This window comes from Acomys russatus, chromosome 29, assembly GCF_903995435.1.
Source record: "Acomys russatus chromosome 29, mAcoRus1.1, whole genome shotgun sequence".
Lineage (NCBI taxonomy): Eukaryota > Metazoa > Chordata > Mammalia > Rodentia > Muridae > Acomys > Acomys russatus.
Window position 1 is genome coordinate 31,037,500 of NC_067165.1, and position 144,179 is coordinate 31,181,678.

Below are 144,179 nucleotides of genomic sequence, written 5' to 3' on the forward strand. Positions count from 1 at the left end.
TGTTGCAGGGGACACTGAAGTGCAGGCAGTAACTGAAAATCAGGCCTGGGCTAGGGGACCCCTGGTGGAGGCTCTAAAGTTGTGGACAGGGTAGGCATCTGTTGGGATGAGAGCTAGAGGCCATGAGCCTTCTCAGTCTATTTGTAAAATGGAGATCATGTTGGAATGCATGTTAATATAGTCATCTCTTGAAACAATGCTTATGATCGGCTATTCGTTACTGATGACCTGCATGCTTTGCTAGTGTTGCCATTCTGCTAATGATCCTGTATGGAGCAGCTGCCATGGGCTGGGTGCTAGTCAGGTCATAATGAGTTTATCCTTGCTGTACCTTGGGAGTCCATCCTCTATGCAGAGGAGGCCTAGAGGGATGAGGTCACTGGTCCTGGGTCACAGGGCATCAGAGATACAAAGATGACCCAGAAGCCCCATCTGACCCCAGAGTGCCCACTCAGACCTCACCCTTGGGCAGGACCAGGGCGCTCACTCTCTCCTTGATGATTCCTGTTCCCCATCTGTGCACAGAGCCTCCAGTGGCAGTGATCCTTAGTGGCTGGACGTGGCCAGCGGCTATGGTCAGAAGGAAGAACCACCCTTTCCTGGGGACCCTGCCTGCTGCCCAGAGCCTCAGCCTACAGCTTGCTTCCCACCGGGACTCATTTAAGAGCACTGGCCAGCTTGCTAGGGGACTTCAAAGATGGTATTTGATGAGTTTTAGCGGCTTCAGCAAAACTCTAATTTGAATTTCAGGCGGTGGTGTGTGATTTCCTCGGTGACAGCTCCGAGGGATGCGCAGGCTCGGCTGTCATCCAGGGGGCTTCTCCATCGCTGCAGCGCCTGCTTTCCCAAGGAGGAGAGGGATCTGTGAGGAGCCCAGCTCCACTGAAGCTAGGGGAGGAGAGGGATAAACAAGTGACTAGGAGGGGACATAATAGCAGAAAGGGAGGAAAAAAGAGGGGAGGGAGGAGGAGTTGGTAGTGACAACTGGGAAAGAGAACAGAGGTGAGACGGGGGTGGGGAGTGGGGGGTGTAGTAACAGAGACCAAGGGAGTAGAGTGTGTGTGTGGGTGTGACTCACACTCCAGAGGGAAAATTAGAGAGAGAAAGCCACAAGGAAAAAGGAAGGCAGACCCGACAGAGAGACTGGCAGGCCAAAAGCTAGACTGAAGAAGAGCAGAGATCTAGAGAGATGGAATGATTTGAAAGCCAATGGAGACAGCTCTGAGGAAGACCGAGAGACCAGAAAGGATGGGGAGTAGCAGGGAGACTAGAGACAAACCAAGGAAGGAAGACGCAGAGGATGAAGAGGAGACACGGATAAAAACACAGCCAGCATGCATTTGCTGAACTCTGTGCACAGCGGACCCAAGATAGGTCCCATCCAGAGGGTTTGGGGTTGCCTATGTGCAGGTTGTGCTCTCAGCCAAGGTCAGAGGTGAAATGTCTGTCTCACTGTCCTGCTTAAAGCTGCCTTGGTCTGCTGATGCCCTGACCCCCTCAACTGGGCAGTTTACAGACAGGAGCTATTTATCTCTCTCTCTCTCTCTCTCTCTCTCTCTCTCTCTCTCTCTCTCTCTCTCTCTCTCTCTCTCTCTCTCTCACACACACACACACCACACACACACACACACACACACGAGAGAGAGAGAGAGAGAGAGAGAGAGAGAGAGAGAGAGAGAGAGAGAGAGAGAGAGAGAGAGAGAGAGACTGAAGCCAGAAAGAAGGAACTTTGCCTAGGTTGCAGGAGCCATAAAGGAGTGTTTGGAACGGTGACCTGAGCAAGGGTCCTGGGGACAGAGCTAGGACAAGATCAGTAGTTAGTTGGTTTCCACCCTCCTTCCATTCCTTTCCCACCTCTGGCAAGTGTTGGCTGAGTTTCCATTAGGACAAGATTTGAAGGCATAATTTCCCAGAGTTCAAACACCTGCCAGGTGGATTAGGAGTTTGAAAAGGCTCCTGCCAAGGCTGTCAGAAGATCCTGACCCCAGCCGGAGGCCTCATCAAAGATGGGGCCAGAGAATTTATGACACCACAGCCCGGAAGGAGTGCGCTCATTTCAAAAGCCATAGGGGGCTGGGGGGGGGGGGGACTGGTCAAGCTGAGCTGCAGCTGATTATGGTGTCTGCCGAGCCCTACCACAGCTGAATAAAAGACACGAATGAAGTCCTGAAAGTATTACCGGCTCCGTGCCTGGGCCCCCAAGGACCCAGCTGAAGGCCCTGCAAAGAATAAAGTTGGTGTCTTGAGCCAGAGCTGGCAGAGTGACCTTGGTAAGGCTATGCTAGTGGTCACAATACCCTCCTTTGTGGCAGGATGCCTGGATGTTGAGCATAGAGGTCAGGCCTACCTGGATGCAAGACTCTGCTGCTTACTAGCTCTGGGTCAGCCTCTCTGGGTGCCTGCTTCTTCACCCAAAACAATATGCTGCCTGCTTGGAGGATGGCTAAAAGGATCAAGCAGGTGACGGACGTGGTTGGCCATGTGGTGGGGGGATTCACTCAGCAAGCATTTCCTGGACACGTGCATCAGTCCAGCTGTGGGGACCCAACAGTGAGCACAGCTGTCCAGGTCCCTGGGATGGGAGGCTGTCCCATGGTGGGGACAGACCTAAAATGCCAAGGCTCAGCTCAGGGAGAAACAAAAGGTATGTTGGAAGGAGGAGAATATGAGCTGCCCTGTGGGGCAGGAAGCCACCTTGTCCTTGAAGGTGATTTCAGCAGAGTAGTGTCAGGGTCCTATCCTGTAGGTTAGGGGCCCGTAGAGGCTGTGCTAGCAGAATTGAGGCTCTAAGGTTGACTTCTGGGGCTCTATAAGTGTCACCTCTGAGTGTGCCCTTAGGCAAGCCATTTCTCAGCTTGGTTGCCTACATGGTGAATGGGGATGGTGGGTATACTGTGAAAGTGGTGACTGTCACTCTACCCCTAGAGGCATCTTCTGATTGGTAGCTGGGAGAATGGGCACACAGAAAAGCAGAAGAACCCAGATTTCAGGATCAGATGGCGCAGCAAAAAGAGCTCCCCACCCCTCCCACCCCCCACCCTACTGCCAGCCCCTGAAAAACTGAGGGAGGTGAGGCGCTGGAGGCTTCAAGAGCCCAGTGGATTTTCTTTGCCCAAAAGTGGGGCAGCAGAATTAGGGGTGGGGTAATCTGAGTGAAGGATGAGGCGAGGATAGACTGATGGGCTTGGGGGGACGACTGGCAGAGGTCAGGTCTCGGGGGTCTAACCGGCCAGTTAAGCTGCCAGGACCTCATCTCAGGCTCCACAGGGGTCCGTGTGAGGCCTCGGTGTGGTCAGATCTGTGTCCAATGCAGTTCTGACAGCTGAAAGGCCTGTGAAGACAGCTCTAGCCCCCCGGGCTTCTCCCTTCCCTGCTGGGGGTCTCCAGGGCCTCCAGCTGCCCCAGTCCAACTCCTCAGCACGTGCCATGCTTGTTAACAGTTCCAGGAGAGCAAGACTGGTGGCACTTGGGCAGACAGCCATAGGACACCCATAGGAAAGTCAAGCCCAGGGAATCTGTGGGCGCCTGCCTTCCTGTCACATATCACCCCATGACCACAAGCCTGTATTCGTACTTGGTCTGTTTTTGCTTTCAGTCACTGGCCTAACATACTGCCTCGATTCTCTACCTGTGTGACTTTTGATAAGTGATTGGCTTCTCTGTGTCTGTTTCCTTACCTATAGGATCTCCTCTTCCCATGAGTGAATGCATTTATCCCACTGACCTCTGTTGGCTCCTCCAGGCTGTGGGTAAAGCCCACAGTGGAGATGTTGGAGTGGGGGCTATTGGATAATTGTGTTTACCTCTTGCTTTAGAGATGGCCAAGCCCAATCTGAGAGGGAAGTGGACTGTCTGGGAACACTCGGCATACACCCTGTCCCCCAGACCAGGATTATAGCCCCTGGTCTGGAATTTCTACATGAAGTCAGGCAGCCACCTGCCGTCAAGGAACTAAACTCTGATTGGGGACCACAGGCAAAGCGGTACCCTGAACTGAGCCTCTTGGCTTCCACCACCTACCTGTCCAAAGGAACCAGACCAGCCTGTAGTGCCAGCCCCTGTCCATGGAACCTCGAAGTCCCGCCTATCCTCTACTGGCCCTTGGCCTGGTGGCTCTGGCCACAAGGCATCATATTGCCTCATCTCCTATTATGCTCCTCACTAGATTATAGGCTCAAGAGCAGTGTCCTTGAGCTTGGTTGCCTTTGTCCCCAGTACCAGCATTGGCCACTGTATTCCCGCCTAGTCCTCCTCCTCTTGGCCTGAGCTGCCCCATGTTATTTTAAGTGTTATTCCCCAAGGATCCTTTTAAGAATCCACCCCCCGCCCCCATGAATGTTTCATTCTATAGATGGACTGTGTGTCTATGTATGTAGCCTGTGCACATCTGTGCTTTGTGAGTAACAGGGAGCGAGATTTTCCAGCCCGTTAGCTCATTATTGCCCCCTTGAGGATGCACACTGCAACCCATGCCGCCCTGGTCCGGAGCACACTTGCTGGACGGGTGTAATTGCTTCACCAAGGCTAATGACTTCTTCAAGGAACTTGCTGACGGCAAAATTGATGTCAGGGCACATTTCGCTGGTCAGATGTGCATTCTAGGCGGGCACAAGGTGCTGACACAGAGCCCTCCCTCCCCCAGCTCAGAGGATTAGGGCAGTGGGCAAACTGATCTTGTGACGCTATAGAAGGGCTGGGTTCCTGGGACACAGGTAGATAGTCTGATTTACATTTTACCTATGGAGAAACCTGACCATCAGAGACCTGGGATGGGAGCAGAATCTGGAAGGGGAGGCTGGAGAATCTGTAAGTGGAGTGAGAGGCCCTGGACGGGGAGGTCAGGGGGCGCTTGCTCCTTGCTGAAGCCATTGGCTGGGTCTGAAACAGGTTAGGGCATATTAGGAGAGCAGATGGATGATGGATGGATGGACAGATGGACGGATGGGTGAAAAGGCAAACTGACCCCTGTCTCTTCCTCACACTGAGTTGGTAAATCAGAGCTGCAGCTAGGGTCTCCAAGGGGGCTGTGTGATGCCAGGTGCCAGACGGGAGATAACAGAGGAACACTGGCTTGTATGTTCTGTAATATTAAACAGGCATCCCAGACTGCAAGCGCCCAGCACATTCCTCTCCTCTCTCCTCTAAACGTGCCTTCCTCCAGGCTTTCCCTTAGCCCCCAAACCTTGGGGAGGCATCTTGAACTACCCTCCTTCCTCTGAGACCCCATATCCGACTCGCTAGCAAATCTGTTGGCTTTCCTCCACTAGGCACCATTTTCCTTCCTGCCTAAGACAGTCTCAGAATTCTGTTGGTGCTACTGCCTCATTCCATTTGTATAAAGTGCTGCTGTGACAGGATTGCCAGAGGCCCTTAACTAATCCCCCAGCACCCACCCTTTTCTTTATGTTTATTCTCTACACAGCAGCCCAGAGCTTCCGCTCAAACCCCTTCCCTGGCCATACCTGCTAATGACCCACAAGCTGCCGTGAAGCCAGAGCCCTCATCGCTTTACCCTCCAACCAGTCTCCACTTTGCCTACACCACCCTAGCCATGGTGGTTGCTTCATATTCCATACAAATGTTCCTGCCTCAGGGCCCTTGCAGCAGCTGCTGCCTCTGCCGGGAATGTCCTAAGATATTTGTGTGGCCACTCTGTGAAAGCTGCCAGGCCTTGGCTCAAATCCTTTGGTCAGTGAGGCCTGTCTTGGTTACACTCATTGCTATGGCTAAACGATCACATGCAGGCTGGAGAGATGGCTCAGGGGTTAAGAGCACTGGCTGCACTTCTAGAGGTCCTGAGTTCAATTCCTAGCAACCACATGGTGGCTCACAACCATCTATAATGTGATCTGATGCCCTCTTCTGGCCCACAGGTATACATGCAGGCAAAGTACTATATACATAAAAATAAATAAATCTTAAAAAAAAAAAATCACATGCAAAGAGCAGAGGCATCCTTGTTTTTCTTTTTCTTTTGATATTGATAAAAATGAGTTTCACTGGGAAGCCTGGGCGAGTCTAGGACTTGCTGTGTAATCCAGACCAGTCTTTAATTTATGATCCTCCTGCCTCTGCCTCCCTAGTGCTGGGGTTACACCATGCCAGGCTAGTAACTCTCATTTCTTTATAAAGTACCCAGGCTCAGGCATTCTGTAATAGCAACAGAAAATAGACTAAGGCACCATCTAAAATGGTACACACTGCCTAACACCTTCCTACACCTCCTCCCAGGTTTCATTTCTCGCTCCCTGGTGCTTAACCACCACCAAGCACACTCCTCACCTCTTAACTCCTCTTATCTGCCTGTTCTATTGAAATGCGAGCCCCACAGCATGGGCTGCAGCCTGCTCTTTTCACCGTGGTTCACTTTCACTAGTGCCCAGTACCACTACCAAGTCACTGACCAAGTAGGTGGTCAGTGAATCCTTGGCTGATTGGATTCTAGGAGTCTGGAGAGGTGTGCCAGGGGTGCCAGGGGTGCAGGCCTGGCTGGCTTGGGCAGCCAAAGCTGTGACACTTTCTTCCTTGTGTTGCTCTGCTGCTGTTCAAACACCACGCAAATCTTCTTGTGGGAGCTTGGTGAGTGAAAGCCATAGCCTCGTGAAATGGGAGTGACGGGTCCCTTGGGGAGGGCTGACTGCTGATGGGGAGGAAGCTTCTTTTGAGGTGATGAAAATGTTTAATGGTGTGGAGCTAAAGTTTGGAAGGTTGGAAAGTCTAGTAGTGAGGGTCATGGTGGGAACTGTGCCCGGGACCGCTCAACTTTGCATTTAAAATGAGTTGCTGGAGTTTTATGTTGTACATATATTACCACCAAAAATAAAAACAAAAACAAACAAAAAGTCCCAAACATGACCATAAATGACCATGAGCTCAGCATTGTGTTTGCATGTTGTCGGTGGGGTCCAGGGAGGGGCCTGGTGAGCGGCAGCTAGCTGGAGTAGAGACAATTAAAATGGGTTGTGCAGGGTAGGGAGGAGATGGGCCGAAAGGCTGGCAGTGGCTGTGGGAGTGTGTACATGTTTGGGGCACATCCCAGTGTTTGGAGCTTAGTGACTTCTCTCACCCCAGGCTGCCTAGGTTTGAGCCACCCTGCTTCCCAGAAAGCTTTGTGGGAATAGGGGCCGGCAGCTCTCTCTTCTCAGGCCTCCTGTGTGATAGCATAAGAAAGTGCTCTGGGGTCACCTAGCAGGTGGGTGTGGCCTAGAACTCAACATCTGGAAGGCTGGATGCTTCTCAGTGCCCAGACCGGGCTCTCACACATAGTACTGAGACCACAGCTGCAGAGCGGCAGTAATCTTCTAGTGAAGAGTGTCCCATCACCCATGGGCACCACAGCCCAGACAAGGAAGCATGGTTTCTTTAGGCAGCAAGCGGGCAATGCTGCTGTGCTTACACCCTGCTGTGCTAGGCAGGACTCTTCCCACTCTGGATAACTTTCTTCTTCTGGGTCAGCTAAGTGGTCACAAAGCCCCACCTGCTGAGGGGAGGCCCTTTTGGAGCCATTTTCAGGCCCCTTCCTGTATCTGACATGTTGGCCTAAAAAGACAAAGAGTTCTTCCTTCATCTCCCCTGAGAGTAGGGCCATGGGCTGTGGGAGGAAGAGCCCACTGGCTGCCTCCTTGCTCCTCTTCTCATTTCTATTCAGCCCTGGTCTGATACCAGTGTGACCCTGAAGGCTGAGTGACCTTGAGCAGAGTTATCCATTTGGTCCCTCTGGATGAGGAAGATGGAGAAGAAAAAACTGGGATGTGCTTCCTGCAGGACCCCCAAGGTAGGGGACAGCCTTGGTACCGTTCCTGTCTTACAAAGCTCATCACTGAGCTGATATTGTCTATCCAGCCAGTACCACCCACATCAAGTGCCTTTCCTTCCTGACATGGGCACCAATGGCAATGTCACAGGCTTTGGGACCAGATGGCAGAGAGCTGGGGCTGGGAGGTGGGCTCAGCCACTTATGGTCCTGAGCCTCCTTCTAATTCTAGGCAGTCCAGTAGCAGTCACTAGCTGCGTCTGATGCTGAGATGGAAATTAAAATCCCTCAGTTGCACCCCAGCCCAAGCACTATCAACCACGTAGGCCTAGTGATTTCCATATTGAATGACACGGTAGACTGTTCCCATTGTCATGGGATCCCACGGGACACTGCCGATCCAGGGACCTGAATGCAGATGCGGTGCCTGCACTGGGGGGGGGGGGGTACTCGCAGTGGAAGTGACCAAATGGTGGCCCTGTCACTCTACCCTGCTGCTGTGCGTGCCATCACTTTTCTGTGGGAAGCAGCCTTAATGCCAGCTGTCCTGACTGCATGCCTGCTACTGTCTTCTCATGTGACACGGTGACGTGCTTTCCCGAAACCTCAACTTCTTCACTAGCAAAACAATGCTGTGTCCTCCCAACATGACACCAGAATCAATGAGCAAATGGCCAGAAGTGCCCTGAAATATGGGGGACCAGGACAGATAGCAGGGGCAACGTGATGGGGTGAACAGCCGGAGTCTGGAGTCAGGGAAGCAGGACTCCAGCTAGCTGAGGAAGCTGGAGAGTAAAAGCCGAGGTCTTGCTCTCCACACCCTTTCACTGCAGAAGGGAAGGTGGTAGGATTCTGAATTTCCATGTTGTAAGGATCAAAAGAACACACGCGTGAGCCGACATGAAACAGCAGAGTCTGGGAAATGAGGTACAGTGAGACATTTGTCCCACGTACCCACAACTGAGGGTGTCATTGTTGGGCTGAGCCTTTGCCACCCCTCTTTGCTGGGCTCCACCTGCCACAGAGCCTGAGTCTTCCAGTTGGCACAGAAACAGGGACAATGTATAGATAGATAAGATGACCTGTTCTGTCCATGGAAGAGGTGGGGGCTGGAGGAGAGCTGGGCCTGTGCTGTCATCATATATACACTTCAGAAGTTTCCAGAAGACCAGCCATGTGCCTGGCCCTGCCCTCTGATACCATTCTTCGCCTTCTCCTCCACAGTTGACCTTATCCAAAGGTTAGAAGGACCCTGTGGAATTTCTGTACCCAACTCACTCTGTGACCGGTTATTATGGTCACTGAGTGCTGATGGCATACCAGCAGCTCTACCGGAGCCCTTTATATATGACTGTATCTGAGAGTGTCCATTACCCCAGCTCCCAAAAAGTGCCATCGGGATAAGACAGCAGCACATTCAAGGGACAGGACAGGGATTTGAACCCAGATCTGAGCAACTCCAAAGCAGGGCTCTGCCCTGATGCTTTCTAGTACCTTCCTCAGATCTGGCACTCTGGTGGGATGGATGTTGCCATGGGGAATATTTTACTTTAGGAGCCTAGGGTGAGATGAGAAGCCAGAGAAACCATGAACCTTCCCCCTAAGTTTTTGGACCAAGGAAGCCCTCCCATGTGCCACACACACTGTGCTGGGCTCAGATACCCACATGGAGCCCTAGCAGGATCTGTGACTGTGTTGCATTCCAGAGGAACCCTGACTGAGCTGGTAGGTGTGTGTCTGGCAAAGCTACAAGGGGTTCAGGGATCCAAAACAGGGACAGGTGTCGCTGGGCAACAGTCCCACAGCAAGACACTACTGATAAGCTGAATATAGTACCCCACTACTATCTCAATTGTTTGTACAAGGAGGAACAGGAGAGCCAGCTGGCAGGGAATGCTCTGACAGTCCACTGGCTGTGGTGGGAGTGGAGACAGGGATCCACCACTTACCTGGATGACCAGGCAATAGGCCAGAAGCACAGAAAGGCTATAAGCAATCTCCAGGCTAGACAGCTGATTTCAAGTTCCAGCTGCATCTGCTGCTAACACAACTTCTCTGGCTTCCTCATCAGTCACCCAGGAGCACCAGCATCCATACCACAGTGTGTACTGTGATTTTTATGGACTAAGTGTCCACTGTGTGGGAAGCACTTAACACCAGTGACTAATGAGAATGTGTGTGTGTGTGTTGCACACATATATGTGTGTGCAGGTGAAGGTCAGGGGTCAATGTTGGTGTCTTTCTTAATTACTTCTCCGCCTTTTATTTTTAAGACAGTGGCACTCACTGAATGGCTATCAAGATCCAGGACCCTGTGTCCACCTCCCCGGCACTGGGATTACATGAGTTCTGGGGATCTGAACTCACATGCTCATGCTTGCATGGCAAACACTTCACTGACTGGGTTATTGCCCCAGACAATGATGAGACTATTTCTTTAAAACAATAACGGCAACGACGACAACAACAAAAAGCACCTCCCCAAGACAAATAAAACTTGCACCCTTGCACAGCATCTGCAGCTCCCATAGCTTTAGTCTAGACTGGTATGGTATTCTCAAACTTGTGTCCTCATCCCAAGTGTCCAGTGCATGTGGTGTGGGAGCAATCACTCCCAGGACCCCTGGTCTAATAGGTCTGTACAGTGAGACACGTGGTAGGCTAGGCTAACTCCCTAGATACTTGCATGTGTGCACTAGAGCAATGCTAATGCCATCTTTGTCCCCTGAAGGTGAGAGAGGCCTGAAGTCACCCTGTGATAATAATCTCATGGCCCCACCTCCGATCTGCATGTCACTTGACTACTTTCTCCCCTACATGTCTGAGGGACATGTTCACAGCCACCTTGTTCCTCAGCAACAGCCCCTGGGCTCCGAGGCAGCCCAGTGTTAGTCCTGCAAAACTGGCTTCCGTCCTGACCCTGCTTGGATCAGGCACTTCCATCTTACCCGGGGTGAAAAGCTGCCGGCCCCCTGCCAGTTCTGAGGGCCCCCTTTCACCCTGCCCATTATTATCAGACCCTCCCGGTGGCAGGGCTATGAAATCTCTCCTGGAAAGGCTTGCAGGTCCCTGGACTGACCTTGTCCGGATGTGTTTGATCAGCTGTTCCTGGCCCGCGCTGGGGGAACCGGGTGCAAAAAGAGCGGCAGGCGTGGTGTTTGATCAGAGCAGCTGGGGAGCTCAGGCTAGCTTGCTCAGCCTTCTGCTAATCTCATCTCAGAGGACAAAGAGAGGATGTTCCCACAGCCTTTCCCATAGGTATCTAAGGGAGCAGCCTTGCCAGAGACGTGAAGCAGAGTAGGTAAAGACGGCAGAGTCCTGGGTCCCCTTTGTTCCTAGCCTGGCATCCCCACACTTTGCCAGAGAAACAGCCGTTTTGTCAGATTTGGTCCCTTCCTCAGGGCTCAGAATCCAATGGGGATGGAGCTGCATAAGAATAAAATCTAGCAACTTCTGCTGCCAGGGGTTTTCACTGTGTAGTGTCTGGACTAAAAGCTGGGCAGGCCCCACCTCCAGCACTCGCCCCAGGCCAGTGCCGCCTCTGCCTGGGCCGAGCTGCAGGCGTTATGAGCAGGGAAGAGCGGAGTGAATTACAGTACCCGCTCCGGCAGGGCATGGGATATGAGCCCTACTCCCGCTCAATGCAGCATGCCTGGGCTGAGATCCATCACCAGCAGCAAGCACCACCTAAACACAGAGGGAGTACACTGTCATGACCAGTTCTGCAGAGGAGACACACACACCGTAGTTGATAGCGCTTACAGGGGAGCAAAGATGCAGAGAAAAGGGGAGCTTGGTGTCTGCCACATCATAGATGCCTCTTCTCAGAGCAGCCCACGCCATGGTGGTGAGGACAACCCTCAGTATTCCATTCCTCCCATTTCCTCTTTGTGTGCATGTGTCTTTGTGTGTGCATGCATGTGCATGCATGTGTCTGTATGTTGTGTGTTTTGAGACAAGTTCTCTGTACCTGGCTTGCTTCAAACTCAGAGATGCTCCTGAGGGCTGGGCAAGTTTAGGAGTGGGCTACATCACCTAGCAACTTTTTTTTTTTTTTTTTTTTTTTTAAGGTGGGGACTTGTCAACTAGCCAAGGCTGACCTCCAACTTGCTCTGTGACCCAGGCTGGCTTTGAACTTAGAATCTACCTGTTTCTTCCTTGGGAAGGCTGGGGTTATAAAGCTTGTGTCATTACTTTTGGCTGCTTGTCTTTTTTCTCCTCCAAACACACCCACGATCATAGGCTCAGAGTGAGAGGATGAACACTAGACTGAAGATGCAGGAGAGCAGCTGGGAGCTCACATGCTCACTAGACTTGGACCCATGCCTTTACTGTGGCTGTGCTGCAGAGAACTCCTAGGAAGACTCTGGGCTTACTACTGAGCAGCTTGAAGGCTCTGGTCTCCACCTCCCTTTGGTTACACGGGGTTCTGCTCTACTCCAATCCTTCTTGGCCCTGGCTCATCTCCTGGGCCTCTTGAACGTATCATAAACATTAACAGCAACCATTTAGGAAGCCCCTGCACTGTCAGGTACTTTAAACTGTTAATAAGTTTTCACAATCACTCTTAGGAAAAGCTTGTCCAAGGTCGTCGTCTTAGTAAGGGGGTGGAAGAACTCACACTCCCTCTCCTTCCCTCTGTGTTGCTCTGCTTCTCTCAACCAACTCTCCTCATCCATGCACAAGACTACTGGCTCACCAGGGACCCCTCAGCCCAACTTCTGTCTCTGCTCAAACCATCCCAGGTCAGCCCTCTCTGTATTCCCCTTCTGCCAGGGCCCAAGGACATGTTTCAATTAGATCTCACAGCAGTGCAGGTGCTCAAGACTACTGCCCCAGATGAGACCTAGAGCCCTCTGAGAAACCTCTCATGGAGAGAAGGTGCTGGTGGGTTCTAGATACATCCAGACTTTGTCTTTGTGCCCAAGACCTTCCCAGAGTGAGCGCAGAACCTCCTTGGTCCTTCCATGCCAGGCTTGGGACTGAGCTTGGCTGCAGCAGGCCTCCTAGCGCCTCTTGTGCCTTGTCGGCTGCCAGCAATGTGACATCTTCAGCTCTGTATCTGCTGCACACTTGGTGCTTTAAGGGCGACTGACACCCAGTAGGCAAATGAGAAGTGGTGGGTATCGTATGGGGTCAGGGACGGAGAGACAAAGAGAGAGGGAAGAAGAGATTCTCGGTGTATCAGAAAACACAGGAGGCTGGCCTGGGTGTAAGCCCTCTGCAGGGTACACAGTAAGGCCGGACTTGAACTTGTCTGCTGGGCCTGGAGTAGCCATCATCCCCCCCTTATTACTGCTGGAAGCAGGTGCCCCCAGGGCCCCAGGCAGGATACTGCAGGACAACTCAGGTGGCCAGTGCTCTGGAATGGGGTCCACACTACTCCTCTAGAAGGATGATCAGTCCCCCGGGCCACAAAGGCGGCCTGAAGGTGCACAACGGTCCTAAGACACCAAACCCTTTGCCTGGAACCATAAAGAAAAAGGGCCCACAACACCGGTCTTCTGAAATACACACACTACGATCGCTTCCAGCGCACACACTTTATTTCTATCCACAGTGCACATCGAGCAGCTCTAGCCTGCAATCTAGTTTACACGACATCTCATGGGGCTGGCTGTCCTGGTCATGGCTGGAGACAAGCATCGCTGGCCTTGCTCAGCAAAACCACGGCCATCTTCACAATTTGGAGGCAAGGTAAATTAGCTCAAGGAATGATTTCCTCAACAACACAGTCCCCAAAGAATGCACCACTCTTCTCTTCTCTATAGGCCCAGTTAGACTGGTGTGAGTTTGAGTTTCTGAGTTTTTAGTGGAAGTCCTCAGCACCCCCAAGTTTCCATAGCAACAAAACTATTAACCTGCCTTTGACTCCCTCAGCCCTAAGTCTTTTACTCCTATTTTCTTCCAAGTATCTGCTGGGACACACAGGACCCAGCAGAACAAGCCTGGAGCCAACCCATGTCATCTCTACCACTGGCCAGCTTTCCAGTTCCAAAAGAAACAGCCCTGTCCCCTAGAAGCAGCTGCCTGCTCTAACTGAGGCTGTCAGTGTCTCCACCCATTGTCTGTCAGTACAGGTTCTCAGGCACGTGACATTTAAAGGCACACCCTCCCATCTCTAAGACTACAGAGCCCCTTTTCCTTATTTGGCATCTGTCTGACCCCCATCTCATCCCTCAGTCCTGACCATCACAGCTTAGGTCCTAGGGACTGAGGTATCTCCCACAGTAAGCATGGGCCATAGGCTTCCCTGCAATGGCCAGTAAACACGCAGACCCAGAGTTTACACCACAGGCTTGGATAGTGACTAAACTCAAAGCTTTTCCAACACAGAACTTTGGAGACAGAAGAGTCCAGCCTTTTAAAACAACTGAGAAAGGCCTTTGTCTGTTGTGCTGGCCTAGGTTCTGCTTGTGCATTTGGACAGCAAGTCCCACGTGTTCACAGACTGTTTACTCTTCAGTTACCTGCTTGCTGTCCATGCACCGGTGACAGGCCAAGCAGTCTCCAGCCTGGCATCTGCCTTCCCATCTTTAATAGTTGGATCATGGGCCCTGGGGAGTATTAAGGCCCCACTGTGCAAATACACAAATTCCAAGGAACCTGGAGACTCCTCTAGCTGCTGCCCAAGGGCCAGGCATGCAGTATTCATGAAGATGAAGAAAGTGGAACCACACTTTCATTGCAGAAGCAATGTGTGCTCAGCAGGCCCATGCAGCAGCTCTCTGGGGAAGCAGGGGAAACCTTGCACAACCTTCTTCAGAGTCACTGTAAAGTCAGGCAGCTGGTACAGAGGCCACTGGCCACCAGTGCAGAACTTGATGACGATACAAACTCCTCATGCCCCCTGAGATCCAGTACCTCAGAGCCTCTATCAGTGTGTGTGCCAGAGCTGTGCATCCGAGGATGGGAGCAAGCCTACCTGCCCTGGTTCTCTGAAGTGAATGACATGTGGTGACTGAAGGAGGGATGTGCCTGAGCACCACCTGGTCCCAGGGAACTGGAGACCGGGTTTCTCAGGCAGGGGAGGGTCTGACACTCAGCCTTCTAACTTATAGCCCTTCATATTTAGAGACCGACTTTCCGTCACAGGCCCTCTGCAATGTTTGCCTTTTGTCAGAAAGAGCCGTTTTGGTGACACTCATTATAGTTGCTAACTCCTCTGTGGCTTGTGAGGTGCTGTTCCTGCCAGAAGCCTGGAAGCATGTGCCATTCCACTGTCTGCTGGTGGGTTATTTGATGCAGATGGACTGAGGAGTTGTCACAGCACTCAATGACCAAGAGCTCCCCTGGTCGGCTGGCACAGGTCTGAAAGCCAGCAGGCCAGGGCCGCAGTGCAGAAGCCGAGCTTCCAGGGAGGTGAAGCCTTGATGTTTGAGCACCATCTTCTGGTCAGTGTTTGGTTTCTGAGGCTGACTTGCTTTGAAAACATTTACTTTAGAATGGGAAGATCCCCTAGCTGATAAATTCAAGCAATCTGCATATACAATGCGGAAGGTGGGGTTGGCTGGTAGAGGCTGGCCAGACCTGGAATCCAGCTTTGAAACTTACCAGGCTGGCCTGTGCCAAACTGAGCCCAAAGGGCAGCCCTTGAACACTGCTATCAGGTTAAGTTGCTAGCTCCTGTCCTCCAGTGAGGGGGCTGTAGGGATGGTGGCAACGCACCTCCACCATGACCAGACTTGACCCTCAGCTTTGCACATGCACATGTGAGCTGTGCTTGGAGGAAGGTGTGGGCTGTCTCTGATAGCAGATGGCTTAAAGCTAAGTGACCAGTCAGGGCATTCCCCTTTGTAGGGAGTCAGCCACACCAGGCAGCAGGGGCCCTGCCTGTTGGCAAATACTGTGATAGCCCACTTCTATCTTGGGCTTCTAGGAAAGGAAGATAAATGTGAGCCCTTCTCTCTAAGCAGCAGGGACCAACATCCATCTAATTGCGCTTCCAACCAGATTCCACAAGCCATCAATTACCAGATTGTATTTCAGGAACTGAAGATAAAAGGCTATGTGACACTCAGACTTGATAGAAGCATGGGTCTGTGGTAAGCATGCGGCCAGGGGGAGCCCAGGGAACAGGCCGTGCACCAGGCATGTGGGCCAGCGACAGGAGAAGCAGGGGCCACCTTGGATGCTTCTAATCCATCACGTGCAGGCACAGGCTCCCCAGAAGCTGGTTCATCAGGCTATCACATGCTATGGAGGAAGCCAGCAAGGGGTCTCCAGGCCAAGGAGACATTTCAGCCTTGATTAGTAGAAGGCGTGGAAGGCCGGAGGACCACAGAGAAGCTCTGATAAGGAATGCAGTGATGGCCACCCAGGAAGGCAGACAGCTGGCTGGCCTCACAGGAAGCCACCCCCAGAGGCAATGCTCCAAAGCTTTGTTTTGGGGAAGGCAGAGCAGGCGGGATCAGGATTGGCAATGAGGGCTTCCTGCACTGTTAACATTGCTGCCTCTTTTACAGCCTCCAAGGGGCATATGACTGAGGGGAGGACGGGAAAGAACAGGGTGCCAAGCTGGGGTCCCTGGAGGCTGTGTAGGTGCTTCATAGGCAGAGGCACTGGTGGTGTCTGCAGACCCTCTGTTGGCTCAGACTCAAGTAGCTCCCTGCTCCTGAGGGCAGCCCGCATGCTGTATCTCCTTGGCTACCTTGGCCACCAGCTTCCATCCACTACTCCTTCAGACTCTGATTTCAGAAGCCAGATATCCCTGGGGATAGGTGGAATCCAGGCCTGAGCTGTGTCCTGGAGGACTGAGGCTGTCTGCCATGCAGGGTGACAGTGCTGGTGTCAGTGTGGCCGGCTCAGACACTGGATCCTTGGAAAACAACAAAGCCTCTGTTTTTCGAGTGAGAGCACCAGGGTAAAGCTGGGCCAAGCAGCTAGGGGTAGAGGCAGGCGGGCCATGAGCGTTCTCTCTGGTACAGTACAGGCCCACTCTACTGGAGGAGCAGCCACTTACTTGGCCTCACCACAGATCAGGGTGACAGTACCATCCAGCAAATCCTCCACAGTCACTGCCACAAGCTCAGAGCTGTTCTGAGAGGTCTGTGACTCTGGTAAGGTTACAAACACTTGTGAGCCAGCAAGCTGCGTCTCCTCCAAAGTGATCACCTGCTCAGCCGGGGCCGCTGCCTCTGGAGCTTGGATCACCTGAAAGGAAAGACAGGAAGGCTGCTCCGGGCAGTGTCCACAGTGAGCTCCCCAGAATTTACATGGCTCCCATTGCACGCTGTAATGATGATATTTATGTTTTCACCTGAGGAGAGCAATTACTTACACCTAATGGGAAGAGGGAAGCTTCATAGACCAGCGATGCAAAAGAGAGGCAGGCAGACAATTTAAATAACTCTGTGCACTAAATTGCTATAATTTCGCTCAGTACGCCACCTCGGGGAGCATGGACTCTGTGATTACACCCCAGTGAACACTGGCGCAGCGGCTTACATTGGCTTCTGCTGTCTCCAGGATGGCATTGCAGAGTAAGAAACAGGAGTGAGCTACGAAGAGTTGGGCCCCTTGGAGGCTCAACCGTGGCTTCTCCCACTCACTTCACTCATTTGGCTCAGTGGCTGAGGGGTCAGATATAGGCTACTGTCCTCTCTACAAGCCACAGCTGCTCCTACAAGCCTACACACTCTATTAACAATGGCCTTCTCAGCTTTCTGTGGTTCAGGCTGCATCTCCAAGCTGATACTTCTGACAGCTCAATGCTTTGACATTTTTAAGGCAGCATGTCCTATGTGGAAAGCATAGCCACCTGGCTCCTGAGGAATGGCCAGGGGAGGAGAGTGGGCACTGAGGAGGGAAGTGGGCTCAGCTCTGTGACAGGGTTGTGGGGATAACAGCGGCGACCAGTCACCAGGTATCTGGCATAGTAGTACTGCAGTAAACTAAACTGTAAGTAAACTGCCTTTCTTTCTTTGAGGACCACAGTCCTCTCCAACCTGCGAGATACTTTGTCAAGAAGCCTTGTTTCTAGACAAGAGCAGAGCAGAGTAGCTTTGGGTGGGATGACAAGTGGGAGTGCGCATCTGACTTACCTCGCTCCCCAGAGACCACAAAACCAGACTGGCTTACACCTGAGCAGTGTGACAGCTAGACAGAACCCTCCACTGTCCACCCAACCTCCCAGGAAGAATTGACAGCAGCCAGAAGCTGCTTCCTCTGGAGAAGATCAGAGTGGAAGGCAGCAGGGAAACAGGCAGGCTCAAGCTTGGCCTTCTTGCATCAAGAGGCAGGCTTTTCACCAGGTAAGTGAAGGCACAGGCATGGGCAGATGTGGACTGCATCCAGCCAGAGGGTTTACCCATGGCCCTTGCCCAAAAGAGCACAGCCATCTTTCTTCAGGGCTTCCTGACAACCCTCCACATCCCATAATGCTTCTCAGAAGGTGTGAAATGTGTGGGCTGGAAGGAGAAACTGGTGTTCGCTTCAGCAAATTCCTGTTCCAGGTTCTCTCTACCTTGAGACCACCAACAGCATAGAGTTTCCTGTAGCCCAGAGATGCTGAGATCAGGAGCGCATAATGCAAGAATGGGACTAGATGTCAGCATCGAGTGGCCTAGAGAGGGCCCCAGAGCCTTGTGCTTACATCCTGTGTATCCAATGGACCAAGACTTACCTGTACCACGCGAGAAGTGGCTGCCTGGGTCTCCGTGCCTGTGGCCTTTGGGTGCTCAGACTCCAAGTGGCCATCAAGCTGGGCCTGGGAGGTGAAGAGCTCACCACAGAGCTCACAGGGGAAGGTGCTCTCTGACTGCTTGAAGTGCTCTGTGGTGACATGGTGCTGTAGCGCTCCAGGGAAGCGGAAAGTGGCCGCACAGTACAAGCACCGGAATGGCTGCGACCCTGAAAGAGGAGGCAGAAGATATCATTTGGCTGCAGAGGAATGATGGCCCAGAGCAGGGAGAGAAAGGAAGGCACATTAAGGATGGGGGACTAGAGGCAGAGTGAGGGCTCATGGCCCCTGAAGCTCATATACCCTTTCTATGAAACTGCAGGTATAAAGCAGGCTTAGGGACCCTGAGGTCACAGTGCCACGTGCAGTAGATGTTGGCCAAATCACCCATGCTGACACCACTATTCACTAAATAGTGGACAGTCTGCCAATGGGACTGCATTTCCTTGATCCAGGAAGCACTTTTTCCATGTTGGGAACTGAACTTTCTAGGCAAGCATGTGCTAGCCAAGTAGCCTGCCAACCAGTAAGCTATAGTCTCGGCCTCACGAACCACACCTTAAGACTTCTGAACGGGATCAACGGCACCTGACTGCTGCAGGCTAGACTGTGATTGGGAGCCATTATCAACGATTGTGCATGCACAAACATGAAGGCTTGTAGAACATCAAGGCTTGCAGGACAGTCTACAGCTTAGGAGGACATCTCTAGACAGGATGGGGTACACTTTCTCTTCCCAGGGATTCAGTAGTCTAAATAGGAGAAGGGAAATGAAGTGTTGGCTACATTCCAAGACAAGAAACCAAAAGTGGCCCAGTTTTATAAGGTGTTCAGGAGACCAAACTGATGACTTCCTGTCCTTTAATGGAGCCCTGCAGCTTGTGCTGTACCAATGCTCTGACGGCAGAGTAACACTGGAAAAGGACCAAAGGCTACTCTGTGAAGCTCAAGTCTTCCCTTAATTTATTTTGTTTTCCTTTTTATGTGTGTACTTGAGTGATATGATAAAAATTAGTACCAATTATGACTAAATAATTAGAATATCCTACAAATTCTAATGATGAGAAAGCACAGCTTCATTGGCAGCACTTTTCCTTTATAATGGTTCTTTAAAAATGGTTTAATTCTGAGTGGCCCAGGTGGGAGTGAGCCTGGGATGAGATGACCCCATGGGGACACATAGCCCAGGTGGGGAGCAAGCCCCACCAGCCCCAGGCCAGACCACACCTGAGATGACCCCTGCCCAGTGCCATACTGCACAAGTGGGACAGTACTTTTGAGATCACTCCTGGGGTGATCCCAGATGCCACTAAGAGGAGCAAGTAAGTGGTAGAGAAATGGAAGAGAAAAAGAAACAGAAGAATGTAGTCACGATAAAGAAAGGCAAAGCTGGAGACTTGAGAGTAGTGAGAAACAGCCTGATGTAGCTGGTGATGCCAACTGGGACCATGGTGGTGTCCTGGCTATGCTGCTACTGAGGGCCACATCTGGGTCTATGGCCCTGTAGCAGCACGAGTCTACTGCCACCGAAGGCCAGGCCAACATCCCTGGTCTGGACAGCCACCCAGAGCCATGTTGATGTCTGAGGGCTTCACCCCTTGCCTAGGAATCCTGGAAGAGCTATCCCTGGGGGGCGTGAAAGCAGATCTGATCTCACCCCTAGCCAGCTGCAGTACTCAGGAAAGTGCAGCACATCATCCAGGAAGCACAGTAGAGCTGGCCCTGGCTGCAGGAGTTGTAAGTGAGCTGGCCCAGAGAGTACAAGTGTGGGAGAACTGTTTCTGCCACTCATCCCCGCATGCAGTAGCATGGATGAGGGAAAGATGGCCCCCCCATGCCCCGGCACCCCTCGCCACCTGCAACAGACAAGAGACCCGGTCCCGGGCCCAGGAGAGCAGGCTCTGCACCTTGCCTGGGCAGCACAGTAGAGCTGACACTGCAGGTGGTAGGTGGGGGTGGAGGGGTGGGAGTGTGTAGTTGAGCCAGACCCAAGGGTGTGAGTGTGGGAGGGCTGGGCCTGCCACTTGTCTGCTGTATGGTGATGTGGGAAAGGGAGGGTTCCCCATCCCTCTCTCTCTTTGACACCTATGGCAGGCAGGAGAGCTGGTCCTAAGGTCACCAGATCTAGAGAGCAGGCCCTGTACCTCACCTGGGCAACACAATAGAGCTGGCCCTGGATATGGGGGTTGCAGGTAAGCTGATCCTGAGGACACAAATGCAGGAGAGCTGGCCCTGTCTCCTGTGCAGTGGCCTGGGAGAAGAAGAGATGTCCTCCCCCATCCTTGCCCCTTGCCATCTGCAGTGGGCAAGTGAACTGGCCTCTGGGTCATAAGACCTGAAGAGCTAGCCCTGTCTTAGCACCACAACGAGGGAGAGATTCCCCACTACCACCACCTATGGCAGGCAGGAGAGTGGCCTCAGGGTCATGAGAGTGGGAGAACTGGCCCTGTTCCTCAATGGCTGCAACACTTGGGAGAACAGGGCCTGGTTGCAGAGAATAGGGTGGGGGCGTGGGGGGTGTTGCAGGTGAGCCATCCCTGAGGGCATAAGAGTGGGAGAGGTTACCCTGCCCCTTGCTGGCTGAGGCACTGGTTGGGCCAGGTGGAACAAGGCAGGAGCGCTCACCCCAACGGTATGGGTTTGGGAGAGCTGGCAGGCTCAGTTACCTCTCAGGCCCAGATCCAGGGCTTTGAATTGTACTGCTCCAATATCTACCCCAACTAGGAACTGCTGGAGCATGTGAAGGGGCTGGTCCTACAGATGCAAAACTACAGGATCTCCATGACACAGGGCAACAACAGGATATCCGAGAGGAGTCCCAGTAAGGTTCCAGTACTGATAGCATAGCAGAAGCCAGGGGCCTCGAAATGCACCAATGACTCACTGCAATAAACATTTGCAAGCAAAGAAGTGTGGACAAAAGGGTAAACTGTGGAATACACTGTGACACACTAAAGCTTCCACAATGAGATTTTTTTTTTCTCTTGGGGGGAGGGTGCAAGAGTAGAGGACAGGCACAAGGGGAGGGGGTGATAAGTGGTTTTGGGGTGCATGATGTGAAACTCACAAAGAACCAATAATAAGTTAAGAAAAAGAACAATTTATATTTGATGTAATACAGCACTGGCATGGCCATCACACAGGGCTACTTACAAGGACCAGGCGTGAGGTTTTCATGGCTACATGTGATGTGCCATTTTCCAGATGAAATGGAGGCATGTCAGTAAAGAGATTTATGCTGGGCTGTAGAGCTGTGAACGGTGGAACCAACAGTCACACCCACCGTTGAGCTCAGGGGCATGCAGAACGGCCACTGACCTGAATGCTGGCATTTGACGTGAACCTGCAGCAGAGCTGGTGTGGGGAAGAGCTCCTTACACTGGTCACACTCATGGAACTTCAGATCTGTGAGTGTAAAAGGAAAGAAGTAGCGGGAAGGACAAAGGGATGGCTCTTGTACAGCTGGAGGGGAACCAGGCTGGGTGGAGCAAGGGCCTGTGTTCCACACAGCATCTGCCACATGTTAGAAACCTGTGCCTGGGGAGAGCGGTATAATCTACTGGGAAAGAGCACTGATGTGGCCCACACTGTGTGGATATGAAGGGGGTTGAGAATTAAATGGCAGAATACACAAGAGTGCTTGGATGGTGCCCTGCACATAGGAAATGCTCTGTAACTGACAGCTGCTGTGATTATCCCCAAATGTACCTGCAAGGGAGGTATTAATAACTTCCATTCTGAAGAGACGAAAACAGACTCAAAAGACATGTCACCTGCCAAGGTCATGCAGCTGCCAAGTGCTAGAGCCATGACTCCCACCCAGACCCCTCCACCCTGAAACTGACGCCCTTTCCAGATGCTGGCTGGCTTTTCTGAGGGCTTTGGAGCTTACACTGCTCTTTGCTAATGACTGCCACTTAAACTACTGTTCCTGATGGACAGGGTGGCCTCCTCTGGTGTGCTAGGGCACAGCAAAGGCAGTCACCACAGTGTCTGGGCAGAGCTGCACCCCAGCTTCACCTGCGTGCTCTGCTTTCATGTGCTTCTTGTGTTCCATGGTGTTGGGAAAGGTCTTGTCACAGGAGCTGCACTGCAGTGATGAGAACTTCGGTGACCGATGGTTCTGAGCAGCAAACACATCTGGGTGGTGTGTCCGATTGTGGTACCACAAACCAGACAATTGCTGCAAGGCATTTAGCAAATGTTAGGTTCTAGAAAGTTCCAGCAGTGGTAGAAAGTTCTGAGACAAGCTCTTAGGTCTAGAATAATGCCGAATGCTGGAGGCTGGAGTTAGTGGAGAGGCCACTACAGGCAGAGCTCGGTGGACCCTTCAGTAAGCTCACTCACACAAGCTTAGGAGGAGATGGAAGGATTTTCCCAGTGAGGCAGACTACAGGGGCTTACAGATTCACCCAGGGCCATAGGAGCAAATGGCCTGGCCCACTGGAGCACGTATATGTTCTATATATTGGGCTGGACTTCAGTGCTGCTGAGGGCCAGGGTGTGGAGAGTAGCCTGCTGGGACAGACCCAGAAGCTGCATCCCTCTCTGTCCCCCACATGGAAAGTGCACTGGGATCATCTCTTTACAAGTCTTGGTCTCCTAGGGATCACACCCAGCCTTACCCTCATCACAGCCCTTCCCTGAGAGGCAAACAACAACCCTGCATGCAGTTTTACTGGTCTTGTTCTTCATGCCTAGAGTCAACTGTCCATAGAAGGTAAGCACCCAGAGAGAAAACAAACACTCACACACAATGAGGCTGTAACCCTCTGCCAGCTAACACTTCCCCTCAGCTCACTCTCACCAGGACTCCCCAGGGAATGTCTGCTGCAGATGTAACCCAGGACCTCATGGATGCTTACTGTGTATTCACCAAGATACACCCTCAGCCCATACTTTCTCAGAGTCAAATTATCTGTCACATCCTGGAGACAAGCTTGGACAACATGCAGGTAACAAACGCCAGTGGGGAGTAAGGCAGAGATGGGGCATGTTCCTAGTGGCAAGGGTCACCTGATAGGCCTTGTTGCAGATCCCACAGCTAAAGGGCTTCCCTCCAACGTGGGTCACCATGTGCCGCTCCAGCATGGAAGGGGCGCTGAAGATCTTCCCACATGTGGGGCAGGGGTGGTACTCCTTGGAGTGCACCTCGTGGATGTGCTTGCGGTGATCCTGCAGCGTGGAGAAGCTCATCCTGCATTTCTTACAATCATAAGGATCTTCTATGTCTGCTTTCAGGCAGGGCATCCACAGGGAGGAAGGGGCAGAAGGAGACAATAGACAAACAGCAGTCAGTGCCATGTCCCATCTCATACAGCAAGATGGAAGGCTGTTCAGATTTCCTATGGGCCATAGTCCAAGGACTCCAAGCCAGTGTGGCAGCCATCTGGCTCTACGCCCTATGCCCAAGGAAGCAGGGGTTGTCCAAGCCTTTAGATCCATTGTCTATGCAGCATCAAACTGCTCACCTCCACCCCTGGCTTCCCGTCTCACATGTCAAACTCTGCTCTACAGGGAATATCATGCTTGCTCCTCCTGTCTGTGGTGACATGTCTGTGTCTTTCACATCCCTGCAGACCTACTCAACACACTCCCTAGAGTATTTGTGTCTCCTGCCAGTGGCCATAGGAGCACATTTCTTTGGTCCCCACTTGATGCTGAACAGTGACGTCTTTGCATAGACTCTTGGTGAACATTGGGCAGGTGTGCTCAGGTATCTAATGTTGTTAGCTCAATCACAGCCCAGCGGAGGAGGCTCTACTGTGAGTCTTTTGGGTTTTTGTTGTTGTTGTTGTTGTTGTTGTTTGTTTGTTTGTTTTGTTTGAGACAGGGTTTCTCTGTGTAGCCCTGGCTGTCCTGGACTTGCCTTGTAGACCAGGCTGGGCTCGAAATCATAGTGATCCACCTGCCTCTGCCTCCCAAGTGCTGGGATTAAAGGTATGCCCAGCTCTCCTGTGAGTCTTATTTTTTTTTTAAAGATTTATTTATTTATTATTATGTATACAGCGCTCTGCCTGCATGTACATCTGCAGGCAGAGGAGAACATCAGATCACATTATAGATGGTTGTGAGCCACCATGTGGTTGCTGGGAATTGAACTCAGGACCTCTGGAAGAGCAGACAGGGCTCTTAACCGCTGAGCCATCACTCCAGCCCCGTGAGTCTTATTTTAAGATTAGAAAAATCAAGGTTTAGAGAGCAGCCAATACCTTGTCCAAGGATCTAATTGAAAAGTGGTCTCACCTATACACCCATGGACATGCCAACTCCTCAGTAGGATCTCAAAAATAAGAACGACTGCTGATGGACACCTTTGCCATCTAGATGACAGAAAACATCAGCCTTTCTCATAACGCAACTGAAAGCAAAATATGTTAATAATGAAGTCCTCTGCCCATAAGAAGTGTCCAAAGCATAACACCTGTGTGTATAGTGACTGTTTAAGTCTCATGAATCCTGCCCGGAAGCAGCCTTCAGACTCATTGGCTAGTTTCTCCATGGAAATTCCAGGTTCACACTGTCTTTTAAGACACTTTGACACAGTTTCTATGAACAATGCTATGGTCAGGTAAAAGCAGGGCCTGAGTGAATGGTTCGCTTTAGGATATGCCAGCATGCTCTAGGGTATGCCAGTTGCCTGCAGGCCCTAGGGTATGCTGGTGGGCTCTAGGGTATGCCAGACTAAGCCTAAAGATTAAGTGTTCCCCTTTTCTGATACCCCTACGGCTGGGAAAAGAAAATTAAAGCAGATCATCATTTCCTGAGGTCCAGAAGATGTCACAACTATTGCATTGGCTCTGAGCCAAACCCCACTCATCTGGGGTCCATTGTGACTAGAGTTTTAGACAGCCTTGTCAACTCCTTGAGGGACATGACCCAGGAGTGCTACCACATGCTGGGCACATAGGAGCTCTGATAGTCTTTGCTGGGTGGCTGACAAGAAATGTAGACATGTTTGGAGAGAGCACACACTGTGTGACACTGTGCCTACAGCTAGAAACTGGTATGAGAAAGAAAGTAGGAGAAGGGGATGGGAACAATGTACCTGGCATGCAAGAAACACACGCTCTGAGGGTGACATTTAGCACCCCACACGGCTCTGCTTATCACCAATAATACCAATCCCTGGCATGTACTGAGCATTTCTGTGTCAGGCAAGGAATTTAGTGCTTTCCATGTGCTATCCCTGTGGTGGTTTGACGAGAATGGCCCCCTTAGGCTCATACATTTGGCTATTTGGTCATGAGGGAGTGGCACTGTTTGAACAGGACTTGAAGGTGTGGCCTTGTTGGAGAAAGTGTGTCACTGAGGGGTGGGCTTTGGTAGGCTTCAAATGCTCAAACCAAATTCAGTGTCTCTCTCTGTCTGGTGCCTGCAGATCCAGACGCAGAATTCTCAGTTCCTCTCCAGCACCAATGTATGTCTGCTTGCACATCGCCACGCTTCCCTCCATGATGATAATATACTAATAAATCCCTGAAACCGTAAGCCAAGCTCCATTTAATGCTTTCCTTTATGTGAGTTGCTGTGCTCATGGTGTCTTTTCACAATGCTAGAACACTGCCCAAGACAATGCCATTTAGCTTTTCCAACAAGCCAAGGTGGTGGCATCACTATTAGCATTTATTCCAGTTTGAAAGGGGCAGAAGAGGCTTAGTAGGGCAAAGGAACTCGTTTAAGATCTCAAGGAAAGTGTGTGGAAAGATCAAAATTCAAGTCTAAGCTCACATGACTTGCAGAGCACGAGCCCTCAGTCTACTTGCTGCATTGTGCTGGTTACCCTTTGCTATTCCAGTGTATTGCTACAGCAAGGGAGGAGGAGGGAAATGCCAGGGGCCAGCCACCCAATAGTGCTTCATTGTGTGTGTGTGTGTGTGTGTGTCCATCGACATTGTGAGAAAGGCAGGCAGCTGGGGCAGCCCTAAATAACTCTGTGAAACACCATGACACTCGGATGGGAAACGCCGGGCAGGAGTTTGGAGGGAACATGGCAGCAGTGCCTAGCACAATGAACATTAACTCAGGGAGGGGTGGGCTGGCTTCTTTAGAAAAAGCAGTGATGAAAACAGGATGAGTGTGGAGAGGGCAAGGGTGGGAAATGGAAGCTGGATGGGCTGATGGAATTGCCCCGGTGTCCTGTGACCTGACAAAGACACTTTCCTTCAGTATAGTTTGCTTTTACCAGGCAAACTCTGCGAGGTAAGCTAAAGAGACAAGGAGACAGGAAGAGACTCTACGTAAGGGACACTGGGGGACTCGGAGTTTTACAGAACTGAGAGGAGAGGGCCCAGAACGGGGCCCAGCTCTGGTAAAGTGATAGCTGTTATGAATGTTGTAGGCCTCCTCAGTGCCAAGTGTGGCCTGTGGTGCCTGACATGGCAACTACAGTACATACTGTGAAAGGTGTGCAGGTGGATAGAGAGGCCATTGGCTTGCCGAAAGCCCTTTCCACAGTCCCTGCAGACATATGGCTTGTCCCCCGTGTGGGTCCTCACATGCCGAGACAGCTCAATAGACTGGGCGAACACAGCGTCACAGTACTGGCATGCGTACATCTTGCCTGCAAATGCATGGGAGTGTGTGAGAACAAGCACTGAACACAACAGCACTCTGCAAACAGCCAGCTCTAAAGCACACACCAGAAAAGTGTCACTGCCAGGTGACACTACCTCAGGCAATGCGGGGTAAGTCTGCAGCACCTCATCAAACACATGTACCCCCCAAACACAGCCCATCACACAGTGGGCGAGCACAACTGGATGGGAACAGAGCACCTGTCTCCAAGAGAACCTGTCTGTTAATCAGGCTTCCACACCGAGGAAGAGCCCACTCCACTTCCAGCAACAGAAAGGCCCTTCTGTCCAGTAATGAGAATTAGACCTTGCAAAACACAGTGTGTTCTCCTTGCTGGGGCTGTGGGAGACCCTGTCTCATAGCAGAATAAAACAAATAACCACCAAATCCCTAGGATGGGCCCCTACTACTGCAAAGGTGAGCTGGTTTCTGTGACCCACTGCAGTCGGTGCGCAGTTCTTGATTCCTTCACTTCCCCATGTGCCTGAGAGCATAACCAGACTTAGAAAACAGGTAATGAGCAAGCCTGGAGAACTGGCACCTGCCCCCAGGCCCCAGCTCCTCCCAGGCCAGGAAGCAGTCATTGGGCAGGAGGGTTCCAGAATGGCAGGCCCAGTGCTAGGTCCCACTTTAGCTAAGCAAGTAGCCCCATTTCCATTTTTACTGACTGGGCTTTATTTTTTATTTTTTATTTTCGAGACAGGGTTTCTCTGTGTAGCCTTGGCTGTCCTGGACTCGCTTTGTAGACCAGGCTGGCCTTGAACTCACAGTGATCCACCTGCCTCTGCCTCCCCAGTGCTCGGATTAAAGGCGTGCACCACCACACCCGGCTCTGGCTGGGCTTTAAAGTAAGATTTTGTATATGCGCACACACACACACACACACACACACACACACACACACACACACACACACACACACACAATAGTGTGAATCCCAGCCTGTCATCTCTCTGTTCCAATTCTGTGGTGGCAGTGGCTTGTCATAGCAAGAACCTGTTACTGTCACTTTATTAGACACTGCTGTGGCTGAATCTAGCATCTGGTGATGACAGACTGTGCTATGCTATCAAGGTGGCCTAGAGGAATCCCAGATACAGGGAGGGCAGAGTCCAAGGAGGAGGGCTGCAAGTGGTGCAGAGGCTGCAGCGATGAGGCCCAGAGTCAAGGCAGTATCTAGAAGCTGCACATGCCACAAACTGAGTCAGGGTACCAAACTCCGATCAATTCATCCCAGATGAAACCTTGATTTTAGCTTTTAAGATCCTTTTAAACTTTTAGTGAGCTGGTGTGGTGGCACATACCTTTAGTCCCAGCACTCAAGAGGCAGAGGCAGGCAGATCTCTGAGTTCGAGGCCAGCCTGGTCTCCATAGTGAGTTCCATGACAGCCAGGACTACACAGAGAAACCCTGTCTTAGAAAAACCAAAAACAAATCACTACCATCAACAAAAGCTTCTAACTCCCTAGTGGTAACAACAGATATTCTTTTTTTTTTCTGAGACAGGGTTTCTCTGTGTAGCCTTGGCTGTCCTGGATTCACTTTGTAGACCAGGCTGGCCTCAAACTCACAGTGATCCGCCGGCCTCTGCCTCCCGAGTGCTGGGATTAAAGGCGTGCGCCACCACGCCTGGCCTCATATATTCTTTTAAGCTATCATTTTTTGGTAATTCAGGAGAACAGAAGAGAAAACCAAAGTCTTTTCCTTGGCTTCTCAGGAAACCCCGCCTCACGTCACCTCACGATCCTGCTTCCAGCTCTCTGGGGTCCATCTGAAGCTCGTTTGCACTGAGGAGGGCTGTGGCTCTTCTTCCAGATGTCCCTCTGGCTGGATTGCTCTTATCTCTGAGGTCATCCCTGATGGTGTGAACAGCACCCCCAGCCCTGTCCATGCCCCATTGCTCCCCAGCCTTAGTTCCACTACAGCAATAACTTCCCTCTCCATCCATCACACATTTGCTGTCTATCTTGCCCACTGTAATGTAAGTGTCACACAGATAGGGCAAGCGTGTTCACAATCATTTATGTCTGGAACAGCACTCAAGAGTCCATTCACCAGCAAGTGTTTCCTTCTTCCTTCTCTTTGGTAAGTTTTAGGTTTCTCTGTGTAGCTCTGACTATCCTGGAACTCACTCAATAGACCAGGCTGGCCTCAAACCCAGATAGCCACCTGCCTCTGCATTCTGAGTGCTAGGATCAGAGATGTACACTCTAGCCACCACCACCTGGCAAGCGTTTCTTGAGGGCTTTCTACTGCCTGAAAGGCTGGCAGCTCCATCTTCACAGAGCCTCTAATGGGGCACTACCCACAGGTGAACGAGCTGAGGTGCAGATGCCCATCACATAATAAGCAGTGAAGAAAGTTAAGGAAACAGGCTGAGGGCAGTTCCCACTGAGGAAGCCAAAAACCATCCTAAGAAGGTATGCCTAGAGCAGGGTAGAGGGGCAGAGACCTTTGTAGGGAGGAGCCCCAAAGAACACACGCAGGAGTCCTGGAGGAAGTGTCTGCTGGGCCTGAGGCCTGACAAGGAAACCAGCATGTGCAGAAGAATGCAGGTGAACAGGAGCGATGAGAGCAGGCATCAGAGTGGAGTCAGGGACGAAACTATGGTTGGCCTGGCAGGCTATCAGGACTCAGATTCCCCACTGCAGATGAAAAGCCACTGCAGTGTTGAGGCAGAGTGTCTTGCCAAGGTTTTGCTTTAAAAGTAAAGGGGAATGCTGAGACAAAGAGGCTGCAAGGCCACTAAAACCACCCAGACAAGGTGACGGGGGCATGGCTACTCACACCTAGGAGCTCCAAGCCCTTCTCCTGACCAGTCACCAGGCTGGTTCCCACCTTGCTCCCCTTCACCACCCTGGGATGCACTGATAGTGATCCACCTGCCCCTCCCCAGCCCTCAGGCCAGCAGCTACAGGGGCACAAGGCTTCCAGGCTGGTCACCTGGCACTCGGCACAGCCACAGAAGTGCTCCATCAGCTCTTTCTCCTGCTTCAACTCTACTGCAGGTGCAAACAGTCACGCTGCACATAAACTCTGAGCACAAAGTCCTAATGCTGCTCTAGCCAATTCTTCAGAAGGCCTCATGGAAAGCTTCCTACATCCTGTGCAAACATGGTCACTTCTGCCTATACTTCCCTCTCTAGTGTGCTTGCCTAAGGTCAAATGGGTTTCAGCTCCCCCAGTGTCACTCTGCAGGAAAAGGAAGGGTGCCCCTCACCTTCTGAGTGCTTCTTCTTGGTGTGGTAAGCCAGGGCTGAGGCCTGCGTGAAGGTCATGAGGCAGTGCTTGCACATGAATGGGCGGTCCCCGGTGTGAAGGCGCAGGTGGTTCTTTAGGGTAGAGTTGGCTGCAAACTTTGCTCCACATTCGTCACAGGAGAAAGGTTTCTCGTCAAAGTGCTCCGTCAGCTTGTGGTACTGCATGCCTATGTAGGGGTAGCAGGCGCAGAAGAGACATCAATAGTCATGTTAGGAATCAGCAGGAGGATGTCCAAACAACTTGCACTCTCACCAAAGCAGGCCAGGCCACCCTAGCCTCAGCATCCCTGCCATGCCACTCACATGCCCATAGTTCATGCCCTGCTCCCCATCATCCTAACCTCACTCCTGGTTTAATTTGGCATGGAGATTTTTAGCCTATCTTTCCCATTCACTCTTTTTTTTTTTTTTTTTAATTTAAAAAAATTTTTATTTTATGTGCACTGGTGTATTGACTGTATGATGTCTGTTGAGGGTTTCAGATCTTGGAGTTACCAACAGTTGTGAGCTGCCATGTGGGTGCTGGGAATTGAACTCAGGTCTTCTGGAAGAGTAGTCAGTGCTCTTAAGCACTGATTCATCTCTCCAGCCCCCACCCTTCTCTCTCTCTCCTTTCTTTGTTTCTTTTTTCTTTCTTTCTTTTTTTTTTTTTTGAGACAGGGTCTCTCTGTGTAGCCTTGGCTATCCTAGACTCACTTTGTAGACCAGGCTGACCTTGAACTCACAGCGATCCACCTGCCTCTGCCTCCCGAATGCTGGGATTAAAGGCGTGTGCCACCACGCCGGCTCCAGTCCCCACTCTTCTCTTAAATAGGACTCTCCACCCACAAATAGGGAAACAAAACTCCCTTTTATGTTTCATTAGGTTTACCTGACATCTGGGGCGAGGTGAAATGGTTCCAATGTATACCTTATGGCTTCCATATCAGTAAGTTTCTTATCACTAAGTAAATTGGAATGTGGGCACCCATAAGCCAGATGTTAAACATCTGGGTACAATTATCATAATTGACAGTGTGTGGGTGTCATGCTAGGCATTTAGTTCTATCCTCAAACTTTTTAACAGTACAGAAAAGTGGGAGGAGGAGCCTCTCTAACAGTTGGGAGAACAACGTTCTGGGGGCTGACACCAGCGCCTATGCTCTTCTCTGAACACCACAGCACGTCCTTACGAGCCTAGCCTAGAGCCGAAGCCATCCACACTCACAGCACATACTGGGGGCCTGTCTGGAACTCAAGCTACTGCCTCTGCAGCCACTGTCCTCACATCTGCCTTCTGACATACCTGAGGCATGGGCAAACTCTCTTCCGCAGAGGTCACATGTCACTGGCAGGCGCTTCTTCTTCTTCTTGGGGGTATCAGGCTCTCCACTCACACTGCGGGCCTCCAGCTGATGCTTCTCCAGCCCCTTCGCGGAGTCCTTGGTCTCACTGCTGTCCTTACTCTGCACCTGCTTGCTCTTGGCCACCCGGCAGCGCTTCATGTGCACCTTCAGACGGCAGTAGAAATGGAAGCTCTTGTCACAGGCTTTGCAGACAAAGCTCTTCTTGGCAGAGTCCGGGGAGGCAGAAGTATCCTTCTCCTGTGGCTCTGGCACGGACCCAGGCTCACCCTGATCCTTTTGTTCCATGGGCTGGCAGTCTTCTCTGGCTGCCTTGGCTGCTTTCTCCTCTTTGTCCTTGGCTCCAGGGTGAAACCTGTCAGTCACCTTCCACCTTTCCTCTCCGTTTTCCGTGGTAAGGAAACCTGCACAGGAGAAGACTCGTGGCTGCAGGGCTCAGCTTCTATCATGCTTTGCAACTTTTCTAACACACTCTAGAGGAGGCTGGAGATTAACTGGCTCCTCAGGAAACTCAGAAGTAATATAGCTGTCATCTTTACTTCCCACTCAACACAAATAGCACCATGTCACACCTGGCTCCTGGCTGTTAGGTATAGAGAGCACATAAAAGGAGTAAATATCTTGAAGCACAGCACCCTCTTACATCAACTACTGCTTCTTCTCAATATAGGAGGTGCCCTGGGGCCCAGCGGGGCCCCAACCCCTATCCTTACCAACAAGTGCCAACTCCTGCATAAGGGGTTGCAGGCCAGGGAAAGACTTGTGGATACTGCACAGGAGGTGACAGACCCCAGTGGCGGAGGCAGATTTCTCTGTGGCCCTGCTCAGCACTGCTCTCAGGGAGGCTTCAGAGCTCATTGTCTCGGAGGACATGGCCAGCATCTAAATGAAAACCAGAGACAGAGCTGTGTTAACACCAGACTTTCTCCACGATCTTCAACATCAGGCTCCATCTCTAGGCAGTTTATATTTCTCCTCGAGACATGTAGAGAGCCCTGTTTTTCAGACGATAAGAAAATTAGCAAAATGCGAGCCAGGGAAGCACATACCAAGATGTGCAGAGAGAATAAGCAGGGCACTTGTGTTTCCTGTAGAAACTGTCTCAGCACAAGGCACTTCCCAAGGAGCCTTCTAGATCTGAGCACAGGAAGCCCGAGGAGAGGGTGCGAGGGGAAGAGGTGTAGGATTCTACAAGTCAGCCCAGGAGGGGGTGCTATAGCAGTCTAGAAGTGAGCACAGATAGTGGGGTGGCTATAGCATTTGGCTGCTGCTGCTTCTGTAGAGATCAAGATAATTTTCCCTAATATATAATTGTCCCCATGTCTAGCAGTAATTCTGCATGAAGAGTGGCTTCATATTTTTAGACACTTAGATGTACCTTTTTAAACATCATTTTCTTTCATAAAGAAACAGCGTTTTAAAGCAGGTTCAAATAGGGGCTTTAAAGAGGCCAGGAAAATGATTTCAAAGCTGTCCTCTTTCAGAATGTTAGAGCTATGGGCAGAGAGTCAGCACACTGAGAAAATACAGCGAGACCATCCACAGATGGCCACATGGAACTTTCATTTCAGAAGATATTTTATATCTGCTCTTTTCAAGTCTATCTAAATAAACCTGATGTCCTAGGAAGCAGGCAGGAGACTAATTAGTGGGGCTAAAATGATCAACGGCAGAGGCCCGGGCTCTGAAGTGCGTGGCACTCTGGAGAGAAGCGGGCAGATGAGCCTTGCCTCTGGAGCTCTGTAGCAGTATGTGCTACCTTCTTCCCGTTGTGAGGCAGAGAGAGATGGGGCTGTTGCTAGTGGGGATGGTTAGAAACCCGCTCTTCTGTCTATGCGGATCAAAAGGACACTCCAGGTACATCTGTAGCTTAATCTTATGTTCCTTTATTATCCTTGCGTGTTTGAGAATGACCAGGTTTGGACATCTCTGAGCCTTCCTCAGCCCCCATCTAGGTTTTCTGGGATGCTGGTCACAGTGTGAGATGCCTCACAGAAAATGAGCTGGCACTATTTACTGCCCCATATGGGCAAAGCTTTGTTCTAACTATGTTTATCTTGGCTCTTTCAAGGAGCCAGGAGAAAACATGCAATAAGACCAACTTCCTGCATCTGCAACCAGTGCTTCTAAAAGCATGTCAGAGCACAGCCACCACTTCCCCAGCTGCTCTAAGCTTAGGCAGTTGGAAGATGTTTAGGCTAGGGTTGTGACACTGTCTTCAAATCCTGGCTTCACCGCTTACTCACTAGTGTCCTAGACTGGAAATACAATTGTGCAAGCCTGAACTCTTCTGTAAAGGGGGATGACATCATCTGCCACTTATGGCTTGAAAGCTCTAGACCGGAAACACAATTGTGCAAGATTGAGCTCTTCTGCAAGGGGTATGACATCACCTGCCACTTAGGGCTGGAAAACTGAAAAGCAAAGGTGTTCTGAAGAGCCAGTGGAGCACTAGACATGCAGTAGGCATGCTGCAGAGAAGAAAGATGGCTCCAGGCATCGACCCAGCAAAGTTCTACAGAATCGATGCCCCACAAACCTCCGCCCGCTCCTCCACTCCCCACCCCCACCTCTTTCACAATCTCAGCCAGGTGCTCTTCCTCTGTAGAAAAGTGCTCTAGCCCCGCCGCCTGCTGGATGGCCTCTGTGACCAGCTTGCTATGCCTCAGGACTGCTTCCAACACAGCGCTCTCTGGGGCAGTCACTGAAAGAAAGGGAGACTGGACACTCAGTTAAACCACAGGCAGTATGTTCTCCTTCACCTCTCAACTGTACTCTTCACTAAGACACATCTCGCCTGCCTCTTCAGGACTGAGGAGAAGGCTAACAGCACTGTAGCCAGAGCATAATAATGAATAGGGCTTGTCAGCACCCACATCTCTCACACAACTGCCAGCCTTGTTTTTCCTTCGACACATAAGCCTGTGTGTATTTACACCTGATATTTCCACGTATGTGAACACTGTGTCATGTTTGAATCAGGATTCAAAATCTAGCTCCTCAAACAAGACTTTTCTGAACACACTCAAAATCCTTTCTTCTTGCTTTCCTCAAACACAAAGCACCTTGGTCATCTACGGTTGCCCCACTGAGCGGGAGAACACAGGAACTTACTTGCCATTGTGTCTGTGGGGAGGGACACGACTGTAAACCTCTAATTTCCTGGGGGCTGATAGTTGTCTCTATAGGGGCAACACCAAGGCAGTGGGCAGACAACTCACCTGCCCGGAAGAAAGCCCCAGCGCCAGGTTCCCTTCCTACTTCCTCCAAGAGCAGGTTCACAGGGCAGGTCTTGGTCTCTTGAGCCGCTAGCAGCAGTTGCCAAATGGCTGTTGCAGAGAGAGTCTGCCTTTCCAGAGCTGCTGAGAGCAGGGAACTGAAGCCCCCGGAGCCAGAGTCCTGTTTCACGAGTGTCTCCATGACCTTCAAGATGCAGCACAAACATGGGGTAAATAAAAAGACTATGGCCCAGAGCTGGGGCAAAAAAGTTAAGCCTCAGTACTGGGTCCAGGTGGCTGTGTTCTGGGAGTGGAAGGCTTTTTGACATTCACCTCTCTCAACCTAAGAGGCTTCTTAAATCAAATTTACTTTGTGTGTAAGGGGGTGTAGTATGGAGTCAGGGATGCAGGCTAGTAGCAGAAGACTTATTTACCTGGGTGTGACTTCTAACATATATATACACACAACATAATTTTAGATAAAAGTGGTGTGTGTGTGTGTGTGTGTGTGTGTGTGTGTGTGTGTGTGTGTGTGTGTTGGGTTTTAAGCAGGATTTTGCTGTACATCCCCTGGCTGGTCTTGATTCATAATCCTCTTCCCTTGGTCTCCTTAGTGATGGGATTATAAGTGTGTGATACCACCTGGATACAGGTAGATTTCTTATTTGTAACAAAGTTCTTCATTCTTTCTCATGAACGCCTTTCTTTATTACTATAGAGATTCCAACTATTTAGGCCAGTGAGATGGCTGACGGAGCAATGGCACTGGCCACCGAGTCTAATGACCTCAGTGTGATACCTGTCACCCACCTGGGAGGAGAGAACTGAGTCCTGCAAGTTGTCCACTTCACAAACTAACTAAATAAAACTGAAGAAAGAAACGGCAATTCTTTTATAACTTTCCCTTAGAAAATGAGTCACCTTCTAGTTTTCCTTCTTGGCATTTCTCAACATAGCTGTGTATATATATTTATAGAAAATGTAAATGTGTGTGTATACATAACTGTATGTTCCCTCTTAGCCCCCCTCCCTCCTGCTCACCTCTTTGTCTCCTGGGGCTAAGCTCTTCACACGTGCAATCACCTTTAGCAGCACCTGGTTGTCTGTGAGAATCTCAGACAAATTTTCATGGTACTTTTTCAATAACTCAGCGCCGTAACCATCAGGGCTAGGGTGGGCTATAAGGACAGCATCGAGACAATACGGTTTGATGCACCAAGAGTAGCCAACAGCTTCTGTAGAAGACAAGACTCACAGACAAGCGAGGGAGAACAGCAGCATGAGAGCTGTTTTCTGCCGCACAGCCGAGTCCTATGCCCAACCCAGGGCTGCACCACAGGCTTCAGATCTCCTCTGGTCGACCCTGTGCTTCAGGGTCGTAGAAACAGACTGGAGCCTGGTGGAAGGCAGGGACTGCCCAGCAGGCGGGCAATGAGGAGGCTGCACTGGCCAGACGCTCTGACGCTCTGACGTACAGATTCAGGGAGTGTTCTTCACAAGGCTAATGTGGTGATCCCAAATACCAGCAGCCACCAGTCAAGGCGGTGCTGCAAACATGAGTGTACTTCTGTTCAGACTCCCTGGACTTACTTTGTTAAGTCATCCTTCCTTAAAGGTAAAGCAAATACAGGCAATCTGCATGCTCCTTACTTTATACATAGTTACGTGTTTATTTTTCCTCTTTGATCCAGTAAATCCACTTGCAGAAACTAAGTCTAAAAATACCTGAAGGACAAGGACCACTGCCACTGTAGGGCCTGTGGTGATGATACTGACTGTGAAGACAGCAACTAATATTTTCTGATGGCCTACTATGTGCCAGGCACTTCACTAAATGTTTAATAGGTGCCATTTCACAAAAATGAGTGTGATAGGTACAATTCTTTCTTTCTTTCTTTCTTTCTTTTTAAATATTTATTTATTATGTATGCTGTGTTCTGCCTGCAAGCCAGAAGAGGGCACCAGATCTCATTATAGATGGTTGTGAACTACCACATGGTTGCTGGGAACTGAACTCAGGACCTTTGGAAGAGCAGTCAGTGCTCTTATCCTCTGAGCCATCTCTCCAGCCCCAATAAGTACAATTCTTATACCAGTGACAATAAGGCTCATAAAGTGAAGTTGCATGCTTAAGGTCAGACAGCCAGGAATGGCATTGCGGCCTTCAGTCTTCCCATTACATGCCTGCCCAAACCAGGGCCCATGTAACACCATGCTCAGTTTTCAAAGGAGACTGGAGTTTTTAGAAATGCAAGAGAGCATTTTGATATAGTTAAACAGGGACAATCACTAACTAGAAGACAAAGCAATTAATGAATATGAGCACACATCTGAGCACTGACTAGGGGAGAAAGACAACAGCCTATCTGCGTCTTCATTTTGAGAGCTGCCCTACTTTGTGTCTATGTATTACTATAAGTTGGAGGATTGCACCCATGTTCCCAGAAATCCTTTTCTTCTGAAAGCCATCTTGGTTCTATATGCTCTGGGATAGGAACAAAGTATGGAAATAGGCTCCCTCCCTCGAGCTAAAGGACACCAGGGGGGCTACCTGGGGATTGGAGCACAGCTGGGAAAGGGCCAGTCGGGGTTCCAACTTGCCACTCACATCCATCCACACAGTCTGTTGGGATGCACAGCTTCTTGGGTCCCTTTGTCGGCTCAGTTTCACAGATAACCCTGGCCAGCCCTGTGGGAGGAGGGCCCATTAATAAATCTGAACCAGAGACCCTTGGAGGGGTCTTTAACGGAGAAGAGTCCTCAGACTCCAACTGATCTGTAACAGGGAGCTTGCTTTACAACGCCATTTCTTAACTTGAGTCTCATCTTCTCAGCATGGGGCTGGAAGGTAGCTTTAAGCTGTGATTTTCTGAACAAGCAGCGCCAGTCCAGACAGTGAACAATTAACTAGTACCTGTGGTGCCGGGTGACTCTGCCACTTTCTGCAAATTCTCCAGCAGGAGGCCAAGGTTTGGGAATGCTGTCCTCACAGCCTGGAGGAGTTTTACCAGGCTCTCGGCAGGCAGGGTCTTCTCTTCAGCCACTCTGTGCAGCAAACTCTCTATCGTCTCCTTGGGTGTTCTGCCCTCACAGCAGTTCAGAATCGCCTGCAGGGGCATGCAATCAAGTAGATGCCAGTTACTGCAATTCAAAATGAATCTGTACACTGCCGAAAAAGCCAGCGAGAGAGCCTTACAGGATGCCTATCTCCAGGCCTTCCCGAGTTGGTCTCTTGCCAGAGGCCGCCCCAGCAGTTGGCAGGTTCCAGAGAGGAGGTAAGAAATAGGCAAGGAAGAAGTGAGTCAGGCACAGTGGTCGGGAAAATCTTCCAGCCTTGACTGACTGGCAGTCAGAGTACTTCTTTATTTATATGAAACTCAGTAGGTAGGGATAGGTTCATGTTGTTCCAAGATATATCATTCTTGTGCCCAGACACGTGTTTTAACTTACATAAATTTAGTCACTGATGAACCAAGACAGAGCAGTTGTCCTTTATAATCATTCCCCTCATGAACCCCACAACCCAACTTCTAAGGATCTAGAGGCATATTTTGCCGAAGCAAGCATATATGGTAAATGACAGCCCATGCTCATGCTGGCAGCTCTTTCAGTTTCAAGGGCAGTAGACAGAAAGATCTCCAAGCCAGCCCAGGCAGACTGCCATGTCTCAAGCAGTGTATTATCAACTCTTAATGACCAGAGTGCCAACTCTCACTAGGCCCAGGAAAAATCCTCAGGCCAAAGCTGCTGCAGTTATTATTCAATTTTTGGAATAATACAATGTTTATTCTTTATATCTTTGTAGAATTTATTTCTATGTTTAATCTCGGTGTTTTTTTCTTCCTTGGTCATAAAACACCACAGCAGCCCTGCACACTAGTTTTTCTAAGAACGCAGGCTCTGCTTCTTTTATCATATGACACCTCATTCTTTTATCACTTTCCATACCATTCTTTGTCCGTCGGTATAAGCGCCTGTGTAAGGGAGAGATACCTCCAGCCAATCTAACTTTGTGGGTGCTTCTTTTCCTTGAAGGGCATAGCACATGTGGCTCCCGTCTTGTGCCACATAATCCCCTAAGTGTACAGTAGAAAAAGGCTTGTACTCTGCTCTGCTGCTAACTGCCCCGGCCCACCGAGCTTGTTGACCTTCTTCGGCTTGCTTTGTTCTGATGATCTTGTTCCTGAGTAAGCGCAGGGGCAGATGTGCCAAGAGTAGCTTGGAGCCTGAGCCTCAGAAGGAGGTCTCTAGTGTCTTTATGTTATTTTATAACCTCCAGGGTGTAAGAAAGACCTTCAAGTGGAACCAGATAAGGATATTTCCCTAAAAGCAGGACTTTCCTGGGGAAGCTTAGAAGCAGTACTCGCGGAGAACGCATAAATGATTCATGAGAAATTTCCCATCAATCCAATATCACCAAGTTGTAGAAATATTAAAAGTCCCCCAAGCATGCAACACATGGAGATCAAGACCAAAAGTGAAAAGACAGCACGATGGTGACTGCAACATACAGCTCAGGTTTGCTGGATCTTTGTCAAACAGCTATGCTGTCCTTAGGACTTTTGCTGTTCCCATAAGTTATGGCTGTGCCAGTCTCTAGTACTACTTTTTGTTATAGTCCCTTCCCTTTTCTGTTAGAAAACAAAAAACAAACAAACAAAAACAAAAAACAAAAAGACAAAAATAAACCTTCAAATATTCTCCAAACAAATAGCTCTGTGAAATTCTTCCCCACAGCAAGCCCCATGGATAGTCTGCTCCCAGCAACTTGCACTGTTTGAAAACTTTTGTAGAAACAGGACTGTCCTGGTACTTGTTATGTAGCCCAAGTTGGCTTTGAACTCATGGCAATTCTCCTGCTTCAGCCACTCAAGCACTAGCTACAGGTGTGCAGCAGCACAACCATTTGAAAGCCCCTCATACCCGGCTGGTGTGATCCAATGAGCAGAGCACATCTGAGCAGCTCTTTGCATCGACTAGAAGACTACAGCCTCCTCAGTACTGAGACTACACTGTGTGTCCCTAGGCTTTATGGGTTCTTTGCTTGTTTTCTATGACTTTTTCTTTGCATGTATACATGTCCACACTCCTGTGCGTGTGTGTATGTGTACACATATTCTGTGCATGCAAAGAGCTGTGGAAGATATTGGGTGTCCTGTTCTATCAACTTCTACCTTGTCCCTTGAGACAGGCTCTTTCACTGAACTCAGATCTTGGCCGGCCAGCCCCAGTGATCCTCTGTGTACCCACCCTCCCAGCACTGGGGCTACAGGCACACTTTGCCTACTCAACACATAGGTGCTGGGATCTACTCTTAGGCCCTCATGGTCATGCAGCTATCTTACCTACCAATCTATCTCCCCAGTCCCGTGGATTTGTTGTTTTCTATTCTTTTCATTCTCAATGGCCACGTGTCTTAGTTCCACTCATAAATCAACATTCCCACTTCCCTTGATCTTTTTTTGGTTTGTCTATAAATTTTCTGAGTAAAAAGGTCACAGGGCTCTAACAAAAATGTTGAACAATAAAACATGTGACAGATACTTTCCTATTGCCATAGAACTATTCCTTAATGGATCAGAGTGTAATGTGCATAGCGTGGTTCTTAGGGAGCCAGGAAAGCAGGAGATTATTTCAACGTATTTGGTACATGGCTCCACAGCAACTGAGCTGTGAGCCTTCCTCTGGGAAATGCCTACTCTCAGGAGACAGTCAAACAGATCCCTTAAGGAAGCATGCCAGCAGCTGCCATTATCAAATTAGCTCCATTATAAAATAATGAATTGAGCTTTAAAATCAGTCATTTTTACTTGGATAAAGTTTCGACTACATGAACCGTAATTTAGAATTTAAGAGCTTGTATTTAAAACCTGTAATGACTTTAGCACCAACCCTTCACTCTTAAGCCACCTCCTGATGCCTAGGGAAGCAGTGCAGGGATGACTCGAAGGCCGCGCTGACTCAGTTTATACCCCAGCTCTGGTCATTCAGGCTGTGCAACTTTGGGCGAGTCACATGAATCCTGGAAGCTCACTTTCCCCACTTGGAAAAGAGGGTAACCACACCAACCCCGGCACTGTCCTTCTGAGGACTCTGAGAGACGGCGCCGCTGCTTACAGAGCCTGGTGTGACTGTTAGGGACATGTGTGCTCCTTCAGAAGCAACACTTGGTTGCCATTAGCCATGAGCCATCTGCACAGTGGTGAGAATGTTCTCAATGTGCTCAGGTCCAGTGGAGCCCAGTGGAGCCTCAGCCTCCCCAAGCTCCTGGGTCTTGTGAGGAAGGGATGAACTCACAAAGCTGCTGGGAAGAATTCAGGATCACCAGAAGTCTTTAGTACATTGCTTAGCAGACTGTACACAGCAAGCAGATGGCAACGATAGTAATTGCTATGCTTATGTCCTGAAGTTAAGAAATTTCTTCTTTCTCATTTTTTACAGATAAAGCATGAAAAGCATAATTTCATAAAAGAAGTTCTAGAAGGACCAATGCTCATTCCCCATGGTAACATGAAGCTGTGGCCATGGACTCACCACTCACTGAGACAGTCTTCCTGCTGGAGTCTTCCAGAAGCAGCTGCAGTGGCTGCATGACCCCAGATTAAGAAGTGTTGCTGTGATTTGCAACTAATTTAAGTTCTGCTCCAGCCTTTTTTGTCAAGTAAACTGAAAGTGACAGAAGAAAATGACAGTGTGGTCTATCCTGCAGCAGAGCATAGAGGTGGGGGAGCAAGCAGGTGGTTCTACCTCAAAGTGCTGTTTTACAAGATAATAGAACAACTCAAAGTCCACTTTGAGCCTTGCTCATCAGGAGAGGGCTGGGAGGAATGAAATCTTGGAACAGGGAATCAAGGGCTCCTGGTACAATGAGCAGCATACTGAAACTGAGTGCCTAAAATTACACCTGATCTGAAGCCTCAGAGGAAAACACAAGCTCATTCCCAGCATATTAGCCCTGTCTATGAAATTTAGGGAACTTTAAAACATCATCAATTTCCAAAATACATTTTCAGATTAGAAGCTGCCCCCACCCCTCTGCCTGCCTGGTTTTCAACCTAAGACAACTCAGGCAGATGGAATCCAGGACCCAGCCCACTGTGGCCCCGGTGCTACCACACCAAGGTTCTGGAACATCCCTCCTGGACAGCTAAGTCACTCTCTGCAGATTTAAGAAGCAATGCCTCAGAAGTTCCTTCTTCCCACCCTTCCTTCTAGACAGACATATTTTTAGCACAAAGTTGAAATCAATAACACCAACAAATACAGTTATCTAGTTGCCCTGAGAAGTCATGCCAGCAGTTTTATGAGGGTTTTAGCAGCTAGCTGTTGGGAGAATAAACTGGTGTGACCTTCCTGAAGGGCAACTTGACAATGTCCACAAAAACTTTTACACTCTATTCTAAAATTCCATTTAAAAATTACCCTAAGGAAATAATATTGAGAGGTCTGCAGAGCTTTGCCTGCAAGGATGTCCTCTGCAACATCATTCGTTAACACCAAAACATTGGCAACAAATGCCCAAGAATAAAGAGTGAAGGGATGCCCACGGCACTGTCATTGCTCCCCAACCCCACACTGTAGAAAGAGACATGTGATAACAGAGAAGGGCCAGGAGCTTCTCACCACCTCATCCCAGGATTCCAAGAAGACAGAGGGAAGCACAGCCTGTTAGCAGGGTTCTCTCAATTTTTCTTTTAAAATTCATTTTTGCTTATTTTCCTCTGTATGTATACATTACCCATGTATCATTTCTGGAAACAAGCCAGAGTCCCAGCAGCCCATCTACCTGCCCACGTGCCATGTGTTGCAAAGTGCACTGTACAAGCTACGGCAAGAGATGAATGGAGCCTGCGACAGGAAGCTCCAATCAGCCAAGGTGATTACTGTGCAGAAGGTATCAAAATATCGCAAAGCAAAAAGTGCCTCATGCTGCAGAGGCGCTAAAAACAAGCTCTGCAGCAGTTCAGAAGGGGGCACAGGCTTGACACAGTTACCCTTTTTTCGGAGCCAGGCAGGAATTCCTCCTTGGCTGTTTTCAGGAACTCCACAATAGGTCTGAGCTGTGTTACACACTGGATCAGGTCCTCTTTGTGTTCCAGTAACAGAACAGACAAGGTCTTTCCCTCCCCTGCGCTCCCTGGGGGAGAGAGAATTAGAGACACACAAGAGAAGCTAGTCAATTTGAAGAAAATGACAGCGTGGTCTGTCGAGAGAGATCTAACAGAATAGTAAAGTGCTTCTGTGCACCTGAATGCAGAATCACTTTTGGAGAGGAAAATACTTTATTATTCTGTTTAAACTCTATGAAAGGAAAAATGTTTCATTTATCTGTCGAAATACAAAGCTTCGGAGCCAGCCAGAGGTTAACTTCTGGTAGGCGAGGCCACTGCTTTGTACCTAACCCGAATGAGAGCAAGTCCAGCCTTTAAGTGCTGGCAACGAACCAGTCACTGCAGGCGCTGCTTTGGACGTGCGGTTTTTTGAAAGGCAAGAGGACAGCGACAGCAGCCTCGGCTTGTTGAGGTAGCAGCCTAGATAAGTAGGGTGGAGATGGAGACTCACACGGAGCCTGTGCATATTTAACATGCAGCTTCTGGGATGGCATGAGAACCTGTGTGAAAGCCACCAGTGTCACGCATTATTGGCTAGAACTCGAAAGGCTGGGTCACCCAGGTGGCCAGAACAGCCTCCTTACCTTGTGGCTGGACCTGAGACGCAGTCTCTGCAGGTGCAGACTCCTGGTATAGTCTCATCAGAGACAAGGCCGCCTGCACATCCAGGCTCCCACTGTGCACTTTGTCCAGAATTCTCTGGAATGCTGAGCCTCCTCCTTCACCCTTGAGACAATCCATTATGGTCTGTGAACCAAGTACACAGAGAGAAAGAGAGACTAGTTGCCTATAAGAATTACACTTGTGGCATGATGGCCCTGACATCTTGACCCTCTCCCCTCTCCCTCAGCCCTTCACCCACTGCACCAGCGGGCAGGTACAGCAATTCAACCACCAGGGACCCACTCCCACCATCTAGCCTCCACCTCCTCTCTGGCAGTCCTCCTCTGTCCTGGACGCACATGCTGTAACTGGTTCATTACTGTTTTCTATTCTGATACTTTTGGAAGGCAGCAATCATGCTTCCAAGCCTCTACAGCCTCAACCTGGCACATAGTAGGTGTACAGTATATTTTTAACAAATGCAATGCACTTCTTGCCTAATTATACCTTTCTGAATCTTATGACACTGGGTATTTCTCAGGCAAGGATATCTGAATTTCAAATTGAATGAACTGTCATTTTACTATTTGAGAATGCAATTAAAATCTTGCGAGTTAGGAAAAAAGAACACTTTAAGTCATTTACATTCTGAATGATAGACTATTTAGAAAGACACGGGCCTTATTACATTTAGATCTATTCTGTAATAAGGCTAACAATGTGTTGGCTTATAGGTGCCAGCTGTCAGAGAACATGATTCACATATTAATTACCCCACGGTAATGGCTGCTTCTACTCTAGAAAGGAAAGTGTCAAAGTTTCTTCTGGTACCAACACTCACACACAACCTGCCTTGCCTCTCAGCTTGCACCTCTTGGCCTTCCAATAATATCTGGTGTCACTCTGCCTTGTTATAGTTGCCTGGCACCAGTGACACTGAAGCACTGTGGTTAAAAACCTGTCTTTGTGGCCAGCCACTTTCAGCTTCCTCCCAAATCCATAGCCACAGCAGTATCTAAGACTGGCCTAAAACATTATTTTGAGCAGACAGGGAACTGTTTCACAGCCTGGGTGGCCTCAGCGTCTTGTTAACTCTTATTTCTTTCCCCAGACAATCCTGAAAGAGGCTCCAGGCTCCAGTCCTCTCTTCTGAGCTAGAGCCACACAGCTCTGTGAGATATGCCTTAGACTCCAGGTTTCAGGGCCACAGAGCAAACCTTAAATATTTCAGATCACAGTAAAATATCAGCAACATCAGTGGCAAAATAAACAAAATTAACATGGCTATCTTTGGTCTGACAGAACATCTCTTATGTAAATGAGAAGACCAATGAAAAGGTAGAGTTAATAAATTGAAATTTTATTCTCAAAGCCATGCGGTGAGCAAAACATAATTCCATGCATACAGTTAGATGTATACTTCTTATATTGATCTTTGAAAAGGGGGTTATTATGGTTTTTGTTCATCTCCAAATGTAAGTTTGGACAAAACTTAGTTTAACAATCTACTTCCATGGCTAGCAGCACTTGCTGCTCTTGCAGAGGACCAGAGTTCAGTCTCCAGCACCCATTTCGGGAAGATCACAGCTACCTGTAACTCTAGTTCTAGGAGAGCCAATGCCCTCTTCTGGCTTCTGCAAGCATCTGAAGACACATGGCACATGTGCAGGTGCACATAAATTTTTAAAAACCTACGCAATGATCTTACTATAGTAAATAATTTCCATTACCCTGAGGTATAAATAACGATGTTAGGCGAATGCTTCAACTCCCTCTAGCCAAATTAATTCAACTTCTTGTGTTTTTTGTTAGCTGGTCTGCCATCTCTTTAGAACACCCTTCACTGATAGCAGTAGGGACCCCGGGATCAACAGCATGAAAAACAGCTCCAGGACTTCTGCCACCAGCTAGCCACACCCTTCTCATGACTTATTTCTGAAGAAGAGACTACTGCACAAGCATAAGATAAGCCTTTGGGAAGCTTCTGCTACTATGCTTGTCTGTCTGGCCCATAGCACAAATGTGCATATCAGTGACAGTGTACGTGTAAGCATCAACTTGCTCTGTGAACCTGCTGCCTCTCTCTGCCTTGCCCTGGGAGATGCAAGCCACTAGATTTGAACTGCTCTAGGAAGAGGTCACTGGGAAGAAGGGACAAGTCCAATTGCAGCAGAGTGTAGTATGAAAGCACACCTTCTGGAAATTGCTATGGTCCTGGGGAGAAAAGATGCTCTCCCACTGAGCCTGGAGACAGCAGTAGCTGGCTGACATTGCAGCTGCAGCCTTGTGAGACTCAAGTCAGGGACCAGCTAAGTTCCACCTGGACTCCTGACCTGCAGAATCTTTGGGAATAAGCGCTTGCTATTTCCAGGCTGCTTAATATAACAGTGATGTCTCACACTAGAAGAGGTAGCTCACAGTCACACTTCACTTCTAACACCCCCGGTAAACACAGGGCTTCCTCTGTTTCCCTTTCCTCCCGTCCTCCCTTTCTTACTGATATCACACAGTCACCTTATTCCATGTCAGGCCAGGCTGTTTCCTTTGTTTGCCTATGGCCCTCTAAATAGTCCAAACTCTCTCGCTGTGTCTGGCACTATCACCTGAGCTGAGGGGAATGAAGCTTCCACCATCGCAGGCTTCTGAAGTGCTGCTTCTCATTATCCTCTCTGCTGTCTCTCCCTTTGCAGAACTACTCAGCAGTGAAATTAAAACATTTGTTAACTTCACTGCTCAGCAGTGGTGCTGGGTGACCACCTGGGAGGAGAAGCAGGCGTGGGCTGATGAAAGGGCAGGAGGGAGCCGTCAGCTGCCTGGACAGCCCTGCTCTTCACTCCAGCACTGACTGGGCATCCACATCAGAGCTGGCACTCCAGGCTTGCAGACATTCTGCAGTGCAGCCGGCCCCTTCTGCAACAGCAGTTCTGCCCAGATGGGAGCGCCAAGAGAGTGCTGTATATTGCACAGAGCTCCAAGGTCCCAATTAAATACAGCCTGGCCTCAAGGCCAAGTTCTTTAAGCAAACAGCACAACTCCTTTGACTCTTAAGGGGTTAAAGGTGATCCAGGAAATCCATGTCAATACATGTTCACACAGGTAGTCAAAGTTACCAAGTGAAAAATAGATGCATTTAAAGGTGAGGTAGTGAGTTTTCCCTTTACAGCACAGGAAAACCATCTCATCTGTCCTTTCACTCAAGTCTTTTTGCTAGATTCATGTGATTATCTCAACCTTTCTGCCAGGACTTTACATTTGTTTGGGTGACAATCTTGCGCACTCAGGCCCTCCCTTCATGCTGAGCGCCAGGGAATAACACTAATGATAAAGATGGGGCTGGAGTGTAGCCCTGGAGTGCATGCCTGCTTAGCATGCTTAATCACTAGCACACAAAAAATAAAATAAAAATAAACCACAATACAGACCATAATAGGTCCACAACATCCTGGACTAAGTGTAGACTTGCTGTCTACTTTATTCCTCACACTATGCTAGGATGCATTCCTACCGCTCTAAGGTGAAGGAGCCTGCGTAAGGCCACAGGGTAGCACACAGAGTAGTCTGAATGAAACACTGGATGCATTAAATGCATCTGCACCAGATGCTACTGTACCTACCAAAAGCAGCCACTGAACGCTGAGTGGGACACAGGCAATACACACGCCATCCCCCTTAGTCTATGTAATTACTACGGAGACCAGTACTGAAGTGTAACTGAACCTTTCCCTATGCCTCCAAGCCTTTTTGTAGCTCTAGCTGTGTGGCCCAGACTTGATGAACAGTGGAGAACTGGAAAAACACCAACTGACTTTCACCTCTCATAGCCCTGTGAAGTGATTGCTAGTCACTTACTCTGAGAGAGTTACCCCAGCCAGTGAGCACTGTCCTTACACCAACGGAAAGCTGTACCATGCCACAAGGCAAAGCAGTGCCACCGCTGAGCACATCGGATTCACAGAGGAGCAAACTAGCTTGTCTTTGAAATGTAGCTGAAGGAGAACAAATACTACCAGGTCTTCAGTTCTGGGAGTCTTTCTAGGACATAAACTGAAAGTGAATCAGACAGCCCAGAAATCAATAGTGGAAAAGTTAGCTCCTTATTCTTAACAAAGATCGCTTTGATACACACACAATTAATTAAAAGCAGGGACATGGCTGGAATCAAGGAGGAAGACAATTAAAAGCTGTAGCACAAACTTAACAAAGTATGGGCTAGCTTGAAGCTGGCTTTCCTCGGTCAGGAATAAAGCTTTCTCTTCTGGCAGTGGCTGTTAGACTGGCATGCTCTGGCAGGAGATGCTCCACACCCCAGCCCCAGAGACCCGTCAAGGTCAGTAGCTTTGGAGATAAACCTATCAAGACACAGGACCCCAAGTTCTTCCTGAACTCAGGCCAGGTCAACTGTGGACTTTGCATTTGTGTGTCTCAACCAAAACCCAGTGCCACTCACCAGTGGCAGCAGGCTTCAAATGTCAACTTTTTAATGGTGTCAAGTTACATCATGACAATTAGCCAATAACAAAACCCACAAAACACCCAAAACTCCTTGGGAGCTAAAGATGTAGGAACAGGAAAAATAGCAACAAGAAAAGCCAAACTCGACAGTTGTACTAGAACAAAAAATATGCTGCTCTAGCGACCGGCTCTCGAATAGTCTCATGACAGAAGCCTTACAGCAGGACTCCACCCAGGACCTGGCTACATTCGTGGAAGGATGTCTTCACCATGAAGTAATCTGTAGGGAGGGATCAGAGCTGTCTGGGTCAAGCCAGTTGCTCAGGGAACACTTGCTGAACCAAAAGCAAGCAGAGTGACACATGGAAAAAATGGATAGTCTATGGCCTCTCTGGACACAGGGATCATGTCCTCTGCCCTCAATGTAGGAGTCTGGAGATCAGTAACTTTAGCAGTGCTAAATGTGGTCCATGGGCACAGACACCAAATGGCAGCCCACTGGGGAACTTGTTAAAGGCAGATTCCTAAGCTCTACTACAACCGAAGAACCAGATTCTCGGAGGGACACATCTTAACAAACATTCCAGACCATACAGAACACAGCCCTGTTCTGGAGAGACTGAGGACTTTGTCTGAGACCCCAGCCGGCAATTCAGGAAGCTATTTCCACTCAGGAGTTGGTACCTCTCTGAACAATTAACCTCTCTGATAAATTAAGCCTAAGGCCACTACGGTCAGCCCACATGTTGGTGTAAAGCACAGAGCCCTAGGACAGCACAGGGCACTCAGAGGCATAGAGGCTGTTTAGGCCAGTGAGCACTGAGGTAATTACAAGGCAACGCAGCAGTGCTACCTACTAAGCTCCTGCTGAGCGCCTGGCCTTTTACGGAGAACACCATATACATAATCCTAACTACGTCAAGATGAGCCTAGATGATACCTGGTGACATACCCACTTTATAAACTGAGAAACCAAGCCTTATAAAGACTAGGTTGCTCAAGGTCACAAAGAGGTAGTCAGGCCAAGCAAGTAAACTGTTAGCCTTGCAAGGGAGTATCACCTTGCAACAAGGAAAGAACATACAACGGCATGGATGGATCTCAACCAAGTATGTTTAAGGAAACAGGCCCCATCCCTAGACTCCATTTATGTAATAATTCTAGAAAACACAAACTAATCTAAATTGACAGAAAGCTAACCAATGGTTACCTGGATTCTGGCCCAACAGGGGGCTAGATAATTGTGTGTGTGTGTGTGTGTGTGTGTGTGTGTGTTGGGGGATGGTTACAAGAGATTTGGCAACAGAATGTTTCTGAACATGCAACAGCAAGAAAATCAAAGCTTAAACCAAATGTGCAATGGCTCTGCAGTACTTCCAGCAGTTCTGAAGGTACAGCGTGAACAGTTTGTTCTGCCCACACGTGGCATGCCAGGCAGTGCCACAAACGCTGCCTCAGTCACCTCAGCTCTGAGTCAAGATTAACTGCTTCTAGAAACTACAAGGATTCACTGCTCTCACCAAGTTCTCTGCTTACAGAGACATATGGTCTATGGAGAACAAAGACCTTTCCTAGTTTTCTACCACAGGTCCGCAGCATGAGTGTTAAAGTAGTGCATTTTGGGTTGTATTGCACTAGAATGCTTAATTTTCAAATTGCTGTTTAAATTGCTGACTTGTATTTTATTAAAAAGAAAAAAAAATTTAAATGAACTTTGGCCTGGGATTAGGGCAGAATTTCACGTCATTTCTGAATTGTGCCATTTTGCCCGAAGCAGTGCTCTCTTGCATTCGCGACTGTGAGGCCCAACTCTGACAAAGCCAACAATGATCTCTGCATCTTGTAGTATCAAATATTCAGCCAAGATTTAACTCTTTACATAAAAATAGACATGTCTCTCATTAGTACGCAAATCTGTTTTTATCTGTAATACATGATGAAAGTATATGTACACCAAAGAATTATTTTAAAATAAGTTTCTTGATGATTTATTGTCAGTAAATGTTGGATTTGCATATCTGATTTATATGCCTGTATACCCGGGTCACACAAAATTTCTCAAGAAAAAAGGGGTTTAAGAAAAGGTTGAAGCAGCTTGACTTAGGGGATAAGTGGGGTGCTGCATGTCCACCTTGACTGTGATAATGGCTTCTGGACATATATTAAAACTGTACCAAATTGTGCGCTTTAAGTGTGGTGTGCAGTGTACGGCAGCCAGGCAGGCCTCTAGAGCTGGCTGGGAGGAAGGTGAGCAGGAGAACCTGCTACAAGACAGCTCCCCAACCCTAGCCAACTCAGCAATTCACTCCTGCAGTGTTGGGGATCAAATGCAGGGCCCCGTGCTTACCAGGCAAGGCCTCTACTGCGAGCTACAGCCTCTGCCCTTATATTTAATTTAATCTTATGTTCTTAAAGGCTGTTTCCTTTTCTTTCTGAAGTCTAAAGCTGTATTATGGGCCATAGCAGTTTTAAATGCAGCCACCAAGTGATTTTTAAAGCTGGTACTCTGACCGCTAAACTAAGGAAGAAATAACATAAGCCTGTAATGATCGCAGCAGGACTCGGGGTTCTTCTAAACACTGCTAAAGTTACTGCCACCAGACGATTAGAACTAGAACTAGAAAGCAAAGAAAGAAAAAGGAAGTGTTGAACAGACCCACATAAAAGATGTATTTTTTATAATTTATTTTACTTTTATTTGTTGAGTGTTCTGCCTGTACGCATGTATACATAGCGAGCGTATTTGTGCATGAGGTGCCCACAGAAGCCAGAGTTACGGAGGGTTGTGAGCCTCCAAGTGGGTGATGAAACTCAACACAGGTCCTCTGCAATGATCTTAACAACTGGACCCATTTTTCTGGCTCCTGCAATGGACACTTTTAGGCACAGTGTCATCCAAAAAGGGCAAAGACACAATTCTTAATGCAATCATTGCTGATCTAAGGAACGCTGTTCCAAGGGAAGCGGAGAGCAGCCTGAAGAGGCCCGTCTAGAAGTTACCAAGGTAACAAAGCAATGACAAAAATGATGGCGTAAGCTGTGAAGAGAACATGCAAGTGTAAAAAGTATAAAAGCAATGTCCTTCAGAGCAATCACACAAACAGTGGCCAGGATTTACAACTTTAAACCACCCAGCCCCTCAGAGAGACATCAGGGGTCACCCAGCCTTGTAAAAAGCATTGCTCTCAAGGCAGCAATTTATGACAATGGCCAATTATTTAGTAATATGGTTAAAATCAATTCTAAATCTTGATTTGTCTTCTACAAAGCAACCTACAATGAGCCAGGAAAACAATGAAGTGCTGGCAGACATTTACTGACAGAATTAGCAGTTAACAGGCCTACAGCAGCAGAGGGCCCCCATCAGCTGCACCCACCTGCTGGAGCCCCCCTGCCGAGCTCTCAGCAGGGGCAGCAGGGCTGACAGAGGAAGCAGGTGGGTTCTGAGTGCCTGTGCAGCGAACCCTGCAGGGTCAGGTGTGCAGATCACAGGTGGGGATGGGTCTCGGTTGCCTTACTGAAAACAGAAAAGGGCAGCTAAAAAACAGCATGACAACCATCTGGCAGTTTCCTGTCAGGCGATTCCTAACGTAAACACACATGTATGGGTCGCTTCTGCCCTGCTGGAATCAGGACAACTCAGTGTGCAGCTCTCTAAAGTCAGAATCCAGGCTGAGGGCATACTTAGTGACAGAGTACCTACTGTACCTACTGTACCTACTGACAAGGAAGGTCCTGGGCTCTATCCTCAGCACTACACATGAAAGTCAGAATCCTTGGGTTTGAGTTCTGGCTCTGAGTCTTTTTTTTAAATTTATTTATTATGTATACATTGTTCTGCTTGCGTGTACAACTGCATGACTGAAGAGGCCATTAGATCACATTATAGATGGTTGAGAGCCACCACGTGGTTGATGGGAATTGAACACATGACCTTTTGGAAAGAGCACTCAGTGCTCTTAACCTCTGAGACATCTCTCCAGCCTTGGCTGAGTCTTATGTGCTCTGTGGCTTTACCAAGCTATATCACCTCTTTGTATTCTCAGCCACAAAAGAGAACAAAAAAACAGACCTTAATTTCTGTGAAGACTAAATGAGATAAATTATGTATCAAGCTTAGCACAGCATTACTAAACAGTTTATCATTGAGTTTTTAATGTCTGGAACGGCCACTGTATTCCTCTGAGATATCATTTGCTGTGTGCTTCTGGTAAACACTCTTTGTATGTGTTCTGAGCATCAGTGTCTACCTGTCTGATTTAGGGTTATCTGAGACTACCTTCTGCTTCATTTTATCCTTAATGGTGTGATCAGTGAAGACTTATGGACCAAACCGGTGATAATGTCTGGCAGGGTGGTGCCCACCTTGAGAGGCAGAACAGGTGGATCTCTCTGAGTTGGAGGCTAGCCTGGTCTATATCCAAGCTCCAGACCAACCATGGCTTCATAGTGAGACTCTGTCTCAAGGCAAAAACGGAAACAAAACTGGTGACAATCCAGGCATCATGGTGCACACCTGAAATTCCAGCACTTGAGAAGCTGAAGCAGAATATTCGAGGCCAGTCTGGGTTATAGAACAAAGCCTTGTTTCAAAACAAAACAAAAAATGGACTCTCACACGATCAAGACACAACTTCCTCTTGAAGTACACTGCCTCACAGTCTTTCATTCCTGTTCTTTCAAGAAGGGAGGCAGGTCATATAATTTGGGAAAGTGAGACCCCGGGTGCCCTGCATTTTCCTATTTCTGGCCTGTGAGGGACACTGACATGGATTCCTGAGAGGCAAATGATGCTTAGAGGCACCTACCTCCTTCTGAGGGCCTTTAATCTCTGAGCATTCTTCCAGTCTTTTCAACATGTCCTGGGTGAACAGGATTGCATTTGAGAAGACACTTTCATGTTCTAGCAGGAAATGCAGTTGGTCCTGCTTCCTCTCACACTCTAAAGAAGAGAATTAAACAAAACAGGGCTTTATTACTTGAAATGATGAAAAAGCAGTTCCAGCTGAGGAGAACCTTCAGGCTGAGATTGCCCATCTAGCACGTGAGGGGTGAGCAGGACGCCAGCATCTTGAGGCCTTCTCCTTTACACATCATCTGGACATGCTGATGGTCCTGGGTGGCTCTGGGAAGCAGGGCATTGCTGTCCTTCTTGTTTGCTTGTTTGTTTGTCTATTTGTTTGTTTTATAAGACAGGGTTTCTCTTGTAGCCTTGGCTGTCCTGGACTCCCCTTGTAGACCAGGCTGGCCTCGAACTCACAGAGATCCGCCTGCCTCTGCCTCCCCAAGTGCTGGGATTACAGATGTGTACCACCATGCTCAATTCAGACACTGCTGTCTTAGTATTGCCTCTGTGCTCTGTAGCTAGCTTCAACTTTCAATTCCAAAAAACCGAGACATTTTAAAAGATTCCAGTGAGGGGCTGCAATAAATTGTGATGTCCTATCTAATGGTGACCTCCAGCAAATTATCAGTGAAACAAACCATTTGTGGGGCATGGTGATGCATATCTGTGATCCCAGCACTTGGGAGACAGAGGCAGAAGGATTGCCATGAGTTAGAGGTCAACCTGGTGAGCTCTACATGGTGCGTTCTGAGCCAGCTAGGGCTATACAGAGGGACTCAGTCTCAAAATAACAAATGACCACAAAACAAAGAATTTCAAAAACTAGAAACAACCAAATACTGAAATTGGCAATAAAAAATATATATTCTGATTAAATATAAATTTAAGTGACACAAAACACAAAATCAAATGGTTGTTACCTGCTTTTGTGCTGCCCTCCTTGGCCTCACTTGGGATCTGTCCAGCAGGGGAAGGGGAGCAAACTTGAGCAGTGTGGGGAGTCACCCCTGTGACCTCTGTAGCCACCGGAACCTCCTGGGCAGCGGGAGGATCTGCACTTCTCTCTCCAGTAGCCACATGGATTACTTCCTGGGTCTTGGCTTTCTCATGGTCTGCTGGCACGGCAGAAACTGCCAAGGAAGAAGAGGGCTCCCCAGTGCCTTCAGGGGAAAGGACTTCAACTTGAGGCTTCTCTGATCCCTTGCCACCTGCCTCTGAGGGCAGCACTGAAATGTCCCTCAGCACTTGGCCCTGGACAGAGCAGTTTACGAGGTTGGTCAGAAGGTTCTTACAGCTAACAGCCACGTCAAACATCTGCAGGCTATCTGCTAACGAGATGATCTTGGAGAAGTTGTGCTTGCCCACAGGTAGCTTGCCAGTGTATGTCATTTCTAGCAAGAGGGCAAACTCCTCAGGGCTCACCACTGATGCATCGATGGAGATGGCGTCCGTGCTATCCAGCAGAGTTTTGAACAAGAGGCTGGCCGCTGCCAGGACTGGCTTATGGGCCCTGAAGTAGATGTTGCCGATGGAAATGGTACAATCACAGAAGCGCTGCTCCTTGCACAGGGTGTAGAGCTGCAGAAGCAGCTGCTGGCTGTAGCTGGGGAGTTCCATTGCGTGGCTCGACCTTCAACTCCTTCCCCTCTCCCTCCAGACTCCACCTAGCCCTAGAGAGACGCAGGAAGGACTACGTTAAACAAACAGGCATTCAGGAAAGGCCCAGTGAGAGGTATACAACAAGACAAAAGCAATCCACTCATTCATTCAGCAACGCTGCCGCTCAACAGGGAGGGGCAGGGCAGCAGTGCTCCTGAGTTAGCACCAATGATAATAATAGTTATGTGATTAGTTAGAGGCAGGAACCACACTTAGTGCCCTGCATGCATGTTCTCACTTGGTTCTCACGGTGACTCTAGGAGTCGTCTTTCCTTCTCCATTCCACAGAGGAGCTGAGGGGAAACCCAGCTAAAGAAAGGCTGGTCATCACTAGTGGGTCATCTTGGAGCTGTAACTGGCCTACTGTTAGCCACGTCTGCCCCCAGGAGTGCTGGCCAGCAGGAGAGACAGACACAAAGACACGGACTCCAAATGCAATGTCCCAGGGCTCAAGCTGTCACAGCACAGGTTGTACTCATGTCATCCGGCTCGTGCCTCCACTGAGTCACTGCCAGGCCTCCCTGTTCCCTTTGCTGGGCATTCTTCATCACATCTCCAGCTCAAGCCCTCTCCTCTCTTGGTATATAAACTTCCTGGGTTCCCTCTCAATACTTCCAACTGGAACCTAGAAAGCTTCTGAAACTTTATGACTCTACATCTCCCTGCCATCTTCCCCACCTGTCTTAACTGTTCACACCAAAACCCTGTAGTGGGGGCTGGAGAGATGCCTCAGCAGTTAAGAGTACTGGCTGCTCTTCTGGAAGACCCAAGTTTGATTCCCAGCACCTATGTGGCAGCTCACAACTGTCTGTAGTTCCAGTTCCAGGGGATCTGGAACCTTTTTTTGACCTTCAAGGCTACAAAGTAGCATTGACTACACAGGCATACATACAGGCCAAACACATACACATACCATAAAATGAAAATAGAAATAAAAAGCAATAGTAACCTCTGATGCCTATGTTTCCTCATATACTAGATCCAATCCTTCAAAGCCCACTGGCTCTATCTGCAATATGTACAAATCCTAGCACCAAAAAATAAATAAAAACAACAAAAAAACAAAACAAAGACCCCACAAATCCTAGCACCTCTCATTACTGTATGGCCAGTCTAAGCACCAACCCCATTTATTGAGATGTCTGCAATAATCTCAGAGCTGATCTCCAGGCCTCTGCCCACCCTTCCTTCTATTCAATAGCCAGAGCGATCTACTTAGCACACAGCTAGAGCCTGGCATTTCTTTGCACAACTGCCTTAGATGGCTTCAGAGTCAGATCAAAGTCAAGGTTCTTATAATGAACTGCACCGGCCGTTCATGATCCAGCGGCCACTGGTGGCCTAACCTCCTCTACATCCTGCTCTCAGCGCACGGCCCTCCTTGCTGACCTAGGAGCACACAAGCACACACCATCCATGGGTGCCAAGCTGCCTCTCTCACCTCCACCGGCCAACTGCTCAAGCACTACACAGAAGGAACACGAGTCATCTGAAATGCTTCAGAATCAGAAACCATTTCATCCTTTCTCTTTTGTTTTATAAGACAGTGTCTTTCTTTATGTAGTCCAAGCTGGTGTTCCTGCCTCTGCTTCCCAAACTGAGATTATAGGAATATTGGTTTATAGGTGTGTCCTCCCATTCCTGGCTGCAAATCAGAAATGGCACCAACATGCTATCACAGATGACAGGTTCAACAGTCAACACTCAAGTGTACTAACAATACGATCTGTGTGTAATGACCTTCAGGCCAGTGTGCAAGAAACAAGAATGAATACTATGTTTATATTTAGGGCCTATCCTCAAGTCTCCATAGGCAGATATTTAAAAATCCAATATATTCAGAATATTTTGTGTCTAGAACAATTCCAGGTATGAACTCTTGGCCAGTATCTCTGCCCTCACCTCATTCCGCCCAGCTTTCACCTATCACACGCATCACCCACGGGTGAGTGGTGCTGTGGCTGTGCCTCACCTGTCTCCTAGGTAACGCCTAAGCGTTACCACCCTCTCTCAGTGGTTAAAATGCTACCTAGCACACATGCTACCGATGACTTGCAGAATAAAACACCAATCAGAGGCAAATATAATGATAAGGACTTACAATATGCACGTAACAACAGAGTTTTGTTTTGAACAGAGGAATCCAACAATTGGAGTAAAACTTGGAGGAAGACAATTGACCTATGTGTGTGTGTACGTGATGGCTGTATATTCATATCTGTGAATGCAGACACCAGCCTAATTGGCTCAGGAGTGTCCAGATACAAACAAGGTGCACAGACATGCAGGCAAAACACTCACACACAGAGTAAACCTTAAAAGGTCATTTCCAAGAGACTGCAGAATTATTTTCCACTTCTAGCCTTTCCATGCCTTTCCCATACCATGGCAGCTGACATTTGTTGATTCGTATAATCTTTCAGTGTCCTCAAAGATGGTTGTTGGGAGCATTTGGCCCTACCATTTGAGTACAGGCTATTTTAACATCTTTGTTATTAAAAGGTTCACAGAGCTCTGTAGTGATACATGCCCGCAACTCCAGCAGCAAGGAGGCAGAGGATCACCCCAAGTCTACATATCAGTTGCCAGATGAAGCAGGGCTGCACAAACGCCACAGAGGAGAAAAGCCCTGTGTGTTTCTAAATGCATGAACAGAGGGCTGAGTGTCTCCAAGTGACAGCAGCAGCAGCATGAATAGATAGCATGGGAATTTGTATCCATCTCATGAGACTTAGAGCAAGAGAAAAAGTTTAAGAATTTAAGCATTGCCCATGGGATCTTGTGGTCAAACTATTTAATATTCTTATTAACAAGCACAAAGAAAAAATAATACTGTAAGTAGTTAGGGAGAGAAAAAAGAAATCAAATTATAGGATCTCTTTAAAAAGGGGGAAAGAGTAACAAAGATTTTTATTTACATGTATGTTATTTGTATGGATGTTTTGCCTGAATGTATGTAAGTGCATCACATGCCTACAGTGCCCACAAAGGCCAAAAGAGAGTGTTGGATCCTCTGGAACTGGAATTACAGACGGTAGTGAGCCACCACATAGGTGCTGGGAATTGAGCCCAGGTCCTTTGGAAGAGCAGCTAGCACATTACATAGTGAGTATACAGATACTATTAATGTAGTAAACTTGGTCGATAAAAGAAGAATGGAGGTAGTTATGGCCAAAAACATTCAAGGACAGGCAAAGACTACTTAATGAATGTATAAGCAGACAGTATTAAATGAAAACAATACTAAAACGGAACTGCTAATTTCAGAATCGACCTTTGGCAAAACAGCACACTAAGGTGATATAAAGTCATCTTTTCTACCATTACAGACACACAGAAATGCTGGATAAAACCCACAAAAATTCTTTTAAAATACATAGTCAAGTTTTTTTTTTTTTAAATCCCCAGGTGCCTGAAAATGAAAGAGACATCAAAATCAAAGCTAGAATAGTAAGTGAGAGTTGAGACCAACGGCCCCGTGGGGTTTCAAGCTCCTGTTCAGGCCTTGGACTTGAAGGACGCTGCAGTAATGCAGGCAAGATATGCGGCTTCCAGCAGGCGGAGGACAGGGAGCGAGAACTGAGACCCTGCATGAAGCCCAGGGCCCAGGCCCATCCCCAGATGCTAAAGCAGAGCTGAACGCCAGGAAGTTGACAGCAGCTGCTAGTCATCTAGACCTGATACAGAGACCCACACACAGGCCCGTGCCACACAGGCACAGCAAGCATTCTGTGTCTTACAGGAATTCCAATCTGAGAAATTAACACAAAAACTTCTCTCTGGTATGCATCAGAAGAAACCGGGAAACTTTCATAACCCAAAGCAAAGAGACTCACACAGAGAAACAGAAAAACCCAGAAAGGATGCTGGCCACCACAGATCACGTGAAGAAGGCCGGGGGAGCGAGGCAACTGTATACAGGGTTAACAGAAGAAAGTTTCAGAGGGGACCTTTGAAGTGGGGGTAAGAAAAGACTTCTTAAAAGAAACAGGAGGGCTCATACTTTGAGCGTATAGAGATCAGCAGAACTCTCTACGCTGGTTCACAAATGCAAGATAACATCTGCAAAGTTTAAAGGCATCAAGAGATTTTTAACTAGAAAATATAGCAAATTCCTATAATCTTAGAGGAAAAAAAATGGAATCTGCAGGGGGTGCAATGGAAGTGACTCACAGGCAGGAATAGAGTTGTTACAACTTACATTATTTTGTTGTTACAAAATATTTTGTTGTTACAAAATATTTTGTTGTTACAAAATAATGACTCATTTTGTTTATCATTTTATTCCGGGACCAGCTAAGGAGGCAGATATGATGCTTTCCATCAGTGGTAGACTCTTAGTGATGAGAAGACTAAGGCCCAGAGAAGTTGCTCAGTTTCTTCAAGGTCAAATAGACACATGTAGCAGACCTGGGTTCAGGGTGTCACTGGTGGGTATGTAGTCCATACTGCTCTGGGAAGGCGATCTGGTACAGAGTTCAGGAGCCAGGTAGTGCTCATAAGCCTTGAGGGGCAGGAAGCATTCTCCTGTGTACACACACAGGCCCATTAGAAAACAACACTTATGCCAGGCGTGGTGGCGCACGCCTTTAATCCCAGCATTCAGGAGGCAGAGGCAGGCGGATCACTGTGAGTTCAAGGCCAGCTTGGTCTACAAAGCAAGTCCAGGACAGTCAAGGCTACACAGAGAAACTGTCTCAAAAAACCAAAAAACAAAACAAAACAACAACAACAACAACAAAACAAAACAAAAAAAGAAAAAGAAAAAGAAAAGAAAACAGCACTCACTGAGCATCTGTGGTAGTAGAGCAACATGAGGTATTTGAAATATCTGTGCCTGAGAGAATAGTTAAGCAGAAATGGAAGGTATATACTACAGAAGCCAGGCCACCAGACAGGAAAACATCCTATTATTGACACATAGACATAGGCAGACCTTCAATACCCAGTAGTGAAAATAAAAACGAAACCAAGAGGATGAGACATAGCAGGCAATGCCATGAACACAGGTTACAAACACATCAAAGGATGCTAAGTATCAATCAAGACCACACACACACACACACACACACACACACACACACACACACACGGGAACTAGTCACAGAAATCCATTCATTGCTGAACAGACTAGACTGTGCTGAAGAGAAAGGTACACGAAGACAAGCTGGAAACAACTGCTCACAGCAGACAGTCAAATTTTAAAAAGACAAAAAACAGAAAAGGAAAGCTAAAGCTGTAGAAGAAACAGAAACTCTGACAGGCATCTGACAGGCACCTGAGACATGAACACACAGGAAAACACACTATTTCTGAGAGTTTTCTAACATTAAAGACAGGGCTGGGAAGATGGCTCAGTGCATGATATCCAAGCATGGGGATCTGAGTCTGAGTCCCCAGCATCATGTAAAAGCTGGGCATGGCTGTGTGTGCCTATGATGTCACGGTTGAGAGAAAGGCAGAGACAGGCAAGTGCTGTTAGGCTGGCCCAAATAGTAAGCTCCTGTCTCAAGGGAATATGTCAGCGAGCGATGGAGCAGGACACCCACAACACTCCTCAGCTTCTGCCACACTTCTAAGAACATGCAAAATATAAGCAACTCCCTATGATAAATTACAGACACATGTCTTTAGAATGAAAATTTCAAAATATCAATTAACACAGAAAAAGAATTAAAACAAACAAAAAAGCATCATGAGAGTGGCAGACACAATACTGACTCCCTCATAGCGACAGAGCAGCAGACAAGTTACTGGCTCCCTTCCCGCTTGCAGCAGTGGCGTCGGAAGAGATGGAGGAGCAGTGCTCTCGCCCCCAGGGATATGCCTATAGAGTAAGCGTGCACAGATGATAAAGCGCCACTTGAGGTGAGCCTCAAAGTGTGAGACTAGGAGACCATGAGTGACAGAGCCGCTGTGAGAGGGAAAATGAACCAGAGAGAAGAGACAAAGTAAGAGAAACAGCAGCAGCAAAGAAATCACAAAGCTCCCTGCTCAGCTAAAATAAGAAACATTAGGAGTGTTGAGAATTGGAATCTCTTCTGTTGGTGAAAATTTGAGAAACCACACAATTTCTTCCGATGAAGGAGAGGCTCATGTCTACACAACATCATGGATGCATTTTAAAGAAACTGCCAGGGAAAGCAGACACAGAAGAGCACCTAGACAGATGGTCCTGCAAACAGGGCACAGAAGCAGGTAAAGCTGAACATACGATAAAAATCAGGTAGTGACGTCAGGCAGCTGCTGCTGGGCGCAGAAAGACACAGGATGAGAAATGTGGGGAAACTTGCAGAATGGAGATGCTCTCCACCCTATGGACAGCGGCTGTTCCTACTGCTTTCTCTTTTAGAGTGGCATGTATGGAAGTCAGGCCATAAACCCTACACAACCAAGTACTCTACTACTGAATTATCTCACCACCCACCCTATGTATTGTGTTTTAGGAGCAAATCTGTCAAAAATTATCAAATACAGGCTGGGCGTGGTGGTGCATGCTTTTAATTCTAGCACTCAGGAGGCAAAAAAAAAAAAAAAAAAAGCAGGTGGATTTCTGTGAGTTTAAGGCTACCTTGGTCTACAAAGCAACCTTGTCTGTCTCTCTCTGGACCTCCCTAAAATTTGTCAAATATAGAACACTAATGGCCCCTGCCCCTAGAGGCACTACAGATGTGACTGCTGTGTCACATGTGCATCAGTAGGTGGCAGAGAGGAGAGAGACTATGTCTACACTGAGCTCAGCGTTCTGACCTGTGAACATATGAAAGGTTAGTAGCCTAACATTCTCTGAAAAGAGCAAGCCTGAGGTGACCACCATTCTGGCACCAGGGGGTCCAGTCAGGGAACTAGCCTACCACTAGTTCCATGCCACACAGGCCCAGACAAACTCCCAGGGCAGGAAGCCAGCTGGAGATGAACCCCGCCTGGGGCCAGAGTGAGCCTGAGACAGAGGACCCCTGCATGGAGCTATGCAGGCAGACCAGGTGAGGAACAAGCCCAAGACAACTACCAGCCAGGCGCCATGGAGCCTGGACAGGGAGCTAGCCTGAGATGATCATGAGCCTGGCGCTGCACAGGCCTGGGAGGACAAACCATGCCCAAGATGAGCCTGCCTGGTGCCATAATGCACAAGCCGGGCTTAGCACTCCTAAGACCACTCCTGAGATGACCCTAGATATTCAAAGACCCTGGGCACCACCAAGATGAGCAAGTAAGTGGTGGAAAATGAAAGAGAAAGAGAAAAACAAAGGATGTGGGCACAATAAAAACAGGCAGAACTGGAACCCTGAGGGTAGTGAGGAAGAGCCTGATGTGAGTAGCTGGTGATGCCACTAGGACCATGATGGCATCCTGGCCTGTGCTGCCTCTGGGGGACACATTTGGGTCTATGGCGCTGCAGCAGCAGGGGCCTGTTACCACCAAAGGCCAGGCAACTGTCCCTGGTCTGGGCTGCTGCCTGGGAATATGTTCATGTCTGATTGCTGAGCAGAAGTGACCCCAGCCCGTACCTGGCCATTGTGGGAGAGCTGGCCCTGAGAACATGAGAGCAAGAGCACTATCCCCGTCCCTCACCTGCTGCAGAACTTGGGAGAGGGGACCCTGCACCTCACAAGGGCAGCACAGTAGAGCTGACCCAGATGGCCCAGGTGCAGGTAAGCTAGCCCTAAGGGTATGGGGGGGGGAGGCGGCGGAGCTGGCTCTGCCCCTTGTCAGCTGCAGCACTGGATGGGCAGAAGAGTTCACCCTAGTGGTGTAGGTACAGAAGAGCTGGCGGTCTGACAAGCTCAGATACCTCTCAGGCCCAGATCTAGGGCTTTGAATTGGCCCACCCCAATATCTACCCCATCTATGAACTGCTGGAGCATGTGAAGGAGCCAGTCCTACAGATCCAAAACTACAGGATCTCCATGACACAGGGCCACAACAAGATATCTGAGAGGAGTACCTGTGAGGTTCCAGTATTGGTAAGTGTAGTGGAAGCCAGAGTCCTCTAACCAGACCAATGACTCACTGCAATGAACATTTGCAAGCAAAGAAGTGTGGACAAAAGGGTATACTGTGTAAATGAGAGACTCATGGGAGAATAGCAAAATAAAAGGATCCAGAGGGTCCTAGAAACCTACAAATAGAACATTATGATAGGTAGATTTGGGCTCAGGGGTCCCGCTCAAACTAAGGCACCAGCCAAGGACAATACAGGCAGTAAACTTTAAACCCTTCCCAGATCTAGCCAATGGTCAGAACATTCTCCACAGTTGAGTGGAGAGTGTGATATGACTTTCTCACGTACTCTGGTGCCTCACATTTGACCATGTCCCCTGGAAGGGGAGACCTGGTGGCACTCAGAGGAAGGACAGCAGGTTGCCAAGAAGAGACTTGATACCCTATGAGCATATACAGGGGGAGGTAATCCCCCTCAGGAACAGTCATAGGGGAGGGGAATAATGGGGAAATGGGGGGAGGGGTAGGGAGGAATGGGAGGATACAAGGGATGGGATAAACATTGAGATGTAACAAGAATAAATTAATTTTAAAAAATTTAAAAAAAAAGGGGGGGTATACTGTGGGACACACTGTGACACACTACAGCTTCCACAATGAGATTTCCCCTCCTCTGTTATGGGGGAGCTTGCAAAAGGTAGAGGGCAGGTACAGGGGTCGGGGGAGGTGAGTGGAACTGAGGTGCATGATGTAAAATTCACTAAGAACCAAGAAAAAATAAAAAAAGAAAGGAAGGAGAGTATGAAGGAAGGGTCCACTCCCAGTGTCCTGCAAGCCTGCTAATATCTAAGTAGCCACTAAGGGAGTTCAAAGGGGCTCTCAAGGCCCGCGCTCCTCAGGGATGCTGGAGGTGATGGGGTCACATACATGGTCATGGGGGCAATGGGTAACTAGCTAGTGGGATCCGGCTGAGACCTGGCCTTGGCCCAACTTGGAGTCTGCCCTTTTCTTCACCACTCCCTCAGAGAAAGACCTGTGTGTGTGTGTGTGTGTGTGTGTGTGTGTGTGTGTGTGTGTGTGAGAGAGAGAGAGAGAGAGAGAGAGAGAGAGAGAGAGAGAGAGAGAAAGAGAGAGAGACAGAGAGACAGAGAGACAGAGAGACAGAGAGAGACAGAGAGACAGAGAGAGATGACTGATGGTGCACACTCGAAATCTAATCTACTTGGAGGGCTGAGGCAGGAGAACTCTAACTTCAAGACCAGTCTGGACACAGTGAGAGCCCATTTCTAAAAACAAGTCAAGCCGCTGCTGTGGAGGTATATGGTCTCAGACAGCAGCCAGCTGACTCTCGGAATTAGAAATCAGCAGATGGAATGAGAGAATGAGAGACTCATTTTCTATCAGTCAGAAGATGCCCCAAAGATTCTGCCTGTTAAGCATACATGGTAACAGGTATGAACATAAGGAAACAGGAGCCAGGGCTGGGGACAGTTCAGTAGTAGGGTAGTCCCCTGTTGACATGCAGGAGACCCTTAGTCTGATCCCTAACAATAGACACAAAGAAAGTTTACAAGGCAGAGGTATAAAAAGCATTTACAAATCAGACGTATAAAAAGAATAAGGAAAATACAGCTAATCCAGTAGTGAGTGAAGGAAAAGGCAAGTGTCGTAAACAGAAACAAACTCAGATGGAAATACTAAATCCGTACATATTAGTAATCACAATAATTAGACAACAATTCTCTTGTCGCAAAGTAGGGACTCTGCTTGCACTTTTAAAAAGTATATTGCAGGGCTGGGCGTGGTGGCGCTCACCTTTAATCCCAGCACTCGGAAGGCAGAGGCAGGTGGATTGCTGTGAGTTCGAGGCCAGCCTGGTCTACAAAGTGAGTTCAGGACAGCCAAGGCTACACAGAGAAACTCTGTCTCGAAAAAACAAACAAACCAAAACTATATTGCATGTGTGCATGCATGCGTGTGTCTCTGTGTGTGCTTGCACTTATAGTACCGTGTGTGTGTGTGTGTGTGTGTGTGTGTGTGTGTGTGTGTGTGTATACTTTAAATAGCGCTGTGTGTTTATGTGTGTGTGTGTACACTTAAAATCGTGCCATGTGTAGTAAGCATTAAGGAATTAGCTATGTTTACCACCAAGAGAGGCTGTGAAGTCTAAATCATTTAGAAACTAGCCTTCTGACTTAAGCATCTGTCTTTAAAGAAACAAACTATAAAACCTTTGCACAGTACTTTCTGCCACAGAATTCTGTTACTAAGTAAATGTGTGTGATGAGCCCAGCCCTGCAGCTGTGACTGGGGTGGGGTTGGGGGGATGCTACAGAAAGTCTAGAGGCTAAGCTACACTAGCCACATGCTTTCCTGTCTCACCTAACTCCCCTTGCAGGGGAGTCCCATGGAGAGAGAATACAACACTACAGTGGTTTGGGAGTTAAAGAAACTTACAAGCGAGCACTAAGTGTTGAAATCTCTGTCTTGAAGATTGACACAGGAGCAACATAAAGTATGTTATGAAGCACTTGCAGAAATTGCTAGGCTGGGGGAAATCGTCAAAGGTCCTGTGGGGAAAACGTTTAAGGAACAAGAAAGAACTCCAGAAAGAAGGATACTCCTCAAAGGAGTACTATTAAAGCCTCAAGAAAAGGCAATACTGACTCAGAATAAAGATGCCAGACAGAAGGAACTTAATTGGCTGAACCAAGTGCTGTATAATGACCCAAAACACAAATGGGAATTTCAACACAAAGTAGAAAACTAGGCCAGCTTTCTAAAAGGGGCACAAAGAATATTTATTTATTTAAATTTCTATCCTGACTCCTTCCAAAAAGGATTTGGAAGTCTCGAGGTTCCTTACATTACAAAGAAGACAGGAGGAAACCAGAGAAAGTAAGTGGGAGCTAAGTCACAGTTTGGAGGGAAGGTGACGTCTCTTTAAAGAACAAGGAAGAAAATAACACTGCAGATTACAAGGTCCAGACACACTGTGGAATTGAAAACTTCTGTCCTCCACAGCTGCTGGCAAGCTCCCTATGACAGCACCAGTGAAGGCATTTGCTGCCACTTCCAGAGAGTGGAGCACCAGATCTCCTGTATTTATTTTCCCACGAGTCTCAGGGCAGCAACCCACATACCAGCCTTTACTCAGCATGCTGCTAGGTGCTGTGTGGGAGCCAAAGGGTCCACCCAGCACTGACATACCTGAAAACAGAACTCTATATGGGCTCAGTCTGAAAGAGACCAGAGAGAGGAAGGGAGGGAGACAACTCGGGCATGGCCTGTCCTCTGAGCAGCAAAGAAAGAGAAAAGATTACAAGCTATAATTGTCACTTAGGAGTGGCCTCAACAGTCAAGGGCAACAGTCAAGCACTCTAGCCAGAGGAGACAATTGGGCCCATTTCTTGAAAGGACCCCATGGCACTGTACCAGGCACCCGTGACAAAGGTCTCTGATACACCATGATACCAATGCAGTGGGTATGGCCAGATATGGAGCAGAGGAAAGAGCACTTGTATTTTGAGGGTGGAGCCTCTAAAATAGGAAGAAGACAACTGAGTCACAGCATTTGGAGTGAGAGGTGGGATGGCTGGATCCAGGACAGGGACCAGCAGCAAAGGCAGATGATTAGACATCCTACCCACATAGTCTAGCAGTAAACAGCTGCAGGTTCCCAAAGGATGGGTTTCTATTGCAGGAGAGAAGAGCTGGTCTAATTCTTGGTCAAGGACTGTCAGTTTGGCTCCCCTACTAATTCTACCTCCATTGTCTCTGGCGATAATCCCTGTCTCCTCTGCACTCTCACCTTCTGTCTCACTGCCTGGGGTCTGTGACAGCCAGAGAGCTGAGGGACTTGGAGAGCCCTTTTGGTTGCTTTTGTGGCACAGGAGTGCATTACTTTATCTGTCACGTACTGCTGTCACGCGACCAGATGACCTTAGTCCAATCTCCTCCTTTTCAAGGGAGGAAACTGAGGTCCTGAGAGGCTGAGCTGCTCTCTGATCCTAGTCTGCCTTAACCCTGTGGCTATTTAGTACCTCACAAACAAGCAGAGCTCAGTGAATAGCTGGCTCTCTCAACATAATTACAGCAAAGATCACACACTCAGAGACAAGAAATGGGGGACTGCTCCACACGAAAAGATGATTTAAAATGTAAGGTATCGGAGGAATCAGCCAAGTTAAAAGAGAAGCCCTGGCAATTATTTCTGGGAATGTGAGGAGAATTGGTGGGGTTAGAAAAGGGTGACTGTAGCTTTCAGCAGGCCTGGGTCTCTCAAGTTCCAAAGCAGCTGTCATTTGGTATCTTTTCTGACATCAAGTGCCTGGTAGGCAGAGCTGCAGTGTAAGGAACACAGACTTCCTATGCTACTAGAGGGTCACGGCTGTATCTCTAAAGTGTTAATGTCACTATCACCAACAACTCTGCCCCAAATGCTAGACTTCTTTGGCTGGAGCAACACCTCAATGGGCCAGTGGTCTTTCCTGAGGCAAACTGGGAACTTCAAGCACCCAGAATAGCTCCAGAGACTCCGCCATGGACCGGTCTAAGTGCTGACTCGGGCATAGCATGCACCTCTGGGGATCTGGGAGGCTACATAGCTTGCTTGTGTACTGAGATTTACAGCTCACAATCCCATTCACCCTTGTGTACAGATGCAAACTAAGGCACAGAGATATTAAATACTTTGTAAATGGACCAAACAGCTAGTAACGGGCTAAGCCCCGCTTATGTCTCGATGTGCAAACCATGTTTATGGGCTCTACAGTGCAAGGCTGCACTGGATGCTAAGGCTTAGCCACCCACTCCCGCTGTAGGCAATTCTCCCACTAACTGAGCTGTCAACTTTTGGCTACTTAACAGAAGCACTGCAGCCTCTCCTTGAGGAGACTGGTCAGGGAAGCAACCATATCTACTGCCCAGCAGCTCAGGAGACCATGTTTTTCTCTTCCCTTTCATTTTCCAGTTCCTCCTTTTGTGAGGTTCTAGGGATCAAACTAAGGGCTTTCTAGGTGCTAACTAAACAAATGTTGTACCACTGAGCAACAATCCCAACATTTGCTTTCTTAAAACAGGTTCTTGCTATATAACCAGGCTGGCCTCTCTAGTGCCACTATGTCTTCTAAATTGCCAACGCGTGCCTCCTGTCAGCACTGACAGCCTGGTCTTTCTTTTCTGTATTCTACCAGTTGAACTAGGATGTCACTTATCAAAGAACCACTAATAGCCACCATATGATGCACCACGCTACCCTTTTATGCACCTCTTGAGCAGTTTAATGCCAACACCTAGTAAGGCAGTAAACTCCATCTACAATAAGGCCTTGGCAGTGAAGAGGTTAAGTAGCAGCTCAAGGACACAGGGAAGTGAATGCTGGCAGCGAATGCCTCATCCATCTGTCTGATTTGAAACTTGAGCCCTCCCATCCATTGGAGCAGCTTCCCAGGCTTTAATGTGCCCAAGAATCACACAGGGATCTTGTCAAAGAAGTTCTAGCATGAGGCCCAAGATTCTGCACTTCTAATAGCTCCAGGTAACACAGATGCTTCAGAGTAGCCAGGTACTATCTGCCATGGCCGAACTTCAAGTCATATTTGTTCATATCTAACTATTTTAAAATATGTTAAAGCTACACTTCATGTTTACAAAGTTACAAGTCATCTGCACATCCCTCCCTTTTGCACTGCCCCTAGTCAAACCAAAGACAGCTACAACACACAACACTACAGTGTCTCTGGGAATAAATCTACAGAATACAGAAGGATGGGTATGTATATATGTATGTATGTATGTATGTATGTATGTATGTATCTATCTATCTATCTATCTATCTATCTCCAGGTGTCAGGCAAACAGTTCCATAGCAAACCCAAGTGCCTCTGTCCTGCATTCCAACAACTTGGTCTTCCAAGAACCTCCGGCTTCCCTGGCTGCTGTCAATCTAACTAAACCCAACAGGGCTCACTTTCAGGACAAGCTGCTCTTTACTTAGGGGGAAGAAGTGGTCACGGGAACCCGGCTAGGCCTCTAAAGGGCCACAGATGGCACACACAAGCCATAAATATATGCAGAACTGAGTACAGATCTTGGCTCATACCACTATACCTGACCTTCTGTGACATTTTCTTTCTAAACACAATGCATCTGTCTTCTTCCACACAACTCTGTTTCTCAGCAGCCTCCTTGCCAGACCATGAGAGCTGTCTGCAATAGCACTCAAGGCCATTACTTTATTTTGCGGTGTCAAAAATTAAAACTGCAATATTGCCTTGGAATTGGGCAATCTTGGGAAGGCTTCAAAGGACCTAACCCCAACCCCTCTACACTCAGCTCCATGTTACTCAGCAGAACACATTTCCAATCAGAGACCTGTAGAGGAATTTTAATCCAGCAACATGGTTGCTCTGTCAAGGGATCGCATCCAAAGACCTAGGTCTGTGTGATCTGGCTGGAATACAGACACGCCCTTAGTACACACCTTTAATCCCTCTGGTTTGAATACACATTCTTAATCTCTCTGGCTGAAATACAGACAGCACACATCTTTAATCCCTCTGGCTGGAATTTAGTATACACCTTTAATCACAAACAATGACATCTAATTGAGGGGCAGAGAATGTGACAAATCAGAGAAAGATTTGACAGAATGAGTCAGAGATAGAATACACCTAACTCTCTCAAGAGCAAAAAGGAAAGAGAAGCTGAGAGAGAGAGAGAGAGAGAGAGAGAGAGAGAGAGAGAGAAAAGAAAAGAAGAAAGAAGAAGAAGAAGAAGAAGAAGAAGAAGAAGAAGAAGAAGAAGAAGAAGAAGAAGAAGAAGAAGAAGAAGAAGAAGAAGAAGAAGAAGTTGTTGAAGTTGTTAGTGGAGAAGCAGAGCACAGTAGAGTTTGGTGCAGAAGTATTAACTGGTGTAGGAGGGCCTTCCCGCTCTGGACAGTAGCAGTCCCCAGGCAACTGATTCTGGGCTACATACAAGGAGGCTAAGGACAAGCCTGTGTGCAAGCCAGCAAGCAGTGCTCCTCCATGGTTTCTTCTTTCAAGTTTCTGTACCCGAAAACTAAAGTTTTTAGTTCCTCCACTATTTTCTCTCAATGACAACCATGGCCTGTAAGCTGAAAGGAACCCTCTCCTTCTCAGTTGCTTTTGGCCCTGTGTTTTATTTCAGCAACAGAGAGGAGGCTAGACCGTATAGATTATGGGGTCGAGCTCAAGTCAGCAGACTTACTCAGTATGTGCCTTTCTCCACTAGGCTATCCTCCAAGTTCCTGGCTCCCTGGTTCTCACTCAGAGCCTTGGTTTCTCTGATTGTCAGGGCTTCTGGGCTCCCTAAGCTTCTCCCAAGGGAGATGAAGTGCTAGCCAGCCTGATGGGAATGCCCCCATTTGAGAAGCCTTGTTCTTCCTGCACTGAAGCTATGTATCTAGGAAAGTGCTGCTGGCACAGGCCAGCTAGCTAGCTGCCAAGAAACTTTCCCAGATGGCTTGAACTTAATTTACCAAAAGGTCTGACTTGGCTATCAGCCTTGAAGATACATAAAACTTATCCTTGCAAAGTCTCGCAGTTGGCTGGACTTGAGATATATAAATAACTCATTATAAATCAAAGAATCAATCCATAATGTGAGCTATGCTATTCTTTGCAGTTATCTGTGAAAAGATGCAAGTGGCCAGAGCAGAAAGCCCTTTACAAATCACAGAAGAGAGCAAAAGGAAGTCGGCTCTATGGAACCAATGTTTAGAGAAAGCCACATAAATCACCTTGGTCATTAAAGTAAATTCAGCAGGCAAGTTTTAGGATCAAGGTGCAATGCCAACTGTCACTGTATCCTGTTTCTTTTGCCACTGAGGTCTCGTACTGTTCTGCAGCCTGGTCTCTCCGGTGACAGGTGCATGCAGGGCCCTGCTGAGCACTGGCCATGAGCTGAAGTTTTGATGGCTTGATCAGAATGCAAGGTGGCCCCACACTGACTTTGACAAAGCCTTTCTTTTACTCTGAGCATCTATCTGTAGCAGACTAGATCTCTCTGTCTTCCAAGCTGCCCAAGCCCAAGAAAGCCCCAACTTACTTCACACTCACCTTCACCCTGTTCCCTTCCATGCCACCAAGCACACACTGGCTGCCACAGACCCATCCCTCATTCCCTTCCTGTTCCACTCCGCCCCACCCCTCCCTGGCTTTCTCAGCACACCTCCTTCATTTATTACCCAGCCTACCTTCCTACCATTCATCACTAGATTAAAACTTAAAAGATACACCAGCGTGGTGGTGCACGCCTTTAATCCCAGCAGGCGATCGCTGTGAATTCAAGGCCAGTCTGGTCTACAAAGCAAGTCCAGGATAGCCAAGGATACACAGAGAAACCCTGTCTCGAAAAACCAAAAACCAAAAACCAAAAACCAAAAACCAAACCCAAAACCTTAGAAAATAAATTCATTAATGTGCACCACCATGAAATGATCCTTTCTAAGAAGGCGATGAGAGTTGGGTATGGTGGTACCCGTAAGCTCAGCACACAGAAGGCAGAGGGCGGTGCGTCAGATGCCAGCATGGGCTACCCAGCAGGATCCTGTCAAACACTAAGATATATAAATCAGAAAACTGCAATTAAATTATGCTTAGAGACTACGTGATTCAACTGTATTCATCTATGAATGAAGAGACAGACAGAAATAAAGTGGCCTGCCGAGGTCATTCATGTGTCTAACCCACACATATATACATAATTAAAGATAAATCTTTAAACTATAACTATTTTTAAAATGTTGAGAGAAAGAGAGAGAGAGGTTGAGTGTGTGTGTGTGTGTGTGTGTGTGTGTGTGTGTGTGTGTGTGTGTGTCCCAGGGGCTAGGGGTATAGCTCAGTGCTTGCCTAATATGCCTGAAGCCCTGGTTCTAGCCTGAGCACCATATTACCAAGTATGGTGGTACATGCCTATAAACATAAACCTAGAACTCAAGAAGTAGAGGTGGAAGGACCAGAGGTTTACAGGTGTCCTTGGATATACAGTTTGAGGTTAGTCTGAAATACATGAGGCTCTGTCTTTAAAAAAAAAAAAAAAAATTTTTTTTTTAAACTTTAGAAACCCAGCTAAGCATGTGTAGATGGCTTCAAAGCCAGGGTCTTCACTAGCACAGTTCACTCACTAAACATTTACACTCTGCTATGTACCAATCTTAGAAATCAAGACACTCTGCCGGACAGAAATTTCCTTATGTGCAGAGTGGGGTTTAAGCTCACATGTGCAGGGAAAGAGAAGTCACAAATTCCTTTTATTACCCACAGATGCCCAACTGCATCTTTGGGGTGGGGGCAAGGGAGTGTTCGCTCTCCCTAGGTGTGGCTTAGTAGTCAAACCAAACTACACAAGTGTGGTATGAATCTCAATTGTAAAACAAACTGTGTTACAAATTATGGGATCTGGCTGAAAAAAATGGCTGAGGTTAAGAGCACTGGCTTCCAAAAGTCATGAGTTCAATTCCCAGCAACTACAAAGTAGCTCTCAACCATCTATAATGAGATCTGGTGCCCTCTTCTGGCTTGCAGGCAGAACATTGGATACATAATAAACAAATTATGGAATCTATGTGGGGCTCAATTTCCTCACTTCCCCAACAATGTTACTACAACGTAACGAACCAAATGGCAGCTAATCACCCACACCACCACCTCAAGGAAACAGAGACTGGATCGAACAGGGCTGGAGAGACCGCTCAGTGCTTAAGAGCACATCTGTTCTTCCAGAATACAGCGGCTCACAACTGCCTGTGACTCCAGTTCCAGGGGATCTGATGGCTCTGGCTCCGTGAGTATCTACACAATCACACACCAACCCACACATATATACATAATTAAAAATAAATCTTTAAACTATTTTTAAAATGTTAAAAGAACATTAAAGATCACTGGAAAGGCTGGCTTCCACAACTCCGGGCTGGGAGCAGACATCTGACTCCTCTCCTACACTAACAAGCACCCTAGGCAACTAATTGCCTTTCCCAGATTCTTTCAATTTCTAATGAAACTCTTCTTGGGGCCTACTACAAGATACAATGAAGCAAAAACATCAAAATAGCATAGCAAACTGCTCGTAGCCTCTCACTGTCTGACTAATTCATAGAAACAAGCGATTCTGCACGGCCATTACAACAGAAGGAGGCTCTGCAGGACTTAGGTGCCTTTCTGGGCACGCTGCTCTGATCCAGTTCATCCAAGATTACTCTTTACAGACTCCACAGCAAAATCCCCTGAGCAGCACAGCCGCCTAATGAGCGGCTGGGGATTGTGACTGCATTATCCTTAATGCCAACTTTCCCATCTTGCAGTCAAGAGTCTCAACAAGCAATCACTGCTTTAATGCTTTCAAATCCGGCCTCTTAGGTGTACAAAAGACCCTTGGCTTTGTCACTGATAGGCCTTTTGCTCTGACCTGAAAACCTGGATGACTTGCAAGTTCTCATAACTTGATTATCTGAGTACATCTTTCTTCGGCAGGGAATACATCTGGACACATTTAACACAGTGCCAAACTCCCAATCTCCATCTGACATACAAATGAAAGCACCCTGGCAGGGACCCAGTATCCCACAAGCGCTGTGATGTAGGAGGCTGTGTGCTCAGTGCGCTCAACAGTAAAGGTCTGGGGTGTGCCCTCTAGACATAGCTGCCCAGGGGTGCACATCAGCTTGGCCCCCTAATGAGATGCTAAGACTTGAGACAAGTTGATTATTCTTGGGAACTCAGTTTCCTCATAGGTCAAATGGAGATGACACCAGAGCTTGCTCACCTCATGAGGTGTTGTGAGAATAGCCTACCCTCCTTAAACATGCTGACACATACTAACAGCTCATCAGAGTGAGCTGTTACTACTGCCCAGGACAGGACACTGTTTCAAGGAGATAAATGTTCCCTGCTGAAACGTTTGTTTTTATTACATGCATCTACTTAAGTTATATTTTTGTCTTTGATATATATGTCAGCTGTTACATAATGGCTTTTGAGAACAAAAACTTGATATAATCCCACCGCTCATTTTACACAGCTGATTTGGGATGAAAGCCAGCTAGGAAAGGAGAGAGGAGATGGGATAGTGTGAGACCTCTCATAGGAGCACCAGGCTATGATCTGACAAGTTTCATACAAACCCAGCATATAACAGGAATGAGGGGTTTCTCAGGTGACCCTGGCCCAGCTCTCACATTTCACAGCTCAGTGTTTTATCTTAAAGTTTCTTGATGATGAAGTTAGGAAGAGACCCTCCCTGATTCCTATCTTACATGTGCAGCTGCTCTCATGTCATCTGGATATCTAACAATTTCTCATTGATAGAGCAATTGGCGCTGGGGATTAAACCCAGGGTTGAGCATACTTACCTCAGCCCTAAGTCCTTACTAAATTCACAGTAATAAATAGCTGTCCTTTAGCATCTGGGTGTGTTGATTCTAGGCACACACACACCCTCAGTTACCAAAGCTCATCGTGCAGAACTCCAAATTACCCCTGCACATCTTTCAGTAAACTTTCATCTCTTAGAGATGCAGATGCTATGTAAACAGCTGTTCCAGCGATGGTCTAGGTAAGGAAAACTCTGTACACGTTCAGCACAGGTGAATTCTTCCTCAAATATTTTCAATCCAAGGCTGGCTGAATCCATGGACGAGAAACCCATAGGCAAACAGGGCCAACTGTGTATTCTAAATGATAAGCAATGAGGATGACAATCTGGAAAGATTAAGACAGTTGCCAGGCTGTCGTAGGGGCCCGTCTATAGTAAGTAACATTTATTAAGCATTTCTTGTACCCTGAGCGTGGTGGCAAGTATCTTATACAAGTGGCAACAATCCTGTAAAACCAGTGAATCAGTTACTATTTTTTTTTTTTTTTTTTGGTTTTTCGAGACAGGGTTTCTCTGTGTAGCCTTGACTATCCTGGACTCGCTCTGTAGATCAGGCTGGTTTCAAGCTCACAGTGATCCGCCTGCCTCTGCCTCCCAAGTGCTGGGATTAAAGGCGTGTGCCACCAGTGCCTGGCTTCACTTACTAATATTAACCTCTTTCCAATGAAAAATGGAAGCTTGGCAAGATAAAGAGATTTGCCCAAATAACCAAGTCAATGCATGGCAGTCAGTAAATGAACCCACACTCTCTGATGCCAGAGATAACACTGTTGCCAGAAAGTTATGAGGCCCAAGACTGAGAACTTCAAATTAGATGAACCTAGTTCTCTCACATCTGGACAGCTTGCCACTGCTCAGAGAGACTGTGCACACACAGTAAACAGCTGGTTTATCATTAACACAGGTGTGAAGCTACTGCGTACAGCACTTACTCAGCATGCAAGAGGCCCTGGATTCCATCCCCAGCACCAAAGAGGCTCAGGAAACGGTAAAGCCTACTTATTCTCTGCTGCGTGACGCCTTGGCACAGTGTGGACCTTAAATGTTCTCACAAGCCCACATGGTGAGAGCATCAACCTCGGAACAGAGCTACTAAGAGGTGATGGAAACTAAAAGGTGGGCTGCATGGAGTCTGGGCACTGGGGCGTGTCCTGGAGGGGTAGTGGACTCTGCTCCTCCACACACACTCCTTGCCTCACCACAGGTCCCAAAGCAACAGGGCCAAGCAACGATGGGCCAAACCATGAGCTCCAGACCTCCAAAACTATGAGCCCAAATTCTTCTCTTCATGGCTTGCTATCTCTCAGGTGTTTCATATGAGCCCATGCCCAGTTTCCCAGCAGTGACTGTGAATGGGGTGTGCCAGTCCACCCAGCAGAGCTCAAGCCAATGCCCCTCCTGACGCCTGGCACTACACAGACAAGACACTTTGCTCTCAGAGAGTTCATGGCTCAGATGGAAAGAAGAGCCCTCTTTCTGCCTAAACCTGCCCTTTCTTCCACCTTTGTAGAGAAGGATGGAAGCAGAGAGAGACTGCAGACACCTCTCTTTCTGCACCGTGTCCTACTGCAATGCTCAGATCATTCGGCCCTCAGTACTGTGTGTGCCGCACAGAGCAACGTCATTTTCCTCTCCTGCACTGTTAACTTCTTCCTTTGTCTTTGAAGAACTGGGAATTGCTTTCATCTCTAGTTTTCCGCCAGTCCATCACCGGGGAGTATAACAAGAGGGTTATCTTAAGGAACTAACAAAAAAAAAAAAAAAAAAAAGCAAAAGTGTAGCTTCTCCACTGCCTTTAACTCTGGCAAAGAGCCTGTGGGATTCCATCGTTATTTGCTCAAAAATGTTCAAAGGGAAACAGGGAAAATTTCATCCTCACCATTCTGCAGCCCAGGAAAGAAACCCAGAACTCTAGGGGCCAATTACTCCACCGCCTGGACTTTGACCTTCAGAAGTCTCCCTCCGGTTTTAACCTGACTGGAACCGAGGGCAGCTGACAGCAGAGGGGCAGCTGAAGGAGCAGCTTGTGTCCAGGGTGGTTATACTAATGACTGCCAGGCCCTCAGAGAAGCACTCCAAAGTTACAGGTCCGTGCCAAACCTACAGGCTAATAGAGCAAATTTCACTGTCACTTTAAAGTCACTACCTTCCTGACATCGGGCTAGGTGCTGGGCATGCAGAACAGGGGCAGCCCTTTGAAAACCAATCACTAACTGGTGGCTCGAATAAAACCAAAGAGAGGAGCCAGAGGAGGCAGAGCACCCCAAGGCAGTGAAGCATGAGCAAGCGCTGGCTACAGACAGGGATGGGAAGCCCCTGCCAAAGCTGAAAACACAGCCAGGCTAAGGACAGTACTCCTGTCTCCCTCCCTTCTGCTTTCCCCGGGACAAATGGAGCTGAAAATTTCAAAAGCAATCTGTAGAAAGCCTTATGCAGAGCTAAGCCTCATTTAGCTTTGCATTCTCGTATGGAACCTTCAACATGTGCTTTCCCAAGCCTAAGAAGGAACTCATCACCTTATCCTCAAATTAATATACTGGGAATTTTTCTTCATAGTTTTTAGAAATTGGAGCTGGGAGTGATGCTGGGAAATTTTAACTCAGTGGATGCAACTTCCTAGCATGCCCAGAAGGCCCTAGTACCACCAAAATAGTAATAATTTTAAGAATAAGACTAATAATTGGGACTTTAAATTGTAAAAATAAACAAATATGAACAGCAAATGGATTTAGCAGGTTGTATTTATCAATATACACATATGTAACACTAATATTAAAGAAGAGGTCAGGAAAATGAGAGGGAGCCAGGTGACATGGGAGGAATTGAAAAGAGGAAATTTGTGGGGTAGAAATTATGTAAACACATGATTCATGGATGAAATTCTCAAAAATAAAATGTTCAAATAATCAGTGCCAAAGTTCTAAAAGCTGAAGCAATTTTGTGCAATGAACATGGGCCACTGTACAGCTTTTTGTTTGAGATGAATGTCCTCACTCAGCTCAAGTGAAACTGGCTTCTACTTCTGGTTAGAATCAGAAAGTGTGAAAATCTAAATAAGATAAGTAAAAGCTCCTTATTCAGGTGACTCTACCAAGGAGGATTGGGGTAGGGCTAACAGTATCCAATGCTTAGTGGCTGTGAGGGTCACACAGGACCACAGGATATAATTATGTAAAACAGGTAGTGCAGGGCAGGGTACTTTGTGTGTGCGCAACAACAGTAATGTTTATTACTGATATGGTATTTCTGGGATGTGTTATGGTAGACGACTACCCTGAACCAGTGGCTGCAGACTTGGGAGTACCTGGGAGTGGAATCAGCAGGGACCTTTTCAGGTACAGGTCTTAACAGTTTTCTCACAGTCACCCTCTTGTTTTCCCTTCTAGTTCGTTCATCCATGTAACAAGTGGACACCGAGTACTTCATAATATAGGGCAAAGTGCTAAGTACTGAACAGGAAATAGTGGAGACAGACAGCAGACGGGCCTTCGAAGGAACAGTGTAAAGGAGAATCTGTGAACCATCTGGTCTCATGCTAGAAAGCTGTTGCAGTCTCTGGCACTTGGGTGACAGTAGCTTTAACCAGAAGAGGAGAAAGGGGAGCAGAGACCAAGAGAGTAAGGGCTTAACCAGCAGCACTTCCACCACCGCCTCCTGCTGCCCTAAAGAGGCAAGCACACACATAACCAACTAGACTTCACCATTCTGCATGGTGACCAACCACCATGTTGTACACATTAAAAATCCTATCAAAAGCTAGCAGCAGCAAAGAAGCTGTATGGCAGGCTGCATGCTGAGCATGTAGACGGCTCCCTGGCACTGAAAAGAAATACATGAGCGGCTGGAGAGGTAGCTCAGCAGCTAAGAGTACTGACTCTTCTTCTGGAGAACCTAAGTTCAATTCCCAGCACGCACATGGCAGCTCAAAACTGTCTGTAACTCCAAGATCTGACACCTTCAAACAGACATACATATGTGAAGCAGGTAAAGCACCAATGCATATAAATAAAAATAAATTCTCAGAGGAAGGATAGCAGGTTACCAAGAAGAGACTTGATACCCTATGAGCATATATAGGGGGAGGAAATCCCCCTCAGGAACAGTCATAGGGGAGGGGAATAAGGAGAAAAGGGGAGGGAGAGAAGAATGGGAGGATACAAGGGATGGGATAACCATTGAGATGTAACAAGAATAAATTAATAAAAAATAAAAAAAAAAAAAAGAAAAAAAAAGAGAAAATAAAAATAAATAATTTTTTTTACAAAAAGAAATACATCAGCCAGGCATGGTGCCACATGCCTTTAATCCCAGCACTTGGGAGGCAGAGAGTTTGAGGCTAGCCTGGTATACAAAGTGAGTCTAAGGACAGCCAAGGTTACACAGAGAAATCCTGTCTCAAAAAACCAAAAAAAAAAAAAAAAAAAAAAGGAAAGAAAAGAAAAGAAATACATCAAATACTTTAAAAAGAAGAAACAATATGGGTATGGTGGCCCACACCAGTAATTCTAGTACTTTGGGTGAAAAGGCAAGAGAATCAGGAATTCAACGTCATCCTTGTGACATAGGGAACTCAAGGCCAGCCTTCCATACAGGAACCCGTCTCAAAAAACAAAGGAAGGCAGGCAGGCAGGCAGGATCTGCTAACAAGGTTGCTCAGAAACACTATCCACATCTCACTAGTCTCCTGTAAGGTTCTAACATTTACAAGGCATTACTGAAGCATGTCCCTAAGTCTGTCAATTATGTTTGACGACTTCATACAAGAAACAAAACCTTAAAAGGTACTTTCAAAACTCTAGAGGTCAAGGTCGCAGATCTGTTCAAAGTGACTGACTGTCTGACTTCAGTCTGATGTTCCACAGAACATTCACTATCGGCCCTGCTCCTTTTGAGGGGTCAAGGACCCTCTGAGCACTGATTAAAGTGATGGGCTCTCCTCCAGGAGAAAGGCATTGGCGTGGATTTGTAGCCATCTTCAAAGACTCCTGGATCCGTTTCCCTGGAGAGTACCAATCTCAGGCAGCTACACTGTATTTATTCTGCGTAAGGAAATGAGTTACTTGGTGTCTCGATTCTGAGGATCTGAGTTAAGGACCATCAGGGAAACAGAAGGAAATCGGCTTTCTTTCCTTGCCCCTCACCCCCTACCCCTCCAACAGGTTCCCTGGAGGACTGCCAGGGCCTCACACTGTGTGCTCTCTGTGAATGAAATACTGAAGCCTCTGCACAGCTTAAAGAAAACGATAGCTTCATCTCGGAACATTGATGTCCTTAATATTTAACTCCTTCCTCTGTTGGGAGTAGCTTGCCTCTCCACATTATCCAGATGATGGCTCTGGAAGGGAAGCGACTGGATCCAGAAGAGCACATACCCCAATTCGATTTCCTCAGAAAATCAAAGTACACACAGGGTTGAGAGCTGAGAAGGGCTGAGGGGCCAGCGCCTTCCCCAGGGTGTCTGCCCAGGTGGTGCTGGGGAGGGGTAATGTGGGTACTCGGTATGAGGCAACAGGGCATACCAATTTGTTTTTCAATCTATTTTACTTCAGTTCAGAGCATCATCTCAGTCAGACAGCCCAGGAAAACAAGCTGTACTTTGGTTACACTCAGTCTTCCTCAATCTCCAAACGCAGCTGAGGGTTGCCAAAGCGTGGCTTGTTTTCCAGGGCTGCTGTCTGCACTGATGCTTTGAACTGAAATAAAATAGATTGAAAAACAAATTGGTATGCCCTGGCTCCTCCTGCAGTTTCATACCATGCTTCAAAGCTGGCGTTACCACCTACTCTTTACTGGAACCCAACAGACCCAAATCACAAAGTACAAATAGCAAAGCTCAGATGGAAAGGTCCCACCCAGACCCAAAATAGCAATTTAATTCTGGGCTTGCAGTTCAATGCTGCATTAACATGCCACTCTGTGGCCAGCTCCCAGCTCCATTCTCTGGCCTGGATGACATCTTCTGATGACATGCCCCACACAGTTACTGCATAAGGTTTAAAGCAAAACCTGACATCCATTCTTCCATATGACAGCCCCAGCAATGTCTCGATTTAGCACAGCCTGTAGTTTCTCATGCTCCTGTTCTATTCAAACCTATTGGAAAGGACTGGTGTTTTTCAAGCATCCCATACCACGGTAAAGGACACTATGCTTTTGTTTTTTGAGACAGATCCTCATAATGCTTTTTTCTTTCTTTCTTTCTTTCTTTCTTTTTTTTTTTTTTTTTTCCTGAGCTGGCCTTACTCACAGAGGTTCACCCTCCTCTGCCTTTTGAGGGCACAGACTAAAGCTGTATACCCCCATGCCTAGCTTAAAGGATTCTACTTTATTAAGGAGACTGTGAAAGGAACCCCACAATCAACTCTAAACACACCCTGGAGGCACGACCCGGCACTTCCTCAAAAGCCCTAAGAAGGTGCAGCTGTTGGGGCTGAAAGTGTGGCTCCGGCACAAAGCACCTGCACAGTGTGGTGCAGACCTGGATGCCACTCCTGACACCCCCCAAAATGCAGGTATCTCTGATGGGGAAACAAACAGTCCCAAGCCTAAAGCACTAAAATGATGAAAAACTCTGTGTAGACAATTGTATAGCTTGGTTTTAGAAACTAAATTCCGGGCTGATGAGATGGCTCAGGGGACTAACGGTACCTGCTGCCAAGCCTATGACCTGAGTTCAGTCCCTTATGATGGAACAACATAGTCCTATGACTGTCCTCTTTCTCAATCACACTGTTGCATGCAGACACCCTCTCTCTCTCCCCTCCGCCCCCCAATGTAATTTTTAAATAATGTAAAAGAACAATTCAATTCCACTTGGGAAAGCTGTTCTCTATTTAAACACTAGGAGAAATCTGTCTCCCCCTCTCCCCAAAAGATAGAAAAATGCATTTCCTGCCACTCCTCGTTTTGCTTATAACACATTTGAATTCTCACTGTTATTTAATATACACCTGGGGCCAAATTTCGGTTAGTATTTCCAATTAGACATAATTACATGTACTGGCAAGCACACTGTAAACCAGCACTCCATACTGAGGCAAGTGGATAGGTTGCCTTACCAGTTAGAGACCAAGAAGACCCCATCTCAGAAAGAAAACGTGAGACCTATTAGGGCATTTCTCTACTTCAATGAACAAGACAATTTTTCAAGGCGGCTGCACTGTCCAGACTGTAAGAACGGACAAGTGTTCTACCCTGCACCAAGCCACAGCTCTACCAGTGTTCTTGGTGTGAAACAAATTCTCAAATATTTGCTCAAAGGACGCTCAAGATTTGTATAGTTACTACCTTCCTGGAAACATGACACTGTAGCACTGGCTAGCAGCCGAGGCCACAGAAAGGAAGGTGTGGCATTACCCTTGTGGACCTCACAAGCTGGCAGGAAAGACAACAGATGGAACACAGCAGGGTCTGATCTTGGCTCCATGCTCCCTAAGCACAAACCATGTAGTACTGGCCACTTCTCCCCTGGGTGAAAGGTTAATCCTAACACTGTATTACAGACCGCATGACAGTTCACATTAAGCCTTAGCACCAGTACCTGGCACAAAGAAACTGCTCGGCGAGTAGTAACTACTCATTTTATTGCTATGATGCTGTCTATGAGATGGGTGTTTGAAACTGTTTTTGTCATACAGGCATACAGGGGTAATATACAACTGTAATTCCAGCATCTGGAAGCTGAGGCAAGATCTCAAGTCATAGGTGAGCCAGGGCTGCACAGAAAGACCTTGTTTCAAAACGGAGGTGTGTGTGGCGGGGTGGTATTTCTGTGTACCTGTGTATTGCCTAAGCCCTCCGAAAAGTTTAAATTCCACAAAGAGAGAGAGACATCATGGTTATCTTGTGTACGTTTCCAGGAGTCTTACCTGCACGTAGTAGGAACACATGAACTACTGATCAAACTCACTTAAATGGGTGAGGGAGCATGGAAAGGGCACAAGCCTGTAACCTCAGCACTTGGGAGGAAGAAGCAGAAGGATCAGGTTCAAGGCCAACCTTGGCTATGTATATATTTCCAGGCCAGCCTGGGCTACATGAGACCTTGTCTCAAAAGATAGGCTGGGAAGAACCATTGTTTGCATGACTGGTGGGTGTAATTTATGCCAAACACCAAAAATTTGCACTTCGAGACTGTTTAAACAGCTATAACCTATACCAATTCCAAGGAATAACACTCCCAGAGTAGGAAACAATGTCTGAGGCAATCCGACCTATGCTACCATACAGGGGGTTCCCAGTGGCAGGCTCAAATTGCCAGCCCTATAACCTACTACACCCTAAGACAGCACAATCACACTTCACTTTCTATTCAAGGAAAATATCTTGCAAAGCTATGTATATAGAGTAGATGGCCTATTGCACACACTGGGCGGATGATAACATTGCAAAGAACGAGAAACTACTTAGCTTGACCGCGTCATGGAAGTCAGGGTATTGTGTCAACTGAACACTAACTAGCTCAATCTACTTGCGCTCGGGCCGGGGCTGGCAAACTTCTGTAAAGCGCCAGAGAGAAATGACTCCGGCTTTATGGGCCTTTTCCATCAAAGCCGAATAGCAGCCAAGCAACTGCGCGCACTCCCTCGCCCAGAGGCAGGCAAGCGGCCAGACAACACATAAACAATGTACATGGCTGCGTCTCCGTGCAACTTCACTTCTGGGAGCTGAAGTTTTAGTTCACACAGGACTTCTATTTCCCGTCAACTATTTTAAAACGGATAAACTATTGTTGTCTCGCAGTAAACAAAAGCTGAGAGCAGAGAGACAGGGAAGGAGTCCTTGGAGAGCAGGCGTCCGCTAGCCGGCCGCAGGGGAGCCGGGTAAGAAGGTCCGCAGTGGCCTGGCGGGGCCCCGCGTCCTCCTGCAGGAGACCACGACCGAGGCTACGCGTGGAGTGAGGGCGGTCCCCGGGGCCACGTCCCGAGGACAGCGAGCATCGGCGGCGGTGACCGACGCGAGCCCAGCGGAGCTCGCTACGAGCGTAAGCTCACATCGCGCTAGGGTCCCGAGGCGCCCCTCACTCAGGGAGACTCTGGAGCCTCCGACGCAACAGGGGTCTCCACGCGGAGTCCCAGCGCCGTTTCTATGGTTACCTGTTCAGTACCGATTCAAACTGCCGTTCTTTATTGACAGCGTCATAGAGGACACGAACACTCCTGCCCGAAGGGAACAATAAAGCTTTCTCCATTCAACAGTGTTGAAGACGCCAAAAGGCAGCCATCTTGGGGCCGGAGGACGCCGAGAGCAGTGGCCCGGATGTGCGCACGCCATAGTCACGTGCTGGTGGACCGTCTCGCGAGAGGGCGGTGCCTGCATCGCGTGCGTGCTCTCCACCAATAGTAGGATCTCAGCATAAGTTGGCGATTAAGTCTTCTCTTGACCTCTGACCTTCGCATCATTTCCTTAGGAGAAGTTTACCTAACATCATCATCCTTTACCCGGCCAGCTCTGAGGTCAGCAGCGAAGAGACCACAAAGTTTTCTTTCCGTTTTCCATAACAACAAACACGATCATGTGCAGGGCTGGGGCGTGATTAATTTCTGGGTGTTTATAGCGTTCCTTTTGCATTTATTCTCTCTCGTTTGACTCGCAACACCACACTCTGGTTTTGAACCCCGATCTGGGCGTCCTGACTGTCAAAGAGGTGTGAGTCGATCCAGTTAACACCAGTCCCATTGGCGCTGGCCATGAACGCGGTCACTGCATCACGTGCAGACTTTTTTGCCCTGCTACCGATGCCCCAGATTCAGGCTTCTCATTGCAAGGTCGAGCATCGCCCCCCCCCCCGCCCCCTGGTTACAGTTGTTCCATCGACAGTGACAACGTTAAGTCCTCCCTAGCACTGTTGCTGTCAAGGCTACATCATAAGACCAAGAAGAAGGAGGAAGACCAAGAGGAGAAAGGTTTGCTTCAGCTTAAAATTGCAGGTTAGTCCACGTTAGGGAAGCCAAGCCAAGACAAGAACTTCAAACAGCTAGTCACATCACAGCCATAGTAAAGAGCAGGGAGAAGCAAATGCATACTTGCTCATTTGCTTGTGCTCAGTTGAATTTCTTACATAGTGCAAGACCCCTCGTCTGGGGAATGGGCTGTTCACAATGTTTTTTCTGTTATTGTTTACCTCAGGACACCTCTCCCTGTGACCCCACTCCACACACACAGAGACCAAGCCAATGTAGACAATGCCCTAGTGAGACTCTTCCTAGGTGATTTTTGGGTTGTGTCAAGTTGACAAAGCTAAGCATCACACCATGTCACCTGTCTGTTGCTTTCACTGTCATCACTCAAACATTTTTCTTGCCATAGTCACTAGTATTTAATAGGCCCTGGCCTGGTACATAGTCACCCTTTTAGTCACTCTTATCCGCACAGGTCACCACCACCTTCAGTATTGGATCTACCACGTTTGCAGCCTCTAGACCTTGGCCTACAGCTGTTGTGACTACTGATGCCCCCTATCCCGGAGCCCCATGTCCACAATGTAGAGCTGTCAGGATTAGGAAACACCTAGGACAGTGCTCGGCCCATAGGTGCTGCACAAGTAGGTATTAAATTAATGTATTAAAACCAGTGTGGCCACTGTTCCATCTGGAAATGTAGTTGACTTGCATCTCACACAATAGGAATTAAGTTTGAAGCTCAGGTTTGGTATCACATAACGATTAAAAGGAGAGATCAGAAGAAAAGAGGCCACCATGCACACAGAATTCTCATGACTGGTCACAGAGAAAGGGTTCCTTCCTTTTCCGTGCCGGAAATCAAACCTAGATCCTTGCAAATGGCAATCAAGGGCTCTTCTACTGAGCTCCATCTCCCAACTCCAAGAGTTGAGTTTAAAAGCTTTTTTTTTTTTCATATCTCAAAAGGGTTACATGATATCAGACAAAATGTCTCAGCAGGTAAAGTCACTTGCCACCAAACCTGATGACCTGGGTTCCACCCTGCAGGACCCCATATGCTGAAAGGAGATAACTGACTCCCACAGATTCGCCTCTGACCTCCACACATGCTGTGGCACAAGTCAGCCCACACACAAATAATATACATGGAGTTAAAAAAAAAAAAAAAAAAGACCATATGGCCAGTGAAGTGGCACAGTGAGTAAACGCTCTTGTCACCAAATCTAACCTGAGTTCAGTCGTCAGCACCCATGGGGAAGAGAGAAAACTGTAGAGAACTGACCTCTGACCTCCATGTAGGTGCACTGTACTCAGACCTACATACACATTGTATGCATAATAAAGTGTCTAACAGGAAATGCCTTCCCTAGTATGAATGTGTATACACACACACACACACACACACACACACACACACACACGGGGGAGTGTTAGTCAGTGGACCTTAACTGCAGTTTCCAGATAACATTAACTTGAAGCTTGGTGTTGAGTATCCCTAATGTGGACTCTGAACTCCAATATGCTTCAAACTCAGCAGACTTTCCAAGGGCAATACAGAGTCATGAGCAGAACATTCCACACCAGATCCCATGGGGCAAAACGGTCTAGAGCAATGGGTTAGAGGTTAGGAGCACAGGCTGCTCTTCCTGAGCCCCTGTGTTCAATTTCCACAATCCACAAAGGTGGCCCACAGCCATGTGTAACTCTTGTCCCCAGGGATCTGATGTCCTCTTGTGGCCCCGTCAGGGACCAGGTACCTGCATGATGCACAGACATACATGCAGGCAAAACATGAATAAACACACACATACCCAAATAAGTGCACAGACGATCTGATTTAAATAGCCTTCAGCTACATGCATCCATGACTTTCATGTTTACATGTGAGCCAGTCCCTCATGATTTTTTTTTTTTTTTTTTTTTTTTTTTTTTTGGTTTTTTGAGACAGGATCTCTCTGTGTAGCCTTGGCTGTCCTGGACTCCCTTTGTAGACCAGGCTGGCCTCGAACTCACAGTGATCCGCCTGCCTCTGCCTCCCGAGTGCTGGGATTAAAGGCGTGCGCCACCACGCCCAGCTTGATTTCTTATACCTATGGCAAAATATTCCAAAATCTGAAATTCAAAATACATAGTCCCAAGCATGTTCAACTTGTATGAGTTTTTTTTTTAAATATCTTTTCCTTATTTATTCTTTGGCAATTTCATTCAGGCAAACATCTTGATCGTATGCTCCCCTGCTTCCCCCTCCTACTCCCCTGGATACCTCTCAACAAGTCCCCTTCCTACTTTCATGTCTTCTTTTTTCAAAATTATTTTGGAACCCACTGAGTCCAATCAGTGCTGCCGATGGGATCCTGACTGGTCTTGTTGGCTTGATTGTGTGCAGGTCACCATGGATGCAACGGCCATGTCGTGTCCTAAAGACAGCATCACACAGCACTCCTCATCCTCCTGCTCTCATATTCTTGCCACTTCTCTTTGGAGATGTTCCCTGAGCCATGGAGGTAAGGTTGGTGTGGGTGCCTGATTCAGAATGAGTGCTCAACAGACACCTGTTGCCAGTGCTTTGACCAGTTCTTCGTCACTGTGTCAACTGCCGCCCACTGCAGAAGGAAGCATCTCTGGCCAAGGCCAAGATGAGCACTAAGCATGAGACAGTCTTCTGGAGCTGACTTGCCCAAAGTTCAAGAAAAAGAACACAGGAAGGCTGGGAGTGGATTCCATGTCCCTAGCATGTGAGCCTGTATTTTGATTTGTTTTGTTTTGTTTTGTTTTGTTTTGTTTTGTTTTGAGACAGGGTTTCTCTGTGTAGGCTTGGCTACAGAGCGTACTGTCCCTGGCTTCTGGCTGGTTCCCCCAGAATCAGAAAGCAGTGTCTGGGCCTTCTATCTAACACAGGAGCCTCACTTTCTCTGAATAGCAACAGCTTTTGCAAAAATAACCTGTACTTCCCCATTGGTAGAAACTTGACCTTGATGGGAAAGATACCTGGGGGACTTTCCACTCTTTCTACCTTAATGGAGGTGGTTCTCAGGCTTCTGCCCCACGTAAGATGCCTGAGATGGTTCCAGGTAACCCATCCACTGTGGAGTCCCAGGAGTGTGTGTCAGTGCTAGAGCACCAGATCATTAGTCAAGTGACCCTGAGCCTTAACCGCGCCCCCCCCGTACCCCCAAACACCAACAGATGAACAATGAAAAGCCACCGTTTGCACCTGGGCACACCCGCACCAGGGCACTGACGTGGGGAGTGAAGCAGGTGCCAGCATTTCACTGCTAACGGGGGCAGTTGTCCTTTATCCCTTCACATCTCCCTGCTGCATGCCGTGCCCCACGCGTGCCTAGATGATCTCGTTTAACTCTCACAACCACTCAGCGACCTGCATGGTGTGAGGCTGGAAAGAGCTCAGCACTTAAGAGCATTGCTGGCACTTGCACAGGACTTGAGTTTGCTTCCTGGTACTTAAACCAGGCAATTCACAACCACCTGTAACTTCAGCTCCAGGGGATGTGATGCCCTCTTGTGGCCTCTGTGGACATCTGTACTCATGGGCCCATAGCCCCTGACACACACACACACACACACACACACTCATATACACACTCACACACACACACACACACTCATACATACACATACGCACACTCATACACACTCACACATACACACTCATACTTACACACACACACACACACACACACACACACACACACAGAGGAAAATAAAATCTTTCTTAAAAAAGAGGAAATTGACTCAAAGAAAGAAAACAATCTGCCTACAAACACACAGCTCTTCAAGAAACCAGGGCTTAAAGCAGGAGGTCTGACTCGAGTCTGTACTTTCTTCAACCTTGGATATTAACTTTTGGGTTTTTTTTTTTTTTTTAAATAAACGTGTTTGGTTTAAGGACTGGAAAGATTACAGGAAAACAGAAAGGAAAGAGTGGGAGGCCATCGAGTGTAAATCTCACCACTTGGCTCTACCCTGCCCATCATTAGAGCTGAGCATCTATCTCTCCATCTCTGGACATACTTACATCAGTAGGTGGCTGTGGAGATAGTAGTGACAATGACGACAGCTTCCATCCACTGTCGCTGTGTGCAAAGCACAATCCTAAGCACTTCCCAGGAGCCAACACACTTAATTGACTCAGAGAGAGGTGGAGAGACATCATTTTATTAAAATACACTCATTATATATTCAGGGTTCACAGCAGCCAACCACCTGCTGGCGTTTCTCCCCTCCCCCCCCCCCCCCAATCTGGCTCCTTCCTTGGCTTGCTGCCTTCCAATCAAATCCCAAGCCCAGAGTCCTGTGCTGCAAAAGCCGAGTCTTTAAATAGCATTTTCCATGCAGCTGCTGCCGGGTCAGCTGTCTCTGCTGCTCCCCAAGGCAGTGGTGTTATTTGTGGAATCAAAGTCTGCTACAGGCTGCACGCGTGCTTTGTGTTAGTTAGAGCAGGTATCGGGGCGTCAAGTCCCCCTTTGTGCTTCCCAAGTGTTAGTTTCTCTGTCCTCCCCTTCAGTCCCAGGGAAGTTCCTGTCTTCAGATCTCGCCCAATGGCCACCTCAGATGGCGCTGCTGCTGGGATTTGCCAAACACTTCACAAAGGTCAGCTGCCTGCTCATCTATCCTAGATGACAAAAGACAAAAGGGCGACAATCATCTTGTCTTGCTCCAGCTGCACTGCCCAGCCTGGAGCACTTCTCGAGCCCTGTGCATGCTGATGTATTATAGATGGATTCAGTGTCTCAGTTGGGCCCAAGGCCAAAGGCATTCTCACATTCAGAATGCTGGAATCAGTGCCTCTGCTGACACACTGCACAGGACCATTCGCCTCACCCAAAACCCAAGTGGTGGGTTTCCCCTCAAGCCTGTTTCTCCTCTGCAGCTCAGAGATGATGCCCCCATCCGCTATTCTCTCTCGTTTTCAACCAGTCTTCAGCTCCTGTGGACCTTACCTATATTTGATATCCAACACCACAGGCATGCTCACACGGGCATGGACAGACAGACAGACAGACACGCAGGCACACACCCAAGCACACACACATGCACATGCAGATAGAGAGAGATTGTTTTAAAATCTCTTTTATCATCTGAGCCTTCAGTGATATATCTGTCTGGGGAGGGGTTCCTGGGGATAGAACCAGGGAGTGCACGCATGCTCTGAGCTCTACCTTCCAAGCCACAAGTCTAACCTTTTTGCTGGTGTAAGGTTGATGGCTGCTGGCTGATCAGGGTGGTTGTTGCTAATTCTTGGGGTGACCGGCAATTTCTCAGAACAAGACAAGAGTGACTGTCCTGGTTAGTTTTATGTCAGCTTGACACAAGCTAAAGACATCTGAGAGGAGGGAACCTCAATTAAGAAAGTGCCTCCAAGAGACCAGGCTTTCTTAATTAGTGACTAAGGGTGAAGGCACACTCCATTGTAGATGGTGCTACCCCTGGGCTGGTGATCCTGGGTTGCCTAAGAAAGCAATCTGAGCAAGCCAATAATGAGCAAACTAGTTAGCAGCACTCCCCCATGCCCTCTGCACCAGGTTCCTGCCCTCCCTGCTTTTCAGGATGAACAGTGATATGGAACTAGCAGGGAAATAAACTCTTTCCTTCCCAAGTTCCCTTTGATTATGGTGTTTCATCACAGCAATAACAACCCTAACTAAGAGACCTTCAGGGTTTTCTTTCTTTTTTTTTTTTTTTTTAAGATTTACTTATTATGTATACAGTATGCACCAGATCACATTATAGGTGGCTGTGAGCCATCATGTGGTTGCTGGGAATTGAACTCAGGACCTCTGGAAAAGTAGAGTAGAGTAGTCAGTGCTCTTATCCTCTGAGCCATCTCTCCAGCCCCTACCTTCAGGGTGTTGATAGACTTGCAACACCAAGAACGGAAGCAGGGTCTCTTGCATAAACCAATGCTCTACATCCCCAGCCCCCAGTTGACAGTGTCAACAACATACGCAGGGAAACAACATTAATCTAATTGTATGTCTCCAACAGAGCTCCTGCGTAACTAGGGTCGTTGCCAGTAGCAACGTTTTGAAAGCAATATATATATATTTTTTTTTCTCAACAGTGGGTTTAAATTATTCAGTAAACCACATTGAAAACAGATGTGCACTCATCGAAGCTTGTTCTGTACCTACAACACAGGCAGAGGGGGGAAATTTCCCGTAATCCTCTTAAAATTATGTTTATAAACTTCATTATAAAAAGCTGAACATAAAAACATTTCATGCTAAAACTAACCTGGCCCAAAGTCTATACAACTCAACGAAACTTCTGTACAGTTGGAATAGGCACGCAGAGCAGATGTGAAAGTTCACCTTAAGTCTTACACATTTGGAATCAAATATATTTTATGCTCTTATCCTCCACTAAAACCAAACTGAAACAAAAATCTACGGACAGATCTAGAACTAAAAAAACAATTATCTTCATCTCCTCCTTCATAATCATGTCCGTGACCTGCACCCAGCCATCCTTTATTCTCTTACAGTCATTTTTTCTTATTCGCCTTTCTTCATGCTGTGCCACACCCACACGCACGTTTATTTACATATGTTTGTATAACATTGGCTAGATTCCACATGTGAGAGAAAACATGCTGCTTGTTTCTGAGCTTATATGATCTGGTTTAATATCAATACGTTCACACCCACCGGTTCTCCTGTCAAGTTTTTAACTTCATTTTTTCCTTAGAACTGCAGAGTGTTCCATCTTTACATAAGTACAAAATCCCCATTGTCCATGCATCTGTTGATGGACAGCTTGCTCTCTTCCGCACCCTCTCCAACATTTGTCATCAGATGTAGTGAAGACAGCCATGCTGACCAGGCTGAGGTGGTTCTTCACAGGAGTTTTAATTTGCATTTTCCTGGGGGCTAGGGATATCGAACACTTTTAAAAATAGCTGTTGACCATTTGTCTTTTTCTTTCTTTCTTTCTTTCTTTCTTTCTTTCTTTCTTTCTTTCTTTCTTTCCTCACTATTCAGTTCATTTTCCCATGTGTTGATTGGCAATTTTAATTTCTTCCTTCTTTGTAAACTCTGTCTTTGGCCCCTTGTCTGAACTGGAGCTGGTTAAGATTTTCTCCCGGTTTTTTTTTTTGGGCCTGTCATGTGTTAACTCTGCTGATCATGCTGTTTTCTGTGCAGAAACTTTTAATACTCAATGCATCTGTTTATTCTGGGGTGACTTCATGTGCTGCTGGTGTTCTATTTTAAAAGGTCTTGCCATGCTGGGTGTGGGGGCGCATGCCTTTAACCTCAGCACTCAGGAGACATGTGGGTGTACAGATCGAGTTCCAGGACAGCCAGGGCTACAGAGAGACGCTGTCTCAAAAAACAAACAAACAAACAAACAAACAAATAAATAAGTAAACAAACAAAAAGATCTCGCTTACCTCAACATTTTGAAGCTTCTTGTGCTTTCTACTATAAGTTTTAGCGTTTTAAGTTTTTGGTTTTTTTTTTTTTTTTTTTTTTTTTTTTTTTGGTTTTTCAAGACAGGGTTTCTCCTTATAGCCTTGGCTGTCCTGGACTCTCTTTGTAGACCAGGCTGGCTTTGAACTCACAGATCCACCTGCCTCTGCCTCTGAAGTGCTGGGATTAAAGGCGTGAGCAACTACGCCCAGGTTGGCCTTGCATTTTTAATGCTAGGCTGTCTTTATCACTATAGCTCTGGTGTATATTTATACTCTAGCACTGGTCCTTCTCTTTAGGATGCTTTAGCTATTTGTGGTATTCTGTGGTCCCGTTAATTTTTCTAAACCTGTGAGACATGACATGGGAATTTTCATAAGCATTGCATTAATTCTGTGTATTAATTTTGGTTACAGATATTTTTCACCATATTAACTCTGCCAATTCAGGAACGTGGAATCTTTCTCCATCATCTAGTGTCTTCTTTTCTTTTCCAATAACCTGAATTTTTGTTGAAATAAATCTTTCACTTCTTTGGTTAGATATATATCTTATAGTTCTTCTTTTTGTTTGTTTATTTTTTGAGACAGGTGACTATACGTAGTCCTGGCTGTCCTGGAACTCACTATGTAGACCAGGCTGGCCTCTGAGTCACAGATATTCTCCTGCCTCTGCGTATCCTAATATTCTTAAAGGCTCCAGTTTTCAGGATAGTAAATGAGTCTTGGCTTCTATGACAGTTAATATTGATTATCAAGTTGACAGGCCCTAGAGTTACCTAGGTGACATATCTCTGGGTTCACTTGTGAGGGATGCTCTAGATTATGTTAACTAGGGTCAGAAGACCCACCGTAAATGTGGGCATCACCACCCCCCATCTGCTGTCTGGGACTACATAAAAAGGATAAGGCAGCCAGGCGTGGTGGCACACACCTATAATCCCAGCACTTGGGAGGCAGAGACAGGTGGATCACTGTGAGTTCGAGCCCAGCCTGGTCTACAAAGCGGGTCCAAGACAGCCAAGGCTACACAGAGAAACCCTGTCTCAAAAAAACCAAAAAAAAAAAAAAAAAAAGGAGAAGGCAGTCGCAGTGCGTCAGTCATCTTCTGCTTCCAGGTTGTGGACACAGTGTGGCCAGATGCTTCAGGCTCCTGCTGCCTTGACTTCTCTGCCATGATGAGCTGTGCCCTGAACTGTGCCCTTTCTCTCCGAAGTCGCTTTTGTCAGAGCAGTTTTTTGTTGTTGTTGTTGTTGTTTTTACCACAGCAGCAGGAAAAGGAATAGCTCCACCTTGAACCAGTCTGCCTGTGATATGACACTGGCCTTAGCCTCTCTATAGGTGTGACAGTCCTGGATGGCTTCCTTCAGTGGAAGTCACTTCCTCTCCATCAGCACTCTTTTGTGTAGTGTGGCCACTTCCACCGGTGATCAGAGCTACTGCTTCTGGGTCCCCTGGACCTGTGGTGCCACCTTGCTCCTCCACAGAGATGGCTTCTTTCCTCTGACCTTTCCTTCCCTGTCTTCTCCCAGCCATCCCAGAACTGACAAGTTAGGGCCTGGTGCTGGGTCAGACTTTGGTTCACAGGAATGCGGTGGCTGGTTTGAACTTCATCCCAGACCATAAAAATTGCTTTGTGTCGGCAGTGAGGCTTTCTGTCTGTCTTCTGTTTCTTACTCACCAACAGACTGGCTCTATTCATAATTTCCCTCATACAAGCTGGCGTACTCAGGTGAGAGGCCTACATTTGCCCTGCCGTAGCTTTCAGCACTTTCTTAGACTTGACGACTCAGAGGCCAGCCTTGTAGAGCTAATAACTGGTCTGATTTCACTGTTGCCTTAGTGAATAGAGGAGCTGGAGGGGAGAGAGCAGGGCTAACAATCACATTAGGATGGAGAGGTCAGATGACACATATTCATAGGTCCAGCATATTATCTCTTCTGGACATGGTCCATAGCAATGCCAAACAATTAAACTAGCAGCATTAAAAGGTCAGTCATCAAAGGTCACCATTAACAGTTACACTAATAATTAAAAGGCACATAAGATTTGAGAGTTACCAAAGCACGACCCTGTGTAAAGTGAGCAAAGTGTACAAAGCTGTTAGAAAGGCCGAGCAGGCAGGTTTGTTCAAGGCAGCCTTGCCTTACACATTTGATTTATAAAACAAGAGGCACTTGAAGCTCAGAGCCTCAGGATACTGTAAAGAAGACCTGTCCTACCTCAGAGACACGTGCTCATCCTGCCTATCCATGCTGTGTTCAGAGTAGCGCGGGGACAGAAGCCGCCCAGCATCCATCTGCTGTTGGATGGTTAATGAAAATGTGGTACACACAGGTGCACTCATACACACAGACACAAACTCACACAAACACATACACGCACATACACAAACACACACACAGGCACAGGCACGCACGCATGCTCACACACATGCATACAAATTCACACAGACACATACACACAAACACACACACATACATGTGCAGGCATACACACACACACACACACACACACTGGCATTTCATTAAGCAATAAAGAAAACTTGAAATTGCAGGAAAATGAATGGAACTGGGAAATACATTGTACATTAACAGGTAACTACCCTTAGAAAGACAAATCCCATGTTCTCTCTCATGTGCAGATACCAGCTTTGAACTGTTACATGTGTACATTTACGTGGGGGAAAGTAGGAGACAGTCAGGGAACTAGAAAAAGGCCTATTAGATAGCGGGAAAGAGGTGTTTTGTTTTGTTGGTTTGTGTAAGAGTTACTATGTGTACTGTGTTTTGCCTGCATGTATGCCCGCATGCCAGAAGAGGGCACCAGATCTCATTACAGATGGTTGTGAGCCACCATGTGGTTGCTGGGAATTGAACTTAGGACCTTTGGAAGAGCAGCCAGTGAGTGCTCTTAACCTCTGAGCCATCTCTCCAACCCCAAGGCAGGGTTTTGTTTCTTGTTTTGTTCTTAAGGGTTTGTTTATCTTTAACATAGCTGTATGTTTAGCAACGTGGATGAGTGGTTGCATGTGTGTATGTGCATCATGTATGTGCCTGGAATCATGAATGGATGTGAGCTGCCATGTCGGTGCTAAGAAAGAATCCAGATCCTCTGCACGAGCCTCAAGGCCCCTTAGCCACTGTGCTCTGTCGCCAGCCCCTCCAGCATAGCTGTTCATATTATTTTGGTTGTTCTTTAAGTAGATACAGGGGTACATAGAAATTTTGCATGTTCATGGAGCCTAGTGGAGTATTTCAATGTATATAAATGATGATCGTATCAGGATACTTGATATATCTATCTCCTAGATATGAAATGACATTGCATCTTGTCCTTCCTTGGAGATGTTCAGCATCCTCTCTAAGAGCTGTGATACTCAGTTACTAACCCTGGTTATCCTGTTTTGTCAAGTCCTCTCAGCCAACCATGTGAGCATATATTAGCACACGCACACACACACACACACACACACACACACACACACACACACACACACACACACAAAAGAAAGCTAGGACAACAGTGCATCCAAACGAGCCCAAAGGACCACACAGGTTTTTGTTTGTTTGTTTGTTTGTTTGTTTGTTTTTTAATGCTTTCTCAGAAGAGCCTGGGTACTGTGATAGCACAGGTGAGCCTGCTGTTCTGACTTAGGAATAGTTCAACTCCTGGTGGGCTTCCACAGCGAGGCAAGTGAACTCGCAGTGGTAGCTGCAGATGCAAACACACCCTTTCAGAAACCGACAGGCAGCCAAAACAAAGGCAAGCAGTGCTTGAGCAGTCAGCATAAATAGATAGAAACAAAAAACAACAAAACAAAACAAAACACTCCAAGCCCAGAATGCTGACTGTCCCCAGTCACACAAGAGTCACAGGAGCAGGTCACATACTAAGCTCCAGAAGAATGAAGGGATTCTGAATGAAAGAGTTCTGAGCAATTAGCTAAGCCAGGCAGGAATCAATAATTAAAAGTTGCAAGGGTCTAGAAACTCAGAAGCATGCCTCTACGCCCCGGGGCAAAGATGGTGTTGTTGGGGAAATTAATATCTAAGACAGAAATGCTCAAAACCCAGGAAAGTGTTGCCAAGGCATTTTTTGTTTTATTTTGTTTTTCGAGACAGGGTTTCTCTGTGTAGCCTTGGCCATCCTAGACTCACTTTGTAGACCAGGCTGGCCTTGAACTCACAGCGATCTGCCTGCCTCTGCCTCCCGAGTGCTGGGATTAAAGGCATGCGCCACCACGCCTGGCTCACCAAGGCATTTCTTACAGGGAAAATTAGACTTTTGGACACCATTTCTTACAGGTGAGCAGGTAGAAACAGGAGGGTTGCAGAGAGTCCCAGGCCAGTCTGGGATACCTGATCAGACTTTGTCTCAAAAAAGCTTAATAAAAAAAAACAAAAACAAAAACAAAAAACAAAAAAACCCGACAAGGTACAAATACAACATAAAATGGTGTACTTTTTATGTATCAGTATTAAAAGGAGGCGAAAATGGAGTGAATTGAAGATAGGAAACAGTATAATTAAAGGCAATATCAATTGTGAGGGAAGCAATAAATGGGATTAACAGACTTTGGGTTAGTTTTGTTTTGCTTTTAACTTTTAATTGATTCTTTGTGAATTTCACACCATATACCCCAATCCCACTGATCTCCTCATCCCTTTGTATCCGCCCTCTGCCCTTGCAACTTCCCCCCTGGAAAGAAAATTAAAACAAACACAACAAGACAAAACAAAAGCCCAGCTTGCCGTGGAAGCTGTACCGTGCGTGTCACAGTGTGACACACACATCTTTGCTTGTGAGTATGCATTGCAGTGAGTCATTGGTCTGGTGAGAGGCCTCTGGCTTCTGCTACACCAGCAATAATAGGTCCTCACAGGGACTCCTCTCAGCTATCCTGTTGCTGCCCTGTGTTGTGGATGTCCCGCAGTGTTGGATCTACAGGACCAGCCCCTTCACATACTCCAGCAGTTCATAGATGTTGGGGTGAGCCAACTCAAAGCCCTGGATCTGGGCCTGGGTGGTAGCTGAGTTGGTCAGCCCAGGAAAGTTTCTGGCCCCACATCTCCAGCTCACCCAATGTCTCAGGCGGTAATGGGTGGGCTCAGCTCTCTCACTCTCATGTCCTCCAACTGGCTCACCTGTGTCCCTGCCACCAGGGTCAGCTGTACTGTACTGCCCAGGGGAGGTGCAGGGCCACTCTCCGGAGTGCTGCAGCCAACAAGGGACGGGGCCAGTTCTGCATAACCCTTGAATATCAATATGGTCCCAGGCGGCAGCCTAGACCAGGGATGTCCGCATGGGCCATGGACATCTACACAGACTACTGCTGCCACGTGGCTGTAATTCAGCATCTGGCAGGTGGCCTGGGTTCCACTTCCAGCAGGCCAGTCCAGGCACTGCTTGCTTCTGCATGAAAGTGGACAGACCTCAAGGTCAAAGGTCCTGTTTCTATCTCAGGAACAGCTAGAATACTTTAGGGCAAGGCCCCGGGCACTAGGCCAGGGTGTGGAAAGAGTTTTTCATAGAATGTTATAATTTAGTCCTTTTAGAATGAGATGACTGGTATCAGATGGCAGTGGAGACACTAGAACTCCACAAGCCCATGACGATACCAAAGCAGTACAGCCCTTTTTACCATGCTAAGCATGGGTGGAAGCCCAAAACCAGTCAGAAGGCAGGTTTGGCGAGACAGTCTCAGCGGGTGCTTGACCAGCGGTCAGCACCAAGCTAGCAGTGATGGAGTAGGTTTCAGCATCTGCCAAGGCAACTATGCCCTCACTGCTTTTTTGACTCCTTTGATTGGTAGTCAAGCCCTGGGCATCCAGTGGCTATTCTTCCCCCAGAATAAATGGAGTCTTGGATGCTCATGGCGGAGGAATGGCACAGGCACCAGAGAGCAAGCCAGCCAACCTTTATTTATAAACCTTGGGCAGTGAGGGGAGGGATTTGTGGGTGAATGTGTCTGATTCGCTGGGGTCAGGAGTGCCAGGAGACTTCATCTACAAGCAGTGGTGCTAGCACGGGATCCTATCAAAAGAAGGAAAACACAGTATTTAATTATCCCATGGGTCTGGGAAGAAATTCTAGGTACAATTAAAGGTCATTTGCTGAATGATAAGGATCTTCCTAGCATAAGGTGAAGTATTTTCAGGAATCCCTAGGTGCTTGCTGAACAGGTTCAATCAGGAAAGGGCTGGGCCTGTAATCTTCCCTGAGGGCTATGTGATGTTCCTTTTAAGATCTGTGGTTTCCCAGAGCAGGCCATCATAATAGACTGAGCTCAGTTGGCTATTCGGATACGCCAGTCTCCCAGCCTTTCCAGCAGGGTTCCACACGTGACCATGGACCAAGACATGTCCCTCAGCGGCACAGGTTGGGACTTCACCGTGACTTCGGGTGGCAGGGCAAGCGACTCACATTAGGGTGTCCCTCTCTGCCTTTGCATCTCCTGTTCCACCTCTTGTGGTACATGTAACATGTTTTTGTTTTTGATCCCAAGCGTGGGATGTGAAGGTGCCTCATGAGAGAGCTCATGATGTTTGTCTGCTAGAAAGGGAACTGCCTCGTGCAGGGGTATGGTCTTTGTCAGGTGAAAAGCATCTTATAAGGACTCTGAGAGGAGATAAATAGGAGCCCCCCAAAACAGTCATCACTTTGCATACTTTGCATCACTTCTAATTGCTTAGCTGCTCATTGCTCTGCCTCAAGATGTTCCTAGACAGAAACACTCCAGAGAATACTTCAAGGTTCCTGCTGCTGCGGTTGTAGTTGCTTTTGCAGAATTGCTGGTTTGCTGTTTAATGGGCCTGCTGGGATCCTGGCGATGAAGAGTGGAATCACTCCAAGGAACTGAGTCTAAAAAGGTCTACCTCTCCTGTCCCTAGGAACCTTCTTTCTTTCCTATCTAGGGTAAGTGGGTTGGAATGGAGGTAGAGGCATTGAAGAACCTCAAATAAAATGGTTTTAAAAACATCAAAGCCTACGGGTGGCACCCCACATTAGGCACCAAAATGTTAAAGTTATTTTTATAAAACAATGTTTGTTTCTCAATTTCTCTCTTTTTTTAAAAGATGTATTTATTTATTATGTATACAATGTTCTGTCTGCATGTACAGAGGGCACCAGATCTCATTACAGATGGTTGTGAGCCACCATGTGGTTGCTGGGAATTGAACTCAGGACCTTTGGAAGAGCAGACAGTGCTCTTAACCTCTGAGCCATCTCTCCAGCCCTCAGTTTCTCTCTTAACCTGGCTATCACACAAACAATCGAGACTATTTTATTATTTAAACAAGCTTCACAGCACAAGAACTGAGCGGTTATTACTCTAGTCTTAAGCTGTCGGAGTATGGTCTGGTGCATTGTATTTGGTAATTGCTTGTCCCCGAAGATTATCATTTTACGGGCAAACTGTCACATATCCCAAGTATTGTTGTTTGCCTAGGAAATTACTCCGGATTTGGATGATTAAAAAGCCAATGCCTGAGCAGGGCAGAAGGTAGGGGTGGAGCGAAAGTTTGAGGGCTTGCGGGACAGAACGGAGCTTGGGAAGAAGAAGGTCATGCACCCTCTAAGCTTCCTCCCAGCTTACATCCCAGAGATACTTGCACTTTGTAGCTTTCTTATTCCAGCTCTCTCTCTCCTAATGCCTCCTGGACCTCATGGTTCAACCCCCAACTTCTTCCTCTTCCTCCTCCTCCTCCTCTTGCTTGCAGGAAGCCCAGCCTTATTCTCTCCCCTGCTCAGCAATTGGCTGGAAGCTGCTTTCTTGGCATACCAGGGGACATTTGGAGAATAGAATTTATACAACATCGAGGCAGGAGACTCTCAGAACAAGGATTGCACCAGATATGGGGGCGGAGTGTACAGAAGTCAGCCTTTGACTTGCACAGTAACCTAATTCCTATAACCTCTCTTCCTAGTGCTCAGCCCAATTCTGCTTCACTCTCCCTCCCATCTCTCCACCACATACTTGCATGTCGTAATGGCTCCTGCTTTGGGTGGGTCACATGGCAAACAGGCCTCTGTGCAATGGGCAAGCCTCTCAATGGACTTGGTTTTTTTTGTTGTTGTTGTTTTGTTTTTGTTTTTTTTAAAGAAGGGTCTGTTGACTTGGTTCAGTGGGTGTTTAATTTACTTTCTGTTGCTGTGATAAAACTCTATGACCAGGGTTGGAGGAATGGCTCAGAAGTCAAGGGCACTGACTGCTCTTCCAGAGGCCCTGAGTTCAATTCCCAGCAACCACAGAGTGGCTCACAACCATCTATAATGAGATCCAATACTCTCTTCTAGCCTGCAGGTATACATGTAGGTAGAGCATTGTATACATAATAAATAAATAAATCTTTAAAGAAAAAACAACTCTATGACCAAAAGCACCTTGCAGAGGAAAGAGCCTGTTACATCCTGTAGGTTGTCACAGTCCATCACTAGGAGAAGCCATGGCAAACACTCAGGGTATTCTGGGAGCAGGAAATGACATAGAGACCATGGCTTATTGGCTAGCTTCCTGGCTAGTGTTCAGTTCAGCTGCCTTTAGTAAACCTCCTAGGACACCTGCCCAGGGGTGACACGACCTCCTCAGAGTGCCAGCCTCTCCCAAATAAATCAAGATGATACTCCCAGAAAACTCTAGTTTGCATCAAGTTGACCAAAAATAACTAGCACAGAATGTAAAGGTGCTAACCAGGCAAGCCTAAATGCCACATATTCAACCACCAGGACCCACGGTGGATGGAACGAACCAGATAGTTGTTTTCTGACCTCCACCAGGTGTGCCCCTCCATACATTTTAAACAAAGAAAGGACAAGAAGCAATTTCTGACAAAGGAAGAGCAAATAAAGCCCAGAAAGGGCCTGAAGAGGTGGCTCAGCAGTTAAGAGCACATGCTGCTCCTGTAGAGGACTCACCTGAGTCCCAGCACCCAATAATATTCCTGTAACAAGTATTTCTACACAACAGCAAGGGCTTTGCCGCAGCGGGGTGCTCTGAGAACAGATAATGATAACAGTGAAGACGGAGAAATGGAGGAGAAGGAGATAGAAAAGGAAGAGGAAGAAAAAAAAGAGAAGGAGGAAGATAAAGAAGAAGAGGAGGAGGGGGAGGAGGAGGAAGAGGAGGAGGAGGAGGAAGAAGAAGAAGAAATTTATGTAAATTAAGTTTTAAAAGTATTAAAAGTCGTCTGTTATCTCTAGTAACAAGAGGCCCAAAGTAACACAATCCAGCACTTGTGTAAAGGTTTCTTTCTGTCCTCAGTGCATTGTCTTTTAAAAAATTATTACTGATTGATTTTAATTTATTATAATTTATTCAGATTACATTCAGATTGTTACCCTCTCACTTGTATATTCCTGTTCCCACCTCCCTTCCTCTTCCTCTCTATTCCCCTCCCCTACAGCTCTGACAGAAGGGGACCTCCACCCCCACCATATGACCACAGCCAATCAGGTCTCATCCAGATAGCCTGCTTCCTCTTCCTCTGTGTGCCGCCTGGCCTCCCCACCAAGGAGAAGTGATCAAATTGGGGGGGGGGGCACCAGAGTTCATGTTAGAGGCAGTCCCTGCTCCTCCCACAACCGTGGGTAATGAGCCACCCATTGGTTAGATCTGAACAGGGGCTCTACGTTTACTGTATGCATTGTCTTTGGTTGGTACAACAATTTGTGCAGGCCCCCCTGGGTCCAGATCAGACAGCCTTGATGGTCAGTGCATTGTCTTAATTCACACACTGGCTCTCCTCTTAGACACAAGATGGCTGTAGGAGCACCAGACTTCATATCATCACAGCTGTGTTCACTACCAGAAAAGGGACTCTCTGTTTTTTGGGTTTCTTTTTTCCTTTCTGGTTTCCTATTTTGTCAGAGAAATTTTTTTTTAATTAAATTAAATTAAAACAAAAACTTTCTTTCCCCAAAAACTCTCGCCTGAGCCCTCCCCTTACATGTCTTCCATTGTCTTGGACGTGACACCCACATCTAAGCCTTCCACTAGCTAGAAAAGGGGATCGACATTTCCACAGAAGCTGAATCTGGGATCCTCTCCAAGATTGGGTGGGTAAAGCTCTCTCTGAATGTGTGACAAAGTAAAGAAAGATGGAGGATATTGGAGTAACTCTGGCAGGGGCAGTTGACCATGCTAGGAACAAAGAATACTGACATTATATGAAAATCTAAAACAATGGGCACATTCCTTGGGGGGAAATGTACAATGCCAAAGTTGGTGCAAGGAAAAAAAATGGAATAAAGCATTCTTGGCTCCATTCATTTAGCACTCTAATCATTGAGTCCCAGTTAAATTCTAGCTGCTATTTCTAACACAGTCAGGAACCATTTCCACCCCTAATCAAAATGTTACCAGGCCATGGAGATTTTCTTTGTTTGTTTTTTCTCTGTATAGCCTTGACTGTCCTGGACTCACTTTGTAGACCAGGCTGGCCTTGAACTCACAGCAATCTGCCTGCCTCTGCCTCCTGAGTTCTGGGATTAAAGACGTGCACCACCACCGCCACCCAGCCTTGGTTGTTATTTTTTGAGACAGGGTTTCTCTGTGTAGCCTTGGCTGTCCTGGACTCACTTTGTAGACCAGGCTGGCCTCGAACTCACAGTGATCTGCCTGCCTCTGCCTCCCGAGTGCTGGGATTAAAGGAATACGCAACCATGCCCGGCTTGGCCATGGATATTTTGCAGGCAAATTCTACCAAACTTTTAGAGAAGAGATAATTTCTATTTAAGTTTTTGCAGAGAATAAAAGAGATAGTCTCCCAATTAATTGTTAAACCAAATTATAACTAAAAATGGTAAATTCACAGTTAGAATTTATTTAGAATCAGATAAATCTACCAAGATTCATTAGAGGAAAATTATAGCAGATACAGGAACGTATCAAGTTGTGGTTAAAGTAACTTTATTGCCCTGATAACATTTTCTCTATCGAAAGTCCACAGTGGAGCTGGGCACAGTGATATGTGCTTGTAAGCCCAGCACTCAGGGGGCAGAGGTGGCTAGATATCTGTGAGTCGGAGGCCAGCCTGGTCTACATAGTGAGTTTGAAGTCAGTCAGGGCTACATAGTGATACCCTATTTCAAAAACAAATACCCACCTACCCTACCCGGAAAAAAAAAAAAACCCTCCAAAACTTACTCCAGCCAGATGTGCAGATGTGCTTGTCCACATCTGTAATTTCAGCACTTGGAAGATGAGGCAGGAGGACCAAGAGTTTGCAACCGTCTTTGGCTACGTAATGAGTGGTTCCCGGTTCCTCATTGCTGGAGTGGAAATGTTTGCTCCGAGCCACTGTACATTAGGAACTGACCAACATGCTTGGGGCAGTGAAATAACAGTGAAAAGACAACTTAAAGTATATGTAAATGCTGGCTTATTGGAAGCAGCTCTCAGCCACCGTCCAGGCGGAGGGGAAGAGAAGGAAAAAGGCATGCATAGAGAGAGAGGAGGAGAGATGCAGGGAGACAGGAGAGTGAGAGAAGAGAGCGTGAGGGAACCAGAATGCCTGGATTATATAGTAAGGGGGGAATCCGGTAAAATGTGCAGCCACTGTAGAATATAATCAAAAGCCTACATAACTATTCTGTGATCTGGCAATTCCCTCCTCCTTGAGTTCGAGGCCAGCCTGGTCTATAAGTGAGTACAGGCCAACCAAGGCCACACAGAGAAAAACCCTGTCTCGAAAAACCAAAAATTAAAAAGAAAATAAAACACAATGCGTAGGACTGAAGAATTTGGTGCTACTGTCAAAAAGGGCTAAATCCACACCAGTCAACATAAATGTACCTCAAAGATAGAGGATGATTCACACAGCCACGTACCAGTTATGCACACTGAGCACACACGAGAAGTAGAGTAGATTGTTTGATGGAGTGTGTATGTGCGCTTAAAATACAAATGCATCTGTGAGCATAGACAAAATGGCGGAGCCTGAGGGTCATGCTTGTGGGACAAGAGGGATGGGGCTGAAAACAAAAGACAAACAGTAAAAGATGAAGCTGAAGAATAAAATAGTAAATCAAATGATAAGCTTGGGACCAGACTGAAACCTCATAAGAGGAGATATGAGTTTCATTCATCTTTCATGTTTAATCCAGGCTACGTCCATAGCCCCAATCACTGTGTAGCAGAGGATGACCTTGAACTTCTGATCCCCTTGCCTGGGCCTCTCCAGCACTGGAGTTGCAGGCATGCCCAGCTTCTGGGATGCTGAGGGTGAAAACCCCGGGCCCCATGAATGCCAGGCATGCCCTCTGCTAACTGAACCCCATCCTCACACACTCAGTTCATTTTTCAAGTCAGCAAATGTGCAATATTGCAGACACCGGGCTGCTTAATAACAGCACCTCTTCCGAGAGAGTCTTGCTGTGGAGTCCGGACTGACGTGGAACTCTTGATCCTCTGCCTCAGCATCACAGGTGCTGGTGTTGCAGGGATCAACCACTATGCCCAACTGCTGTCTCCTGAATGAGCAGGACCCCCCCCCCCCAAAAAAAGAACCTCTCTGAGTGACTTGTGCTTGCTTCCACCTGGGACCTTGCAATGATTTATCTGGATATTTTCCTCTGCAGAGCTCCGCATCGCTGGCCTCCAACTGTTTAATCTCATCAAGCCAAGTGCTCATGACTTCCAGTTATTTCATGCGAGGCCATTACGATGGCTGTCTTCGGCATTGTTTTGTTTTTCATTTGGAGTTGTATTCCTAAGGCACCTCTCTTCCTGGCAGGTTTTGAGCCATCTGCCATAAAGGAGGCACTTAAGATTTCAATAGCGGCGAAAACAGATTAAGCAAAGGTTTGCCTTTCATGTGGAGTGTATTTCTGCTCTGCTTTCAGGTCTGCACCTCAAAGAGCCTTTATTTTGTTTCAGTCGATTGAAATTGAGGCCTGGGTACCGGATGAAATGCCTTCGCGCTTCTTTCAACTATGCCAAGTGCGAGGAAATCTCCTGCCTCAGATATCCGCATGGCTTCCTTCATGTCTCTGCTCAAATGTCATCTCTTTTTATTTTGGGGTGTCAGGGCTGGAACCCCGGGCCTTGCACATGCCCAGACAAGTGCTCCACCACTGGTCTACATTCCCAGCCCCAATGTCTTCTTTTTTCTTTTTTAAGCTAGGATCTCACTTTGTCTCCCAGACAGGCCAAGGGCTCTGAATCCCTTTGCCTCGGTCTCCCAAGTCCTTGGATTATAGGTGGGTGTCGCCACATCCGGCTCAAGTACCATCTTCTGAGAGGCTGTTAGCTACTTATAATAGCATCTCCACGGTCCCATCATCACCTGTTTAGCTTGCTTTGTCATATTCTCCTTCTCTCTCTCTCTCTCTCTCTCTCTCTCTCTCTCTCTCTCTCTCTCTCTCTCTCTGTGTGTGTGCGTGTCTGTGTGTGTGTAGGTCAGAGGTCAGCACTAGGTATCTTCCTCAATTTCTCTTCACTATATATTTCTTGAAACAAGGTTTCTTGCTGAACTTGGCACTTGCCAGTTGCCTAGACTGGCTGATCAATAAGCTCCAGGGATCCTCCTGTCCCCTGCTCCCACTTCCGGTATTAGCATGGCCGGCACATGACACATCTGTCTTTTTACATGGATGTTCGAGGTCTGAACTCAGGTCCTCACACTTATACACCAAATGCTTTACCAACTGAGCCACCCTCTCCCCTGGCTGCCTTTGCTTTTCCTCACAGCACTTTTTTTTTTTTTTTTTTTTGGTTTTTCGAGACAGGGTTTCTCTGTGTAGCCTTGGCCATCCTGGACTCATTTTGTAGACCAGGCTGGCCTCGAACTCACAGCGATCCGCCTGCCTCTGCCTCCCGAGTGCTGGGATTAAAGGCATGCACCACCACGCCCGGCTTCCTCACAGCACTTCTTAAGTCACACTGTGTGATCTTATTTGTTTGTGATCCGCCTTCCCGTGTGGGACCATCAGTCCCTTGAGAGCAGCGATCTTGTCTCCTCCTCGCACTATGCCATCTGTACATCAGGAGTGGGGTCTGGAGCAGAGCACATGCTCTCACTAAGCATCTGCTTGGGATCAGGAGTGCGTTACTCTGTGAAGAGGTGTGTGCAAACCTCTTCATCTTAGATAGTTTTCTGTCCAGTACACCCCCTCCCTGTAATCAACTTGGTTTGTGCGCCCTCTTCGGCCGGTCAGCTTCCCGCAGAGTGTACATTCACTCCGTTGATATTTATTGTGCTCCTGCTGTGTGCCAGCTGTTGTGAGATTCTGTGGCCAATGAGAGAGAGCCAGCCTCGGGGACTTTACTTTCATTTTAGTAGTGTCTGTGACCTTGCGTTTCTGAAGCTGGCCCCCAGTTATTAGAAGCTCAGGGCTGGTGAGATGGCTCAGCAGGTAAAGATGCCTGCGGGGTAAGCTTGCTGGCCTGGATTTGATCCCTGGGTCCCATGGTGGAAGCAGAGAGAGCCGAATCCAAAAAATCTGTTTTCTAACCTGTATACATTCACCATGGCACACATGCAACACACACACACACACACACACACACACACACACACACACACACACACACAGTATTATAGAGTTGACATGGTGTTGCAAACCTATAATCCAAGCAGTTAGGAGACAGAGGTAGGAGGATCAGAATTTGGCTAACAGTATATGAGACCCTGCCAAACATTAAACAGAAACCTTACCCAATGCTGGGTGACTGCTGAACGCAGGTGTCCTGGGACGCACCCAGGCTGGAACCACGTATGATGGCTTTAGAGCCTCGCCAGGGTCCTGCACGGCCCCACCTGCTCCTCTTTATCCTCCTAGATTGCTCTAGTGACTATCTATTCCAGGGCTGGGGTGGGCCTCTCTGCAGCAGACACAGCTTGAGTGTGCATGTGACATAAGACCCCATTTCCACCGCAGACTCAGCATTCACTGCCCATTTGCTAGAAAGGATTCAGGAAACACCTAGTCCATGACAAGACTCTTTATGTCGCTCAGTTTAGCCTCCTTAAACTTGTGATGATCCTCCAGCCTCAGCCTCCTGAGAGCTGGGATTACAAGCATAACCCACTTCAGCCAGCAGCCTAGGGCTTTTTTGTTGTTGTTGTTGTTGTTGTTTGTTTGTTTGCTTTTTGGTTTTTCAAGACAGGGTTTCTCTGTGTTAGCATTGGCTGTCCTGGACTTGCTTTATAGACCAGGCTGGCCTCGAACTCACAGGGATCCACCTGCCTCTGCCTCTAGAGTGCTAGGATTAAAAGCCTGCGACACCATGGCCAGCTAGCAGCCTAGAGTTCTTTATGTCCTTCTAAAGATGAGGAAATTGGCAATAAGTAAGCTTAGAACCCTCTTCAAGGTCGGTGGGCAGTTCAGGACTCTGACCCAGCCATGTCTATCAACCCTCCAGGACTGACCATTTTGCCCCTAAGACATCTAGGGATTCCCTCTGTTAGCTGAGGCAAGTGCCCACCTCTGGCTATTGTGGAAGATAAAACAGTGACTGCAGTATTCAACAAGGTCCAATGCACAGCCTGTAGTGCTCAGTTCTGTCTCCTCCCTGGGAACCATGCCTCCCTTTCCACTGTCTATGGAGGCTCCCGGGACAGCAGGGAACAGACCAGTCTAACCTCCATTCTCCCTGTTTGTGGGACACACCACACACACACACACACACACACACACACACACACACACACTCACACACACACACTCACACACACACACTCACCTTGACTCAGCTCAGCGGTCACCCCAGGTGATCCCAAGAGGAAATTCCACACTCACTGTGACAGCACTGATGTGGAGTCAGGAGGAGGCCTGCACACCCCAGCAGGGGGAATGAGTTAGGTCAGCTGAGGGAGGTCTGTAGAAGATGCCTGCAGGGTGAGGCTCTGCCTCCAGGGTTTCTAAATAGTTAAGAAAAGTCAGCACTTCAGAAGAGATGAGCCCCATGGTTTGGGGCCCTTCTTGGTCATTAAGTCCTGAGACTGTTTTCCCATCTGATCGGTCTTCTTGGATATTACTTTGGGAGCATGCTGACAGAAATTCCTCAATACCATTGATTAAAAATCACCCTGGTTCATTTCCGTTGTCCAAGTCTAACCTCCACTGGGTAAGTAGCAGGCCACCTGTGCTCTCTAGCTCAGATGTCTTCACATCATCACATCGGTCTATGGAGCTAAAAGGTGTCCGTGCACAGGGTGCAAGTGTTTCTACGTTATGTCCTCACCTAGATGGATCCCCTTTCATTCAGGTCTGTGTATTTCCCTTCCTCAGAAAGCTCACAGACCTGAGCTCTTGCCTTCTCTCTCTCTCTCTCTCTCTCTCTCTCTCTCTCTCTCTCTCTCTCTCTCTCTCTCTCTTCAGCCACCCTAATCTTTGCTAGCACTCACTGCTTGAGGGCACACTGGATGCTTGTGCGGCTCCAGGAGGGCTGGGCTGTAGGCTCAATTTTCTTTTTCTTTTTTAAAAAATATATTTTATTAATTTATTCATGTTATATCTCAATTGTTTTCCCATCCCTTGTATTCTCCCATTCCTCCCTCTCTCCTATTTTCCCTTTATTCTCCTTCCCTATGGCTGTGACTGAGGGGGACCTCCTCCCCCTGTATATGCTCATAGGGTATCAAGTCTCTTCTTGGTAGCCTGCTATCCTTCCTCTGAGTGCCACCAGGTCTCCCCATCCAGGGGACGTGGTCAAATATGGAGCACCAGAGTTCGCGTGAAAGTCAGTCCCCACTCTCCACTCAACTGTGGAGAATGTCCTGTCCATTTTCTTAACCAATATGTTTTTTTATTACAATTTATTAAGTGAGCATACGTCACTTATAACCCGACTAACCAAACAATAGCAAAAGAGGATTAACGAACACAATAACAAAACCGTAAGGATATCAGTTCTAAGGAGCGATTCTTCTGGTGTAATCAGCAGGATTTCTTCTGCTGGAACCTGGAGCAACCAGAACAAGGAATCTCAGCAGAGCCAGATCCCAGAAGCCTCCCCTCTAGGAGAGAAGTAGAGCGATGAACAGCCAAAACTATCCCAAGTCTCCAATGAGCCCCATCTCTAGTTCTAGGCTCATTTATATATCTCCTCCCAGAGTCTGTTTATGGGATCTTTTCAGGTGGCAACAATCAAGCTCCCACATGAGGCGGTCAGTCTTCTAGTGGATTAACATCACCTGTTGTCTCACAAGACCATTCTGATCTATACTTGGGATCCTAAAAACAAGTTTATCTCTCCTTCATCTCCCCCTTTCTATTTAATAAAACAAGCTATTCACAACAAAATAAGAATTATCCATTAAGTCAACATTTACAAGGACCGGTCCATTTGTAGTTAACAATTTTAAAGAAATTATTCCACTATCCTATGCTACTGATTCTTTTAACTAAACTTATTTTTAATACTGTGGCTATCTAGTCTTCAACCCTATCAGAGACCCCAAAAGGAAAAACTATCTAATATGAAGGAAGTGCAGGCAAGCAACTTCCAAAAGTATTGACAGGACAGAGAGCTGTCTGGATAGTCACAAGTTCCTCTCCACTATCGGGGCATCCAGTCTTCAGCCAGCCAGCCCAAGGCATCTGACAAACTGTTTGTGGACTGTCACAAATTTCTCTCCATCATAGGTGCATCCCACCATCAGCCAGTCAGCTCAAAGCATCTCATAGACTGCTCTGAAGCATGAATCCTGAAGGACTGGCCCACCTAACCTCTGCAAGGCTAGGCAGCCAATTTCTCAGTATCAGGCTGGATCATATCAGATGGTCATTCTCTCATCAGCAGCAGAAATAAGCAAAGTTCCTCAGTCCAGTGGCTATCTGCCACTATCATTTCTTGATGCCTGCATAATTAGACTAGAGGTGCTGCCAGGAACAGATGTCTCTCTGTCATAAAAGCCCTTTATTATTAAATGTCATTTTCTGTGGATCTCTGAAGTGTTCGAAGACCATCTATCTATATCTATCTATCTATCTATCTATCTATCTATCTATCTATCTATCATCTATCTATTCATTTGAAAATATATACAAAAAACTAAATAAAGCTTATTCTATAATTAAGTAATTTAGTATCTAGTAAGATTTATATGTGATCAACTACCAATTTCTATCTCCGACCATCCCGAACAAGTTATAACAATTATTTTTCACCTTTTCAAATAAATTGTACATGTATAATACATTAAATGAATGTCAAACAAAATTATCTTAAGTTTCTACCAACACTGGGCCTTGGTCTTGGTGTGTTTCTAGTGATGGTAATAAATGGGGCTTGGTGTGTGGGAGACACATAAAATACATGTTGGAGGGAGGAATGCCTGAACGGCCACATGCATGAGTGCATGCAAAGGCTCTGTTCATGCATCTGGCTCAGCACAGCCATCATAGCCAGGCAACAGCTCACGGTGGGGTACAGCCTGACTCTCTTTTCCGGCTACTCTGACAACAGCACCTTGAGGGAGAACGGGTTTATTTTGGTTCATGGTCCATCACAGTGAGGAGGTCAGGACAGTGAGAATTCAAAGCCATTCCTCGCATCTGCACCCAGGAAGCAGAAAGCCATGATGCCCGCTGCTGCTCAGCTCACTTTCCTCATTCACAGGGTCTAGGACTCCAGCTAGGAACTCAGGCTGTCTTCTCACTTACCTTACATGATCAAGACACCCCTCAACACACAGGCCTGTCCTACTTCCCAAGTGATACGAAAGTCAGCCAAGTTGATAAGCATCACTCAGCAACACAGGAACACTGCAGGCTTGCCAGCAGCTAGGAACTCCTTAGAGACTGATAACGATCTTGACTTGACAGTACTATTGCTCGGACCTAGGGCAGAGGGATGGTGGGGAGAGTAGACGGAGAAAGCGAGGCATGGTGGCACACACATCTAACCCCAGTACTTCGTAGACCAAGGCAGGAGGATAGGAGTTGGAGGCCAGCCTCAGCTCCGTGGTGAGATTGGGGGAAGGGATGGGGTGGTCAGCATTGAGAGGTCGTGAACAGAAGAGGAGCTAAGGGACAGGTGGGCATTAGGGTAGGCCTCTGAGTGGATGAGGTGCCTCTCACAGCATGGTGACTACTCCCTGCCTGCAGACACAACTGAAACCTTAAGTTCACGAAGAAGACACTAGGACCACTGAACACAGTGGCCTAAGGCCCAGGCCCCTTTCAAAGCCACTTCCATCTTTTCCTGAGGAGTGGAGACTGCCTGTCAACGTGGGGAAGCTCCCGCTGAGCAGGGGCTGCTGGGAGCAGCTGACATCAGTGGTTGAGTACCGCAGACTTCCTGGCCTCTGAGTGATTCAGGCTCCCAGAGGACCCTGGGAAGAAATATCATCCAATAACCAGCAAATATCCCTGGCCTCCCAGAGACGCAGTGTAGCTAATGACCTTGGTGTTAATGACCTTCCAGGGAGCATCCAAGTGAGCACAAAGGCAGCTGCAGAGAACTGTCCACCCCAGGAGCCCCAGCCCCAGAGGCTTCAAAGGGCACAGTGCCTGGCTCCTCTCCCTGGCAGCGACGATAATTCTCCTGTATTAAACCAGCCAAAATTCAACAGGAGGGGCTGACTGAATGTCTGCCTTCAGTAGACACCCTGGCCTTTGCTTCTGACGACTCTCAGGACACAGTGTGATACCAGGCCTCCATTCCAGGCTTGGCTCCTAGTGCCAGATGAATTCTTATCCATGGCAGCTCAAAGCCCAAGTCCCTACCAGACTCCGAGAGGCACTCCTTAATGTCACTGACTCTGGTCTTATTTGGAAGTGTGAATAAACAGTGGTTGATTATATACTAACTTCTCTCCGGCCCAGTTGTCCCCCAACCATGGGGTAGCTATCCTACTGGAGGGGGCCAGCCACCTCACACAGGTCAAGTGCACCTTGGCTCCTCTTCTACCTCCTCCTCTTCCTGCTTTTTCTTCCTTGTCTTTGTTTTCTTCCTCCTTCATTTTCTTCTCTTTCTCTTCCTCCTTCTCGAGTTGCCACGGGTCGAACCCAGGGATTCACCTCACACATACCAGGCAACCACCTACCCCTGAGCAATAGCCACAACCCAGCGCCCATCATCGACTTCTAAAGTGAGACGGGGGCTCCTTGAGTTTGTCCAGGTTGACCTTGAACTTGCAGTTCTCCTGCCTCAGCCTCCCAAGAGCTGAGATTACAGCAGTTCACTGCTGCACCTGTCTCTGTCTCCTGTCTCTTCTCGCCCTCTGCCTCAAAGGCTGCGGATCTACGGTCACGTCCTTCAGCAGTTTCTGCCTGGCATTCTCAGTGGTCTGAGACCCGCTCCCCCCACACACACTCCCAGCGCTGACACCCCCACATTGGGGCCTTCTTGCTTTCTTCTCCCTAGACCTGTGGAGATGGGAGCGGCACACCGACCTTCTTCAGATTCCACGTTATCTAACTCCACATGGCTGTGGGCTCACTTAAGGTTTGTGGAAGGAAAAAAAAAATCAACTTTTAATATTACACTAGCAAAAAGGAAATGGAAAATTTCAGCCCTGCCTGTGACTACAGAAAGGGCAATGTTCCTTTAAATCCACCCAGGGTGGGACACATCAAGACATAGGTGGGTGGGAGAGTTGGGACCCAGGCTCCCACTGGCCTCTCATACTGACTTCTCGCACTTCCTCTAGATGGGCTTTACAAGGGTCAGGCTGGCCATGTGGAATCAAGGCTGCTCAGCCACCCATTGGAATGAATACCTAGCAAGTAGGACACTCACAAGGCCAAGCCCTGTGCTTGATGCCGCCTCCTCCTCTTCTCCTTACTGCTCACAGTCCCATGGCCCAGGCAGTGTCATCACACATGTCTTCTTAATGGAGGTTCAGGGGACTGAAAAATGCGTCTTGCACAGCAGCTAGCCATACATATGGCTGGACCTTCAATGCCATAACCTCTTCCCAGGGCCTACCCCTGCCTCTCAGCTGGATGCCTCAGAAGTCTCCCAAGTAGCTGAGACCACCCCATGAGCCACCATGCACAGCTAGCAAACTGATACATACACATATACATACATACATGTGTGTGTATGTATGTTGCTGTGGATAGAACCCAGGGTCTTGTACCTACCAGGCAAGGTTTCTACCATTGAGCTATGTCCCAAGTATTCTCACATGCGGGCTGCTATGAGGTGCCGCCACAGCCTCATATGTGAGCAGCCTCTTCTCTGAAACGACAAGGACTTTGCCCTTTGCCCTCTGCCCTGGTGCTAACAATAGTCTCATGAGGGTGCAGCCCAGGAGCTGGACAGATCTGTGCTGGAATCGCAGGCCCGCTGCACATCGGCAGTGCACGGTGGATTTACCCCTTCACCTCTCTGAGCTTGGAATGTGCCTGCCACATGGAGATGGAACCTCCTACCTCAGCAGCCAGAAGGAGTAAATGTTATGGGCAGATGGCCAGATGTAGGGAGTTCAAATGCCCAGGATGATCACTGACCAACTTGGCCACCAGATCAACACTCTAATAGAATGGCATGGCTGTGTCAGTGTAAGACTTCGGGGCACTTGTGTTAGGAAATAGTTCCCCATTGGAGGCACTGTGTGTTTAGTTGGATAGATCTGGCTGCAGAGGAGGAGGAGACCTCTTGATCATGCACCTGTCCGGTTGGCAGCAATCCACAAACTTTAGAAAAATCTAGAACGGTGGTTGTCAACCTTCCTAATGCTATGACCCTTTAGTGCAGTTCCTCTTACTGTGGTGACCCACAATCATAAAACTATTGAGTTGCTACTTTATAACTCTAATTTTGGGGCTGGAGAGATGGCTCACAGGTTAAGAGCACCACCTGCTCAGCACCAGAGGTCCTGAGTTCAATTCCCAGCAACCACATGGTGGCTCACAACCATCTATAATGAGATTTGGTGTCCTCTTCTGGCCTCCAAGTATAAAGCAGTCATGCACAATAAATAAATAAACAAATATTTAAAAAATAACTATAATTTTGCTACTTTTATTAATTGAAATGTAAATATCTAATATGCAGTCTCACAAGGGGGCCTCGACCCACTGGTCAAGAATCACTGGTCTAGCACTTCCATTGTGGTTCAGCTGGTGCAATGCTAGCCTAGCACACACAAAGCCCTGAGTTTTGTCCTCAGCACGACAGGCAGTCCATGCCTGTAACCGCAGGACTTGGAAAGTGGAGGTAGGCGGAGCTTCAGAAGTTCAAGTTGCTACTTAGCAAGTTCGAAGTCAGCCTTGGGTATATGAGATCCTACTGAAAGGGAGGGAGAGGAAGGAAGGCAGGGAGGGGAGGAAAGGAAGGGAGGCAGGGACGGATGATGGGAGGGAGGAAGGGAGGGAGGGAAGAAGGAAGGGAGGGAGGGAAGGACTGTTCCTACTGGAAGCTGTGCTTGGCGTGCCCTGACCCTCAAGAAGCTGTGGGGACTCTGGTGAAATCGCTTTGAAGCTTTGGATTCACCTGAGTGTGGGTGATATCTCACGACTGTCCTCAGTGGATCTGAATGGACAGACCGTGTATTTTAGCTGCAGATTCTTGAAACTGCTTTTCTGAAACACAAACTATGCACCCAGGTGCCTGACCAGCTAGTGGCTTGAGAGCAGCAGCAGTCTTGGAGACCTGTCAATCCCAGCAAAACTCAACCTCGGTTTCTCAGCAAAGGGCACCACCTTGTGGCTTACTAGTTGCAGTGCGGGCCTGGCAGTAATTTTAATACGGTGCTAGCACGTGGCGACCACAATAGCACAGCACATTAAGGACAGTGATTAACAGTTACAATTCCTGGTCACCCAGGACTCACACTAGCCATCGAACACCTATGGATGTCCACTCCTCTCTCCTCTTCTGTTTGGCTCCCCAGGCCACTGCCCTCCTGAGGAGGTTCTGTCTCAGGTACCTTCAGCATCCAGGAGGCAGAATGGCTCCTGTGGAAAGCAGGGCCCTGGTGTGCCTGCCTGCTCCACAATGTTTGGGCCTTTCTTTTTTTGTTTTCCTAATGAAGTTATAGGCAGTATCATCCCTTTTTGTTAGGATTACCTGAGGTGCCCAGTAGCATGGGTAGGCTCCACATGACATGATGGTTGTCGCTTTCTCCTGCGCTGATCAATAGCCACTCCCTACATGAGGGAGACACATGGAGCAGAAGTGTGTAGGGTTTGTGGAAGACAGAAGCCACTTTGAATATTCTCTTCATCATCAGTATCACCACCATCAGACCCTAGCAGGTGTCGTCATGGTTTGGGGCCAGTTCTCTCCCTCCATGAAAGAGATAAAAATAGAAACAGCTCTGTGGGTGGGGCTAGAGGATGTCACTTTTATAAAGTCCTCCAATTGTTTATGTCTAATTAGTGGATAAACATTGGCTCTTGCAGTCCATTCTTCCGTGTTTAGCCACATCCTTCTCATCCATTGGCTCATCAAGCCAGCTAGCCAGGCATCCGTCCACACGTGCATGTACCCATCCATCTTCCTGTTCTCCCATCAACTCAATTCATCCATCCAATCAACAAATAATCTTTTCCTGCATCCGTTCAACCTTCTCCCACACATCCTATTCATCCATCCAACCACCCTTCCAAACATCTATACATATACACATTCCATCCATCCATCCACCCACATATCATCCATCCATCCATATATCATCTACCACCCATCCATCCATCCATCCATCCATCCATCCATTCATCCATCCATCCACCCACCTATCTACCTCCCCATCCATCAATCATTTCATCTATCTTAAGAATCTCTTCATTCATTTATCCCTCCATCTGCTCATGAGTCTTTCCTTCCATGCATTCATCTATCCCATCCATCCTGCCATCAGTCCATCTACACACCATTCATTTATCTGTCTGTAAATCCATTAGTCTGTCTAGTTACCTACCCATCCACCCTAGTCACCCCTATTCGACCACCCTCCTGTGTACCCACCCACCCGCCCATCTATACCATCTATCTATCCCATCCGCCTGTCTATCCTTCCCTATGTTCATCCATGCATCAGTTCTCCCCCTTTATCTACCTGACCATCAAAACATCCAATTAACTATCAGTTAAAACCCTGCAGGCCAACACCTGGGCTGGTAATTGGCAATTAAGACAGGATTCTTGCTCTGGCCACTTTTGGTCCTATGGGGGAGTATTAACAAATGATCACCTCTATTTATGGGGTCTAGTATGCAGCAGATATTGTATGACTATTTAATGAAACAAATTCAGCAAATAGTTCACAAAGCCCAGGTAAGCAGGCTGCAGAAGCCTCTCAGCCATCACGCTGCCATCTCCCAGGTCCACTGGGCGGGAAGTGTGCCAGGTGCAGTGGGAAGAGCTGTACTGCAGGGTGGGTCTGCAGCAGGGAGGCTGTCACTAGGAACGGTTGGTGCTGGGGAGGGCGTGAAGGAGAGTGGAGGGGATGATGGGTGGAGGAGGTAGGGTGGGGATTCTAGGGTGGGGGATCTTCTGGGTTGGGCTTTGCTGAACAGACTTGACTCCACATTTTGTGTGTGTGTGTGTGTGTGTGTGTGTGTGAATGTTTGTGTGTATAAGTGTTTGTGTTTGTGTGTATATGTGTCTGTGAGTATATGTGTTTGTATGTATGTGTGTATTTGTTTGTGTGTATATATGTGTTGTGTATGTGTATGTGTGTATGTGTTTTTGAATATATGTGTGTTTGTATGTTTGTGTATGTGTGTGTGTAAGAGTGTGTTTCAGAGTGGGAAGTGGAAAGGGGTTAAGGTGGTGGCCCTGGAAGTAGCGTGGCAGCTGAAAGAAGGGCCCATTGAGGCAGAATTAACCATAACATGGCTCTGGAGAGAGAGAGAGCAATGGCTGAGTGGAGTGGGGGCTGGAAAAGGCAGATGATAGACCCCAAAGCAGCTCATGAGTCCACAGAAAGGGCAGAACCTAGACAGCCTTCTGTTGATAGCTGCCTAGGAGGTGCTACCTCGGGGCAAGGAACCCAAGGGGAGAGCAAGATTTGGGTCATACAACATTAAGAGTTCAAGTGCCTATTGCTGTCACTCTCCCTCTCCAGCTCCTCCTACCCTGCCTACCATATCCCTTGAGAGCAGGGGAACAAATGGGAACAGGGCAGGTGCAGTGTGGTGAACCAGCCCTGAGTTTCCTGCTGGGGTTGCAAGGCGGGGTGGGGGTGATCTGAACTCTAGTCTGTTTTATCCTGCTGCCATGTGTGACCTTCTAGGAACACAGTAATACCTCCTGTGTTCCTAGAATAATCTTCTTCTCCTCCTCCTCCTCCTCCTTCTCCCCCTCCTCCTCCTCCTCCTCCTCCTCCTCCTCCTCCTCCTCCTCCTTCTTCTTCTTCTTCTTCTTCTTCTTCTTCTTCTTCTTCAGTTTTTGGGGTCTTTTTGTTTTTGTTTTGTTTTTATTTTTTGAGACAGGGTTTCTCTGTGTAGCTTTGGCTGTTCTGGACTCATTTTGTAGACCAAGCTGCCCTCAAACTCACAGAGATCCATCTGCCTCTGCCTCTCAGAGTGCTGGGATTACAGGTGTGCACCACCACGCCCAGCCCTAGACTGTTCTTTTAAATGATGATTCCATTTCCTTACAGATTGAAATGATGGGCCCAGGAAGAAGGAGAGAGAGAGAGAGAGAGAGAGAGAGAGAGAGAGAGAGAGAGAGAGAGAGAGAGAGAGAGAGAAATGATGGGATTAATTAAGAGCCTTGTGTCAGGGTGTAAAGGAGCCAGTGACCCTTGTCCCCTAGGTGCTACCATTGCAAAGTCAATGCATCGTTTGCGGCTGTGGTGACCACTGGGTGGCGCTGTGTGCCCACAGTTCTTGCTGAACTCACCTAGTACCTAAGTCTTATTGATTCAGAGGCCTCTGAAGACCATAGGGAGGCAGTAGGATCTGAACCAAAGAGAGGGTGTATCAGAGACCTGGCCAGGAGTTAGAAGAAAGCCCGGAGTTCAGGGTGCTGACTTGTGGTGAACTTGGAGCAGGTACTTCACCTCTCTGAGCCTCAGTTGGTACCTCTGTAAAGTAAAGACAGTATGTCTTCCCTATGGGACTGCTCTAAGTAATGCCCTGGTTTTGAGCCCAGCTGTTCCTAATGCTGTAGTTAGTATGTCTGATCCTCTTCTGGGCTAGGGGTGGGGCTAACATTTGGGAAGGGCCCCCCAAGGACCTTAAAACTGCCTCAGGCAGAGTGGCTGTCACCAAACATTGCCACAGAAGCTCTGCAAGACCCAAGGTCTTAGCACCCCCATTTCACAGTTGGGGAAACTGAGGCTCTGAGCAGCTGTGGCTGCCTCTTGGTTCACTAGATACTGGTGTGTCTGTCTGGAGTCCGAGCTCCATACCTTCCAGGTCCACAACCCTGGCCTCCACTGCTGTGTGCCGGGAGGATGGGTTGATATGTCCTTCCCCAGTTTTAGGGTGTCCTTTGCCGAGTCCTTTGGAGGTGTGAGATCCTTGTCCAACTGATTTTCTGTGTCCCCTGACGTAGCCACGTATGTCCTCAAGGCCAGTGCTTCCTGGTTTGCCCCCACAGGTCTCTCTGCCTTTGAACTTCTGTAGGATTCTTCTTGGGAAATACAGCCAGGCCTGAGGCACAGGCAGCTGTTCTGCAGCTTGACAGAGCTCTGGCCTGTGTGAGGAAACATCACTGTGATTCTCCCAAATGCTGCCTCAGCGGTTTGGGGGTCACAGGCTATCGGGTGAGGTGGGCAGCTTGATTTTCTGCCGTGACGGGTGAAAGGCAGCGTCAGTTTCATGGCTGTGGATTAGTAAAGCCGTGGAGAGGGCAGAGTGACAGCCAGGGAACATCCTTAGCTTTGGGATCGTTGGGGTCCCAGAGGCATGGAACTATGGTACCTGACAGGGGCTTCAGAGCTTAGGGAAAGATAGCTATCTGGGGCAGAGAGGGGCCACTGAGGTACCGGGAGAGGGCCAGATGACCTGGTGCTGACTGGCTGGTCAGCCACAGGCTGGAACCAGACCCTGCCTTTTTTTTTTTTTTCTGGTTTCCTGCCAACTTGTTCTGCTAAGTCACTCTCCGGCTGGCATGTGGTTAGGTCAGACTCGCCGAGGAGCCAGAAATGGGACTGCGAAGGGGATAGGAGAGGCTGACCTTGCTCTTTGAAAGCACTAGTGGGGAGTCGATTGTCCTCCTCTGACGTCAGCTCCAGGCAAATAATGGCCCCGGAAAGCAAATATTTTGAGAGTAAACATGTAAACCAGTAGAGCACTATGGACAAAGCGACCGAGGGCGAGGGCTCTAGGCTTCTCAACTGTACACCTCTCCTTGCTGGGGACCAGAGTCTCATCAAAGATAAGAGGCTGAGTTCCCCGAGGGGCTGAAGTGAGCTTAGGGTGGGGGAAGTTAGGGAGAGTTGGAGAAATAGGAAAATAGGCGTGGCCAGGGAGAGAGTATCCAGAAACAGGAAGGTCAGAGTTGTCCATCAGGAGCACCCATCTGCGCCAGACCCCAGGGGGGCACTCCATAGAGACTGTCTCATTTAAGCTGTCCCTTGGCAGCCATTGCTGTATCCACATGGATAAAGGCACTCCAGATCAGAAGGGCCAAGCAACCCGCACACAGTCAGAGCCCCGAAACGTGGAGCTGAAATCCCATCCCCTCTCTGTCTGGTGGGTTTCAGTCTAGACTCGAGCATCCTGCCTCAGGACCACCAAGAATCCTTCTCTATTACCCAGGGTTCTCTAGACCAGCAGAATTTACAGAATGAGTCTCTCTCTATAAGTACATAGAACAGGGATTTATTAGAATGATTTACAGGCTGTGGTCCAGCTAATCCAATAATGGCTGGCTATGAAAGTAAAGTCCAAGAATCCAGTAGTTGCTCAGTCCGTGTCTCTCTGTTTGTCTTCAGTGTATGGTGGGATCCCAAAGAAGTAGGCTCCAATGCCAGTGAGGAAATGGACCTGCCAGCAAGGCGAGGGCAAGCAAGCAAAGAGAAAACCCTTCCTTCTTCTCGATCCTTATATAGGCTTCCAGCAAGGTTCCTGCCTTGAGTTCCCACCCTGACTTCCTTCAGTGACAGACTACATTGTGGTAGTGGAAGTGAGCTAAACCCCTTCTTTTCCAAGTCGCCTTTGGTCATGGTGTTTTATCGCAGCAAAAGAGATGCTAGCTACGAAGCTGCGTTCTCAGTACAAGCATGGAGACTTGAGTTCAGATTGCTAAGACCCACACGCAAAGCCGGGTTCAGTGGGTGCACGCTTGCAATCTCAGCTCTGGAGAGACACTGGGATGCTTGCAGCTCACCGGCCAGCTAGACTAACTGAGTTGACGAGCTTCAGGATTAGTGAGAAACACTGCCTCAAAAATTAAGGTGGCGTATGCTTGAGGAAGACACCCACCATTAACCTCTGGCTTCATATGCTTACATACATGTATATGTGCACAGCATACATGAGCGCGTGCACACACAAAGCCATATGCACACAAAATGATGCTCAGACCTATACAATCAGCCCTTGGGGTGGGGTCCAGTCTCCAGAGATTCCACACTCTGCCCCTAGGCATGCTGGGTAACATTAGGAGTTGCTTCCCTTATTTACAAAATGGGTGTCATTTTCCTAATTCACATACTGCGTGGGAAACACTCCCCTCACTCCTTGAAGCCATTCTTCCCATCAATCATGAGATTAAATACTAAGTTCTAGAGCTAAGAACAGCAGGGCCCTTTCAGTCTGAAACCCAAAGATTAAAGACGACGTCTTCCTGCTATTTAAGAGTCACCATGTGAGTAATGGACCCGTTGGCTCTTGTGCCTTGTGCTAGGACTCTCTGTAGATGAGGAATTTATCTCTCCTATATGCACAGTGGACCTTGGCAAGGATGTAACACCAAACTCTACCCTATAATACACTCATCAGTTCAACCATTCTTATATTTTCCCACACACTAGTCTGCCTGTTTAACCATCCACCCATCCGCCTTCCCAATAATCTGTCCATCCATCCGCCTTCCCAATAATCTGTCCATTCATCCGCCTTCCCAATAATCTGTTCATCCATCCGCCTTCCCAATAATCTGTCCATCCATCTGCCTTCCCAATAATCTGTCCATCCATCTGCCTTCCCAATAATCTGTCCATCCATCCGCCTTCCCAATAATCTGTCCATCCATCCGCCTTCCCAATAATCTGTCCATCCATCCGCCTTCCCAATAATCTGTCCATTTATCTTTCCAGTCTTTCATCTATCTTATCTATTCATTCACCAGCCCATCTTTCCACCCATCTATTCATCTACCCATCTATCCTACCAATCATCCCTCGATTTGTCAACTTAGTCATCTGCCTTCCCAATAATCCATCCACCCATCTTCCTCATCTTCCATCCATCCATGCACCAACCCACCTACCTGCCCACTCATCCATCTTTCCACCCATAGCCCCAGTCATGCATCTTGTCATCCACACAATCACCCACACTTTCACTTAGCAGTGTTTCTGGTTTTAGACGATCCCGTGTGTGAGTACTCCACTCCTTTCATTGCTGTGTAATATTCATGCGCCTTATCACAGTTTTCTCACTCGTTCACATAGGGTGATCTTGAGTGTACTTAGGTCCAAGACCAAGTACTCAAGTGCTCTTTGGGGCCAGAGCTGACATGGCAAAGGAGCTATTTTTCTATCTGCCCACCCTTAAGCCCCTATCCTTTCCCTTTCTATCCACCCACCTTCACAGCCTCTCATCACTTTCTATCTACTTACTCACACTTGCAACCCCCCACCCACCCCTCTATTGATTCTACTCAAGTTTTTGTTGATTTCTCCCACTATGCCTGTTGACCCACCACTATGCATTCTGCTGGGGCTGTAGTAACTATGGTTTGGGTTGAAAGTGTGGTGCATTTGGACTACAGATAGCAACCATTCTCAGTCTTCAGAATTCAGGAACCCCCTGAAATGCTCTTGAGCACTTCAAGGAGAAACAGGATCAGCCACTGAGCTCCTGAAGCTACTTGCACTTCCTCTTTCTAAACATAGCTCCTTTGCCAGGTCTGCTCTGGCCTCGAAGAACACTTAAGTAGTTGGTCTGGGACCTAAGTTCACTCAAGATCATGCTACGTGAATGAGCAAGGAAACTGTGACACAGATACATGAATATTACATAGCCATGAAAGGAATGGAGTACTAAACTCGCACGTGTTACCATACAGAACCGGAAACACTGCTAAGTGAAAAGAGCACACACCACAGGACTTCACTCAGTGTGAAATGTCCAGGGCAGACAACTCCATAGAGACAAAAGGACATTGCTCACTACTAGAGGCTGAGGTGAGGGTGGATGGAGATTTCAGGATGATGGCGTAGTCTGGAATTAGATAATGATGATGGTGGTATGATCTTTAAACAAAGACCACAGGTATGTACAATAGGTGGATTGTGTGGTTAGGAAAAAAAACACATTAAAAGTCAGGCATGGTGGCGCATGCCTGTAATCTCAGCTTTTGGGAGCTAAGAGGCAGAAGGATCAGGAGTTCAAAGTCATCAGCCTGGATTATGTGAGACTCTGTCTCAAAAAGAACATAGTGAAATTCATAAATAATATTCTTATGTATTACTGCATTTGCTCCCCCCATCTTCTTGGGGGGTAGCTAGGGTAGGCAGTACTGAAGATCTTCAAAGCCGAGAAAATGAAAGCCTGAGAGGACAAGGCATCTGTCAAGTAGGCTAGACAGCTTCTTGGCTGAGTGACCTGCCATCACGTAGCTCTGCCTCTGAACTGTCCCCAATCAACCAGCCTCAACTCACCTCTATCCAAGTCCTGAAAGCCAGCCAGTGGCTTGCTCAGGTCCAGTGTAGCAAGGCATTTGGCTGAGTGGATCATTTCCTTCACCCCAGGCCTTAAAGGGCCTTCTTTCATGACTTAGATAGAGACTTTTTATACCTCTGCTCTGACCTGGGCTTCCTCAAACACTGACTGCTACAGAGAGCAAACTTCTTCCCTTGTGCCATAGCCATTTGGCCCAGGCTTCCCTGCTCATGGCCACTGTGTCACCTGATGACCCTCATGAGGCCTGATTGCCCTTGGACCAGTGAACCTTCATTTTTCTCCCCAGACAACCTGGCTTTGGGGTTGCCAGCCACTGGCGGCCTTCTAGAACCACTGGCATCCTATTTCAAGTCAGTATGAAGTTAAGGGAGGATTGGATGAGGTAGCTGTGGATTGGCTGTGGGAAGGGAATGGGTAGATGGCTTCTGAGAGAGTACAGGCCACCCCACCTCCCCCAGTCCCAAGTCATGAGACAAAGGAGGATGGCCCAAGCCTGTGTGGGTCCCCTCTGACTCTTCAGACTCCTCCTCCATGATCCATGATCAGCCTGGGGAATGGGGCATGAGATGGCTCAGCAGATAAATGTGCTTGCAACCAAGCCCAGTGACCTGAGTTCGATTCCTGGATCCTGCGTGGTGGAAGAAAAAGAGCAGCTAGCCTTGGCTCCTCCCCTCCCTCGCATTCTCCCGTCCTAGGCACCACCCTGAGTCCTGCATCTTCCCCTCCTCTCTGTTTTGCTTTTTCACGCATCATTGTTCTCCCCTCTTCCCCCTTCCCCAGTCTGGTCCTTTCCTCCACATCAGTTTTCTTCTCCTTCTGTCTTCTCGTCTTTCAGTTCTCCTGTCTCTTAGGATGCGGAGTGCGGATTATGCAGACGGAACAACGCAAGGACTCTTGCCCTCTATGCTGAAGAGGCAGTCCTGATTTCATCCTACAGAGATGCCAGAAGTTCTGCAGCACCTTGTCCCCTGTTATAAGACAGGAAAGCCATCAGGCCGGTAGGCAGGCAAGTGCTAGGTGCCACCACTCCTCAGATGCTCAGCGTGGGACTGCCACCTCTCACCGAGCGAGGAGCTGGCTCTGAGACCAGTGCTTTCCTCTCTCCCACTCATCACAGTGGGTGGTTTACATTTGTATTTACCTATATTTCTCAGGTCCTTATATGTGTTTTTTTGATTGTCACATCTACCTGTGCGTAGTCACATGGGACCGTCAGTGCCAGTGAGCACGCGGGGAAGTTGGTATGCCATTCCCCGCTATCCTCTAGCACTTGGGTTGGGAGTTTTCAAAGTTTCTGCTAGCTAGTGTGAGTTCCTGTAGTCGGTAGCAGTGGTCGCCTAGCAACGCTACAGCTAGTTAGAGAGCAACCGTCCCAGCTGTTTCTGAACCTGTTAACCAGCCCTTCTCCCAGGTCCCCTCCCCCCACCCTCTTGCAGCCCTGCTAACCACTCTCCACCCTCTGCTTCCATGAGAGCAACTTCAGCTTTCACACGGGAATGGGGATGGGACTGGCCTTTGTTCATCTGTGCCTGGCTTATTTCACTTCATATTGTCTGCCACGCTCATCCACGCTGCCTCGAATGGCAGGATCGCATTCTTCTTCTTTTTTCCTCTTTTTTTTTTTTGAAATGGCTGAATAACATTCCATTGTGTCTGCATTTGTTTCTTTTCTTATTGTCTTGACAAAATACCTGACAAAAACAATGTGGGAAGGAAAGGTTCGTTTTTTTGGCTCATGGTTTGAGGGTGTTGTCCGCCAGGTAGTAGGTCATATTACATCTGTAGTCAGAGAGATGGATGTGGGCTTTCGGCTCACTTTCACCTTTTAATTCAGTTTCTAGACTCTAGCCCACGGGATGCTGCTGCCCATATTCAGGGTGGGTCCTACCCACATCTAGAGACCCCCTTGTGCCCAGGCTCAGAGCTGCATCTCCTAGGTGATCCTAGACCCCATCAAGTTGATAGCAATGGTAGCCCCGCACAATGGCTGTTGTAACTACACTACATTTTCTTTACCCAGTCACTAGTGGGTTGAGTCTGTATCTTGGCTGCTGTGGCTAGAGGTACAGGGAACACGGGAAGAGGTCAGACTGACTTCCTCTCCTTTGGATGTACCTGGAGGGATGGGGTTGTTAGGAGTCCATGGTGACAAGGATGTGGAGGAAGCACGTCTGGGAATGCAGATGTGAATGCTTCGAAATACTAAACTGCAGCCAGCTACTGGGGCAACAATCTCTCTCCGGGTGTTTATTCATAGGCATGGTGTCTCTTATTCCGGGGGACCCTGTACCCCAGTTGCTTATGGCAGTGTGATTCTCCACAACCAAGAACTGGAGTCCATGGATGAATAAGGGATGGGAGAGACAGGTGGGGGCGGATGAGGTGGGGATGGAGGGAAGGAGGGAGGGAGGGAGATAGAGACTCGGGTGGGGGGTGCGGGCTGTGTATTGAGTAAGGTAGGTCATTGCTGTGGCTGGGCAGGCAGCAGCTGAGGGGGAGCAGAGCACCACAGCCTGGGCTTGTGTGGGGAGGGGGGGAGCACTCTGTGCTCACTGGGGCCAGGACCACGTGGCTTTTATCTGTCTGGTTTGAATTAGAAGCCAGGGGGCTCATTAGCGGTTTCCTCGCCCAGCCTGGCGCCTGTGAGATGCTAACAGTTTATTGTTTCCTTGCCTTTTCTTTCTTATTTCTGTCTCTCTTTCCCCCTCCCCTTTCTTTATTATCTCAAATTTCCGCTTCATGCCACAAAAATGCAAAGGCTGCCACATTCCCCAGGGGACACACAGACACAGTACCTCTTATGCCTGCATCCCTCTCCACTCTAGCAGCTAAACCAAGGAGTCACAGGCTGAGGACCCACAGATGGCTCCCCCCCACCCCGCCCACCACAGGTACAACTCAAAGGGGTGTGTCCCATCCTGCCCCACACCTAACACATCATGTATCCCAGCTACTACTCATCTCTGGTGACACAGGTGGCTCAGCTGTCACCCAGCATTCCCGGAGCCCTTGTCTCTTCCACTTGGTTTCTAAACTCTGGCCCACAATTCATTCTTCATGAGAACTGGGACATTTACAAACTGTGATTTATGTGTACAGAGGGCATTTGTCTCCCACTGCTAGAGCCCGAATAGAAGGTGCCTAGCTAGGACTGTATACATCAAGTGCTTAATAAGCAGCACTGTAGGTGTCACTCTCCTGAGGTCAGGGTCAGAGCGTCTTCTCTGAAGCTGACAGACAAGGGAGATGAAAAGTCGCACTGGGTCAGTCGGGGTGGGAAGAGACAGGGGGACACACGTTCATCCACAGAGTCATGGCTGTCACCATCGTCAGCCTCATCAGCCACTGTCTACACCACCGTAGTTGTTTAATATGGTTACCACTGTCATCGTCACCACCTCTTGCTATAGCTCTCGAGTCCTCCCATTGCTCCTCAGCAGACAGTGGGAGACAGCACAGCCAGGAGAGGGGGGAGGGGCGGAGGGGGGGCCAACCAGACCAGGAGGAGCCTGGGATGATGAGCAGGAGTGATGGCTAAGCCAGAGTCACCTGCCAGACAAGAGGCGGAGCCTGGAGACTGAGGAGGAGAAGAAGGCAGCTGGAGACTGTCTTGGATCTGTTGCTGATCCCCAGTTGGCAACACGTGACACCACGTGCTGGAGACCCTCTCAGTGATCTCAGAGAGAGGCAGTGTGAGTCCCTGGCTAGAGCTGTCGCATCAAGTATAAGGGGAGACTGAGCTATTGCAGCAAAGCCCCAGAAAGCTCCCCACACATGGTCACCTTGCTTAGCTGGGTCAGCTTGTGCCTGATAGACTGGGCCAGGGAGTGCCCAGGAGCTTGCCAGTGGCTTCTTGGGACTGTGTACAGAGGGAAGTGGGTCCGTTATGAAATTGAGCTGGGAGCATGGGGCCTGGAGATGTGGGGACACACCCCTAAGAAGTGACTTCCGTGGTCCAAGCAGGGGTGTCTTTCTCACCTCTCCCTCTCTTTTTTGGCAGCTTTGAACCCAGACCCTTTCCTTCCTGCCTGAAGCCTTGTTTCTTGACATCGCGGGTACCTGTTTGCCTCCCTCCCTCACCGTAGCCATGTGTGCATCTACCTCCCTTTCAAAAAGATAAAGCTGGCACACCTGGGACGTGTCTACACTCCCACCCAGGCTGTATTAATTGCTTGTTTTATTGCTTGACAAGAGGAAGGAAGGAAAGAAGGGTTTATTTTGGCTCACAGTTTGAGGGTTCACAGTTTGAGGGTTCACAGTCCGTCATGGCGAGGAAGGCATGGCGGCAGCAGTGTGAATCAGTAAGCAGAGAGAAATGAATATTGATACTCAGCTTGCTTTCTCCTTTTTATTTGGTCCAGGACCTCAGCCCAGGGGATGGTGTCACCCACATTCAGATTGTGTCTTCCCACTTCAGTGACCTGAGTGTAGACGCTCCCTTACAGACATGCCCAGGGTTGTCCCCTAGGTGATTCTAGACCCTGTCTAGTTGACAATATTAACCATCGTGTAGGCTCTGTCTACACTCCTCCTGAGCTCTGCCTGTACACCAGCATCTGTCACACCCTCCTTGTGACCTCCTGCATCGTGAGCTTGCAAGGAGAGTCTCCTACACACTGCTGACCCATGTCTGCCTCCACCCGACTCCACCTTCTGCCTGAGATTTTCTGGCTCCTCTTGGAGGTGTCCTGCTACCTACCTCTCCGGAGTCACCTTTGAGTCTGCACCTCCTGTGATAGTCCTGTAGGCACATGACACTCAGGTCACCCAGTTTCCAACTCTGGAGTCGCCCTGCCTTCTCTCTGCACTTCCTACCTGCATCCATCTACTAGTAGATCTGGCAGGCAGCAGTTTGATCACAGGTGCTGGCTTCTGTCACCCCTTGCCACCCACTCTGCTACCAGTGGCTTGGCCCCTGTGGCTCAGCCAGCCAGCTCCATTCCCTGCTTCCCTGCTAGTTGCTGTCCCCCCCAAGTCCAGTGATCTTTAAACATGGACATCGGATTTTATGGCCTCTCAAGTGCGTCTTAGGTGATGTCATAGCTGTCCTTGGCGATCCTGTCTCTCCCCTGCCTGCTCCAGGCCCACCGTTCTCCCACTCACTCTTTCCCAGACCCGGAATCCTCCTTCCAAATCCTTGCAAACTTGTGCCAGTCTCACTCTGGCCTCAGGACTGCAGTGCCTGCCATTCCTCATGTCTGGATCACACACTCCACCTGTTCTTCTACCACTCCCTCCCTCCATATGTTCAAGTCACTTTCCCCAAATTCTGCCATTCAAAAGGTCTTCCCTGGTGACCTTTCTTGGTGTCCTACCTCGCATCCCTTGCTCCCTTCCACGCCTCTCTGTTCAGCCCACCCCAAGCTCTGTTCTTCATAGGTGCTGCCATCTCTCCCTTGAACCAGGGATTTTACTTTGTTCTGTTCCCTCCTTTGTCTAACACCAAGCCTGCCACACAGCTTCCGCTCGACAGGAATTGACTAGATGACTAAATAAATGAATGTTGACGAGGTTGAACAGAGTGAATGTGTTCACTGGAGTCCCACACAGCTGGGTGTTTGTCAAATGAATGAACGTAAGGTTGTGTTTTTGTCTTTTAGCCATTGCTTGATTGCCGGCAGATTCATAGCTCAGTCATCCTGGCGTTGTTGAGAGTGCTCATGAAGCTGTGTGTCCTCAGGTAAGTTACTTCATGTCTCTGAACTTCAGTCTCTTGGTCTGCAAAACTGACAGTGTTGTGGTATCCATCTCCTAGGTTAGTGAGAAGATTAAATGGATAAATGTTTATAAAACCCTGAGAACAGTGCCTGGCGTGAAGTTAATGCTCAGGAAACAGTCTTATCATCACACTGGTCCTACACTGAGTGGGTCTGTTAAATCCAGCAAGGCGGAGCTCCCAGCAGATGTTGTACCACGCTGGGCTGAGCCCAGAGAAGACTGCTTGCATGGTCCATTTCCCCCGAACCTCCCACCCCCACCCCAGACCAGAAACTGAAGAATCACCCAAGAGCATGGACCAAATTGAAGTCAGAGTCTGCTCCATGCTCTCAGCTCACACTGCCAGAGTCTATGGTCAGCCAAACCCCAAAGCCTTTCTTTGCTGCCTTTCTAGTCGGCCAGGGCGCCCTCATCCTGTGTTTGTGGGTTTTGCTTTATTTCTTGTGGTCTTTGGCTTTTTTTTAATGTTCCAGATTATAAAAGTAATATATGCCCAGTGTGGAAAGTTTACAATGAGCATAAAATTACAAAGGGCAGGGGAAGAGCAGGCTGCAAATCAGCACGAATGTTTGATGCACTTGCGTAAAATGTTTTTGTAGATTTATAAAGAGAGATGGGGCTGCCAGAGAGGGAGGAGAGAGAGAGAGAGAGAGAGAGAGAGAGAGAGAGAGAGAGAGAGAGAGAGAGAGAGAGAGAGAGAGAGAGAGAGAGAAGAGAGAGGAGAGAGAGAGAGAGAGAGAGAGAGAGAGAGAGAGAGAGAGAGAGAGAGAGAGAGACTTGGACTGATTGGAGGTGGCTGAATACTCCACAAACTTTTTACTCTCCCATTATTTTTTTCTTGATGCCTTTTGAATTGTTATAACAAGTATATCTTATTATTTTTTTAAAAAATACCATATTTTTCAGATGTAAGATGCACTTCTCCCCCAAAAGTGTGTGTATGGGAGGGGTGAAATTAGGGTATACCTTATGGTCCAATTGCTGTTTTTACTGTTTTTCTTGTTTTACTGCTCTAATAACTGGGTGTGTCTTATAGTCAGGTGAGTCTTGTAGTCTGAAAAATATGGTAAAAGCTTTGAAGAGCATTTGAAAATATAAATTAAATAAATTTACCCGCCTTCTAAAGTGCCATGTGACTTATTCCTGCCACATAAGTTGGGCAACGCTTATGCCTCTGGCTGGGTTTTCTTCTCCCTTGACTTTGGGTTCCCCTCAATGCTGTTCCTTATAGCCTGTGAGTTCAATCAAACAGGCCACGAGGAACAAGCCAGTAAACAGTGTCCCTTTGTGACCTCTGCTCTTTAGTTCCTGTCTCCAGTTTTCTACCTTGGGTGCCTGCCTGGAGTGGCAGGCTGTGAGCTGTAAGATGAAATTAACCCTTTCTTCCCAAGTTGATGTTGGTCATGATGGTCATCACAGCAACAGAAACCAAACTCAGACATTGGCTGACTTCGCTTGCACTTTGACCTATTGTCTCTGCTGGGAGGGCACTTTTCATTTTATCGCCCATCTTGCCCATTTAAGATGTCAAGCCACACTGAAGGAAAAGCTGAGTCTCAACCTGTGGGTCCCAACCCCAGTTGGGGGTTGACAGGCCCTTTCACAGGGGCTGCCTAAGACCATCAGAAAACACTGATTACTTACATTATGATTTGTAACAGTAGCAAATGTACAGTTATGAGGTAGTGGTAAAAATTTTATGGTTGAGGGTCACCACAACACGAGGAACTGTATTAAAGGATCACAGCATTAGGAAGATTGGGAACCACTGAGAGTCTGTGCTCTTCTGGCATGTGTCATGGGAACCGAAGGGAGACAGCAAGGACAAAATGACACTGACGCCTCCTTCCCTGCCCTGAGCAGCGGGGGGGGGGGGGGGGCGGCATCCCCCCCCCCCCCCGTGCTTGCTGGTGCCTGCCCGCCTTCTGGGCTTCACCCTGGGTGTTCTGCACTTCCCTCAGTACACTCTCCTCTAGGTATGTAGTGCTGTGCAGCCAAGTCCATGTGAAATGGAACACTGAGCACACACCGTGTGTGCCAAGCCAGGCCTCCATCCTATGCACAAGAGACTAAGAGGGAACATTTGCCAGAGGCCACCGGGACTCCGCCCAGCCCACCTTCCAGGGCCACACAAACCATGCAAAATGTAATGAGAGAAAGGAATGTGTGATGGAAAGAATAGACCCAGAAGGGAACAGTGATAGGAGGGGATTGCTGTCTTGGCAGCACGGGCTGAGATGGACTCTCTGAAGAGCGAGTATTTGACAGAGACTGTAGACATGGGGATACCTGAAAGAGTGGCCAGTGCAAAGGCCCTGTGTCAGGAACGCACTGGGAAAATTCAGAGGATTTGAATATTGGGAAAGTTCTGGATGTGGTTAGAGGGATAGAGGCAGCCACTTCACAGAGTTTTCTTTCACAGGAAGGCTTGATCAGGAGAGGAAAAAGAACCCCCTGTTCGCTTCGAAAAGCGTCCTAATGAGGGCCAGGGATGTGGCTCAGTTGCTAGAGTGCTTGCCTAGCATGCATGAGGTCCTGGGTTCAATCCCCAGCACCACATACAACAGACATGGAGATACATGTCTGAGCCCAGCCACTCTGGAGGCAGAGACAGAAGGATCAGAAGGCCTGAGCTATCTTCAGGAAATTCCAGGCTAGCCTGGGTTACAGGAGAGGCTGTCTCAAACAAAACAAAATGAAGGAAAAGAGTCCTCCCAATTGTATATGAAAGAGAGGCTGTGGGGAGCCCAGATCAGACAGTGGCTTGGACCCCGTCACACACAGAGTGCAGAGGGTGGAGGGTGGGTAGAACCCAGGTGCTTTCGCTAATGGTCCCTCCCCCCCCCTCCCCATAGAGTCATGTAGAAGAGTGAGAATAGCCCAGGAACATTTTCTTCTGGATTCACATTTCCACAGCGCACCCACCATAAGAGGACCCCAAGGCACTCAGCCTCCCTGAAACACCCCCAGATCTCCCCAGGTTCCCCCATATGCTGTTGTGTGGGTACATATATAGGCGTATACATATACACATGTATACGGTGCATAAGCCTGGGTCCCTATAAACTGGCCTTCTCCATGTTTCTGCACGGCACCCACATGGCTCTTGGTTAGTCATCCCCAAGGCTGTTGGGTGCTTATGTATGAACTAATGGTAGCTAAATGAATGAGACACTGGCACGTCCAAGAGAAGGAAGACTTAGTGGAATCTGTCCCCAAACTGCGATTCCGGATTCCGGATTGAGGAAGAGTCAGACATGGAACTGTGGTAGAAAGGCAGAGGCAAACAGGAAGCTGGCTCCACCCTGGGATGAGGATGGGCATGTGGAGAGACATTGGAGATGGTGGGAGCCTGGCCCTGCAGTGTCAGCTGGATTGGCTAAGTGCCCGTCTGGGATCTGGCTAAAATTGCTGCACGCACAGGGCAACTGTACGCACTCCCAACTTTGAACTTTCTACTCTCTTTATCTGATGTCTTGGGGACAGGCCTCTCACTCCATGGAGGAGTGTGTGCTCCGCTGGCTCCAGGCCAACCCTGGAGGCTGTGACCAGAGTCTGGCATGCCTGACGGAGCCAAGATGCCTCAGTACTGGGCTCTTATTGGGCATGGTCTGCGTCTCTGTGCACGCGGGCTGTCATGTCGGCTGAGCTGGCCCCAGGACAAAGAGTAAGTATATGCCTCTGTCACAGGGGCAAGTCAGCTTTGAGTGTTTGGTGATGAACTGAGGTATAGAGTGCTGTTTATTCTGGTTCTGGGGCCAGGAAAAGGGTGCGTATGAGTTCTCAGCAGCACAGGCTACCCGGAGAGGAGGAGAAGTGTCGGGAGAGCCCTCCACCAGGCCCTGGGCACCAGTGACCCAAGGCTTTGTGGTCCTGGATCAATGTATCTGTGCTGAGTTTCACTAGAGTTCTCTGGCTTCTGGAGGCTGGACTGTGGCGTGGAGTCCAGGAAGAACTGGCCAGAGCCATGGCAAGGGTGGGGCAGAGCTGGACACTGCTCCCGACTGGATGCCACTGTGTGACTTAGAGCAAGTTCCTGGCCTTGGATGGACCTTTACTTCTTCACAATAGCCCACTGAGACCTCCCTGTTTGCCACAGTAGGACTGAGGGGCTGTTACCATGTCCCTGATGTTTCTGACACCCTCACTGTGGAGGTGTGAGGGTTTGCTGAAAAGCACGCTCCTTGCTGCTGTGATGAAATGCTGGACAAAACCAACTGAAGCAGAGGTTTAATCCACTGTGGCAGAAGGCAGGTGGGGTGGCTTGAATGAGAATGTCCCCCACAGGCTCACATATTTGAGTACTTGGTTCCCACTTGGTGCTACTGTTTGGGGGAAGTTATGGAACATTACTGGGGGGCGGGCTCTGAGGTCTTATGGCTCTGCTCCACTTCCTGTTCCCCCTCTCTGCTTCCTGTGTGCACATTAAATGTAACAAGCTGGATTCTTCCTCATGCTCCCTTGCCTTCCCCACCAGGAGGGACTATTATCTCTCTGTAGCCATAATCCAAAACAAGCCCCTTCTTCCTTAATGTGCCTTTGTCGGGGTATTTTCTCACTTAATTACCACGTAATTAGTTACTAGAAATTGTTATCAGAAGTGGGGTTGTTGCTGTGAGAAACCTGACCATGTGGCTTTTATGCTTTGGGGGATTCTGTGGAAGGATTTGGGACTTTAAGCTGGAAGAGCCTCTGAGACCTGCAGGCAGAACTTAGTGGGTCATTCTTGGGTGAGCTTAGAAACGAACGGTGCTGAAAGAAACACAGAAAGTGAAGGCCCAGCTCTTGGAGTTTCCGAAGAAAGCACATGTTAGGACCTAAGGCTAGGGGGCTGTCAGTGTGGTAGTTTAGCTAAAAATCTAGGCTTCATTCTGCCCAGATCCTGAGAATTTGAAAACAGCGTAATGGTGAGTCTGTGGCATTGTCTTTACTGTTTACTCTGAAGCAGGCCTATGATGAAAAGGAGCAACAAGTGGGGTAGGAAGAGCCAAATGTATACAGTATGGACAGATGAGAACTAGGAAGTTTCAGATTGCAGTCACAGGCCAGGGGCTTCAGTTGCTAAGGAGATCGGTGCCCTGGGAGAGAAACCTCCTGCTCAGCAATGAGCCAGGGGAAGTTCCCTGAGGGAGAGCAGGACCACACTCACCTAAGTCTCCAGCTGGTCAGAGTCTAAGGGATTCCCCACCCCACCCCCCACCCCTGGGAAGGCAAATACCTAGGGAAGCTTTTCACCAGCTTCAGCATACAGTGGTCCAAGAGGGCTGGGCTGAACTTCACCTACCTGGTATGAGTTTTGAAGACAAGCAAGATGAAAGACTGAGGAGGCCATGGAATCTAACTCTACCCTTTCAGAGAGCCACGGAGACTAGGCAACTTGTGTCAGGGTCAGAGTCCCTGCAAGGAGGCTCTGAGTAGCCACTTGTCATGCTATGAAGGTGAAGACAAGGTTGCAGAGGGATCCCATAGGCTTGGGAGACTTCTGCTAAGCTGCACACAGGGATGGGACCAGCCCGAGAGAGATGTTACAGGCAGCGGAGCGGGAGAGGCTGAGCCACCTAAGCCTTTTGAAAGGGAAGCCCAGCTACTGGACACGGAGTTACAGGACTGGCTCCTGCCCTGATGGATTCTAGTGTCCCTATTCCTTTCCTTTAGAGTGGCAATGTATACTTTGTGCCCTTATATGTTGCAAGTATGTGATTGTGTAGTTATTTTATTTTATTTATTTATTTTGGTTTTTTCGAGACAGGGTTTCTCTGTGTAGCCTTGGCTGTCCTGGACTCACTTTGTAGACCAGGTTGGCCTGGAACTTACAGAGATCTGCCTGCCTCTGCCTCCCGAGTGCTGGGATTAAAGGCGTGCGCCACCACCACCCAGCTGTGATTGTGTTTTTAAAGGGGGTCACTTGTAAACATTAAGAGGCTGCCTTGAATCTCAGAAGAGACTTGGGGCTTTTGAGTGGTGTTTAGACTATTAGAGACAACTGGGACCCCCAAAGTTAAAGAAATGCATGAGGTTTAATTAGGGTTCCCAGTGGCTGTGAGCCTATGGGGGCCAGAGGTAGAATGGTGTGCTTGAAATGAGAAACGTCCCCCCACACTTACATATTCGAACACTCAGTCTCCAGTAGAGTGTTTGAGGAAGGGAAGCCTTGCTGGAGGGGCGGGCTTTGAGGTGTATAGCCCCGCTTGCTTCCTGTTCTCCCCCTCTGCTCCCTGTGTGCAGATAAATTAGCCAGCTTTCTGCTCCTCCTCCTCCTCCCATGCCTCCTGTGCCACGATGAAACCAGAAGCTAAGAATACACCGTTCCTTCCATAAGCCGCCTTTATCAGGGCATCTATCTCAATAGAAAAGCCACGAACACAGCATTGCCATGCAGGACCCTGGCCGTGAGAAGGTGAAGGTCCTGTTGCTCAGATCTCCGCAGAATAAGGAAGCAGAGAGCTTGTCCGGCCCAGGGCCAATCCTAACCCATACGACCCACTCTACAGTGACCCCAGCTTTGCCTCTTTGGGCCTCATTCTGCATTTGAAAAGCATATGGGGTAGCTGCCCCCACGTCATAGAGCTGGGGAGAGAATTATATGAAGCACCGTATGTTAGGTGTTCCTGAGTGCAGGCAAGTGTCACTTATGCCAGAAGAGGAGCGCTTCAAGACTCTGCCTTACCTGTGGAGTAGGCCAATGAGTCTTTAAAGAGCCTGCTGCTGCCATCTCTCTTGGTATCTTGAGACAAATGGGTAGAGCCATAGGGTGGGACTACCCTGGGATCCTCCATAAACTATTAGCAATGCAACCTCCAGCCAGCTCTGTCCCTTAAAGGGACACTGCAGTATGAACCTGTGTCCCTGGGTTTCAGCTGCCCGCTGGGAAACCCCATGCAGGATAGATGTCTCTGCCCCTGGAAAATAGACTCATCCCACTGGATTAGCACTGGAAGGTTTGGAGTCTTTACCAGCTTCTCTCTGGTTCCTGCCAGCTCAGGGAAGCAGCCCCATGCCAGCCAAGGCTGGTGATGCCCCCCTCCCCCAATGGGACAGAGGACCTGGACCTGACGCCCACAAGCCCTGCCTGGTTCCCATGGGCTTATCTGTCTGCAGGGTGGACATGCGTCCTGGCTTCACAGCACGGGCTCCCAGCTTGTGACTCACGGCTTCAAGCAGAGCGCTTGGCACAGGCCAGGCCAGCAGCTTTCTGCATTCCCAGGCCCTCAGAGGAGGCCCGGCAGTGACAGTGTGATGGGGGCAGGGTGGGGGGATCCACCCACCCAATTATCTCCTTGGTGGGTGCCTAAGATTCCACCGTGAGGACGTCATCCATTTGGAGGACATTATTGTCTTATCTAGGCTCTGCTCTTTAAATACAAGCCCCCCGGGACCTGCAGCATACCTGAATGCAGATGAGCATGTCAAAACAATCTCCTTTCCCGCAGCAGGGGTCCAAGTTCTCAGGCTCTACACTCAACGGCCTTTTCCGATGCTGCCACTTTCAGTCATTCAACAAACAGAGTGAGGGGGCTGCAGAGATGGCTCAGAGGTTAAGGGCACCGACTGCTCTTCCAGAGGTCCTGAGTTCAATTCCCAGCAACCACGTGGTGCCTCACAACCATCTATAACGTGATCTGATGCACTCGTCTAGCCTGCAGGTGTACATGCAGGCAGAGCACTGTTTACATAATAATAAATAAATAAATGTTTCACAAACAAACAAACAAACAAACAGAGTGACTTGTCCCTGCTCACACTGTACCCTCTGGCCAAACAGGGCCCTGGCCTGTCCCCAAGGTTTGGAGTGAGAATAGAATTACTCCAAGGGCATCACTGGCCCCTCACAGAATGCCTCAGTGTTCAGAAAGTATTCACGGAAGGTTGAACGGATAAGTGAAAGTGTTCGACTAGCAAGTGGAGGCCACGCTCTCTGGGAATGTGAGCATGCACTCTGGAGCCAACTACCCAAGTCATGCTTTCTGGCTTTGCTCTTCCCCCTGTGGTGTGATCTCAGGTGAGTTGCCAGTTCTCCGCCTTGGTCCCCACAGTAGGAGAATGGGCATCGTGGAGGTTCACGGGGAGACACGTGTGACACGTAAAGCACTTGGAACGGGTCCCTCCACATGTGAAGCAGTGACAACTCAACAAACATAACTGAACACACATGGATAGCATCTGGGGCGTTTGTCAGTTGGCTAAGAGCCACACATGGCAGGGGTGACAATCACCACTCGCTCTGTCCTCAGCGGCTGGCAGGGTGTGGGTGTCGGAACTGGCTGTGTCCTCCTCAAGCCATCTCTGATTTTCAAGCAGGCACTGCACACCCCTGAACGGGGAGCTGGTCAGGCCTGTGGGGCTTGGCAACCTGAGTTCTTGGAAATACCATTAACTTAGCTGCTGCTGAGCCCCTAGTAGGGATGTTGGGTTTTTTTTTTGTTGTTGTTGTTGTTTTTTTCTCTTCTTCTTCTTCTGCCTGTTTAGGTGCAGACAGAAACTGTCAATACAAAACCGATCTTTATAGGGAAGAGATGTATGTGCAAGGGTGAGAGGGGGGTGGTGGAACTCGCTGGAACAGCCTGTACCTCCCACACGTACCCCCGAGCCTGTGATTGACGCTTGGTAAATACTGTTAGTGATGCCTGAGTGTGGCTTGGAACAGCCAGTCTCTTCCTGGTCCTTAGAGGGCACATGCTGTGATCTGTCAACTCCACACCCCTGCCTGGGTGGGCGGGGCCAAGCAGACCTCTGAGGTTGCCTTCTCCTCTCCAAATTCTCTTGGTACTCTGGGTACAGCCTTGTCCGTGTGGCTCTCCCTCGATCTCTGCCTTGTTTTCTGTTCAACCACTCCAGCCTCACCAAACCATCTCCCATCTTCACTCGTTCACTCACCAAACACTCGCTGACAGCCTACGGAGTGGCCCAGCGGGCTCTGCTCTGAAGTGGGCGTTAGGCTAGAATGGGGACTAGAAATGTACAACGAAGAAGGATCTAGACTGAAAGAAAGAATTTCTCCGTCACGTGGGTGAAGGAGGAAAAGGTTGTGAGGGTCACTGACACGAGCCCAGAGCCCTAAGACAGCTGGTGCTTAGAAATGGGTGCAAGAGGAGCCTGTGAGCTGGGTTAACAGGCGGAGGAGGAAAAAGAGTGCCACAGGGGCTCCGAGGAGGTCGGTTGGAAGTAGAGAAGGAGGCAAGAGGATTCAGAAAAGAAAGGGGTTGCTGCTTTCAAATATAAAACTGCTTACCTTAAAGATTTTCTTTAAGGGAAAAAAATCATTGTGCCAAGGCTTAATTATTTTTTAGCACTAGGACAGAACCCATTGTCTTTGGCATGCTGGGCAAGTGTTCTAGCACTAACTGATAGAATTCACATACAAGAAAATTCACCCTCTCCAACACACAATCCAGTCGCTGACAAGGGTATGCAGCCCCTCAGCTATGGAAGACACAGAGCTTCTGGTACTTCCAAAGCCTTCACGTCCCTCTGCAGTGATTTTCACTCAGCACTGAGCAGCTCGCATGCCCATGGGATTGCCTTGTCTAGACGCTGCTGTGGAGACACATAGGTTCAGCTCTGTCCCTGGTACGGATGCTTCTAACAGTTCCTTCACTCTGTGCGTCAGGGCTGGTATCCTCTCCATTGCTGAGTACCATTCCCTGGCGCTAGCCCACGAGTTGATGTTTTGATTAGCTTTCCTCCAGCATCCAGAGGTTACCTTTATAGAAGGCTGTTTCCGCCACAAAACTGACGTCCTTGATGCATTTTCTTCTAGAGAAGTCCAGGAAACTCGTTTCTCAAGGAAGAGGAGAGCAGGAAAAGAACACAGAGTTGAGGCTGGCTTTTGTCAGTGCAGGGAGCTGAGAGACACTAGTGCTCAGCAAGATCCACATAGTGAACCCCTGGAAAGACTATCACAGGTTAAATTCAAATGTCGCCCCCCCAGGAGCCCTGTGTCCTGAAAGGGAGGGATTGGAGGGGTGGTGACTGGGTCATGAGAACTGACTTCACCCACAGTGAAGTGGCCACCATGTGGTGGCTCATGTGTTTGGGGACAGTCTGTAATGATGGGCTGCCCTCCCACTTCCCCAATGCCATGAGGGAGCGGCTTCACTCAGCTCCACTCTTCTGCCCTGCCCACATCCACAGCACGAGGTCTCAAGGCAACCTGGCTAGACAACCCTGGGCTGAGGCCTCCTCTGAAACTAGGAGCCAAACTATGCTTTTTCCTCAGCCAGGCTGACTTTCTCAGCTCTTTTGTGACGCTGACAGAGAGCTGACTGACATAGTTTCCAAAGCCAGCCTTGTGCGGAAGGAACAAAATGGTTTTTTGTCTTGCTTGCTGTCCTGATGAGGTTGGATCAGAGACCACTTTAATGTGAATCTGGATGGGGGAAGGCCAGGTAAAACACAAGGCATCACCCACCCTTGAGAGACTGGCATGTGAGGACAGGTGAAGGTGGGGATGGGGAAGGAAGAGAAAGGTTGGGGTTGGCCACTGCTGAACCTGCTACAGGGCAGATAGGCAGCATGGGACCCCAGGGATGTGTCCACATCATTTGAGAGCGTTGATCATGTGATGCTGGCTCATGTAGACACCAAGGGAGGGTCTAGAGCAGTGTGCCTCAGAAGCCCTGTTAGTTCTGGCAACTGTAAGACCTTGAGTGTCCCCAGGGTGGAGCCCATAGCACCGGACAGGATCAGGACAAGAAAGCCACAGTGAGGTGATAGCTGGGCCACCCTCAGCAACAGGGGATGTGGGCACATGCCACAGGCCAGGAGGGGCCCAGGCCAGGACAACAGTGCCTGCCGAGTCAGAGGCCAGAGCTCAAGAACCAGTGAGTCAGACACCCAAGGCCAGAGAGGTAGACATAGGCCCCATCTAGACAAGCAGCCACCCCTGCCCACAATACAATGTCTCAGAAGGAAAAGACAGGGTGGCGGGTGGGGGTGGGGTGGGAGCGAGGTAGGTGGGCTTGAAGACAGACCCTTATCAGGAATCAGGAGAGTCATTATTAACTGTTAAAATCATGGTTGTTCACTTGTCCCCAAGTCAGCCCCACAAGAGGACTCAGAGCGAGCTGGGGTCAGAAAGAGCGACTGTTTTGCTTCTGTTTGGTAGGTGGAAGGACACCCGCATTTTGTAAACATCTCCGAGTGATGTAAATGTGTAGGCAAGTCCGAGAAAATTAGATGGTGGAGGAAACTTGAGAGCCAGGGCCCCCTGTGACTCATCTGGGGAGGCTGTGAAAATGCAGGCAACAGCAGCCTGGGGTGGGTGAGGCAGGGCCTGGATGCTGATGTCAGTTGAGGGCCACACTTTGGTTAGGAGGGGGTGGAAGCATAGGGTCCTGCGATGCCCAGATACCATGAGTTGGGAGGGTGAAGGCGGGGAGAGTTCCAGGTGTCCAGCGTCAACATCTGAGAGGCTAGGACTCTTTGAGAAGTGTTGGGAACCATTGCTGACCTGGGACTTGGAGGTGGGGTGAGTTCCACCTTAGGTCCTAGTGACCAGAGCAGCCTATTCGGCTTGTACAACAAAAGACCACAGATTCAAGATACAGAAGGGAGAGTCAGCAGTTCAATGCTGCGTCAGCTATCAATGACTGACCCGTGCTGGGCTCTAATTTAAGTTTTTTGTTTTTGTTTTTGCTTATTTGGTGTCTGTGTGTATGTACATTACTTCACTGAAAGGTTACAGTGACCCACAAAGTGGCAAATGAGTCCCATTTTACATATGGAGAAACAGAGTCATAAAGAGGATGCTAAGATGTCCATGTAGTGACTGGCTTAGCTTAGTTTTGAACTCAGGTCATTGGCCCAAGGTGCATACACGCTGTCACCTGAGATGGGAGCCCAATGCAAACTCTCCTGAACAGAACAAGGCAGTTGTTTGTAGAGTAACGTGAAGGCCAAGGGCAGATCCTAACCACTCCCGGTGGGCTTGAGTCAGGTCCGAGGCTGATGTCCAGACCTTGCTTTCATGCCTGGCTCAGCTTTCAGCACCGCTATTTCTCCAGCCATCTCTCTTTAGGTGTGATGACAGCCCCTGAGGCTCCAGGCTGAGACCTCGTCCTTTCAGCAAAACCAATGGCTCAGCACCATTGGCCAGGGGCCACTGCACGAACCAGTCATAGACCCTCACTAAAAAGGAACCCCAGATGACACGAATTGCCCACAGGAGCAGGGGCTTAAAGAGACTCACTGGAATTCTGTTTTGCCAGGTTCGAGTTGTCTTAAAGTCCTCCACCCTTTCTGCTGCCCAGCTCCCCATGGGCCACTCAAGACACAGCCTCACCGCTACAGATCACGTGTCCAGATGCCAGTATGGGACCTTCCATTGGCTTTCTGTCCTAACCCTCCTGCCTCCACCTCACAAGCGCTAGCCTCACAGGCACGCTCCGCTGTGCCTGGCTTAAGAGGTGATCTGTCCATAGTTTCTCTCCCCCTCTCTGTAGGTTTATTTCTTCATTTCTTTAACAGTCTTTCAAAGTGCAATGCTTTGATTTTGGTGAAGCCCAATGTGGCCGCTTATTGTTTTTAAGATTTATTTATGTATTTTGTGCATATGAGTATTTTTTAGTTTTGTATTTATTTATTTATTTTTGGTTTTTTTTGTTTTTTGTTTTTTGTTTTGTTTTGTTTTTTTTTTTTGAGACACGGTTTCTCTGTGTAGCCTTGGCTGTCCTGGACTCTCTCTGTAGACCAAGCTGGCCTTGAACTCAGAGAGAGCTGCCTACCTTTGCCTCTCTGAGTACTGGGATTACAGGCATGTGCCTGGCTCTCATGAGTGTTTTGTCTACATCTGTATATGTGTACCACCTCCATGCCAGAAGAGGGTGTCTTCCTGGGACTGGAATTTCAGACTGTTTTGAGCCATCGTGTGGGTGCTGGGAACCAAACCTGGGCCCCTCAACCACTGAGCCCAACTCTCTGGTCCCTGTGCCCACTTATTTCAGTCTTATATATAATGATTATTTATTTATTTATTTATTTATTGGTGCTGGATTGAGGACATCTTTGCTGAACCAAAAATCACAATGCTTTTCTTGTAGATTTGCTTTTTCATGTTTTCTTGTGGATACATGGTCCACTCTGATCGCCTCTGTAGGCATGGTGCCACGGTCAGCTTGCAGGGGAGAGGGCATGCTCACCCTCCACCAGAAATGCTCTCAGCTGCCTTTGGTTGGAGGACACTCAATTTTTCTTCATCCATGAAATAACTTTGAGTAGATAGGGTCCACCATCATCCTCTGGAGACTGGAGGTTTTTCTTTGAGCAGCCAAATACCCTAACCAGGTCTGAACTCCCTATCTAGTGCTATGAGCCTCTGCCATGTTGGATGGGGCTGCCCAGTGGCCATGCAGGTCTGGGCTACGCTGAGGCCTGCCTGGCTGGTTGGCCCTCTCAGCTCAACTCTCTGAGCCCTGCCCTGATTTGATGTATCAGATCCCGAGACACACCAAGCATCTGGAAATGAGGCATTTGAGGCCCCAAGCCCCATGACTACTCCTTGAGGGCAAAGACCACAGAAAGGGCTCCTTCCTTGTCTATCCGCCCCCCCCCCCGCCCCCCCTCCTACCCCCGCTCCACAGCGTTCCGGAAGTAGGATGCCACGAAAGCATCTCCACGCCATACACAGGAGGTGGAGTCACGAGGTCCAACGTTGACTTCCCACCATACCCTGGCTTTGCTGAGGTCTCCCAAATCCTGGCTCACTTTGTGTTCTCCTTCCTTGATAGTCATCAAAGCCTCACTCAGCACATGTCCTCTCCGTCTGCCCAGGCCCACTGGGCATCGGCTGCGGGTGGAGGATAGGGAGGAGGGAAGGGAGAAGGAGGAAGGGGGAGTTCCATTTCTCTTGTGTCTGAGGTGCTCTGCAGAACTAACTCCAACTGCATCACTAAGAAATAACAAGCCAGGAGTCTTTGGGATGTCTCGGCAGGTGGAGGCACTTGCTACCAAGCCAGCTAACCTTTTTTATCCCTCCATCTGATACAGTAAAAACAAAGAGCCGACCCCTGCATGCTGACCTTTGACCACACAGGTTATGGCATGCACACCCCCACATGCCTACAACCAAACAAATACTTTTTAAAAAGGACAACAAGTCACATTTACTATGCCGTAATGCGGCAAAGCCCATCTTATGTTCACTGTGTCCCTGAAAACAGCCCCACTCATCTGGGCCTTAAATCCATCTCTTTGGTACCTGGATTACCACAACCATGAACCAGCTCCCAAATGTCACACTACTCCATCTCCCAAACCTCCCACTCTTCTAATGTCACTTGTAGGTGGGAGAGCCATTTCTGGAGATGGCCAGAGGACCCAGCCCCCTCCCACCAGCCCGTGATCCAAAAAGAAGAGACACAGGCTACCCCAGCCCTCAGGCTGAGCAGGCTGCCAGCAGGAAATTAACTCAAGAGACACACATCTCCGGACGGAGCATGGAGGACTGTCCCGTGTTCTTCATTAAGTCACAAAAGGAAGGGCCAACTGTGCAGGGTATGCAGGCTTCCCGCTCCCACCACCCCGGACTCCTGAAACATCTTTATCCACTTACTCGGGGATTCAGGAAATTCTCTCCCGAGCCACTTTTATTGGAGGCATTAGAAGCAGTCTCTCAATCAGGAACAGATGAGAGCCATTCACAGCGCATAGTTTCAGAAGGGTGTTCTAGCAGGCTTGTTTCACCGGAAGATGCCGGCCTTGGACATCCCCATGGATCAGACCCTGCTGGGAAATGAAGTTCGGGGAAAGTTCTAGAAACCAGAATCATCAGCACAGGGTGTGGCGCACCAAGAAAGACCGTGGGAAGGGATGGGTCTTGCAGAGCTTCAAATCCCATCCACACAGCGGCCTTCCTTGCTTCTCCTTCCACGGCTTCCATCTTGGCTAGAGACCCCATCTCTAGAAAGCCTTAACCAAATCTCATCCGGCTAAGCCGGGGATGCAGAGGCAAGGTGCTGATGGGGAAGAGTGACAATGGGATAGTGACAGGAGGCTCACTGCACAGAGGATCCAACTCAGCAGAGATCTTATTCTGTTCCCCACAACACATGCACACATCCCAGGTAGCTTGGAGCTGGCAGCACCAGTCTGAGACCTCCACAGCAAGCAGGGGGAGGAGTCAAGGAAGGGAGCAGGGGCAAGTCAGAGACTACAACACTTGGTTGACCATCCTCCCAGATACAGTGCACACCCAGGACTAGATTGACAAGGAGAGTCCACAGTCTATTTCTGGCAGTTCAGCAGCCCTAATTGAGCTCCTTTGGTATACCGTGCAGGACAGGAGGAGGAAGTGTAGTTCTGAACTTGAGTCTTTGAGGATTGCATATAAGATATCACTTTGTAGACCAGGCTGGCCTCAAACTCACAGAGACCCACCCACCTCCTCCTCCCAAGTGCTGGAATTAAAGGCATGCATCAAGATGCCCAGCTGGGTAGAACATTCTTATAGACACATTTTTCAGATTGTCAGTTTTCTCAAAAGGCACATCCTTCAGCAGGCTGTCCTGTCCACGGTCACACAGCAGTTTCCTTCGCAGCCCATTCTACTCTGCTCTCCCCATCTCCAGCAACACCACCCTGACCCCAGCACTGAGGAGGAAGACAGGGATGCTGTGATACTTACGGGGAGTGTTAGCAGGATGGAGACAGGGGAGGCTACCTGAGTGAGATGATGACCTCAGAGGGGACTGGCTCTCTGAGACAGGTTGGCCATAGTGCTGTACCCCTCTGCAGTCACTGCTGAAAGCGTGTAGGCTCCAGGTGATACAAGATTTGTTGGCAAACAGAAGTTGACCGGGGAAGGGGAGGCTATACTTGCAGCATTTTGAATACGCAGAACCTGACCTTGGCCTGCAGCGCCCAGAGCCGGGCTCCTCTGTGTCTCTGCCAGTTCTTCTCACCACCTGCAGCACCTCCTCTGATTGTCCACTCATTCTAGTTCCAACTCCAGGCCCCTTGCCTCAGACATTCCCTCCAGCCATGTTCCAGTCCTGACTGGTTCCAGTTTATGTTCAGGAGCCCAGTTCAAAAGTCCCACCGTCCTCACCATTATATCCCACCTGTTGATTTCCGTGCAGGGAGTGAGAGCGGAGCAGGCACCTCTCTTGGCTCACTCATCAAAGAGCAAGCCCGGCCAATAGGGCTTCAGGTGAAGATTTGAAGGTGTGGGGGACCCGATGGTTCACACATAGGCTTTGACAATGCCCCTCCTGGTTGTAGTGTCTGTCCACTATCTGACTCTGTTCCAGGGCACGGAGGCCGCCTTCCCAGCATCTACCCTCCAGGCTGCAGACATCTGTGACATGGGGTTTTCTTCTGGGCTCAGGAGGACGGGACACTTGGCTCTCAAGTCAATGGCCAGGTTCTTCCTGAGTGGCTGGCTGGAGACTTGCTCTCTCCTGCAGGGCCTAGCACTCAGCCTGACACTGACATCTGGTGAGTATCTGCCAAATGCCCTAAGCCTTTTTAGCACTTAAGGTGCAAAATCCGAGCCTGGGTCCACAGTAGGTAGGTATGGCTGATCTAAGTGCCATTTAGGGGAAAATGATCTGTAATCCAAGCAGAACTAGGGAGCCTTCCCCTCA

The 144,179-nt window shown here is 48.3% G+C and overlaps 1 protein-coding gene and 1 non-coding gene across 2 annotated transcripts; one reads left to right on the top strand and one right to left on the bottom strand.

Moving 5' to 3' along the window:
* Positions 1-16,437: 16,437 nt before the first annotated feature.
* Positions 16,438-83,113, bottom strand: Zbtb40 (zinc finger and BTB domain containing 40). Its single transcript, XM_051171973.1, has 18 exons — positions 82,937-83,113; positions 53,765-54,514; positions 52,807-52,940; positions 43,528-43,690; positions 42,827-42,969; positions 37,747-37,939; positions 35,874-36,010; positions 34,836-35,037; positions 34,185-34,318; positions 32,328-32,496; positions 31,557-32,018; positions 30,232-30,438; positions 26,833-26,997; positions 23,451-23,665; positions 22,455-22,617; positions 21,753-21,839; positions 18,378-18,604; positions 16,438-16,906 (listed from the first exon to the last, which is right to left on the bottom strand). The coding sequence occupies exons 2-18, from the start codon at positions 54,459-54,461 to the stop codon at positions 16,712-16,714; spliced, it is 3,693 nt and encodes a 1,230-aa protein (XP_051027930.1). The 5' UTR covers positions 54,462-54,514; positions 82,937-83,113; the 3' UTR covers positions 16,438-16,711.
* On the top strand, positions 61,151-61,287 carry LOC127212100 (small nucleolar RNA SNORA17). The gene has a single exon (XR_007833485.1). It is a non-coding gene; the product is annotated as a small nucleolar RNA SNORA17 (small nucleolar RNA).
* Positions 83,114-144,179: the final 61,066 nt, after the last annotated feature.

Bases quoted from the DNA above. Each gene is read 5' to 3' on its own strand.
- Zbtb40 (XM_051171973.1), bottom strand. From the start codon at position 54,461: ATGGAACTCCCCAGCTACAGCCAGCAGCTGCTTCTGCAGCTCTACACC. The intron at 42,970-43,527 runs GTAAGGAGGCTG...TCTCTCCCCCAG, and splicing joins GTCTCAGGTCCAGCCACAAG to GGAGCGCAGGGGAGGGAAAG. The intron at 36,011-37,746 runs GTACTAGTTAAT...CTGTCCTTATAG, and splicing joins AGAGTCACCCGGCACCACAG to CCCACCCTAGCCCTGATGGT.